Source organism: Oncorhynchus clarkii, chromosome 16 (genome assembly GCF_045791955.1).
Source record: "Oncorhynchus clarkii lewisi isolate Uvic-CL-2024 chromosome 16, UVic_Ocla_1.0, whole genome shotgun sequence".
NCBI classification, from domain to species: domain Eukaryota; kingdom Metazoa; phylum Chordata; class Actinopteri; order Salmoniformes; family Salmonidae; genus Oncorhynchus; species Oncorhynchus clarkii.
The window spans coordinates 41,884,092-42,028,270 of record NC_092162.1 but is presented as its reverse complement, the minus strand read 5'-3'; the positions used below and the strand labels follow the sequence as shown (position 1 = coordinate 42,028,270).

At 42.1% G+C, this 144,179-nt stretch overlaps 3 protein-coding genes across 3 annotated transcripts in view; 2 read left to right on the top strand and 1 right to left on the bottom strand.

Moving 5' to 3' along the window:
* LOC139367622 (adipolin-like) overlaps positions 1-14,958 on the top strand; it is a 24,916-nt gene extending 9,958 nt beyond the window's left edge. The window contains exons 2-8 of the mRNA XM_071105887.1: positions 2,676-2,780; positions 3,184-3,295; positions 3,619-3,809; positions 4,863-4,971; positions 5,205-5,298; positions 11,840-11,918; positions 13,601-14,958. Coding sequence (XP_070961988.1) covers positions 2,676-2,780; positions 3,184-3,295; positions 3,619-3,809; positions 4,863-4,971; positions 5,205-5,298; positions 11,840-11,918; positions 13,601-13,699 — 789 coding nt within the window. The 3' untranslated portion in view covers positions 13,700-14,958. The remainder of the gene's footprint in view (positions 1-2,675; positions 2,781-3,183; positions 3,296-3,618; positions 3,810-4,862; positions 4,972-5,204; positions 5,299-11,839; positions 11,919-13,600) is intronic.
* A 30,161-nt stretch (positions 14,959-45,119) lies between these two features.
* On the top strand, positions 45,120-51,802 carry LOC139367620 (olfactomedin-like protein 3B). The gene is made up of 3 exons (XM_071105886.1): positions 45,120-45,505; positions 48,145-48,451; positions 50,440-51,802. Exons 1-3 carry the CDS (start codon positions 45,395-45,397, stop codon positions 51,222-51,224), a joined length of 1,203 nt encoding a protein of 400 aa, XP_070961987.1. The 5' UTR covers positions 45,120-45,394; the 3' UTR covers positions 51,225-51,802.
* Positions 51,803-58,349: 6,547 nt separating this feature from the next.
* LOC139367619 (synaptotagmin-6-like) lies at positions 58,350-132,462 on the bottom strand. Its single transcript, XM_071105885.1, has 7 exons — positions 132,306-132,462; positions 67,026-67,467; positions 65,224-65,782; positions 63,283-63,403; positions 61,745-61,916; positions 58,995-59,145; positions 58,350-58,663 (listed from the first exon to the last, which is right to left on the bottom strand). The coding sequence occupies exons 1-7, from the start codon at positions 132,460-132,462 to the stop codon at positions 58,592-58,594; spliced, it is 1,674 nt and encodes a 557-aa protein (XP_070961986.1). The 3' UTR covers positions 58,350-58,591.
* Between the last annotated feature and the right edge of the window lie 11,717 nt (positions 132,463-144,179).

Genomic DNA, 144,179 nt, shown 5'->3' with positions numbered 1-144,179 from the left:
AACTGACAGTTTTTCTATTTCGTCATGCGGTGGGATTTTAATTTCTCTCTGTATGGACTCGGTCCTTCATCTGGGGAATATTGAAGACAGTTTGACTGAGGTGCATTGAATCATCATTTCTTGCCAGCTGTGGGAAGCGCCACCATCTATCACTATTGGATGTCATGGTAGCAAAAATATTATGCTGAGTGACGTACAGCGCGATCAATGAAAGTGAGGAATGTGTGTCCATACTAGAAAGACAAAAGACTTGAACAGATCTAAAAATCCTCATGACTTAATGTCTGATGGATGCACCCCTGACACCAAATAGCAATTCTCATGATATGTTGTGTTACACACGGTATAAAAGTGTCAAAAAAAAGTGATTTGCTCCATTTTGCAGTTTGAATAACAGTTATAATTATAAAAATAAAAATATAACCTTGGTTACAGGCCAACTTCCTAAAATATCGAAAATCCTTTAGGGCACGGTTTTCCGCGTTTAATTACACATGCGTGTGCTAACAATACAAGACGATAACAAGCAGAAAGAGAGGCCTCCTGTCCTGGCAGTGCTATTATTATGCGGGGAATAGCTACGGCAGCATATATAATTATAAGTTGCATGTGTGGGCTGACTTGAGGTGGTCTAAAAACATCTGACATACAGTGCGATGATCTATGTATGACATCAATGTGAGAGGAGAGGTGCAGTTATTTTGAGACTTGCAGGATGAACCGCCAGGCGTAGCGTTAAGTTCCTTGTTTTGCGTTTCACCCGCTGTCAATGTTCAGTGTGCATCACTTAAATCAAACAGAGTTGTCAAAGAGGGTCCTCAGCGATTATTGTCGGTGTTTAAATCAAACGTGGGGTTTAGGAATAGAGTTGCAGGCTGCTCTTTCAGATTCTTTCGGCGTCTCAAATGCAAATAATTTTTCCTATGAGCTTTTAAGGTCGGTATGAAAGTGAGAGGTATAATTAGAGATAATTCCTATGCAGCATGAGCTGTAGAAAGGAGAAAAAAAGGTTCAGTATAACCAATTAAATGGCCCGGGCAGTGTTGCAGTGTTATGGAAAAGATGTGGTGGATTATGCAGTAACAGTATCTTTGGCTTGACAAAATCTGTCTGCCATTTATCTGTCTCCAGGCTTCGAAAACACAACAAAAACCCACAGACGTCTAACAAGCACAAGGCACTGGGTTACTTAACTTGTTTATTTTGTCTGCCGTCACAAGAAAAGAGAGACGAGAGAAGACGGAGAGAAAAACAAACCCAAAATATAAAACCTTTTTTTTATTCCAGTATATTGAAGACAAGACAAACAAGGGGCTACTTTGTTGCTTTTGAACAGAACAAGAGGTGAGTCTCTCTTTCTGTCAAGAAAAAGGGAGCATGTTAGTTTTGCAGATAAGTGATCCGTGTCCTCCTGCCAAACCTAAATAAATACAATTTCAGACAGCTCACCTCCATGGTTTGTCTTAATCTCCTCTTTTATCTCCACCACAGTCACTTGATGTTTGGGGAGGAGGAAGAAGGCCTTTGCTTGGGGAGGATTCAAGGCATTTTGTGGTTATTGGAATTCACACAGCATCGCTTTTCACCCAAATGAAATAACGTCAGCCAGGGTGGGTTAGGGTTAAAATTATTTGGTGGCAGAGGCCTTTCATTTTTGATAAATGAGATATGCGAGGGTGTTGTTCTTCAACAAAAGGATAGCATCACCACACACCCAGAATCCCTGCATGTCAATCACAGGTTTGCAATCATCACCACGAGCATGAGGGAGTTTCCGCTTAGAAATCATGTACGTCCATGCACTTCTTCAGCAGCCTCTGTTGACTTTTATAGTATGCCTCCATATCTATTATTGTGTTCATCAGGGTTGTTTTGGTCATTTCCTTCCTGTTATAGCTTAGATTTTCAATTGTGTGCCAACAACAAACAAAAAAATTCATTGCTGGTATGTTTGTAGCTAGGTATAGGTGAAAGTGTTGTTGGATGTTTAGAAATCTTGTCGTAGGCTAATTGGTCACTAAAATATCCTATGGATAGAGTAATTTTTCAGGGAGTCCTGAATGCACGGTATGCTCATGGAAATGTTAATTGGCAAAGTGAAAGATACGACACAAAAAGCCTTCTTCCCTCTCTCTGGAATGGCAGTAGATCGGCAAGGAGACATGGAGAGAGAGAGAGAGCGAGAAAGAAAGAAAGAGAGTTCACTTAACAGTGTGACCTGCCTTGATGTCTGGCACCATTTAATAGTATCTTAAGGCAAGATTTTCCAATGGAGGGTAAGCAGAAATTATGACTCATTGGATTCAGTTACATAGTTACAATACTTTGCATTGTGTGCCGGTGGGCGAAATGATTCCAGACTGAAATATCTGATGAATCTTGCAATTAGCACTGTTCTCCTTAAAGAGCTGTTTTGATTGAGGAATAAGAACAGTCTGGGACTAGCGTGATTGTAAGTACATTCTGGCAAAACACTTAAATCACACTTTATTTCACTGGGCACTTGTTTAAATGCTCACCATCAATCAGCCAGGTTTATGTAGGTACACCTGCCTCTCCTTGTGGCATCATTGATTCATAGTAGGCCTGTCTTCGTTGCAAAATCAGACCTCTGAAGTGGTTTGATGTTGAATGAAAAATGTCTCATGGGTTTCTCTGTCTCGTGTATCCTATAGAATCCTGACAACCAGAGAGTGGATCCCCTGGGATCATGGATGGACTTTGTGAAACGACCTGTAGGCAACTTCCCTGGGAAGTGCCGCAAACGCAAAAGGCCACTGGTAAATATCACAATGGCTTCAGTAGTGGTTCAAAGAAGCTAGCTGATCAAGCACTGGTTCGTTCATTACATTGGTCACGAAGCATTGAGTACGATACATAAGTAGAATATTGGTTGTTTGAATAGTGAAACAATTTTCTGTTTCAAATCGTGTTCACAGCAGTGGAGGCTGCTGAGTGGAGGCCGGCTCATAATAATGGCTGGAATGGAGTCAATGGAATGGTATCAATCACATGGAAACCACATGTTTGATGTGTTTGATACCATTCCATTGACTCCCTTCCAGCCATTATTATGAGCCTTCCTCCCCTCAGCAGCCTCCACTGCTGTACAGCAGATTATCTTCTTATTCATATCATCCTATATTATTATGTAATGTGTTATTATTTCCTGGTCTCTGTCAGCCCGGGCCACCAGGTCCTCCTGGCCCCCCAGGCCCCCAAGGACCACCTGGATCCCCCGGGGCAGAGGTCACCCAGGAAGTCCTCCTCCAGGAGTTCAAAAAGATGATAAAAGGTGACATCATATAAAGTCCTAAAATGGCATATAAAGACACAACATGTGATAAAGTCTGATCTGGTCCTTCGCTGTGAGAGGACTCATTGATTTCAAAACATTGGTGATGGCATTGTTACTACTGATGGATCATTGTCTCAGTGAAGGGGGACGTATTTCATTAGTACCTGACCATCCACGGTAGATATTGGGTCAGCAAGCTCACTACTCTATTGGTGTACTGTAGTGCCAGAGAACGTTTTTCCTAAAGTTTAAAGTCAAGTCCATATTCTTGTCATCTTTCTAGTTGAGATGATCTCATATTCCTTCTGTGTTTTAATCAGAAGCTACAGAGAGGAGAACTGCTGCAGTGGACAGGCAGACCAGTACCAGTCCTAGTCAGATACCCACGGCCCACATCGCCCTGGAAGGAATGACCTCTTACAGGCGGATAGAGGAAGCCTTCCACTGTAAACTCAAAGGACCTGTGGTTATTGACAAGAAGACACTGATGGAGTTACAGAACTTTCAGACGGTACGTTTTGGAGGAACAATCGACAAGTTTGTTTGTAAAGTTTGTAAAGGATGTAGACGTTTGTGAAGTATTTGGTCACCCCCCCTGAACATCTTTTGGATCCTCTTGTCTTACTCTTAATCATTCAGTACACAACATCAAGCCCATATTAATATTCACAATCAGGTTTCTATCTTTCTATTTTCTTTCTGTTAGCCGTGTTTGAATATTGGGTTTGATGATTGAACCAGCAATGATGTATAAGAATGATGCCAGGAATCCTTAAGGATCACCACATCCCTACAGTCTGACAAAGCAGTACCAGGCTGGAGCTCAGACTGGCTCCTTGGTCAAAAATGCAATGCTCCACATCACTTTCTGGGTCGGCATACAAAAGGCACTCTGTCTGTGACTTGGAATATGGTGTGGAGAGGACAAATTTATACACTGTTTAAATTAGCATGCTGTAGTGGAAGAACTATGCCCAGGGACATTCTGAGGCGGGAGGTTAAAGAGGCAATCAGCAGTTGCCACATCCATTTTTGGATTTATAAATGAATGATATATATACCCATTGATTCTTGAAGAATGTATCTTATACAGTTCTCATGAGCTTAGTTTAACGGTCGTGCCCCATCAGAACCCAAAATATAAGCTTGTTTTACTCCAATGTTTGTTAACAAAGTAAATGTAAACAAACACTGTATAGCCTCAAAACATGGTTAAAACTATAATTTTGATACCATGGATGGTCAGTCCTTGTATCCATAGCTCTGTCTATGAATTTGAGAGTGGTTACATTTCTCCAGCCCCATCCCTCAGCATTTTACCAAAACAGTGGCAGGGATACGCTTTGTTATTGTTTCAACTGCTGATTGGTCCTTTAAGAGTAGACATATACCAAGTTTATGAAATGTCAGTTGGAAAAGTTTGGATTTGATTTCTCCGGTGTTCACTTTGGCAGACGTATAGAAAGCAATTGAGCCCAAATTCGAGATGTAAAACTTGGTGTTTTCTATCTGTCACTCATTGTATAACTCCATTCCGCATGTCACATTGTATTTCTCCTTCCAGCCTCTTGCTAAAGGTGCCTTCCTCAGAGGGACAGGAATGGACCAGTCCACAGGACGATTCACGGCTCCTGTCACAGGGATCTACCAGTTCTCTGCTAATGTTCATATCGGTAGGGAATGCTTCTCTACAATAAGGAAATCTAATTAACAGGGAATCATCTTGGGAAATATATTGATTTGGAAGTTGGAATTCAATATCGAGACAATGAATGAGGCCCCATTTATACAGATATTTTGCTAAAATATTATGTATTTTCAGAGGACTCTGTGGCCTTTTATTCAGAGAGGTGTTTCTGAGCTGGATAATGTCTGACCTCAGATGAACTCTGTTTTCTTCCTGAAGACCACAATGAGGTGAAGAGGAGTAAGAGTCAGCTGAGAGCCAGGGACAATGTGCGAGTGCTGGTCTGCATCGAATCCCTGTGTCATCGATATACGTGAGTGCCATCAGTCTCAGTCAGTAACACTAGTCCTTTGGAATCAATTCATAAAGGCTTTATCACAGCTATATAGCACAATGTAACATTTGTCATAAGCTGTCGTAAGTAGCTTTAAATAGTTATGTGTAACGGCATAAGATGTAATTCAACTTGTTTTGATGGGTGTTACAGATAACTGTTCACCCTGTTGTCATATGCTCTAATGTCAACTGTTAATAACAACTGCTATTAAACAGTCCACATGACACCTTATGCATTATGTTGTTACATGCTACACAAGAGTCTACATACCATGTGTTAGAGCAGGGTGTTATGTCATTTACCAACCTCTTGTGTCACATTATTACATTTCCTGGAATGATTGATGTCATGACCATGTCATATGACATTAATTTGAAGTGTTATAAAACAGTTATGAGTGTGCTTATACCACAGGATGAGTTGAAACTATCATAAAACTTTATAATTCAAAGGATCTCTAACAAACATGGGCAAATGGGAGCACATATGTACTTAAGATTTTCTTTATGTTGACAACGAGACAATGAACAGCTCCGAGTTGAACCAATTAGACCATGTCCAGATGTAAAAAAAGACACATTATAATGCCATCAACTTGCAAAAAAACAACAACCCACAAACATTTTTAAACGAAATGGAATCAAATAGAATTTTACAACAAAATCAAGGTTGCTGGGCCACAACAGGATTTGTGACCGTAAACCATCTGAATAATAATGACCCAGTTAGGTTGAGTTAAATAAGATTTGTTAAGATGAAAAGGTAATTGTGCAAGTAAAATAGGATGTAAATGTGTAACGTGACAAAGAGTATGTTTTTAAAAATGTTATTGCACCTGTAGCTAGTGAAGTTAGCTGGCTAGTGCTAGCAGATAGCTAACGTTAGCTAGATAGCTAAAGCCGTCCATCAGCCTCGAACCGTGGCTATTGAACCTTGCCTTTCAGTGGGGGAAATTTCTTTGTACCAAATTAAATAATCAAGAAAATCACAGAGACAGAACCCACACTAACATTACCAGTAACAACAACCACAGTGCTTACATTAACTTATGGTAACCCACCTAACGCCATCAATATAACACTATTACCAAAAGTGACAACAGTTCAGAACATAAAGTAACCAGTGATCTAAAGTTTAAATGAAACAACATTTCACACACATAATGCATTATTTTCAGAGATAGCTAACAACAGCAAGTGAGCTGCTATAAAAAAAACTGTTCCCACCCATTACAAGTCAAAATGTGATTGGTTGATTCCACTGTCACTACAAAATTCTGCTCAGTTGAATGGCAGACGTCTTCTATCGAGCTTCTGAGGGCTTAGCGCCTGGTGAGCTATCTAGCTAGACGTATCTCAACAGAAACCATCAATGAAAAATCCTGATTAGATATTTTTTTCTCCTCAATTTTAACCCTTTCCAACACAAACGGAAGAGATTATATCAAAATGTAATTGAAAAGAAGAATATATTCAGAATACCATTGAAATATTATTCAAAAGATTAAATTGAAATGAAAACGACATTTATATTTAAAAAATACAACAATTATTTTATAATTGGGCCTTCTCTGAATGTATAGATTGCCTTGATGGTTCCCCACTGCCATCCGTTGGTTGTAAAAATAACACAATTGCAACGTCAACTACTTATTACTTAGTTACCTGACTAACAAGCCATTTTTTTCATAATATACAGTGCCTTCAGAAAGTATTCATAACCCTTGACTTTGGCAGGACGTCCAACCGGCCTCACAACCGCAGACCACATGTATGGCGTTGTGTGGGTGAGCGGTTTGCTGATGTCAACCTTGTAAATAGAGTGCCCCACGGTGGCGGTGGGGTTATGCTATTGGCAGGCATAAACTACAGACGACGAACTCAATTGCATTTTATCGATGGCAATTTTAATGCACAGAGATACCGTGACAAGATCCTGAGGTGCATTGTCGTGCCATTCATCCGCCGCCATCATTATCATGTTTCAGCATGATAATGCACAGCCCCATGTCACAATGATCTGTACACAATTCCTGGAAATTGAAAATGTCCCAGTTCTTCCATGACCTGCATACTCACCAGACGTATCACCCATTGAGCATGTTTGGGATGCTCTGGATTTACGTATACGACAGCGTGTTCCAGTTCTCGCCAATATCCAGCAACTTCGCACAGCCATTGAAGAGGAGTGAGAAAAGGTTCCACAGGCCACAATCAACAGCTTGATCAACTCTATGTGAAGGTGTGTTGCGCTGCATGAGGAAAATGGTGGTCACACTAAATACTGACTGGTTTTCTGATCCACGCCTCTATCTTTTTTTCTAATATACCTGTGACCAACAGATCTGTATTCCCAGTCATGTGAAATCCATAGATTAGGGCCTAACACATTTATTTGAATTGACTGATTTCCTTATATGAACTACAACTCAGTAAAATCTTTGAAATTGTTGCATGTTGCGTTTTATATTTTTTTATACCAGGACGTGGTCCATTTTTTACAGCTCAGACCAGTGTATTGTCTCATTGTTAAACACTTCAAATTAAAGTCACTTTACTTATGGTGTCTTTGCACATTATATTAAGGGCAGATGACATGTTATGACATGGATCATTCCGCGAAATGTAATAATGGTACACAGAGGTTGGTAAATGACATAACACCTTGTTATAACAAATGGTATTTAGACTCCTATGTAGCATGCAATAACATATGACATAAGTTGTCATGCAGATGGTGTAAAAGCAATTGTTATTAACAGTTGACAGAGTATATGACAACAGGATGAACAGTCATCTCTAACACCCATTAAAAATAGTTTAATTACAGCTTATGCCGTTACTCATAACTATTTAGAACTACTTATGGAAGCTTATGACAAATGGTATGTGCTATATAGCTGTTGTAAAGACTTTATTAATGCATTCATAAGGACACCTACAGTGAAGTGTTACCGTCTCAGTCTATTGATCATCTATCAACAAATCAGTATGATAAAGTTTTTTAAATTGTATTTATTTCACCTTTATTTAACCAGGTAAGCTAGTTGAGTTCTCATTTACAACTGCGACCTGGCCAAGATAAAGCAAAGCAGTGTGACACAAACAACAACACAGCAATACATGGAATAAACAAGCGTACAGTCAATAACACAATAGAAAATAAAGTCTATATACAGTGTGTGCAAATGGCGTGAGGAGGTAGGCAATAAATAGGCCATAGTAGGGAAGTAATTACAATTTAGCAGACTAACACTGGAGTGATAAATGAGCAGATGATGATGTGCAAGTAGAAATACTGGTGTGCAAAAGAGCAGAAAAGTAAATAAAAGAAATATGGGGATGAGGTAGGTAGATTGGGTGGGCTATATACAGATGGACTATGTACAGCTGCAGCAATCGGTTAGCTGCTCAAATAGCTGATGTTTAAAGTTAGAGAGGGAAATATAAGTCTCCAGATTCAGCGATTTTTGCAATTAGTTCCAGTCACTGGCAGCAGAGAACTGGAAGGAAAGGCGGCCAAAGGGGGTGTTGGCTTTGGGGATGACCAGTGAGATATACCTGCTGGAGCGTGTGCTACGGGTGGGTGTTGTTATCGTGACCAGTGAGCTGAGATAAGGCGGAGCTTTACCTAGCATAGACTTATAGATGACCTGGAGCCAGTGGGTCTGGCGACGAATATGTAGCATGGGCCAGCCGACTAGAGCATACAGGTCGCAGTGGTGGGTGGTATAAGGTGATTTGGTAACAAAACAGATGCCACTGTGATAGACTGCATCCAGTTTGCGGAGTAGAGTATTGGAAGCTATTTTGTAGATGACATCGCCAAAGTCGAGGATCGGTAGGTTAGTCAGTTTTAGTAGGGTAAGTTTGGCGGCGTGAGTGAAGGAGACTTCATTGCGAAATAGAAAGCTGATTCTAGATTAGATTTTTGATTGGAGATGTTTAATATGAGTCTGGAAGGAGAGTTTACAGTCTAGCCAGACACCCAGGTATTTGTAGTTGTCCACATATTCTAGGTCAGAACTGTCCAGGGTAGTGATGCTAGTTGGGTGGGAGGGTGCGGGCAGCGAACGGTTGAAAATGATGCATTTGGTTTTACTAGCGTTGGAGGCCACGGAAGGATTGTTGTATGGCATTGAAGCTTGTTGGGTCAGATGGTGTCGTCTGCGTAGAGGTGGATCAGGGAATCACCCGCAGCAAAAGCGACATCATTGATATATACAGAGAAAAGAGTTGGCCCGAGAATTGAACCCTGCGGTACCCCCATAGAGACTGCCAGAGGTCCGGACAACAGGCCCTCCAATTTGACACACTGAACTCTGTCTGTAGTTGGTGAACCAGGCGAGGCAGACATTTGAGAAACCAAGGCTATTGAGTCTGCCGATAAGAATACGGTGATTGACAGAGTCGAAAGCCTTGGCCAGGTCGATGAAGACGGCTGCACAGTACTGTCTTTTGTCGATGGCAGTTATGATATCGTTTAGTACCTTGAGCACGTGGCTGAGGTGCACCCGTGACCAGCTCAGAAAACCGATTACACAGCGGAGAAGGTACGGTGGGATTCAAAATGGTCAGTGATCTGTTTATTAACTTGGCTTTCGAAGATTTTAGAGAAGCAGTGCGGGATGGATATAGGTCTGTAACAGTTTAGGTCTAGGGTGTCACCCCCTTTGAAGAGGGTGATGACCACGGCAGCTTTCCAATCTTTAGGGATCTCGGACGATATGAAAGAGAGTTTGAACAGACTGGTAATAGGGGTTGCAACAATGGCGGCGGATAGTTTTAGAAAGAGAGGGTCCAGATTGTCTAGCCCAGCTGATTTGTACGGGTCCAGGTTTTGCAGCTCTTTCAGGACATCTGCTATCTGGATTTGGGTGAAGGAAAGCTGGGGAGGCTCGGGCAAGTAGCTGTGGGGTGGGGGGGGGGGGGCTGTTGGCCAGGGAGTTTTTGAAAGGGGCATGCTTATTTAAGATGGTGAGGAAATTACTTTTAAAGAACGACCAGGCATTCTCGACTGACGGGATGAGGTCAATATCCTTCCAGGATAACCGGGCCAGGTCGATTAGAAAGGCCTGCTCACAGAAGTGTTTTAGGGAGCGTTTGACAGTGATGAGGGGTGGGCGTTTGACCGCGGACCCATACCGGATACAGGCAATGAGGCAGTGATCGCTGAGATCCTGATTGAAAATGCCTTCAATATCTAGTCATCCCACTCCAAACGTTTTCAACATATGACCATATGGTTCTGATTTGTTCTGGCTTTTGCAACATACTTGGAGTGTAGTAAAAACAAAACAATACCAAAACTATTTTTGCTTTACCCCCAAAAGAGTTAGCTAATCCATTCTATTGTTTGCCAGGGCAGCCTTTCTTGTCGTGTTCTTGAGGCTCTATATTGACAGCAGTCATTGAATCCATGCGTGATAATCAGAGTTTAATGCCAGTTTTATGAGCTGTTAAACAAGTTGTTTGTTATGATTTGTGTGGAACAAGTTAGGCATTTCCTGTGTAAAAGTGAAGCACAGCTTTAATAAATGAAATGTCCTCTCACTTCTTCCCCTGGTCCCTTTCGCCTCCAAAATCATTCTAGACTCACCTTTGACACCTGAGAAACCCTGCTGCTGCTTCCAACACCACAGGCCAGGGTCGTTTATCATCATAGCAAAACATTTTGCAATGAAGAAAAGGAACATTTCATATTGGAAAGGTTCAGGTAGTCCCTCCCTGTTTCAGTCCTATTTTTTAAAAGTTGGTTGCCTATTGAATATGACCCTGAATAGAGAAATGCCCTTTTTGGGATGTGTGAAGGATGAATTTTACACACTCATTTGTAAATACCAGAATATTACACACCCATTTTCGGTGATATGAGAACTGTTGTTCACATACTTTGGCCTTTTTTGTTTATATAAAGTAAGCAAAATCTGAAATGTTGAAACGAACAGTACCCAAGATTTCCTCCATAGATACAGGCCAACAACCTTGCTTCACAACCTGGTATTATGAAAGAAATGTATAAATAATATTGTTATCCGAAAAAGTGGGCTCATTCTTTTTTTGCCTTTCCACCCCTATGCCTCCAGCCTGTCTCGCTCTCCCACACATGAAAATGCAGAGAATGTGAAATGAGGCTCATTGCGATGGCAGTTAAAGTGAAGACAAACATGATTGATTCACCATAAAAATGCAGCGTTTTCCACTAAACAGGAGCCAGTGGTCTCAGCAAGAGTTGTAACGACTAGACTCCACGCCTACTCTATTACATATTACTCTCTGCACTGCAGACTTCATTAAAGACTCACTGTAATGATTATGATGACTCAAGACTCAAAATGAAGCAACGGCATGTTTATTTAATGTGTACAAAAACACATTTTGCATGAAGTATCATGCAATTAGATGATTTTGTTTCAGAACCTGTTAGGTGTGTATGGATTAAGTAACGTTATTTAGAACAAATAGAAAGTTCAGGAAAAAAAGATATCAATCATTTTTTGTTTTCTTCGTCATTGCAGGTCATTAGAGATGATTGTTGGATTGGAAAGTAACAGCAAGATCTTCACAGTGAATGTGCAAGGGTTACTAGAGCTACAGGTAGGCTTATATTTATCAAACCACGCTCACCATTTAGATTCTCCAGTAGGGTTGAGCTGAATATATAGCATTTAAGAAGGGTTGAGAAGTATAATGACTATTGTACAGTCATGGCCAAAAGTTTTGAGAATGACACAAATATTAATTTCCGCAAAGTTTACTGCTTCAGTGTCTTTAGATATTTTTGTCAGATGTTACTATGGAATTCTGAAGTATATTTACAAGCATTTCATAAGTGTCAAAAGCTTTTATTGACAATTACATGAAGTTGATGCCAAGAGTCAATATTTGCAGTGTTGAACCTTCTTTTTCAAGACCTCTGCACTCCGTCCTGGCATGCTGTCAATTAACTTCTGGACTGATGGCAGTCCATTATTGCATAATCAATGCTTGGAGTTTGTCAGAATTTGTGGGTTTTTGTTTATCCACCCGTCTCTTGAGGATTGACCACAAGTTTTCAATGGGATTAAGGTCTGGGGAGTTTCCTGGCCATGGACCCAAAATATCGATGTTTTGTTCCCCGAGCTCGTCACCAAACTGTTCCTGGATGGTTGGGAGAAGTTGCTATCAGAGGATGTGTTGGTACCATTCTTTATTCATGGCTGTGTTCTTAGGCAAAATTGTGAGTGAGCCCACTCCCTTGGCTGAGAAGCAACCCCACACATGAATGGTCTCAGGATGCTTTACTGTTGGCATGACACAGGACTGATGGTAGCGCTCACCTTTTCTTCTCCTAACAAGCTTTTTTCTGGATGCCCCAAACAACCAGAAAGAGGATTCATCAGAGAAAATGACTTTACCCTAGTCCCCAGCAGTCCAATCCCTGTACCTTTTGCAGAATATCAGTCTGTCCTTGATGTTTTTCCTGGAGAGAAGTGGCTTCTTTGCTGCCCTTCTTGACACCAGGCCATCCTCCAAAAGTCTTTGCCTCACTGTGCGTGCAGATGCGCTCACACCTGCCTGCTGGCATTCCTGAGCAAGCTTTGTACTGAAGGTGCCCCGATCCCGCAGCTGAATCAACTTTAGGAGATGGTCCTGGCACTTGCTGGACTTTCTTGGGCTCCCTGAAGCCTTCTTCACAACAATTGAACCGCTCTCCTTGAAGTTCTGATGATCCGATAAATGGTTGATTTAGGTGCAATCTTACTGGCAGCAATATCCTTGCCTGTGAAGCCCTTTTTTGTGCAAAACAATGATGACGACACGTGTTTCCTTGCAGGCAACCATGGTTGACAGAGGAAGAACAATGATTCCAAGCACCACCCTCCTTTTGAAGCTTCCAGTCTGTTATTCGAACTCAATCAGCATGACAGAGTGATCTCCAGCCTTGTCCTCGTCAACACTCACACCTGTGTTAACAAGAGAATCACTGACATGATGTTAGCTGGTCCTTTTGTGGCAGGGCTGAAATGCAGTGGAAATGTTTTTGTTGTGATTCAGTTCATTTGCATGGCAAAGAGGGACTTTGCAATTAATTGCAATTCATCTGATCACTCTTCATAACATTCTGGAGTATATGCAAATTGCTATAATACAAACTGAGGCAGCAGACTTTGTGAAAATTAATATTTGTGTAATTCTCAAACCTTTTGGCCACGACTGTATAATGAGTTGTATTATCACTATAACAAAACAAATAGTAATCATATTCTTGTATTTAAAATGTTATTGTATCTCCTCAGGTTGGACAGTACACCTCAATATTTGTGGACAATGGAGCTGGGGCATCCATCATAATACAGAATGGCTCTGACTTCATGGGCATGTTGCTGGGTGTATAGCCTTACGTCCTGGCCTTGGAGCTGGGGGTATACCTTACCTCTTCCCATTGGACACCAGGGCCCTGGCCACGCAAGGCATCTGTATCTAATTGGACTACTAACAGACGCTACTGGCCTATCACCATCCATGGAGGAGAAAGGACCGTTTTGAAAGCTTTAGGGACTGTGTCTCTCCACAGACACCATGAAAGCAAGCACTCCCTTGGGCCAAGAAAGACATTAAGTACATTCCAACAGACAAATCCTAATAGACAAGACTTCAAATCACTCAATGAAATGTTTTTATTTGAAAGGTTTTTTATGTCAATCTATTAATTTGTATGGCAGTAAGTATGTACAGTACATAGACCTGTGAGTGTGTATATACACTGGATGATGCAAAGATGCTCAGATGCATTGTACGAGATGCATGAGAGCAACATTAGTTCCGGTTTTGGGGGTTTCGTCACTGGTTATTTGGACTTATCAGGATTGGGCGAAGGCGGTGCTTAAACTGTTTCGCCTCGAGTGCTTCGTGCGTGTGCCCACATGGATCAGAAGGGGGGGGGGGGGGGGGGGGCTTTGGCTGAGAGTTTCCTTTTGTGAGGGTGGAGACTTCATTTTTGCTGTAACTCTCAATTTCTAACACGTATGAACACAAAAGTTAATCACGCAGCTGACCAAATTTACACAACATTTTACTTCTGGGTTAACAGAGATTAGTTTCTGTCTGGAACTATTTTGTGGGATTCAAATCCAAACTAACCAATTTGGTTAGAGCGTTGAAATGAAATGCGAGTGTGTTGGCCATTCGGTTTTATACCAATGTATTTAATATACAGTGTTTCCAGGTTATGCTTGGTCAAGCAGAAAAGATGTTAAATATTGTTTTATAAAATGCCAGTTGTTTCAGCAAAAGAGACTGATCATGTTATCTATTCAATTAGAAAATACTCACATATAAGATTTGTGTTGTGTATATCTATACTTTTTTTCCCCCGCCATGTAGTTGATTAACTTTTCTGTAAATTATTATAATATTTAATTAATACACATGGTTAAGAATTGAATTTGGACGTACATGGAGTTTATGTTCAAATGTAACCACAAATGGATATTCATATCTTTTCTCACCCTAGGGATTTATTTACAGGTTATATAAAGTTTCAAGACTAGCACAGATTGGAGTACCATTATGTCTTATACTGATTTACTTTTTAATAACTAATACAGTATGATATATTGTAATGAGATCAAAATTAAACTATGGTCAAATATTATGTTATTTCTGTCTTTACTAAATACACGTTAGTGCTGAAACAAGCTTGCCATTTACACTGAGTGTAAAGATCTTCCAGATATTGAGTTGCATCCCGTTTTGCCCCCAGAACCACCTCAATTTGCCAGGAGGATGGACTCTACAATGTGCCTAAAGCGTTCCACTGGGATGGGGGGCCATGTTGACTCCAATGCTTTCTACAGTTGTGTCAAGTTGGCTGGATGTCCTTTGGGTGGTGCACCATTCTTGATACACATGGGAAACTGTTGAGAGTGAAAAAAAACCAGCGGTGTTACAGTTCCTGACACACTCAAACCAGTTCGCCTGGCACCTACTACCATACCCCGTTCAAAGGCACTTAAATCTTTTGTCCTGCCCATTCACCATCTGAATGGCACACATACACATTCCATGTCTCAATTGTCTCTAGGCTTCAAAATCCTTCTTTAACCCGTCTCCTCCCCTTCATCTACACTGATTGAAGTGAATTTAACAAGTGACATCAATAAGGGAGCATAGCTTCCACCTGGATTCACCTGGTCAGTCTATGTCATGGAAAGAGCAGGTGTTCCTGAAGTTTTGTACACTCAGTGTATATTGGAGAAGACTAAAAGTACCAATAATCAATGCATTTTACAGAGAGGATTGCAAGCCTTTTTACCGCCTCGACCAGTCATATAATGGAGTTATAATGAGGGTATGGATATATATATATATTTTTTTCAATATCTTGGGTGGTCTGTGTATCACAAGGCCCTAATAAGCAGCTTTTAGCCTCCATTGCACAAATGTCAGTCCAGCCACTTGTACGAGCTTGTTAGCATCAAGTCATGAATGCCTTAATAAGAGAGTTCTGCTCATGGAAGCATTGTTGAGCCCAAAGTGCCATACACTGTACCCACACACACCAAACACAAAGACTTTATCTACACCAGTCAAACTACAACAGTAATCTGCTGATCCAAGGGAAAGCCCTTTAAATTCCATTTCGGCTGCATCTAAAGCCTGGATTTGGACTGTATCAGACCCTTCTACCAGTATTTATACTGCCTGTGTTAATTGTGTTAGACTAACCACTAACCTGTCATTTCTTATACAGGTGAATCAGACATGACTTTTAGTGTGTTTGGGACAGGGATGAAGACTGGATCGGTATACAAATGACTTACCGTATTTAAAATGATGTCATGAGAGGGAGGGGCAATTCCCAAAACTCATACATCTTTTATCTGCCATACCATAGGGTTCCAAGAAATGGGGTAAGAGAAAGGCACCCCATTTCAACAATACATGTCCTCCTTATTGCTTGAGAGTTGAATGCCGTGCCAGGCACATACTTGAGAGTTTTGATTGTCTTATGTTTTTCTAAAATGTGTTTAAGGACAGCTTTGTGAGCATGCCGCGACTCATTCTCTGTCCTGGCATCTAACATACGCACCCTCACACACACACCCTCACACACACACACACACACACACACACACACACACACACACACACACACACACACACACACACACACACACACACACACACCCGAAAGAGCCTGCCTGCCAAAGCGGTTGCAAAACCACGTCTTCAACTGAGACTCCCTGACAGGAATTTCCCATCGCCCCATTATCAGCATCAGACGAGCTGAGTGATCGCAATTACATCTGCCCAAATGCTAAGAGCAACCGTTTTTCCTCCTTTTCCACCTCCTATCCTATCCCAGAGAGGAGAGGTTGAGTTTATGAATGGGCCCATTGTGAAATTGTGAGGTTTCTGTCTTTCTGTCTGGCTGTCTGACTGGTTCAGGGTTATGTAAACAAGCCTGTATAGCTTTAATGAGGCTTTAGTTAGCTAGCAGGATTCCTCCCTGTTTAGAAGTGTACTTGGGTCTGTGGGGTGATGGTGTGACGGCTTTAGCAGAGTGCCTCCCATGGTCGGCAGTGATTCACACCAGAAATCTATGGCAGCTCGTGACAATAGTTACCTACTCGTGTGCCAAGTACCAATGCAACATTATCAGTGTTGTGCATCATTGTCTCTGCAAGGAATAAATCAAGACAGGTTTTGTAGAAGCGAAGCACTAATGGGTTGTGTCCCTGTCATGAAATGGTTAATTTGCATTGAACTGCAAAGTCGTGAGTGGTTTATTTCGGCTTCTTGGCACAGAGGAAAATGATAATGCACATTTCAGTTACTTATTCAGGTCTTATCTGGTGAAGTAGCTTGCCTTTTTAAAACACAGGTTGATATTTATTGGGATGTACCTTGTCCTGGAGGCAGAGTTATTAAACTAGGCAAGTCAGTTAAGAATAAATTCTTATTTTACTGATGGCCTACCCCGGCCAAACCCCAGACGGTGCTGGACCAATTGTGCCACGCCCTATGGGACTCCCAATCACAGCTGGTTGTGATACAACCTGGAATTGAACCAAGGCCTGTAGTGACGCCTCTAGCACTGAGATGCATTAACTTAGACCGCTGTGCCACTCGGGAAACCCGCTCACTCGGGAGCCCCCCTATATATCGTCAAAATTCTTGACAACAAACAGTTGCTCTTGGTCTTATTTTAAGGTGAGGGTTAGGGTTAGGCATAATGTTAGCAGTGTGGTTAACGTTAGGTTTTAGGTTAGGGTTAGGTTTATAATACAATTTTATGACTTTTTGACTGTGCAAGCTAGGGACTACTCTGCAGAGCTGCTTCTAGTACATGAATCATCCCAATAAAAGCCAACCTGCTTTTTAGACAGGGTGCTTCCTCTGTTCTCCCTTCATTGTAACAAGCAATGCAGTAAAACATTTTTTCTCCCAATCATACAATACAGATAGGAATAATAAAAAAAACTAGATTGCAGCTGAACAATGCAGAGGGGACGTTGTTTGGATGAGAGGTGGCTTTCTGTCTCGCTCTCCTATTTGTCAGCAATTCCAAACAAGGCTACCTGCAGAGAGCAGAGCAGACAGAGTGTGTGTCCTAAATGTCACCCACTTCTCTACATAGTGCACTACTTTTGACCATGGGCCATGGTCAAAAGTAGTGCACTATAAAGGCCATAGGGTTCAATTTGGGACACAGTCAGAGAGACTGTCTCTCCCTTGGAGACGCACGCCAAGCTCCTGTATATTATGTTTTGTGCATGCTTTGAATTTTTTCACAGCAACCCAAGTTTCTCCAAACAGTTACTCAGTCCAAGACCCACTGATACCTAGGCAGGGTACTCTAAACTACAGGAGGCTGCTGAGGGGAGGACGGCTCATAATAATGTCTGGAACGGTGCAAATGGGATGGCATCAAACACAAGGAAACCATGTGATGTATTTGATGGAAAACAGAAAGCAAAACGCTGCACACTGCTGCTCATGCTCCGAGCTGATATTATTTGTAACAATGTTTTGACCTTTAGGTCTTCATCAGGCATCCATATCCAAGATGGGGGTGGAAGGTCCTATACAGTGCCTTGCAAAAGTATTCATCCCCCCTTGGCGTTTTTCCTATTTTATTGCATTACAACCTGCAATTTAAATGGATTTTTATTTGGATGGACATACACAAAATAGTCCAAATTGGTGAAGTGAAAAAAATTACTTGTTTAAAAAAATTCAAAATTCAAAAAAATTAAAAAAAAAAAAAAAAATCAAAATGTGTATTCACTCCCTTTGCTATGAAGCCCCTAAATAAGATCTGGTGCAACCAATTACCTCCAGAAGTCATATAATTAGTTAAATAAAGTCCACCTGTGCTCAATCTAAGTGTCACATGATCTGTCGCATGATCTCAGTATATATTCACCTGTTCTGAAAGGCCCCAGAGTCTGCAACACCACTAAGCAAGAGTCACCACCAAGCAAGCGGCACCATGAAGACCAAGGAGTTCTCCAAACAGGTTAGGGACAAAGTTGTGGAGAAGTACAGATCAGGGTTGGGTTCTAAAAAAATATCAGAAACTTTGAACATCCCAAGGAGCACCATTAAATCCATTATTAAAAAATAGAAAGAATATCACCACAACAAACCTGCCAAGAGAGGGCCGGTCACCAAAACTCACGGACCAGGCAAGGAGGGTATTAATCAGAGAGGCAACAAAGAGACCAAAGATAACCCTGAAAGAGCTGCAAAGCTCCACAGTGGAGATTGGAGTATCTGTCCATAAGACCACTTTATGCCGTACACTCCACAAAGCTGGGCTTTACGTAAGAGTGCCCAGAAAGAAAGCTATTGCTTAAAGAAAAAAATAAACAAACACGTTTGGTGTTCGCCAAAAGGCATGTGGGAGACTCCCCAAACATATGAAAGAAGGTACTCTGGTCAGATGAGACTAAAATTGAGCTTTTTGGCCATCAAGGAAAGCTCTATGTCTGGTGCAAACCCAACACCTCCCATCACCCCGAGAACACCATCCCCACAGTGAAGCATGGTGGTGGCAGCATCATGTTGTGGGGATGTTTTTCATCGGCAGGGACTGGGAAACAGGTCAGAATTGAAGGAATGACGAATGGACTAAATACAGGGAAATTCTTGAGGGAAACCTGTTTCAGTCTTCCAGAGATTTGAGACTGGGATGGAGGTTCCCCTTCCAGCAGGCCAATTACCCTAAGCATACTGTTAAAGCAACACTCGAGTGATTTAAGGGGAAACATTTAAATGTCTTGGAATGGCCTAGTCAAAGCCCAGACCTCAAACCAACTGAGAATCTGTGGTATGACTTAAAGAATGCTGTACACCAACTGAACCCATCCAACTTGAAGGAGCTGGAGCAGATTTGCCTTGAAGAATGGGCAAAAATCCCAGTGGCTAGATGTGCCAAGAGACTTGGAGGGGAGGGGGGGGGGGGTAGTTATGCACGCTCATGTTTTCTGTTATTTTGTCTTACTCCTGTTTGTTTCACAATAAAACATATCTTGCATCTCCAAAGTGGTAGGCATGTTGTGTAAATCAAATGATACAACCCCCCCCCAAAATAAATAAATAAAATAAGGCAACAAAATAGAAAAAATGCCAAGGGGGGGGAATACTTTTGCAAGCCACTGTATATTGGGGCAGTACTCAGTTACATCACTTCCTGAAACAGGAGGTACAAATAATATTAACAATATTATTTGACATTCAGTGTATCTAAATATATGATCATACACAAGGAATGTGATCAGTATTTACAGTAATATACAGTACCAATCAAACATTTTGACACACCTACTAATTCAAGGTCTTTCTTTATTTTTACTATTTTCTACATTATAGAATAATAGTGAAGACATCAAAACTATGAAATAACACATATGGAATCATGTAGTAACCAAAAACTGTCAAACAAATCAAAATACATTTTATTTGAGATTATTCAAAGTAGCCACCCTTTGCCTTGATGACAGCTTTGCCACTCTTGGCATTCTCTCAACTAGCTTCATGAGGTAGTCACCTGGAAGGAATTTCAATTAACAGGTGTGCCTTGTTAAAAGTCAATTTGTGGTATTTATTTCCTTCTAAATGCATTTGAGCCAATCAGTTATGTTGTGACAAGGTAGGGGTGGTATACAGAAGATAACCCTATCTGGTAAAAGACTAAGTCCATATTATGGTAAGAACAGCTCAAATAAGCAAAGAAAAATGACAGTCCATCATTACTTTAAGACATGAAGGTCAGTCAATCAGTAAAGTTTCAGGAACTTTGAAAGTTTCTTCAAGTGCAGTCGCATAAACCATCAAGCGCTATGATGAAACGGGCTCTAATGAGGACCGCTACAGGAAAGGAAGAAGCAGAGTTTCCTCTGCTGCAGAGGATAAGTTCATTATAGTTAACTGCACCTCAGATTGCAGCTTCACAGAGTTCAAGTAACAGACACATCAACATCAACTGTTCAGAGGAAACTGTGTGAATCAGGCCTTCATGGCCGAATTGCTGCAAAAAAACACTACTAAAGGACACCATTAATAAGAAGAGACTTGCTTGGGCCAAGAAACATGAGCAATGGACATTAGACCAATGGAAATCTCTCCTTTGGTCTGATGAGTCTAGATTGTAGATTTCTGGTTCCAACCACCGTGTCTTTGTGAGACACTGGGTAGGTGAACGGATGATCTCCGCATGTGTGATTCCCAACGTGAAGCATGGAGGAGAAGGTGTGATGGTGTGGGTGTGCTTTGCTGGTGACACTATCTGTGATTTATTTACAATTCAAGGCACACTTAACCAGCATGGCTACCACAGCATTCTGCAGCAATACGCCATCCCATCTGGTTTGCGCTTAGTGGGACTATCATTTGTTTTTCAACAGGACAATGACCCAACACACCTCCAGGCTGTGTAAGGGCCATTTGACCAAGGAGAGTGATAGAGTGCTGCATCAGATGACCTGGCCTCCACAATCACCTGATCTCAACCCAATTGAGATGGTTTGGGATGAGTAGGACCGCAGAGTGAAGGAAAAGCAGCCAACAATTATTCTACAATGTAGAGAATAGTAAAAATACATAAAAACCCTTGAATGAGTATGTGTGTCCAAACTTTTGACTGGTACTGTATATACACACATTATTCAATTAGGATAAAAAAACACAATAATTTTGACATTTTGAAACTATAAAAACTTCAAAGTCAAAAATCTCGTTAAGGCCAAGAGGAGACAGTGTGTTCAGCCTGTGGATCCAGAAAGAATCCCTTTGATGAAGTTTCCTCTCAATGTCCCCTCCCCTGCGTGACATCTTGACCATTTCCATCCCAATGTATCTCAGAGAACTAATAGGATGTCCAGCTTGTACAAAATGAACAGCAACCAGATTTTCTGTCCGTATGTTGCTGCGGTGCTCACTGATCTGGGTCTTAAGGCTTCTTCGGGTTTTCCCTATGTAATGAGGTGTTTGATACCATTCCACTAATTCCACTCCAGCCATTACCACGAGCCTGTCCTCCTCAATTAAGGTGCCACCAATCTCCTGTGCTCTAAACACAACTGTTGCTATGACACCAGCTTGGTATCTAAGTCCTTTCTCTTGTCTCTCTGTCGGTTAAGAAAGGTGAAAGGAAATGCAACGAAGGGGTCATGTGTGGCATTCCTTAAGCTTTTCTACTATCTTTCTCTTTGGGGAGTCTCTCTCTCTCTCTCTGTCTCTCCCCCGTTACTTCTTTCTTGCTACTTAGTCGGGCGGGCTGGTAAATGATCCCCTAGTCAAAGCTTACATTACAAAGCTTACATTATAACATGCAGCTCAGTGAAGATTGGAAGATTGGAATGAGCAAAGTACACAGCCAGAGAGCAACGCTAGGTTTTTCTATAAATTGTGCTATAGATGCAGAAGCAGGGGTTGTTTTTCAGACCTGGAGGCTCCAGGAAGGCATCCACACCTTGCCAGGAGGACTGAGAGACGTTTTTCTGCTTACAGTACCTAACACCTCTGTCTGTCCATATCAGTCCATGTAAAGAGTTAGACAGAATGGTAGAGATTGTTGGTGTACGTGTTGGTCATTTATTTACAGTAACCATAGCTCCTAGATAGATATAGATACCTTGCCTAGGTTACACTTCTCTTTCCAGTCTGTCAAAGAAACCTTCCCAACTAACTGCAAGTTCATTATTATGAATTCTTGTCCTTTGCTTTTGCAAAGGTTTCTGTGGCTTATTAGGGGAAGTACTGGTAATTATATCTGGCCACTCATACCTGCAAAATATTTGCAAATTGCACACTCATCCCCTCCATGATAAAGTCAATTCAAACTGTCCATCCTATCTCTCGTATCTTCATTTAGCAAATCTGTTTTACATCTGCCTTTCTGAGGAAATGTTTTCTTTATGAGCAGACAGCAATAATAGAGTAATTTCCTGTCATTTCATTCTAAAATTACACAGCTGTCAAGTGCATTTATAGTTTCGTACTTTCTCATACGACTTTCACACACACGCTCCATCCGTGCCTGTTTCTGGCCTTCCCACATCAAATTATCTTCAGTCTCCTTACATTTTTTTCAAATGCAACATGCAATATGTACTAAACAGTGTAAGAACACAAAACAATCTCGAAATCATCCCCATCTGTATTGTGAGACATCACAACAGCGCGACAAAACAAACCATCCGTCCCAGCTCCCAGTTTCTCCATACTATGGTTCTGGGTTTAACTGTGCACAAATTGTGTAAGGACACAAAGCCAAATGTATTACAGAAGCACAACAAAACAAGGCCATTTGTCCCGACTCTCTTACCCCAGGTCGAGACAAGGTTCCTGTCCTGGGTTTAGACTGGAGACGGTGGACGAAGTCATAATGACACAGAGAGTGTCTTTCAGAACATTCCCATAATTATCCTCCTACCCTCCATCTCATCTGTCTGACGTGGATCTGTCACTGACATTGATTGTTTGTCCTGATGCCCACCTCCTTGGGGAGTGGAAAGGGATGGTGGGGGATGTTTGGATCTTCCTAGACTGGAGTCGGAAAGGTTGTATTGAGGAGCCCATGGGAGAGCTAGAGGCCCGTACTGACTGGAGCCATTGGTGAGATTGGTATCGTGTTAATGGGGGCCAAGGCTCCAAGACACATAGCGGGAAAAACCATAAGAGCCAATGGAATGTAGAGCTCCTTGAATCAATGTCAGAATTTCTGAATTAGAGACAATTGCAGACGCAGCACACAGACATGAGACAATGTGCCCTGTTTGGAACCTGGCTGGGCTGAGTTTTTGTTCACCCTCGCTCAGTGTGTGTGTGTGTGTGTGTGTGTGTGTGTGTGTGTGTGTGTGTGTGTGTGTGTGTGTGTGTGTTTATATGTGCATGCGTGCATGTGTGGTGTACCTGCGTGCCTGGCACCAGCTGATTACCTAATTTGACAGCGCCACTAAGCTATGTCGTAATGAAAAACATGTCAAGCATCTTCACTGGTCTGATTATGACTAGACAGGGAATAGAACTAATGGCACTAAAAAGGCTAAATCTCCCCCTCATTATGTCTCCCCTGACTGATAAGGGATGTAGAGGGGCTAAGGAGTAGAGAAGCTGGGACTGAGACTTGGATAGGGGGTTGGTATTATGTTAGTAGGTAGGGGGGCTGGGGGGCTGGGGGGGCTGAGAATAGGGAGTGAGACTGGGGTAGTGGTAGAGAGGGGCTGGGCTGGTGTGGATGGAAGTGTCCTGGTCTGGACCTCTTCTGGACCAAAATGAGTTTATAGACTCAGTGATAATCCCTGGACATGAAAAACAGACATGGTAGCATAGGTGCTCCCCCAGCAAACAGGGGATGTCCTAAGGACATTAGGCAACATTCCCATTAGGTCCCTTTTATGGTTGTGGCAATATGTTATCCCACTGTTCTGAGAATGTTCTAAGATCATTAAAATAAGACGTTCACCTCAGGACCATAAAGGGACGTTCAGTACATTAAGTCGCCGTAAAACGCTACAATAAAGTATTTTGATGTTCACTAGTGAATGTTAAAAATAAAATGAGAAGACACTGAAAGTTACAAACAAAATTACCAATGACGCACTAATGCAATTCCACAAAATAGACAACATGCACAGCAGCGGATTAGCAAAAAATAAAATAGCACATTATCCAAACAGGTTGTCGGATGGAAGCCTCTAGCCTAGCCTATTAACTGCAAACAAAGTCGCCATGAATTCAAACCACACGCATAATTGACACTGCCGGACTGCACACGCGACCCGAATGCAGTTAATAAACCCTACAGGAAACCCATACAGTATAGCCTATACAACAACGTGTGCCTCTTTAAGCTGTCATTGTGACTGTTCCGACAGTCACACATTTGATAGGCCAATGCGCAATTCACTACATAGGCATATCTGTCACAGACATGAAGTCTGTTAACAATTCAGAGATGCATGAGGGAAAATTCGATTTTCTCCTGTCCTGAGCCTAGGCTATTTCCCTATCCAGTCCCAATCCCACTGAAACCCAAACTCCTGACTCCTGTCTCGCATGGAAATTCTGTGATTCGTAGATTGCCTTTTCAAAGCACATCTTATGCATGTCAGAATATCGCTATACCATTTCCTCTGTTTCTCTGTGCTGTCTCATACTTGCTACCCATATGAGAGCTTCATTAGAGAATGTGTGGTTAACAAAAGGTATGAGGAAAGATATGGATATTTATTAACAGTGTTGGTCCCAGTTAAGATACTTTGATATTTAAACCATTTATACTCTTCATCTCCCTGCGTGTTATCCATGCGCTGGTCTGCTATCTGTAGGCCTATAATCATCAGCTCAATTTAGCCAAATATAGGACATATTCTGTCATTCGCTGAAGGAGGTTATCTAGCAAGCTTAGCGACTTTGGTCACCTGACTTTTCTTCAACTGCCGTTACAAAGTTTGTATGATTCGACAACGCTATACTCCACGATTTACGATGGAGTTGAGCGGCGACTAGTGTGGGCAGACTGGAGCACCGACGGCAGATAAAATGACCTATTTTTTATTTTTTATAATACGACATTGTTCTGTGTAATTGTGGCCTACTATTCTTTACGTGCGGAAAGCAGTCGTTTTTGATAAATATGTATTTTTTCAAAGATAGTTTATTATTACTAAGTATCAGTTTCATTTGCTCTGAAATCTTTACATAGTGGCGCAGCGCCTTCTTATTTAGGGAGAACCCTGGCAGAGTGACCATATCTTGGTTAGAAACACTTTCATTTGATTTAGATTTAATAGGATCGCTAATAAAAGATTAGAGGGCCTAGAGAGCTGCCAACTTTTTGCTCTATTTCCCGGTGATCTCTGGATAAATACAAATTATTCCTGGTATTGAAACTTGGTAGATTTTTGGGAAAATGTCAAATCTCTAGTTCTGACATGAAGTTCAAGTTGCTTCCTCAGACCACAAGGAGATGTTTTAGACAGGACATTCAGCAAACACAAGGGGATTACCAGTATCGTTCCTGGTTTACTTCTGGCAGTACAATAAGGTTTTTGAATGACCCTGTTTTTTTATTTACTTTTATTTTACCCCTTTTTTCTCCCCAATTTCATGGTATCCAATTGATGGTTACAATCTTGTCTCATCGCTGCAACTCCCGTACGGACTCAGGAGAGGCGAAGGTCAAGAGCCGTGCTTCCTCAGAAACACAACCAGGCGCACTGCTTCTTGACACAATGCCCACTTAACCCGGAAGCCAGCCGCTTCCGGGTTAAGGAAGGAGGTGTCGGAGGAAACACAACCTGGCGACAGTGTCAGCCCTCAGGGGTCAATAGTGCGCGATTGGACAAGGACATCCCTGCCGGGACAAACCCTCCCCTAACCCGGACAACGCTGAAACTGTGCGCCGCTGCAATGGTCTCTGGGTCGTGGCCAGCTGCAACCGAGCCTGGATTCGAACCCAGAATCTCTAGTGTCACATCTAGCGCTGTGATTTTATTTATTTATTTATTTTACTAGGCAAGTCAGTTAAGAACAAATTCTTATTTTCAATGACGGCCTAGGAACAGTGAGTTAACTGCCTTGTTCAGGGGCAGAACGACAGATTTGTACGTTGTCAGCTCGGGGGTTTGAACTTGCAACCTTCCGGTTACTAGTCCAACGCTCTAACCACTAGGCTACCCTGCCGCCCCTTAGACCACTGCACCACTCGGGAGGCCGAGACACTGTTTTGCTAGTTTGCTTTAGCCAGGATGTTGTGTCAAGGATTCTCAAGGGGAACTCTCAGGACATAAATGTTTCTAGTCCCAAGGGAACTTTCTCTGGGGTGCCTTTGTCTACTTCCCTGTAAGTTACCAGGATGTTGATGAAGACCATGTGAGGACATTTTTAAGCCGTTTTCATGACATTTGTTTTACCAGTCGTCAGGACATGATGGTCCTCTGGGAATATTCTCTGGGGGGAGCTTTGTCTAGTTCCCTGTACGTTTCCAGGACGTCGTTGAGGACAATGTCAGGACATTTTTAAGACATTCTCGGGACATTTGTTTTATAAGTAATGGAATGGAATTGGGGGTTTTATGTAAGTGGGACAATGACATCTTTTTAATACTGACTTTTTAATATGACCCTCACATGGGCTTTGAACTGAATGCTGATCGTTCTGCAGTGCCACATAGTCTGTAGCGTTCTCAGAAGTCCCCAACACATTTATTACCTATAATATATCTCTGCACTTAGAAAAATAGTGCTGTCGGCACTGCTATTCTAGTTATCAGTTAATCTGACTATTCTCTCATCATTATCACAGCAATTTGAGGCATTTCTGTATAGTTGTCTAACGTTGGTGGGGAATTTTACTCTGTTTTTATGTTACTCCTTAATCACTATGATCAATAACACTGTTTTTCTTGAGTGTATATGTAACAGAACTGAGTTAAATTCCAAAGTGTAGCAGGTGCGCTCAGCCATTGACACAGGCATGGTGGTGTAGCAGGAAGATTGGAACCAAGATTGCAACCATGAACCAAGAGGCTGTGAGTTCAAATCAAAGGTGAGAACATGTTGAATAATAAGTACTATACAAATGAACATGCACAATGTAATCATGTACAGTGCATTTGGAAAGTATTCAGACCCCTTGACTTTTTCCACATTTTGTTACTTTACAGCCTTCTTCGAAAATTGATGAAATTGTTTTTTTACCCTCAGCAATCTACACACGATACCCTATAATGACAAAGCAAAAACTGTTTTTTAGAAATGTTTGCAAATGTATTAAATTAAAAAATAAGTATCCAGACCCTTTACTCAGTACTTTGTTGAAGCACCTTTGGCAGCGATTACAGCCTTGAGTCTTCTTGGAAGCTTGAAGCACACCTGTATTTGGGGAGTATCTTCCATTCTTCTCTGCAGATCCTCTCAAGCTCTATCAGGTTGGATGGGGAGCGTTGCTGCACAGCTATTTTCAGGTTTCTTCAGAGATGTTCGATCGGATTCAAGTCTGGGCTCTGGCTGGGCTAGTCAAGGACATTCAGATACTTGTCCCGAAGACACTCCTGCATTGTCTTGGCTGTGTGCTTAGGGTCATTGTCCTGTTGGAAAGTGAACCTCTGCCCCAGTCTGAGGTCCTGAGCGCTCTGGAGAAGGTTTTCATAAAGGATATCGCTGTTCTTTGCTCCGTTCATCTAGTCTGCCTGTCGCTGCCACTGAAAAACATCCCCACAGCATGATGATGCCACCAGCATGCTTCAGCATCGGGATGGTGCCAGGTTTCCTCCAGATGTGACACTTGGCATTCAGGCCAAAGCGTTCAATCTTGGTTTCATCAGACGAGAGAATCTTGTTTCTCCTGGTCTGAGAGTCCTTTAGGTGCTCTCAGACTAGGAGAAACTCCAAGTGGGCTGTCATGTGCCTTTTACTGAGGAGTGGCTTCCATCTGGACAGTCTACCATAAAGGCCTGATTGGTGGAGTGCTGCAGAGATAGATGGTTTTCCTTTTGGAAGGTTCCCTCATCTCCACAGAGGAACTCTGGAGCTCTTTCAGAGTGACCATCGGGTTCTTGGTCACCTTCCTCAGTTTGGGCGGGCGGCCAGCTCTCAAACTTCTTCCAATTAAGAACGGTGGAGCCACTGTGTTCTTGGGGACCTTCAATTCTGCAGAATTATTTCCGTACCCTTCTCCAGATTCGTGCATAGACACAATCCTGTCTCAGAGCTCCTCGGACAATTCCTTAGACCTCATGGCTTGGTTTTTGCTCTGACATGCACTGTCAATTGTGGGACCTTATATAGACAGATGTGTGCCTTTCCAAATCCTGTCCAATCAATTGAATTTACCACAGGTCAAGTTGTTGAAAACATCTCAAGGATGATCAATGGAAACAGGATGCGCCTGAGCTCAAGTTCGAATATCTGAATACTTATGTAAATAAGGTGTTTCTGTTCTTTACTTTTAAAACATTTGCAAACATTTATAAAAACCTGTTTTTTGCTTTGTCGTTATCGGGTATTGTGTGTAGATTGATGAGGGAAAAAATATATGTAATCAATTTTAGAATAAGGCTGTAAAGTAACAAAATGGGGAAGAAGTCAAGGAGTCTGAATACTTTCTGAATGCACTGTATGTCAAATATGTAAGTTGAAAACACTATGTTAAGAGCTGTGTGTGGGTGTCCCTAACCGTGCCAGCATGACAAAGAGCAGTGAAAGGATCAGTGGTTCACCATTCAGGGCCTTGATGGGCTCAGTAACAAGGGGTCCTTGCCCACTGGTTGAATCAACGTAATTTCAATGAAATTACATTGAACCAATGTGGAACAGACAATGCATTGACGTCTGTGCCCAGTAGGTGGAGAATGTCTCTGGAACAAACTGGGAACTAAACAAAACCATAACTATGGGTGACCGTTCCGAGGATGTCCTTGCGACTCATTGCCAGTCATTGGTCTTTCATGGCTTTCTGTATTTGTCTTGCATCCCATACTGTGTTAGATAGTACCTGTATTGGGCCGATTTCCTATTATATTTTTGGGGTAAATGACTTACAGAATCCCTGAGCAGCTACAGGAAAGAGGGAAAAAGTGAGTGAAAGTTATATGAGCTGGTTGATATGTTGCCACTACACTCCTCTAGAAAGTTCACTGTCAACAATCCAACTAGAGTTCTCCTTCTCCGGATGGTGATGGAATGTGGACTGGGCTTGGCGTGGATTTGTACAGCCTTCCTGCCATCTCCCTCGACCCGCCATCACTCACTCCTCTCCTTGTTACTGTGTTAATAAACTGCAAACGTTAAACCTGGCAACACTCTGCCTCGTTAAAATGTGTGAGCACCATTCATTCCTTCTCAGGTTTGATTGTGTGGCGGGGGGGGGGGGAAGGCTAACCTATGCTATGAGGTGGCGGTGCTTCTGCCTCTAATGGGATGGGCGAAGGAATGGAGAGATGGAGATGGGGGAATCTGAATCTAGTCCATAGGGAGCTCCCATCATCCTGGGCCTAGAGTCGGACAAGAACAGGGTTGTGTTCACTAGGCACGATACAGAAGAAAATGGGCTGAACTTGTCCAATAAGAAACACTTGTTTTCTGTTGCACTCATTTTTTATACGTTCGCCCAAATTAATACCACCATTTTCACTCTGGTCCAGAGGGGGTAATGAATCAGCAATAGTATTTCAGTCCTAAAAATCAAAGCTGTCGTGATTGTATATAGTGTATGTCCAACCTGTGTCTGATCTAGCCCCATAAATGCCCTCGCTGCTCTACCTTCCATTTTTAAACGTCTCATCCCATACATCAGAAGTCACGTGCGGAGACGCTGTAATCTTTCAGAAGCTTTTAGTTGAAATCCCGTTGACCGTGTTTAAAAAAAAAATACCCTTGTGATTATTCTGTTCGTAGCGGTTTACTCACAGTATCTCAGCGAGGCTGGCTAAGACATGGGCTCTAGTGCGATAGGGTGTGGGATGAGTCCTTTTGGATATTAAATCAATGTATTTATATGAAAAAGACTGTCTAGATCTCTTGGCAGGCTGATAAAACTTTAGAAAATAATATAATATTTGTGGACATAACTCTCCTGGCTTCAGACAGGTTTACAGTCTCATGCTGGCAGAATGAATTCCTGAAATAAACTGTCCAGACCCTGGGAGTGAAAACAACTCCCTTTCTTTTGTGGTCGAGGAGCAAGAGACTGGCCTCAGACCGATATTCATCAGTAGGGATAACCTTTGACCCGGGAATCATATGACGCTGAGTGCTGGAGATCCTTGTGCAGCCAGACAGTCTGACTGGCTGTGGCGGGCAGGCGGCATCTCTCCCTAACACTTTCTCCCTCTCTCTTTCTCCCCGACCCTCTCTCTCTTTCCCAGTCTCTCTTTCTCTCTCTCTCGCTCTTTTTTGCTCACTTAGTTTGCAGCACTCTGATCTACGTAGCTCCCAGATGCTAAAGCGGTCTGAACCCTAGCAGGAGGAACCAAGCTTCTGTCTGTCTCTCCACAGTCACACCCATCGTTGAGATGATGTGTCCCCTTTAAGGATGATGTGTCCCCTATAGAGATGATCTGTCCCCTATAAACAGACAAGACAGACAAGACACTGGGCTCTTAGCGCTCCTGGCAATTACCATTAGGTACGCTATGACAGAGGTATTCGACACCGTCCAACAGGCTGAAGCAGCTGCTGACAAGTCTCTCTCTCCCCGCGCCTTCTACTCCAGACCAGTCTACAGGGATGCTGTTGTTGTGACACTGGTGTTCAGATAAGAGATTCCTACCTAGGCCCAGCCGTAGCTCAGGAGAAAGACATTGAGAACATGCAGTCTGGCAAGCAACACTAACCTCTCTCAGGATTTGGACCTCTCTGCACATCTCATTCGGCTTACAGGAAGAGGCAGCCTTACCCATAAATATACAACCCTGTTAATTTCACAACCTACCTGGCACCCATAAAGCCGTCATTAATCAGAGCTGGAGGCATTTCACTCAGGTGAATCACAGTAAGGAACAGAGAGCCGTGCCAAGGAGGTCCCGAGGATGAGCGCTGCGGTGTGGTGCTTGGAACAGGCGGAGGGGAACGTGAGGTGACATGTTCTGCTGGTATAGGAGGAGATGGGAGTTCTCCTGTAATGAGTGCTTTGTGTGATATAATGGAATGGACAGCTAGGTCCGCCCCCTGCTCATGTTCCCCCCCACTCACTCAGCTCCCAGGGGAGAAACAGCAACAAGAACAATGCTGAAACATGTCAAGCAGACTTGTAAGAGGGTGAGAGGGAGACCTGGGAACACTCTCATTTAAAGCTGCGTTGTGTTGCACATACAGTAGATGCATTACATGGATGCAGTACAAAAGCGTACTCATGTGATAGCTTCATTAAGGTCCATGTCTATGTGGCCAAGGTCTCCTGAGCATCACACGACTGTGTTAGCCTGCTGAGTTAAAGCCTAGTTATTATCTTGGAGCACTAACACACGTCTTCAGGTGTCAGGTAAGGTTACTAGTCATATGAGTTTGATTTACAGAACCACCTCCGTTACATCTATTAATCTTGTAGTAAACCTATCATGTAGCAATTCAGTGTAGTTTACAGCTGTTTAGACAAACTGTAAATGCTTCTTGTACAGTAATTCACACCACTCTGCTTCCCCCTAATATGAATTACCATAGAAAACATCTGTGAGGTTCAACAGACACAGTTGGCTTTGATACTGACGTTGTTTTTGATTCCCAGCCATGCCAAAGGCTGTAACATGCAGTACAGTATAGCAGAGCATAGCGTTAGAGAGAGAGAGAGAGAGAGAGAGAGAGAGAGAGAGAGAGAAAATGAGAGACAGAGAGAGAGAGAATGAGAGAATGAGAGACAGGGAGAGAGAGAGAGGGAGAGAGAGAGAGAGAGAGAGAGAGAGAGAGAGAGAGAGAGAGAGAGAGAGAGAGAGTGGGAGCGAGAGAGAGAGAGAGAGAGAGGGAGCGAGAGAGTGGGAGCGAGAGAGAGAGAGAGAGCGAGAGAGAGAGAGAGAGTGGGAGCGAGACAGAGAGAGCGAGAGGGTATGGCTAACAGCTGTGTGCTCCTGTCTCGGGACAACTGGCTCTGACGGCATTTCCTTGGATATTCTCACATACTGTGTCTTTATTTCCAGTGGTCAAACTGCTGTTGCTGGATCTGTGCACAGCGCTCGGCGCGCGTCGTGGATAAATGCTGCTTTGTCAGTGTTTTTCCCCTCTGCTCTGAGCAGCTGTCCTGTCCACAGCCCCTTAGTCTTATAGGCTTCAACGGCTCAGCAAGCTAAGCACATGCAATGGCTCACAGTAGTAGTAACACCAAAACGAAGGTGAATGTTTAGACTAGTTTTCTTTATACCACTTGGAAAAATATACACAAAATGGACCTACCAGTATTTCTAATATGGACATAGGCCACCCAGCAAAATATGCATCGTAACAACAAAGGAGAATTACGTTGGTGATAAGGTGAACTAAAGACAAAGGTTAGGATAATTTACATAGCCAGTTAGGGGAATTGGGTTAGCTAAAATTCTACAGTTGTCCCCGACGCGACCCAAAACCCACAAAATACGTAAAGTATGTTTAGTATGGCTCTGAGGCCAAACTAGAGGTACAGAGTGAGGGAAAGAGAGAGAGACTCAGAGAGAGAGAGAGAGCGAAAGAGCGAGAGACAGGGGCACCAGGGGTCAGAGAAGCAGCCGCCTTGCCTCTCTCCTTGCCTCTCAGTGACTGATTAAATGCACGAGTGCCCCTGAAGTTGGAGCCAGGGAAAAGAAGCCCAGAGAGAGCATGTTACTAATAAGGCCTTGACTATTACCTGGACTGACAGCCAGAGAATGGGAGGAGAGGGGCTGGCTCCAGAGCACTCAGTCAGCCAGAAAGCTCCCAAACTGCGGGGCTAACGCAGGTCAAGTGATTTGGCGCCTTGGGTGTATTAAAGCTATTTACAAGAGTCCAAAGGATTTACGGCTACTCCTCGTAATGGCCTGCTATATTATACGACCTGGCACTAGGTGGTCGTGTTTTCTGATCCACTCAATCAATATGCAAGGCCAATAAAGAATGTTTTCCTTAATATTTAATACTTAATATAATATTGTGTTGCGTTTGGTTTCTGGTTGTGTTGTGGGAGAGAGGGTTGTCTTTTTATTAGTGGCTCCATGGGCCTTGTGTGAGGGTAAGTGCACCGATCAACATGCATACACATGACCAATTATATATAACACTGTCTATGATACCTGGCTGACGAGTGGCGCAGCGGTCTAAGGCACTGCATCTCAGCGCTAGAGGTGTCACATCAGACCAACTGGTTTGAATCCAGGCTGTATCACAACCGGCTGTGATTGGGAGTCCCATAGCGCGGGTTTGCGTCGTCCGGGTTTGGCCGGTGTAGGCCGCCATTGTAAATAAGAATTAGTTCTTAGTTGACTAGTTAAATAAAGGTCAAAAATAAATAATGCACACACATTCCCTTGTTATTCTCCAATAGTATGCTTACTCTTAACAGTAGCTTATTCAATATGGTGCACAAGGGATCGTAGTGGGGGTAGTAGACGGAAATGTTGTATATAATTACACATTTTGTGACTTTTGGCAAGGTTACAGTCAAGGCTGCAAACGCCTTCTGAAGTCATAGGTCTACCCAATCACAGAGCATTTCTTCATCTCCATCTTTGATATCTTTCTATTTCATCTGATTAGAACAACTATTGTTCAACAGCCAAAACACCAGATCATTTTTACACTGAAGTTATGTCTTCTTGCCTTGTTGCCACACATCAGGTCAACCAATACTCAGTCAAACCTTTACTGCCATCTAGTGGAGAGCAGTGTAAGGTGCATGGAGATAAATCTAATCTACCCCATTCATGCAAGGGGAGATGGCTAGGGTTAGGGTTATGGCTAAGGTTAGGGTTATGGCTACGGTTATCAACTGGGATGTGGACATGAAGTTAGGGTTATGGCTGGGGTTATCAGATGGGTTGTGGACATGGAGCTAGGGTAAAGGTTATGGGTAGGGTTATCGGACAGGGTGTGGACATGGAGCTAGGGTAAGGGTTATGGGTAGGGTTATCATCCGGGATGTGAACATTAAGTTAGTGTTAGGGTTATGGCTAGGGTGAAGGTTTTGGCTTAGGGCCAGTCATGCCCCCTTAGTAGAACCCATTCATGCACAGAAGGGGCAAACAATCCACATCAGAATATACTGAAGCACTTGGGTATACAAACTACTTCTCAGCTGGTAATAAATCTCCCGTATTCAGTACACATCTGCACCCAGCCAGGGGGTAATAGGTTCTTGTAATATGCCTCTACTAAACAGACTCTAATGAATTATTAATGGTTGCCCTATGATCACATCAAACCAATCAATGACTCAACTATGCAGATCATGAATAAAATAACAAAATAGACCCCAGACACACACACACACACACACACACACACACACACACACACACACACACACACACACACACACACACACACACACACACACACACAGAGACCCAGACACTATGAAATTGTGCGTCAAAAATGTCATCAGTGAGAGATAAAAACGATATTACAATCGAATGATTCACATCAATCATATGCTATAATTAAACAGAGCCACATAGAACCCAGGGGGATAAACACAGTGGATGCATCCAAAATAGGACCCTGTTCCCTATATAGTACGCTAGTTTATAATAATAATTTGGTGGGTGCTTATATTTGTCCTGTTTCATGTGTTTCAATGTTTTTTTTGCACATCCCAATTCCCTCTGAGACACCCTCAGAGAGAGTGGGGTCATGGCCAGCCATTATCAACAGTGACCCTGGAGGAATTAGGGTTAAGTGCCTTGCTCAAGGGAACATCAACAGATTTTTCACCTTGTCGGCTCAGAGATTCAAACGAGCAAACTTTCGGTTGCTGGCCCAATCTAACCTCTAGGCTACCTGCCACCCTCAAGTAAAATAATACTACTGTGTATACAGTATATAGTGAATAGGGTGCCATTTCAGACACAGTGTGTAAACTAGCCAGACAGTCAGCCATGTGTGTGTCCTCAAATAACAGTGGGCTACCCTAGAAGTAACTTAGTAAATGTAAATCTGGGACACTCAAATGAGTGTGATAAATTATGTTTGGTATGGTACATAAGACAGATGGTTACTTAAGGCAACAATGAAAGTAAGGTAGTTGGCCAGGGTGGATGGGTGGGCATATAACACATTCAAATGTCATCATGGACAACTTTAGCATTTGAGCTAATTAGCAACTTTTCAACTACATACTACTTTTTAGCTACTTTGCAACTACTCCGCATGTTAGCTAAGACTAACCCTAACCTTTAACCCTTTAACTATCACTTCCCCTAACCTTAACCTTAACCTTTTAACCTAAATCCTAAATTTAACCCTAATCTTAACCCTAACCCCTAGCCTAGCTAGAATTCATGACATATCATGCATTTTGCAAATCTGTAACATACAGAGGGGTTGGACACATTACAATTGAATGCATTCAGTTGTACAACTGACTAGGTATCCCCCTTTCCTAATACGGATTGTAATTTGTAACATATCATACAAAATGAGTGATTTACGTCCACAAATGAATACATACCAGTGGAGGCTGCTCAGAGGAGGAAGGAGCGGACCATCCTCCTCAGTGAATTTCATAAAAATAAAAATAGTGAAACATGAAAAAAGTTTTCCTTTTTAGATACAACTATACTAAATATATTCACATGCACCAAGTAATAGATTAAACACTATGTTTTGCAATGGTCTACAGTAGTCTTAGCAGCACTCTGTAGGGTAGCACCATGGTGTAGCCGGAGGACAGCTACCTTCTGTCCTCCTCTGGGTTCATTGACACCAATACCCCCTTCCATAGACTTTACACAGTAATTATGTCAACTTCCAGAGGACGTCCTCCAACCTATCAGAGCTCTTGCAGCATGAACTGACATGTTGTCCACCCAATCAAATGATCAGATAATGAATCTAGCACTGTCATAAGCTACTGTACAGCTAACTAGCACTGCAGTGCAAAAAAAATGTGGTGAGTAGTTGACTCAAAGAGAGAGAAAGACAATAGTTGAATAGTTTGAACAAATTAATTTCTTCCAAAATTAAGAAGAAGCTAGAGAGAGAGAAAGAGAGAGAGCGAGCGAGCGAGATAACTATATTTGGTTGTATTTTTCTTTCACTTTCACTTAGCAAGCTAATTCAGCTAGCTAGTTTAGCCTACTCAAACACCTGGCACAAAAAGAGAGGGGTGCTATGTTAGCTAGCTGGCTATGGCTATCCAACACTGGAACTCTTCCAAGTCAAGGTAAGCTTTTGGTTTTAGGAATTTATTGCCACCGGGGCCCACTGATGGAACTTCTAAACTACTTTCTGACTGTACACTCTACTGCATGATTGTACCGGGTTTACTAACCCGTTAGTTCTAGTAGTTCTAGTAGACTATGACGTGACATTGATATAGGCTGTGTGTAGCGGTTAGCGGTCATGATATGAAGGTTTGGCTTGGATTTTTTTTTTCTCGTCTGGTCACAGACAGCTGATGTGTTGTGCACTGAAGTCCACAAGCTAAGGGAAAAGGTGGGAGGAGGAGAATAGTTGCGAGATGGAATTATATATGCAATGAGCAAAGTGATCATTCTGTTTTTATGTGGCTGCTATGAAAGTGAACTGTGTTTGCGTTTGATCAGGGGTGTATTCATTCTGCCATTTTGGTTGAATTTGTCCAATAGAAACTTTAATTTGCAACTGTTGGACTAATGATTACACCCTAGATTAGCTAGATCCAGGCAACCATGTGCAAGGCGGTATTGAATGTGTAACTAACTGTCTGTCACCTTGATTACTCAAAATTCTCTCAACAGGTTGTAAACTTTCATTCATAGGCTAGGTTCTAGCAACCTCATAATGGGTACAGGGAAAATTCCAGTATCATGTAGTAGCTTAAACCTATCAATGTTTCATTGACCTGGGTGAATGGAATATGAGTGACTGTCATCCAATATGCTATAATATACATACAGTACCATACGAAATGTAACATATTGTAATGAAACAGCAGGGAGCAAGTCTCGTACCTTCGACCTTCGAGCCCGAGGTCCGGCGCGCTATCGACTGTGCCGCTAAAGCATGCTCGGGCGGCAGAGTCGATTTCCGCGGTTATAAACCCAGGGTCGTTACACTACTCCCTCCTTTCAAAGAGCGCGTTCTCGCGCTAGCTTGCGACTTTACGTCTTACAGGAATGCGCTCACCGGCCAAACACACGCACTGTAGTGGATGCGAGGGCCGATCACTTCTGACACCAGTGTAATGAAACAGCAGGGAGCAGGTCTCGTATCCTCGACCTTCGAGCCCGAGGTCCGGCGCGCTATCGAATGTGCCGCAAAAGCATGCTCGTGCGACAGAGTCGATTTCCGCACTTATAAACCCAGGGTCGTTACAATATCAAACCAAATGGAGTGTCTCGGATTTACTTATAGAATAATATGAAATGCTCTGAGACCAGGTTGGGCTGGTATACAGGGTCTGTTAGATGTAGTTGTTAGCCGTGTTAAAGGTAGTTTGGGGGAGAGCTGCATGTGATCTGCAACTGGGATTGAAGACAGAAATACAACATTCTATGCAGGTACATTCAGGTGTGCCCCATAGCTATATCCAGATGTTTCCGGAAGGGGTCACTCCTGCTTGAGCAAATTACCATATCACAAAGTTGGCTCATGTTACACATGCATCTCTTTTTTCCTCCATCTCTCCACCCTTCCATCTGTCCATCCCTCCACACTCCATCCCTGCTCCATTGAGGCCTGGTATGTACTTATCCCTCCATACTTATCTGTCCGATGAAATACAGCATGTGAACAGTGACTCAAAGTGTATTGTACCTGCTCGTCTCTCTAAAATCAGAGAAATGTAATCGCCTTTAAGTGGGAGAGAGGTAATCTCATTAACGGTGTGGGAGGGAACAATATGCTGTCAACATTCCGTGCATCTGCAAGATAGAACAGCTGCCTCCGGTAAGACAAGGGGGGGTGGTCTGTGTATATTTGTAAATTAAAGCTGGTGCACGAAATCTAATATTAAGACTCTACGTTTTGCTCATTTGAGAGAGTATCTCATGATAAGCTTTAGACCACACTATTTACCAAGAAAGCTTTCATCTATTTATCACCACAAACCGTAGGCCATAAGCAAACAAGAAAATGCTCATCCAGAGGCGGCGGGGGACTTTAATGCAGGGAAACTTAAATCCGTTTTACCTCATTTCAGCATGTTACATGTGCAACCAGAGGGGGAAAAAAATCTAGACCACCTTTACTCCACACAGAGAGACGCATACAAATCGAATCAAATCAAATGTATTTATATAGCCCTTCGTACATCAGCTGATATCTCAAAGTGCTGTACAGAAACCCAGCCTAAAACCCCAAACAGCAAGCAATGCAGGTGTAGAAGCACGGTGGCTAGGAAAAACTCCCTAGAATGGCCAAAACCTAGGAAGAAACCTAGAGAGGAACCAGGCTATGTGGGGTGGCCAGTCCTCTTCTGGCTGTGCCGGGTGGAGATTATAACAGAACATGGCCAAGATGTTCAAATGTTCATAAATGACCAGCATGGTCCAATAATAATAAGGCAGAAAAGTTGAAACTGGAGCAGCAGCACGGCCAGGTGGACTGGGGACAGCAAGGAGTCATCATGTCAGGTAGTCCTGAGGCATGGTCCTAGGGCTCAGGTCCTCCGAGAGAGAGAGAGAAAGAAAGAAAGAAAGAGAGAAAGAGAAAATTAGAGAGAGCACACTTATATTCACACAGGACACCGAATAGGACAGGAGAAGTACTCCAGATATAACAAACTGACCCTAGCCCCACGACACATAAACTACTGCAGCATAAATACTGGAGGCTGAGACAGGAGGGGTCAGGAGACACTGTGGCCCCATCCGAGGACACCCCCGGACAGGGCCAAACAGGAAGGATATAACCCCATCCACTTTGCCAAAGCACAGCCCCCACACCACTAGAGGGATATCTTCAACCACCAACGTACCATCCTGAGACAAGGCCGAGTATAGCCCACAAAGATCTCCGCCACGGCACAACCCAAGGGGGGGGGGGGGGGGGGGGGGCGCCAACCCAGACAGGAAGATCACATCAGTGACTCAACCCACTCAAGTGACGCACCCCTCCCAGGGACGGTATGAAAGAGCCCCAGTAAGCCACTGACTCAGCCCCTGTAATAGGGTTATTAGAGGCAGAGAATCCCAGTGGAAAGTGGGGAACCGGCCAGGCAGAGACAGCAAGGGCGGTTCGTTGCTCCAGAGCCTTTCCGTTTACCTTCCCACTCCTGGGCCAGACTACACTCAATCACATGACCCACTGAAGAGATGAGTCTTCAGTAAAGACTTAAAGGTTGAGACCGAGTTTGCGTCTCTTACATGGGTAGGCAGACCATTCCATAAAAATGGAGCTCTATAGGAGAAAGCCCTGCCTCCAGCTGTTTGCTTAGAAATTCTAGGGACAATTAGGAGGCCTGTTATGTAGATGGAAAAAAGCTGTCCTTGAAATGGTCTTGATATGTTCTTCAAAAGAGAGATCAGGGTCCAGAGTAACGCCGAGGTCCTTCACAGTTTTATTTGAGACGACTGTACAACCATTAAGATTAATTGTCAGATTCAACATAAGATCTCTTTGTTTCTTGGGACCTAGAACAAGCATCTCTGTTTTGTCCGAGTTTAAAAGTAGAAAGTTTGCAGCCATCCACTTCCTTATGTCTGAAACACAGGCTTCTAGCGAGAGCAATTTTGGGGCTTCACCATGTTTCATTGAAATGTACAGCTGTGTGTCATCCGCATAGCAGTGAAAGTTAACATTATGTTTTCGAATGACATCCCCAAGAGGTAAAATATATAGTGAAAACAATAGTGGTCCTAAAACAGAACCTTGAGGAACACCGACATTTACAGTTGATTTGTCAGAGGACAAACCATTCACAGAGACAAACTGATATCTTTCCGGCAGATAAGATCTAAACCAGGCCAGAACTTGTCCGTGTAGACCAATTTGGCTTTCCAATCTCTCCAAAAGAATGTGGTGATCGATGGTATCAAAAGCAGCACTAAGGTCTAGGAGCACGAGGACAGATGCAGAGCCTCGGTCTGATGCCATTAAAAGGTCATTTACCACCTTCACAAGTGCAGTCTCAGTGCTATGATGGGGTCTAAAACCAGACTGAAGCATTTCGTATACATTATTTGTCTTCAGGAAGGCAGTGAGTTGCTGCGCAACAGCCTTTTCTAAAATTGTTGAGAGGAATGGAAGATTCGATATAGGCCGATAGTTTTTTTATATTTTCTGGGTCAAGGTTTGGCTTTTTCAAGAGAGGCTTTATTACCGCCACTTTTAGTGAGTTTGGTACACATCCGGTGGATAGAGAGCCGTTTATTATGTTCCACATAGGAGGGCCAAGCACAGGAAGCAGCTCTTTCAGTAGTTTAGTTGGAATAGGGTCCAGTATGCAGCTTGAAGGTTTAGAGGCCATGATTATTTTCATCATTGTGTCAAGAGATATAGTACTAAAACACTTGAGCGTCTCTCTTGATCCTAGGTCCTGGCAGAGTTGTGCAGACTCAGGACAACTGAGCTTTGAAGGAATACGCAGATTTAAAGAGGAGTCCGTAATTTGCTTTCTAATAATCATGATCTTTTCCTCAAAGAAGTTCATGAATTTATCACTGCTGAAGTGAAAGCCATCCTCTCTTGGGGAATGCTGCTTTTTAGTTAGCTTTGCGACAGTATCAAAAAGGAATTTCGGATTGTTCTTATTTTCCTCAATTAAGTTAGAAAAATAGGATGATCGAGCAGCAGTAAGGGCTCTTCTGTACTGGACGGTACTGTATTTCCAAGCTAGTCGGAAGACTTCCAGTTTGGTGTGGCGCCATTTCCGTTCCAATTTTCTGGAAGCTTGCTTCAGAGCTCGGGTATTTTCTGTGTACCAGGGAGCTAGTTTCTTATGAGAAATGTTTTTTGTTTTTAGGGGTGCAACTGCATCTAGGGTATTGCGCAAGGTTAAATTGAGTTCCTCAGTTAGGTGGTTAACTGATTTTTGTCCTCTGGCATCCTTGGGTAGACAGAGGGAATCTGGAAGGACATCAAGGAATCTTTGTGTTGTCTGTGAATTTATAGCACGACTTTTGATGTTCCTTGGTTGGGGTCTGAGCAGATTATTTGTTGCAATTGCAAACGTAATAAAATGGTGGTCCGATAGTCCAGGATTATGAGGAAAAACATTAATATCCACAACGTTTATTCCATGGGACAAAACTAGGTCCAGAGTATGACTGTGACAGTGAGTAGGTCCAGAGACATGTTGGACAAAACCCACTGAGTCGATGATGGCTCCGAAAGCCTTTTGGAGTGGGTCTGTGGATTTTTACATGTGAATATTAAAGTCACCAAAGATTAGAATATTATCTGCTATGACTACAAGGTCCGATAGGAATTCAGGGAACTCAATGAGGAACGCTGTATATGGCCCAGGAGGCCTGTAAACAGTAGCTATAAAAAGTGATTTAGTAGGCTGCATAGATTTCATGACTAGAAGCTCAAAAGACGAAAACGTAATTTATTTGTTTTGTAAATTGAAATTTGCTATCGTAAATGTTAGCAACATCTCCGCCTTTGCGGGATGCACGGGGGATATGGCCACTAGTGTAGCCAGGAGGTGAGGCCTCATTTAACACAGTAAATTCATCGGGCTTAAGCCATGTTTCAGTCAGCCCAATCACATCAAGATTATGATCAGTGATAAGTTCATTGACTATAATTGCCTTTGAAGTAAGGGATCTAACATTAAGTAGCCCTATTTTGAAATGTGAGATATCATGATCTCTTTCAATAATGACAGGAATGGAGGAGGTCTTTATCCTAGTGTGATTGCTAAGGCGAACACCGCCATGTTTATTTTTGCCCAACCTAGGTCGAGGCACAGACACGGTCTCAATGGGGATAGCTGAGCTGACTACACTGACTGTTCTAGTGGCAGACTCCACTATGCTGGCAGGCTGGCTAACAGCCTGCTGCCTGGCCTGCACCCTATTTCATTGTGGAGCTAGAGGAGTTAGAGCCCTGTCTATGTTGGTAGATAAGATGAGAGCACCCCTCCAGCTAGGATGGAGTCCGTCACTCCTCAGCAGGTCAGGCTTGGTCCTGTTTGTAGGTGAGTCCCAGAAAGAGGGCCAATTATCTACAAATTCTATCTTTTGGGAGGGGCAGAAAACAGTTTTCATCCAGCGATTGAGTTGTGAGACTCTGCTGTAGAGCTCATCACTCCCCCTAACTGGAAGGGGGCCAGAGACAATTACTCGATGCCGACACGTTGGTGGATCTGTTACAAAGCTCTCCCTCGTCCCCCATTTGGCAAATCTGACCATAACTATATCCTCATGCTTCCTGCATACAAGCTAAAACTAAAGCAGGAAGTACCAGTGACGAAATATGGAAGTGGTCAGAATGTGGTCAGATGATACAGATGCTAAACTGCAGGACTGTTTTGCTAGCACAGACTGGAATATTTCCCTAATTCTTCCGATGGCATTGAGGAGTACACCACACCAGTCACTGGCTTCATCAATAAGTGCATCGATGACGTCGTCCCCACAGTGACTGTACGTACATAACCCAACCAGAAGCCATGGATTACAGGCAACATCCGCACTGAGCTAAAGGGTAGAGCTGTAACCCGGACTCTTTTAAGAAATCCCGCTATGTCCTCAGACGAACCATCAAACAGGCAAAGTGTCAATACAGGACTAAAATTAAATCCTACTGCACCAGTTCCGATGCTCGTCGGATGTGGCAGGGCTTGCAAACTATTACGGGCCACAAAGCGAAGCACAGCCGCAAGCTGCCCAGTGACACAAGCCTACCAGATGAGCTAAATGACTCATATACTCGCTTCGAGGCAAGCAACATTGAAGCATGCATGAGAGCACCAGCTGTTCCGGACGACTGTGTGATCACGCTCTTCGTAGCCGATGTGAGTAAAACTTTTAAACAGGTCAACATTCACAAGACTGCAGGGCCAGATGGATTACCAGGACGTGTATTCCTAGCATGCGCTGACCAACTGGCAAGTGTCTTCACTGACATTTTCAACCTATCCCTGACCGAGTCTGTAATACCAACATATTTCAAGCAGACCACCATAGTCCTTGTGCCCAAGAATACCAAGGTAACCTGCCTAAATGACTACCGACCCGTAGCACTCACGTCTGTAGACATGAAGTGCTTTGAAAGGCTGGTCATGGCTCACATCAACACCATTTGCATACCGCCCCAACAGATCCACAGATGATGCAATATCTATTGCACTCCACACTGGCCTTTCCCACCTGGACAAAAGGAACACCTACGTGAGAATGCTATTCATTGACTACAGCTCGGCGATCAATACCATAGTTCCCTCAAAGCTCATCACTAAGCTAAGGACCCCGGGGCCACCAGGTGGTAAAGGGTAGGTAACAACACATATGCCACGCTGATCCTCAACAACGGGGGCCCCTCGGAGGTGTGTGCTCAGTCCCCTTGTTCACCCATGACTGCATGGCCAAGCACAACTCCAACACTATCAGTAAGTTTGCCGACGACACAACAGCCTGATCACTGACAACAACGAGACAGCCTATAGGGAGGAGATCAGAGACCTGGCCGTGTGGTGCCAGGATAACAACCTCTCCCTCAATGTGATCAAGACAAAGGAGATGATTGTGGACTACAGGAAAAGGAGGGCCGAGCACGCCCCCGATCTCATCGACAGAGCTGCAGTGGAGCAGGTTGACAGCTTCAAGTTCCTTGGTGTTCACATCACCAACCAGCTGTCTTGGTCCAAACACACCAAGACCATCATGAACAGGGCACGACAACGCCCCTTTAGAAGACTGAAAAGATTTGGCATGGGTCATCAGATCCTCAAAAAGTTATATAACTGCACCATCGAGAGCTTCCTGACGGGTTGCATCACTGCCTGGTATGGCAACTGCTCGGCCTCTGACCTCCAGGCACAACAGAGGGTAGTGTGTACGGACCAGTACATCACTGGGGCCAAGCTTCCTGCCATCCAGGACCTCTATACCAGGCGGTGACAGAGGAAGGCCCTAAAAATTGTCAAAGACTCCAGGCACCCTAGTCATAGACTGTTCTCTCTCCTATCGCACGGCAAGCGGTACCGGAGCGTCAAGTCTAGGTCCAAATGTCTTCTTAAGAGCTTCTACCCCCAAGCCATTAGACTCCTGAACAGCTAACCAAATGGCTACCTGGACTATTTGCATTGACCACCCCCTGCCCCATTTTTACGCTGCTGCTACTCTCTGTTTATTATCTATGCATAGTCACTTTACCTCTACCTACATGTACATATTACCTCAATTAACTAGACTAACCGGTGCCCCCGCACAATGACTCTGTACCGGTACCACCTGTATATAGCCTTGTTAATATTTGTTTTTAAATCCATAAACAACTGTCTATCAACAGTCATGCACGGGCGCACCCACCCACACACGTACACCCCCACACACGTACACACTCACACACGTACACACTCACACACGTACACACTCGCTTGCACGCAAGCACATGTACACACGCATACACACACACACACACAGTGTTGCCCAGTGTCCAGTACAACAGTACATTCACTTTTTGAGGACAGAAAGGGGCTAGAGGAACAAGGCTCCTCCCTGGGAGTTTGTGAAAACATTCCAGCTACGTGAGCGAGCCAAAGAGTTTGAAACCCAAGAACCTGGCCCTTCTCTCTCTCTCTCTCTCTCTCTCTCTCTCTCTCTCTCTCTCTCTCTCTCTCTCTCTCTCTCTCTCTCTCTCTCACCTCCACACACACACACACACACACACACACACACATACACAGTTATTCACGAACACTCACACTCTGTAGGGAACCAACCATAAGTAGACCACAAGGAGACCGGACCAGACAGGAGGAAGTATTTTTGCTACCTGGTCTTACGTACAGGACGCCCAGACTGTCCCTTGGATCTATCAACCATGACAACGGCTGTCGCCTTCCTCCTCTCCTTAGTCCTAGTCCTCACCAACGGTCAGTATTACTACCAGGGTCTCATGGATTATCTGGAGAACAGATTCCTTGCCATTGAGGTAAGAGACAAACTCCTAAACAACCGTTTTACACCGCACAACTCCACCTAAAGTGGTGTAGGACAAGTTTTAGGCAAGGAACAGGAATCGAATCAATGACGCAACTATGGTGAATCAAGTTTTCTTTTTGAATGCTAGTGAGACAACATCCTTCTGAAAGAACAGCAAACAGCAGTTACTGTGAAATCAAGGACAGAGAATCAAGGCCATGTGTCAGGCTTTATCTCTGGCATTCTGCAAAACTTTAGTTCGCGCTCAGTGTCTGCCTGCAAGGTTTCTTTTTATTTATATATTTTTACGTGTTGACTAAAGCAATCCAATTAATACAATCTCTGTTCGACTCATCAACTTCTCGGGCTAAGGCCCTTAGAGAATATCAGTGGCCGTGAGCTGTCGTATCTATGCCCGAGTACTTCTCCTATTCTCTTTCCCCTTCTCAGAATACACACTAAGCCGTGTGAAACTCTTCACGAGGCGCAAAGATGACAACACGTTGATAATGAAAACAATAGGAACATTTACAGCAGTTACTGACAAAAAACGATAATGGTAAAATCATATTCTTTAGAATAAGCAAGAACAGGTGTGCCTTGCAATTTCTCTTGGCCAAATTAAAAGGCTGTCTGAGGGACTGTACAATATTCATTTTGTCAAATATAATATGCCAGGTTTGTGGGAGTGTGTTCTACTCCTCCTATATTGCAGCTATTCTATACTGATTATGCCAAGTTTGCTTACAGTTGAGTGTGATGAAGTGTCCAAGTAGTGGAATGCAGCTCCATTCTGTCTGCTTTAGATCCTACATTATTACAGTTTTTCTCAATTGCTAAAACACTAAAACCCATTGGCTGAACAAAGTTCTCAGTTGCCTGGACTCATTTAGCTAATTATGCAGTCTGTTGTCAATACCTTAAACCATTAAACATGGTAAAACACAATTTGCAGGATCTCACTTAGACTTTTCAGCAAATCTCTAAACACATTCTCATTCTCAAAACACATTCTGCACTCTAATGGACATGTCGTCCATACTGGTAAACACAAGTGGCCACAATCAAATACAAATAGAGAACATATGTCATTGATTGAACACAACCACTCAAAATTGATTTAACCTGTTTCAAATGATGCGACACAACCAATATAAGCCAGTTCAGAGAGCAAACAGGTTGTTGAAGGTGGGAAGGAGAAAGTCTGAGAATGGATATTGTAGTACAGTGCATTGTAGGCTGTATACTGTACAATGGACAAATTGTATGGCCCTGAACATTGTCCTTTCCATTTATTAACAGTACTGACTGCTCAATAGATTTTGACTGGTTGCAGGTTCATATCAACAAAGAACAAGAATTACAGTATCACAGAGGCAAAGGACAGGTTTGTGAGATGCAGGGTGAAGTACTGTAAAAATAGGGGTACAAGGAGGAGGAAGAACAAAAAACCAAATTGCAAAGAGCAAAGCAGAGTAGTAATTTCTGATCAATTTTGAGCTACTATGATAGAACCTGTTTTCGTTCATCAAAAGACAATGATGGAAAAATATGAATATTTATTTTAATTAAAAATGTACTTCTCCCTGAGAATTGTATGTTTTGAACAATGTGTTTTCTATTTTTGCGGGTATTGTTTACTGACTGCTTAAGAGTGTATATCATTTTGATCACTTTGTTTATGATTTGAGAGCAGTGTTTGATTTTGAACACAGGTAAAACTGTTTTTCAGGCGAACGTTTCATTTTGCAAGAGGAGTCAGAGGTTATGTAAATAGCGCTTGAAGATGAGGTTGTGTTTAATGTTTTCAGGAAATGGAGCAAGGTTTCAGAAGTTGAGTTTTAGCAATTGAGAAAAACTGTATTATTTATATGCACCAATCTATCCATTCATTATGACCATGTCACCAGTTTCCTCTAGTGTGAGAATACAAATAACATTTACTTGACTGAAATGAATAATTTGTTTATCATTCAAATCTTCCTACCCCCTCCTGTTCTTTTGATCTTTTAACCAGAATCTCCCTCCCGTGATGCCGCAGGCTCGACTCTTACATTAGTAATTAGAATAAGTCAATTCAGAAAGTTATTTTCATTTAGTATTTTTATTCCAATCCAACCAAGGACTCACTCAAGTACAGTAGTAAAAAAAAGAGAAAATTCAACTGTGGGTCTTAGACAGAGGAGAAATAATCCGTTGTTATTCCTTGTTATTCTCAACCTCTCTCGATGACATGATCCATTGGCGTAACGCACCCCCTATTTGACCTTTCGTCAATCTTAGCATGAGTCAACCTCTGTGGTTCACTGTCACTGAACCAGATCACTGAACAACATTGTGATAATAAACAACACACTTGTTTCCTCTTGTGAGGTTTTGATGGTGGAATTGATGTTGATGGGTGCTGATACCTTCTGCCACGATAAATGATCACGATGACCCTGGTTTGACACGCGTTCTAACACCAACACCTGATACAGTTTTCTCAGAACTCTGTCCATAGTGTTGTCCTTGTGCCTAAGACCTGTGCGATTGGAATGAACTAGAGTCTGATACTAGGACAATTACATTCACCCAACATTACAGTAATCCTCAATCGTCGGCCACACACCAAATCAACGTCCTCGATAACACATTATGCTCCCCCAGGATCGTATGCTCATATGGCACGAGCAGTCGAACCGCTACAACACAGAGCTGCGGCACTTCAAGAAGCAGACTGCTGAGTTTATAAAGGGACTAAACCAGGACCACGGGACCCTGCGCCAAGACCTGGAGGGGACAGGGGTACGAGTGGACCGCGTCGAGAGAGAGATGGACTACATCGAAACCCAAAACCCCGCTAAGCCCTGTGTGAACCAGGCAGACAGAATGGTGGATGTGGACCTGGAGGTGAAGGAGTGGGTGAAGGAGAGGAAGAGAGGGGGAGAGGAAGATGGGTACTCCAGAGTCTTGGGTGAGTAGAGAGAGGAGCAGTGTATGGGGAGTTGGGGGGAGTTGGGGGGGAGCGTGAGGCGTAGAGCTCTGACGTCCTGTACAGGATGACCGCCTTTGATCTAGTGCCTTAATTTCCCTGCCTGAAAGAGACTTGGCTAAGGGAGACCTGTTGGCTTATGGAGCATGGTTACAGTATTTTTAGGCTTACAGTAAGCTCTTTACCACTCGTGGCAGTTGGTGTCCTCCCCTGAAAACCCATTCCACAGGAAAAGAGGTAGGAAACAAAGATTTGTTTCAAGTCATTTTTTTTTTTTGCAATTTAGAGCTACATTTTAAATCACTGGGTAGGCTAGTCACTAATTTTATTTTCCTATAGATTTATCGCTAGTTGGCTATGAGTCATTTATTTCAAGGGGGGAACCAGTCTCCAATTTGTACTTCATGGACACGAGTAGTCTGGCTTTACTACCTACGATGTGACTCACAGCGGGTTGGTACAAATAATGTTGCAATTCAAAGTTCTATTTCACAGACAGTAGGTTCATTTAGTCAACTGTATAACCTCATGTAAAACACAGAGCAAACAGACGTCTCACTATGAGTTTCAGGTTCGGTAGCACATTAACATAAAAAAAAGTTTTATAAAAGGTTTAGAAGTAGTTTATAAACCGTTAATTATTTGTGTATACATTTCAAATAAACAGTTATAACATTAATGTAAAGTGTTTACCAGGAGCTCTTACTCTACCTGAAAGGGGGAACCAGATGCTTTGAAAGTCCATATTCAAGGAGTGTTCCATGCATACGGAACAGCAACCCCCCCCCCTCCCCCATTGTCAATGATTTAGACACACTCTATCCTAATTAAGAGTAAGTCTCTTTGTTGTCTTGAGAGCTAAAATTTACTTTTTTATCAGCAAAAGACCACTTTGCTCTACTTCAGCATATCTGTGTCGCCCATCTTTCCCATTTTCCAAAGCACAATGTAGCTGTTTCTTCCACTTCCCTTTGGTTGTGTCGAGTTCATTTTCATTTGGACTGCATTGAAATAGCCTGCTGCAGCCTGCGGGGTACATGATGTGCCCTGCATGTTGAAGTAGACATCAAAACATGTTTCAGGTGGGCAAGGACACTGCAGGGGCATGCTAACGCAACACGAGAAGGAAATGTGAACTGGATGCCTGGATGCTAACCAACCTGGTTTCAGAGCATTTAGTCGTATTCTGTCAGTAAATCCGAGACAGTCCATTTTGTATGATATGTAATGTTTCGTATGGTATGTATTCATCTGTGGATGTCCATCACATCTGACAATGATATGTTACGAATGACAATTTGTATTATATGTTACGAATTTGAAAAACGTACAATACTGCACGTTACGAATTTGCAAAATGCATGATATTTGACGAATTCCAGCTAGGTGGCTAACGTTAGCTAGGTGGCTAATGTTAGCTCGGCTAGGGGTTAGGGTTAGGGGTTCGAGTTAAGATTAGGGTTAAATTTAGGAATTAGGTTAAAGGGTTAAAGTTAGGGTTAGGGGAAGGGTTGGCTAAGATTCTAAGTACTTGCAAAGTGGCTAAAAAGTAGTAAGCAGTTGAAAAGTTGCTAAAATTTTCATGATGAGATTCAAACTTGCAACCTTTGGGCTGCTAGACATTTGCATTATAAGTACCGTAAACATCTTTCTTATGTAACCATACTAAACGTAACATATCATACTAATTTGAGTGTCCCGGATTTACAATTACTATGTTACGTCTAGGCTATGAGACCCGGCCTGACCAGCCTGAACTCATCTTTGATTTTAAAAACTACAAATAGACCATTAACATTTATAATAGTAATATTTGATATGTTAAAATAATTATCTGTTGTCATTTTATACAGTATACTGTACACAAAGGTCTTCATAATTACCAGATTTTTCATTAAATCTGACAATGTTATTAAGACCTCTCATGAAAACGGCTTTTCACGACAACACCTCCATTTCTCTATCAACAGATTGTATAGACATCATCTCCAGCATCAGAGCCATGAAGATCCTGAAGAGGATGGGCAGCCCCAAGGGCATGTGGACTAAAGACGCCAGGACCTCTAAGGTCTACGTCTTCAACGGCACGGCAGAGGACACTGTGTACCAGTTCAGCTCTGTTCTAGACTTCTCGTCCTCCCCAGGAGTGGCCCACAGCAGGCCTATAAGACTGCCCTCTCTGTGGAGTGGCACCGGATGTGCCGTCTACAATGGCTATGCCTACTACGTGATGGAGGGGGCCGACGAGCTCCAGGTGATTAAGTATGACCTGGCGAATGGCACATTGGCAGACAGTGCTGTGTTCCCAGTGGAGGTGGCAGACCATAGACCCGTCTACAGCCTCAACCCAGAGACTGCTGTGGACCTGGCTGCCGATGAGGAAGGCCTCTGGGCCCTTTACACCACCAGGGAGAGTGAGTCCATCAACCTGGCTAAGATGGACCCTGACAGCCTGGATATCGAGCAGATGTGGGATACACAGTGTCCCCAGGAGAACGCGGAGGCAGCCTTCGTGGTCTGTGGGACGGTCTATGTGGTCTACAACACCAGGGTGCCTAGTCGCTCTCGTGTTCAGTGTGTGTTTGACGTAAACGATGCGGTGACCAATGAGGAGGCTCCGCTACTGTATTTCCCCAGGAGGTATGGACTCCACGCCAGCCTTAAGTACAACCCTCAGGAGAAACAGATCTATGCCTGGGACGACGGCTACCTGATCCTTTACAAACTGTCCATGACGAGGAAGCTAATGGTTTAAGTGGATGGACTAGTGGGCATTTTAGTCAAATAACATTTTAGTCCAAGAAACGCCCGGAAAACATTCTAACATGAAGACTATCACTGGAGACATATATTTGTTTTTTGATACCACTCACCCCATAGTCCATACTGTATACATTGTCTCTACAGGAAAATGTACCTCTGTATTTCTTTACTTGAAATAATGCATTGAATTACTGTACTGTAGGTGCCCGTTACCAAACATATTATTGCTACCCCAGTTGATGTTGAATGGAGCTCTGAATTAGATTGGAATCGTAATATGTCCGCAACAACTGGATTTATTCGGGGCAGAGATCAGAAACGGTGTATAATTGAATGCCTTGATGGAATGTATGGCCCAGCTATCCTCAAGATTTAATTTGGCTATTTGCATTCCACTTGTTCTGGTTCATCCAATTTACTCTTCCCTGCTGCTTGCTCCCTTTGTTGTTCACTTTGACATACGTAGTCGTGAAAGTGACAGTCTCCGGCTAAAGTTCATCGGCACAATCAGAGAAAAATAGAAAGTCACAAAAACTTTACAGAGGAGAAATCTTACATGAATAAAAAAAATATAATATTATGTGTGCCATCCATAATTCATCATACACGACCGTTCAAAGGTTTGGGGTCACTAAGAAATGTCTTTGTTTTGGAAAGAAAAGCACATTTTCTGTCCATTAAAATAACATCAAATTGATCAGAAATACCGTGTAGACATTGTTAATGTTGTAAATGACTATTGTAGCTGGCAACGGCAGTTTTTTTAATGGAATATCTACATAGGGGTACAGAGGCCCATTATCCACAACCATCACTCCTGTGTTCCAATGGCACGTTGTGTTAGCTAATCCAAGCTAGAAAACCCTTTTGCAATTATGTTAGCACAGCTGTAAACTGGCAGCTTCATTAAATAGTACCCGCAAAACACCAGTCTCAACGTCAACAGTGAAGAGGCGACTCCGGGATGCTGGCCCTCTGGGCAGAGTTGCAAAGAAAAAGCCATATCTCAGACTGGCCAATAAAAAGAAAAGATTAAGATGGGCAAAAGAACACAGACACTGGACAGATAAATTCTGCCTAGAAGGCCAGCATCCCGGAGTCGCCTCTTCACTGTTGACGTTGAGACTGGTGTTTTGCGGGTACTATTTAATGAAGCTGCCAGTTGAGGACTTGTGAGGCATCTGTTTCTCAAGCTAGACACTGAAATGTACTTGTCCTCTTGCTCAGTTGTGCACCGGGGCCTCACACTCCTCTTTCTATTCTGGTTAGAGCCAGTTTGCTCTGTCATTGTACGAGATCTTCTTTTTCTTAGCAATTTCACGCATGGAATAGCCTTCATTTATCATCACAAAAATAGACTGACGAGTTTCAGAAGAAAGTTCTTTGTTTCTGGCCATTTTGAGCCTGTAATCGAACCCAGAAATGCTGTTGCTCCAGATACTCAACTAGTCTAAAGAAGGCCAGTTTTATTGCTTATTTAATTAGGACAGCAGTTTTCAGTTGTGCTAACATAATTGCAAAAGGGTTTTCTAATGATCAATTAGCCTTTTAAAATTATGAACTTGGATTAGCTAACACAACGTGCCATTGGAACACAGGAGGGATGGTTGCTAATAATGGGCCTCTGTACGCCTATGTAGATATTCCATAAAAAAATCTGTCATTTCCAGCTACAGTAGCCATTTACAACATTAACAATGTCTACACTGTATTTCTGATCAATTTGATGTTATTGTAATGGACAAAAAAGGTGCTTCTTCTTCAAAAACAAGGACATTTCCAAGTGACCCCAAACTTTTGAATGGTAGTGTACATCTTTAAATGTAACTTTGCACCACCATAATTCATAACTTCTGTCTTTCGTTCTTGCAAAATAAATTGAAATGAAACAAAAATGTAAATACACAACAGATAATTTGTTTTCTGTTCAATTTATTACACATTGGACCTCATGTTATGAGTCATTAACAATTCAGGATTTAAACGGAAACAGAAATAAATCAACCCTAACAGGCTTCAATTACAAGAACAGTTGTCAAAACAGTTATATTACAAGTACAAATCTTCAATAAAAAATTGGAAAGTCCGTGCTGTCCATGGCGAATGGACAGGATACAAGATCATATTGAGAAACACAACAATAATAATAACAACAGATAAAGGTATTTAAAACAGTACATAAACTGAGGCTAAATGTATATAACATGATATCATTACGTACTATGGATACAAACACACTAGTCCATATTGTCAGAACAGAAGATCATCATCATCATTAAACACACCACTGAAACAGAGGAAGAACAAAACTACAGTCAGTTATTTCATACATTTTTGTCAAATAGAAACAAACTTGGAGTCAAATATCAGGAGTCTAAAATAAATGACAAAAATCTAATCAGAAATGTGATCAACAAGTGTATACCTACTGTATATATGTGAGAAAACTTAAAACCATACTTTTTTTTAAAACAAACTGGAGTGAGTCAGATATGAGGTGTCTACCAGTAATGGAAGGAAGGATCTTATCACGATTGTAACCAGTAAATATAGTATGTGAGAAAACCTGAACAATCCTATTGTGAAGAAAGACACAATAATGGTGTGAGGGAATCCATCAAGTGACTCATTGTATTGTGTCTCATAGACCTACCAACTGCTAATTAGAGAAAGGTCACTGACTCACTGCAAGAAATTGGCCTGCGACTATCTCTAGGCTAGTTTCCCCCACACTATCTGTCTGTATCTCTGTCTCCGTCTGTCTCCCAGACGAAATGAGGTAAACGCCTGCGCTCTCTAGAGGAAGGAAATGGCTAAAACAGTAATATGATGTGTGTGTGTTAAGTACATTTGTTCACTTTTACCATGCTTCTTCTGCATCCTCTGTTTGATTCATACCATCTTCAAACATGCTTTTGCTGCATAGTTGTAGTCAGGCGGAAGCCACATTGTCATCTGGATGGCCATTCCAGTACTATCATTAAGTCACTATAACCCGCTGGGTTAAAAAACAACTACTACTACCAAATCTCAGTGCCAAAGTTGTGTAGAAAGAATGCATGGAGAAAGAGTTCAAACAACTACTTCTACATAACCACAGTGCCAAAGTTGTGTTGACAGGATACATTAATGCAGAGGCTTTGGTTTGGGGCACTCAAGAGCTTAAATTAGAGAAGGTGCCTCTTAAAACCGCTCCTTACATTCTGTAAACAACACCCACTTCCTGATACCCACTATACCAACCTGTTTCTCTATGTGCTTTCAAACATGTGCTTGTCAATTAGTAAAATAATCAAAACACTGTCATGGTCAACATAAAATAACATTAAGGAAGATTCCTGATTTCTATTACATCTTACATCACCCAACTGGGTCAAACAAGAACCCTTCCAATCAAATTGGTATCTTTAATTTACAACCTGTAGAAACTATGAGAATTGAAAGGTTTGGAACATTTGTGAAACTTCACAGCACAGTTGAAAAATATATGGCAAATAGAAATCAAAACTGGATGGTCTTCAGAGATAGATGGGAGGGGTTGAGTGGAGCTGAAGGGTGGGGCTAAAAACAACAAGATAACTCATGTAAAATATACTGTGTCCGTGAAATGTATTTAGGTTCAGAACTTTAATGAAACTGAACAGTTAAAAATATATGGCAAATAGAAATCAAAACTGGATGGTCTTCAGAGATAGATGGGAGGGGTTGAGTGGAGCTGAAGGGTGGGGCTAAAAACAAAAGACAGCTATTGTAAAATATACTGTGTTCATAAAATGTATATTGTATGTACAGTATCAGCTGGAAGTAGAAGCCTCAGTGTTGTTGTCCATTACTTTACCCCAATTAGGAGAGAGGTGGTAGGGTTAGGGAAAATAATAAAGGAAAATGTATTTTAAAAATATATATATATTTATATATATTTACAAAAAAAATATATATGGGGGATTGGAAATAATGCAGACAATTACATTGATGGAAAATAAATCAATTAATTGGTAGCCCATGTTTGGTTGCACAAGTTATTATTAAAAACTATTTGTAATCCCTGCTGTATTTTCTCTAATAATTGAAACAATACATTTACTACATAGCGCAGAATATAATGAGTCTCACTGGAAAGAAAACATGAATTAATAATATATAACATATGCCATTTAGCAGACTCTTTTATCCAGACATTTTACGAATGGGTGGGTTGGGAATTTCAATGACTGACATTACTTTCATCATTTTTGTGACAGAACAAATTATAGTTTACCTTTGCTACAAACACGTTTGGCACCAAAAAACTATACACCAATCGGGTTGTTTTCTTTTGTTTGTTTGATACACATTTAGGTATTGAGATGACATCAATTATTAGATTGTACTCATAGTACCACAATGTAGAAATAGACTAAAGAACAATTATAATCAAACCAATATTATTTTTTACCTTTTTATACAGCCAGAAGATTGGACACACTCACTCATTCTATGGTTTTTCTTTATTTTTTACTATTTTCTACATTGCAGAATAATAGTAAAGACATCAAAACTATAAAATAACACATATGGAATCATGTAGTAACCAAAAAAGTGTTAAACAAATCCACCCTTTCCCTTGACGATAGCTTTGCACACTATTGGTATTCTCTCAACCAGCTTCATGAGGTAGTCACCTGGAATGCATTTCAATTACCAGGTGTGCCTTGTTAAAAGTTAATTTGTGGAATTTCTTTCCTTCTTAATGCGTTTGAGCCAATCAGTTGTGTTGTGACAAGGTAGGGGTGGTATACAGAAGATAACCCTATCTGGTAAAAGACTAAGTCCATATTATGGCAAGAACATCTCAAATAAGCAAAGAGAAACAACAGTCGATCATTACTTTAAGACATGAAGGTCAGTCAATCTGAAGTTTCTTCAAGTGCTGTCGCAAAAACCATCAAGCGCTATGATGAAACTAGCTCTCGTGAGGACCGCCATAGACCTAGAGTTACCTTTGCTGCAGAGGATAACTTCATCAGAGTTAACTGCACCTCAGTTTGCAGCCCAAAAAAATGCTTCACAGAGTTCAAGTAATAGACACATTTCAACATCAACTGTTCAGAGGAGACTGTGTGAATCAGGCCTTCATGGTCGAATTGCTGCAATAAAAACACTACTAAAGGACACCATTAAGAAGAAGAGACTTGCTTGGGCCAAGAAACGCCAGCAATGGATATTAGACTGGTAGAAATCTGTCCTTCGGTCTGATGAGTCCAAATCTGAGTGATTTTTGGTTCCAACCGCCGTGTCTTTGTGAGACGCAGAGTAGGTGAACAGATGATATCCGCATATATTTGTTTTTCAACAGGACAATGAGCCAATACACACCTTCAGGTTGTGTAAGGGCTATTTGACCATGAAGGAGAGTGATGGAGTGCTGCATCAGATGACCTGGCCTCCACAATCAACCAACCTCAACCCAATTGAGATTGTTTGGACTGAGTTGGACTGCAGAGTGAAGAAAAAGCAGCCAACAAGTGCTCAGCATATGTGGGAACTCCCTCAATACTGTTGGAAAAGCATTCCTCATGAAGCTGGTTGAGAGAATGTCAAGACTGTGCAATAGTTGTCATCAAGGCAAACAGTTATTTGTTAACACCTTTTTGGTTACTACATGATTCCATAAGTGTTATCTCATAGTTTTGATGTCTTCACTATTATTCTACAATGTAGAAAATAGTAAAATATAAAGAAAAACCCTTGAATGAGTATGTGTGTCCAAACTGTTGACTGGTACTGTATATCTGTCCAATATCCAGCAGTACAACCGTTAAAAAAAACAGTAGAAGAAGTAGCTACATGACTGCCTACATGTACCGTAAACGCTGACGTATTGGATTTTGTTGAATAATGTTCAATAACGCAAATCATATGTTTGGATTTAGATCAAACTCCTCAACAATATTCAATAAACTAATCCTTGTTTAAAGAGCAGATTGAAAGTCACCCCATTACAAATTGCTCCAGTGTACCTCTGGCTTATGATAGACAAGAAAATAGGAAATGAGTAGTTGATTATTGGTCCACCGAGGGTCATATTCTCCTATTCTGGAGAAGAGGTCTGGACGCTGCAGGATAAGGAAAACTCCCAAAACACAACAATACTAGTTCTATACCTAATTTGTATTCTGGTGGGAAATACAAACTTTACATGAGCAGATAGAGGACTGCGCTGTGCAGTTTCAAACCAACCCCAGAGAACAGAACACGATAAGAAGGTGCTGAAGAAGTGCGGTACGTTCAGCTGAGAGAGGAAAACTATGGGAACAGGAGTAATGAGAATACACTTCGATGGAAGAGGTAAGAGAACCAAGACTGACTAGGAGAAAACAAAGCGAGGGGTAAGCGTGGTTCGGAGTCTGTGTGCTATTCAACTCTTCGTTGTTCCATAGAAAGACACTCAGGTGCTATGCTCCAACATTGTTGCAATGTGCTCGTATTATGTGCTGATCATATTTGTTGATTCAATGAATTCTATTTGACTGGTTCAAACCACCCCTTTAAGCTCTTGTTCATTACTCCTGAAAATGTAATGGTTTATGTCGAGAAGATATACAACATAGCTACTATTTTCAAATGAGTTTGTTGCCTTGTTTGGCGTGGTTACTATGACAGTTAATGTTTGGTGAAAGAACTACACATTTGACTGTGTCACAATGTTTTTTTTGTTACTGCCGCACAAAAGGAGAAAGGAAGGGCAGACGGCTTTAGACATTCCATAGTTCCTTCCACTTTCCTTCAGTTCCTATCTTACCCCATATCCTTCAGTTCTCTTTCTCTGTCTCTCTGGGGAACATCAACTGCATTCAAAGTGTGGTTTCCATGTGGGGCCTCTCATCAAAGAGCTCTGCAGTGCTGAGCAGAAACGTCAGTGTGTTTAGACCGAGTGCCTGTGAGAGCGCTGTGATCACATTCCATCAGCCTCAACCCAAAGATAGATACACTGGAAAACGGCAGTCTGCTGTTCCACTCAGACAACAATCTTCCCCTTTGGGGACTCACGTGAGAAGATCAGCTCAGGATAAAAACCAAACCAAAGCCTCCCAAGTACTAGGTCTGACTCCAGATCAGTCATTTGAATGTTGATTTTTTTTTAAAACAACGTTACTTTCACAAATAACTGACGATGCTGATCCAGGATCTGGTCTTAGGACTGGGAGCACTCTGTGGCTACACTTGAGGGAAAGTGAAGACTGAGAGAGAGACTCAGTGGGGTTATGTTTCTCCTTAGGCTCAGGCGGACAGAACAGACAGGAAGTAAGATCAGTAGGAGAGATAGAAGAGGCCCAAACCAAACCTGGGCCGTTCCGCTAGGGTCACATGTGGTTCTGCTCAGGGGCTAGCAGGACGCCTGGGGGAGGGGCAGGAGCCCTGGCTGTCAAAACTGGCCGTCCGCGTTTTCCACTGCAGTACACACACACACACACACACACACACACACACACACACACACACACACACACACACACACACACACACACACACACACACACACACACACACACACACACACACACACACACACACACACACACACACACACACACACACACACACACACACACACACACACAGTTAGAACATAGATATTACACTGTTACAATATCTGACATTCATTTTATCCGACATGTGATCGTTGAAAAAAAGTTTATTTTACTATATACAATATAGTACGTATAGTAAATATAGTCTACACATTATTCTTCACACACTGCAAAGTGCTGTACGAACTAACCTCTTTCTCTGATTTCTTGGCCTCCAGTAGGGGGTGCCAGTGTGCAATGGGCTTGCGTGGGTACGCCAGCATCTCGTTCCAGTGGCCCTTGCCAAGCCCCTCAGCACTGCACCCCACACGGTTCACACCAATGATTTCATTGTGACCAACCCTGCAGGGGCCAGACAACACACACAACATCACACAACGACAACACAACATTACAGCTAATCCTGCTCTTCAGACACACTACATTACAAAATGCAGGGTTGATTCTGTAGCTGAATTTGTGATACATGCAGCGGTGTAAATGGAGAAAAAAAAAACTCTGTGAACCCACCAACGTAAAATAGTGGAATTCACCTTAAATAAACTCATTTGGCATCTCCAACTCTTATTACATACATTTTGTTATCAGAGGATACAGTTGCAAGAAGTGAAAGGGAGAGGTGAGGTGATCGTGTCGCGGTTGCAATTCATGTGAATAGAGCTGAGTCATCTAGGTGGTTAAAAGGGGACATTTCCATATCTCTTTGAGAGATTATGTCTGAAATGGAAATGCGATGAAGAAAGGGTTTGTGCTCAACAACTACAAACGATAACGGCACCAACAAACTCCTCTCTGGATTGGCTCAGACCAATGGTGATGTTTGTTCTCCCTCGTCATAATCCCTACACCCACAATATAATCCTAGATTGAAGGGACTGACTAGTGAACAAAACAAGGACAACTTGATAACCACAGTCGACTCGGTTTGCCAGTTAGCAACACAAACGTGTGTTAATAAACTAGCACACCTGCACCCATTTAACCAGCCATGTTTGTTGATAAAGACGACCCTCAGAGCATCCCTTCAGCCAGCGAAGTGAATGTCCTGACTCCTGACCTTTTCTTTCTCTTTGTTGTCCAGTTTGTTTAAAAAGAAATAGACAACACACAGAGTGCTCTATTCGAGGAGGCGTATCGTGCAAACTGCACAGATACAGAATACTCCTCTGAGAGAAGCGTCTGAGTTAAATGTTTTGACAATGTTTCAGCAGACGTAAAACTGAGTTCAATCAAACATTGTCTCTCTTGACAGACTCCCACCAAGTGGCTGGAAAGTGTGCACGGCAGATTTGTATTGACAGTGAAGTCGGAAGTTTGCATACACTTAGGTTGGAGTCATTAAAACTCGTTTTTCAACCACACCACACATTTCTTGTTAACAAACTATAGTTTTGGCAAGTTGGTTAGGACATCTACTTTGTGCACGACACAAGTCATTTTTCCAACAATTGTTTACAGATAGATTATTTCGCTTATAATTCACTGTCTCACAATTCCAGAGGGTCAGAAGTTTACATAAACTAAGTTGACTGTGCATTTAAACACCTTTGAGAGTTCAAGAAAATGATGTCATGGCTTTAGAAGCTTCTGATAGGCTAATTGACACCATTTGAGTCAATTGGAGGTGTATCTGTGGATGTATTTCAAGGCCTACCTTCAAACTCAGTGCCTCTTTGCTTGACATCATGGGAAAATAAATAGAAATCAGCCAAGACCTCAGAAAAATAATTGTAAACCTCCACAAGTCTGGTTCATCCTTGGGAGCAATTTCCAAATGCCTGAAGGTACCACGTTCATCTGTACAAACAATAGTACGCAAGTATAAACACCATGGGACCACGCAGCTGTCATACCGCTCAGGAAGGAGACGAGTTTTGTCTCCTGGAGATGAACATACTTTGGTGCGAAAAGTGCAAATCAATCCCAGAACCACAGCAAAGGACCTTGTGAAGATGCTGGAGGAAACAGGTACAAAAGTATCTATAGCCACAGTAAAATGAGTCCTATATCGACATAACCTGAAAGGCCGCTCAGCAAGCAAGAAGCCACTGCTCCAAAACCGCCATAAAAAAGCCAGACTATGGTTTGCAACTGCACATGGGGACAAAGATCGTACTTTTTGGAGAAATGTCCTCTAGTCTGATGAAATAAAAATAGAACTGTTTGGCATAATGACCATCGTTTGGAGGAAAAAGGGGGAGACTTGCAAGCCAAAGAACACCATCCCAATCGTGATGCACAGGGGTGGCAGCATCATGTTGTGGGGGTGCTTTGCTGCAGGAGGGACTGGTGCACTTCACAAAATAGATGGCATCATGAAGTAGGAAAATTATGTGGATATATTGAAGCAACATCTCAAGACATCAGTCAGAAAGTTAAAGCTTGGTCGCACGTCTCTTCCAAATGGACAATGACCCCAAGCATACTTCCAAAGTTGTGGCAAACTGGCTTAAGGACAACAAGTGGCCATCACAAAGCCCTGACTTCAATCCTATAGAAAATTTGTGGGCAGAACTGAAAAAGCGTGCACGAGCAAGGAGGCCTACAAAACCTGACTCAGTTACACCAGCTCTGTCAGGAGGAATGGGCCAAAATTCACCCAACATATTGTGGGAAGCTTGTGGAAGGCTACCCCAAAACATTTTACCCAAGTTACAATTTAAAGGCAATGCTACCAAATACTAATTGAGTGTATATAAACTTCTGACCCACTGGGAATGTGATGAAAGAAATAAAAGCTGAAATAAATCATTCTCTCTACTATTATTCTGACATTTCACATTCTTAAAATAAAGTGGCGATCCTAACTGACAGGGAATTCTTACTAAGATTAAATGTCAGGATTTGTGAAAAACGGAGTCTAAATGTATTTGGCTAAGGTGTATGTAAACTTCCGACTTACACTGTAGGTGCCAATATATATTTTTGAAACAGTACGTACAAGTCATAGTCCATGACTGAGATGTGCAGGCTGACGTGGTCCATGCTGTCTGGGGGGATGTCGAAGATGATGGCCTCGTTGTACGTGGGGTTCAGAGTGTTCTTCTTGATGGTTGTCTTCTTCTTTTTCAAACGCCTCCCGTCACAGACGAGAGACACTTTGACGTAGGGATCTGCCAATGAGAGAATAGGAAAGGTATGAGGTGCTTATAACGAATCTAAATTCTATATTCTATAGCTACATTATCTTGAGATTAATCCTCGAATCAAATTTCCTGCACGAGAGACATGCTGAGAGAATGAGATGACAAGTTTGTCTTTCAATGCTTGGATGTTAGTCTCTGTTAGTGTGATTTTTCGATAGAGATAGTGTACATCTACCTCTATAACACTTGACATGCAGGCATTGTCTCAGCATTTGAGAATCGAATGCTATTCTAATTACTGTAGGCCTACAGTGACCTCACCTTAACTCAAACACATCAGTTTTGATACAGCAGCTGCGGCGATCAATTTCATTTCCCATATGTATTTCCCATGTGTATTCCCACTCCTGCTCTACTTAAACCTAAATATAGCAAAAACATCCTTGAAAATGTCTGGAATAATTCGCTGTACATTAAATATTGATGAGTCAACACCTCAAGTGTTGAAAGCGGAGGAAGTGAAGGCATTTGACAGAGTGCTTAAACGGGATAAAGTGAAACATTATTGTGGTGAATACTGATTTCAATCTTCATCTGTCAGCTCCTGTGATACATTATGCCAGTATAATAGTCAGATGTAAGCTGCCCTCGATTCATAAACAAAATATAAGGAGGGCTTGCTTTGCAACCAAATATGCTTCAGGGTACCGTTGATTAGCCATGGTTTACTGCACACAGACCCAGTTCAATTCAGCAACAACTGGGAGACATGTAAATCCTCTGAGGAGGGATGTATAACTTGTCAAATGTAAATAAAGATGAGAGGTAAATAATAACATGTCTTATTTTGGGTTAAATGAATACAACCCGATTCATGACATTTAACTCACAGTGAATGTCACTTTCATTTCGAGGCAAACATATTTCCTGCAATGGTATCTGGTTATTGATACCAGAAATGGAATATGGAACAGCAGACTTTTAGGTTGTGTCTCAAATGACACCCCATTCCCTACATCGTGCACTACTTTTGCCCAGAGCCCTATACAGTATATAGAGAATAGGCTGCCATTTGGGATGCAAACTTACATAACAATGAACACCGCCTGAAACCTCATAGAAATAAGCTGCTGGAGATGACATCTTCATATTGCCACTGATGAATATTAATAGATTCCCACAGAACTAGAAGCGGTAGAGAGGACTTCACTTAGTTTGCTGTTTTTATTTTACATTTTATGTGACTGTATTTATAATTTCGTATGTAACAGTCAGGGTCATTACCACAAACAATGAGTCACACATATGCACGTAGACATGGACACACACATGCACACACGCACGCACGCACACGCGCACACACACACACACACACACACACATACATACCTACCTGAGTATCCCGTGATATCCATGGCCTTGAGGTTCCTGCACTTGATGACCGTGAGAGTGAGTCGTCCAGCAGTGGGCAGGTAGCATAGTGAGAACATGATCTCTCCCAGGTCCACACTCTCCTGTGGGAACAAACAGAAAAAAATGAAAGTTACACACACACAGCACTGGAAGGATTCCTTCAGGCCCTCAAGACAAAGTCATTACAATATCCCTCAAGAGCTATATTTGTGTGAAGCCTGCCATCGCACGCAGAACTGACTATTAAGCTCACGCTCAAGAAGTTATAATGAAAAATCTGCAGGACAGTGACAAATGGGCACTCTATGGCCCTTTTGTGGAATTACACATCTAAAGACATACAACATAGAAAGTTATAGTGGGTTACAGGAAACGAAGCTAAGGAACTATGTGGAGACTGCAGTAATGTTCTCAAATCAGTTAGTTTAAGCATTGCCCCTTTGCCCTCTCTGTCTGAAAGCAATATGACCTGTTATTAATGCCTCCTCTCAGTAAAAAAGTATTACTTTTCAGGGTGTTAGTGCAGCGTTGTAGCCAAAGGGCAAGGATTAAAGCAGGGGTTGGGTGTGGGGCGAAGGCATGGGCTGCAAGTGTCAATGTTATTTGGGAAAATAACTAATTTAAGATATGGCTCAGGTCAGATCGTTTTTTTGAGTTCTGAAGCAATACAACCCCACCCGTTCAATTCCTCTGAGTTTATAGTCAGCCACTGTCATTTAGTACTATGTCACCACAGGATGAAGCAGTGGAAACAGTGGGCCTACCTACACATTTCTATTATGTATTACAGATATTGATTAATCTCCCGAAATAGTTTGTACGGGTCAAACATGCTCTAAGACACTGCCTGATGCCAATAATTATTTCGCTCCGTCCTTCTCCCAGCCCACCCCCTCTAGACTCTTTATCTTCCTAATGCCCGTGGGTTGGTATTATCGATTCATTCCCATGATCTATTAACTATTAACAGAGTAAAGCCGCCGGCTGATACTCTTCTCCACACAAACCCCCCTCTGACCAGCGTTTGGGGTTCTCAGCTCTATTCTCAACCCTAAACATTTACATTTGTAAACAGTCCTTTCGTCCATCCCAAGGCTCAGGCTCATGTTATACATGTACATGCTCCTAAACCCCGGTATTGTTTAATCTACTGCGTCCTTAATGAAACAATTCATGAGACATTTCGAACCACCTTGTCTGCATACTGCGTACTTAACTTTGCAATTGCCTGCAAGATGGTGAGCTAGGGAGTTTTGGCAGTGAGTCATTTCCTTGTTCAATAAAATGTGTGTGCTGAGCAACGAGGCAACTGCTTTCTGCCACTTTAGCAATAACTACTAGATTATTGAGCGGTGCCTCCAAAGGCAGCTGAAGTTCAACAATAAGGGCCACAATACTCTGACTGAAGTGCCTTCCAGTGAAGAGAAGCATCGAATAGATTCCCAACCCATATGCCAACAGCATAGTGCACTACTGCACTTAGCACAACAAGACATCCTCATGACACCATCAAAAAAGGATTAGTGTAAAAATGAATGACCACTTTTAGTATGTCGTTTGAAGGATCACATTTTTTCACAGTTTCACAACCTTTGTGATGATTTCCAAGTACTTGTTATGCCTTTAGCTTATAACTATGATGAGAACAACATCTTACGTTAGAAAAGAATTTATGACACACTGAATAAAATGTTCATCTTTTTTTCTGGGGGGCATAATGATTTGAATGAGGTTATTATTCTAACTGGTTACACATGTGAACAATGTTAACTCTCGGCTGGTCCCAAATCTGTTTGTGCTCTCTTGCCACCTCCTATGCCAAACAATGGCCATAGGAGTTGGCAAGACAGCACAAACAGATCTGGGACCAGACTATGTCAACTCTGCTTTAAGTGAGAGACAAACAGACATATCTTCTTACAGTTGTGGTGTACTGAATGTCCCTCCAAATGTCCGTCTCTCTGGAGAGGTCTGACGTCTCAACGAGGTTATCCACCACCACCTCCCCGATCATATCATGTCTGGAGAACCTGTCAAAGTCAAACACGCTCATGTGGAGCTTCCTAACAGCCAGCTCATCATAAGGCACGGGGAACTGGAAGGACTCGTCGAACGTGGGGTTGAGCGTCTTCCGGTGGACGCGCGTCTGGAACTTCTTACGATCAGGGAGAAGATAGATTTTGACGTAGGGGTCGGAGCTGCCGCACAGGTCCTTGGCGGGCAGGTCGAAGGCTTTGAGGATGTTGACCAGGAGGGCCTCATTTTCATAATCGTACTTCAGTGAGAAGTTGATCTTCCCACAGTTCTTGGCGTTGCTGTTCTTGGCGGACTCGTCAGTGTCCAGGGTTTTCTGTCTGTAGAGCTCGGGTTTGATGCGTCCGATGCTGGTGGGCTGCTCATCCTCATCCAAATAGTCATTGCCCAGGTCCAGGCTGATCGACTGCATCTGTCTGGGCAGGTGCCTTTTGAACGAGCTGTGTCTGCAGAGACAGAGGAGACGGAGGAGAGAGAGGGGGGGGGGAAATACGAGAACCTTATAAAACCATGCAATCGGCAGTAGCAAAGGGCAGTGTTTTTCAAAAGCAGAGACAGTGGAGAGAGAGGGGGAAATATAAACAGCTTCATTATGGTGCCTGGAGGAGTCAGTGTTTGAAGAATTGTGCTTGATTGCCCTGCAGGTGATTTCAATTCCAAGTGATTTTTGAATCTTAATAGTGTTTCTGCAACCTAGAACCGTATGGTCCTCGATGCAATTTATTTTACTCAGTAGTACAAATGGTCCTCATCTTAGGGTCTGTTATTCAATACGGGTATGGGGTCTTTCAAGACAACAGCACATAGAGATTATGTTATTGAAAAACAATTTGAGATACATCCAATAATCAGACCCCCTGTTGGAGTTGTGGCTATGTGAAATAATAGCTGTGGGATTGTTTTACTGGTGTTTCCCCCCACGCTAAACTTTATTCCATTACTTCTCATGAAGTGATCTGGAGATGTTAATTACCATATTTTAAATTAACAGCACCAAATGGCTCACAGGCAGAAAGTATATGGGCTTGGGAGGACCAAAACAAAATGAAACTTAATTGCCTTTTTGCACTGTGATAATCATGCAGAAACTGTATTTTTAAATGGCTGCGGAATAACAAATTGGATTCGGATAAAAAATGAATGACCAACTTTCTTAGTGCAGTTATTAGGAGATTCGTGAGGTCCCTATGAGGATTCTTTATAACTGACGATTGATATTTCTGCTGACTACCAGACCCATTCAGTTTTCTGTATGTATTTGTGTGTCTATGTTAGTGTGTGCATGTGTGTGCGCGTGTGTGCGTGCGTGCGTGCGTGCGTGTGTGTGCGCGTGTGTGTGTGCGCGTGTGCATGTGTGTGTGTGCGCGTGCGCGTATGTGTGTGCGTGTGTGCGTGTGTGCGTGTGCGTGTGTGTGTGTGTGTGCGTGTGCGTGTGTGTGTGCGGCTGTGGAATACTCAAGTGGATTCAGGTAGATTAAAAGTGCATTTTCTATCTTTGTTGCCATTATGTGAATATTTGGCCTGTACTGTCAGGTTCCTATGAGGGTTGCCAATTCCTGGGATTCTTTAGAACTGACTATTGATATTTCTGCTAACTAACTGAGCCTTTTAGTTTTCTGACCACGCCTCTGTGTGTGTGTATGTTTGTGTGTTTATGTATTCATGTCGATGGCGCGAGTGTGTGCTAACCTGGAGGAGGAAGCAGGCTCAGTGGCCTGCCGCTGCATGCGTTGAGTGCGCCTCATAAAGTGTTCCCTCATTGACAGCTGCACCTCCGCTGGGATATCAGGTGACGTGTGGCTTATCTTCACAGCAGCCTCCAGGAAACCCACGGAACCCATCGGGTCCTTCACTTTCTCCGTTGCCATGGTGACCGGTGACTTCTGCTGGTTGGGGCTTGGGAGGAACTGGTGCTGGGGCTGAGGAGGGTGGATGTGGAGGTGGAAGGGGGGGCAGTCGTCTGGGGGACCGCAGGCCGGGGTCAGGGCTGCAGAGCTGGAGGAAAGAGCTGCTGCCGCCTTGTTCTGCCAGTAAGGCACCCAGCACAGCTTCCAGGAGGCGAAGGCACAAAGAGTCAACAGGATAAGTCCGCACACCACAAACACGCTGAGTAGGAGGCCAAAAGTGACATCTGGAGCAGATCCGCAGGGACCAAACGCAGGATCACACAATATGGACAAACAGATGGTGGAGACAGTGAGAAGAAAATCAGAATCAATTAGATTGAAACACAAAATATGGAACAGTAGATCAGTATGGCACAGCGGGTGCAGCATCACATTAACACCGTAGATTGGTATTGCTGTATCAGTGGCATTGAAATACTGGCGGTAGGTCAGCCAAATGTTTACTATCCAACCTGTTTTCGGAAGATTGATGATCATATTATACATTTGTCTTCATTGCTATATGGATGTGTGTGATAAATACATAAAAGCTCATCCTTAGAAATGGACTCTGCATGAGGGGATAAAGTGCCACTGTTCACCCCAGCACCTTTGTTATTGTTTTTGTTTCGTGAACGAAACAGAGGTGAGGTGCGTCGAGCAGTGTGGTCCACAAAAATTGCTGTACATATTTTGTTGTTCTATCACGTGTGCAATGATGCCCGAGGGGGGAAAAACAGTGTTGGTTGTTTGCAGTAACTTCTTTGTTGTTGTAATATCCCAAACGAATGTGGCAGTTCCCCCATTAAGGATTACAGCTTTAAAGCAGTAAAAAGATAAGTAACACACACACACACGCACACACACACACACACACACACACACACACACACACACACACACACACACACACACACACACACACACACACACAGTTGTTATCGCAGTAGCACACACTTTGTTAGACTTGCAACTGAGTTAAAAAAAAAGTAATTACAGTTAACTCTGATAAATCATAAATAGGCATATCATCTATTTCAATAGCAACAAAGACTCTTGGGATAACTGCCGCAGAGATAGTTGCATCAATGAATGGGGTGTGTTTCTAGCCTATCTGTACGTGTGTGGGTGTTAAGATGAGACGGGGGTGGGGTGGGCTTGGAACAACCCAAGTCATTTCTTTTTCAATATTATGAATATGCTTTCTGGAAGAACAAATGGGATCCAAAGACCTGGAGAGCCAACGAAAATGCTGACAGGCAGCACCAAGCAAACATTAATATGAATTGAGAAGGCATAGAGAAAACATCACACTGTTGGCTTGGCTTCACCCAGTGTTATACAGTAAATATATTCTTGATGCAATGTAATTATTTTTCTCCACCTGATACTTGCCAACGTTTCCATACTTCCACAGTGGAAATGGACTTTTATTTCTTCGGTTTGCTGCAGCATTCGTTCTTTGCTGCTGCAGTCTTGATTACTCTGATTTGTCTGCAATAATTCACACTGAACAGTCCCTGAGCATCTTGGGGCTTTCTAAGTGTATTCTGACTCCAATCTCAACATAATTCCCAACTGTTAGATAGATAAGACGACCTGCTCCGAGGCAGATTCAATTAGTTCCTTTTATAAATTCAGCTGGCTCAACTGTTTCTCAGTTTAATGGACAAATATGAGCATATGTTAAACATTATTACTGCAGGATATTTGCTTGTTCAACAGTTACATTATAGCCTATGACATCATATTTAAAGAGGAAGATTTGCAAGTGGTTCAAATGAAACATGGATGCAATATCAGCATGGATTCTTCTTTTTCTACATTTGATCCTTTCAGAATCCTTTCACACTTTACCTGATCTTGTATTATTATTATTAGATATCTTCATGCATGCTTTACAGTTTCGAGTGCACTTATAACTTTCAAATGTCCACAGATAAAAACTGTAATTTTTTACTCAGACGAAAACTCTCATGTTCAGAAACCATCCATCAAATCATTTTTTAAATTGAGTGTCCAGTACGGAGCGCTTTAGGCTTATCCAAGATGGAGACTAGATTTCCAAGACTGGGGGATTTGTGCCTCTGCTCCTAGGGGATTTCAGCATTATCCCCAGCCATGACTTCTCTTGGTCAACTACCATTCCTCACAGCTCTGCACAAAGTACAGTGTTGACCAACCTATCACTGGCACATTTTTCAGTTGCTGTGATGAAAAATGAGAAGATACAGTAGATTGATGGTTTATGTTGACTATTTGAAGGGGGCATAGACTGGATATTTTATGTTGCTGAAATGGTCTACGATGGCTGAGAAGAATTTCCCCAAGATATGTAACCACCGATAACATTAAACACATTACCAATTGGTTGATAAAGGGATACCTCAGTCTTCCAGTCATTGCGCTAACACTTGTTAGTATCCGATTAATTATCCTATGCACATATTTATTCCCCAATATGACAGCATAACCGGACATTGAATCATCGGAACACGGAGCCAAATACTGCGTGCACTGACAGTCTGTCTCAAGACACTTCCGCACATTAGATCGTTGACATACAGTTATCAGAGCTCTATTTGCTCTACATATAGTGGTGTCCACACTAGAGACAGTGATGTACGCCCACAGCTTTAGAGGCAGTGAAGTTCTATTTTCTCTCTGTGTGATGTAATGTCCACACTAGACAGTGCTGCAGCTGTAGATACTGGGCAGCGAGGCCAAGGCCCACTGGGGGCTGATCATGGTGCAGTCTTTTGTGTTCCTTCCCAGACAGACAGACAGACAGACAGACAGACAGACAGACAGACAGGCAGACAGACAGACAGGCAGGCAGGCAGGCAGGCAGGCAGGCAGGCAGGCAGGCAGGCAGGCAGGCAGGCAGGCAGGGGCTTCATCCCAAATGGCATCCTATTCCCAATACAGTGCCATACTTTTAACCAGATCTATGGACTCTGGTCAAAAGTAGTACACTATATAGGGATTAGGGTGCCATTTTGGGAGGTACACAGAGTATTGGTCATGGTGCAAGGGTGGTGTTCCTTCCCAAACCGACAAACAAATAGTATAGGGTAAGGAAGCAGAGCAGTGTGAGGCCGTTACTCCAAGTGGGGTGCTGGGCCCAACCACACTGAGACAGACAGACAGATAGATAGACAGACAGCGTGGGAACGGACTGACCTCAGGATTTAAAACACTATTGATGATCACATCCTCCCAAGACGGATCAGCTTTACAATCAACCAACAGGAATTGTTCAGGACGCCTTCTCATGACAGAACCAGTCAGCTTAGGCTACTCAATCGATACTCTCAGAGGTTGACACGACTGTGTGAAGATCTCCTTCAGGTGTGGATTTAGAAAGGTGAGGAAGAAAATATTGAGGTATGATGCAGTGATAGATGATTGACTACTGCTATTTTAATAGCACAGACATAGCATCTGTGCTTTATCTCTAAGCCAGCTGGAGTACTCCCAATGGTTTAAACATCAATATGGTGTCTTGCATTATTGGCTCTCCCTGGGCCAATATTTTTTGATTCATAACATTACACCATGATGTAAATGAGAAAGGTCCAACCACAGTAAATACTAACGACAGCTAGTGCAGTAGTGGTACATGTACAGTGCCTTGCAAAAGTTTTCATCCCCTTGGTGTTTTTCCTATTTTGTTGCATTACAACCTGTAATTTAAATTGATTTTTATTTGGATTTCATGTAATGGACATACACAAAATAGTCCAAATTAGTAAAGTGAAAAAAAAAAAAAAAGTTGTTCAAAAAATGTATTTAAAAAAAAAAAGGAAAATTGCTGCGTGCATATGTATTCACCCCCTTTGCTATGAAGTCCCTAAATAAGATCTGGTGCAACCAATTACCTTCAGAAGGCACATAATTAGTTAAATAAAGTCCATCTGTGTTCAATCTAAGTGTCACATGATCTGTCACATGATCTCAGTATATATACACCTGTTCTGAAAGGCCCCAGAGTCTGCAACACCACTAAGCAAGGGGCACCACCAAGCAAGCGACACCATGAAGACCAAGGAGCTCTCCAAACAGGTCAGAGACAACGTCATGGAGAAGTACAGATCAGGGTTGGGTTCTAAAAAAATATCAGAAACTTTGAACATCCCACGGAGCACCATTACATCCATTATTAAAAAATTTAAAATATATGTCACCACAACAAACCTGCCAAGACAGGGCCACCCGCCAACACTCACAGACCAGGCAAGGAGCGCATTAGTCAGAGAGACAACAAAGAGACCAAAGATAACCCTGAAGGAGCTGCAAAGCTCCACAGCGGAGATTGGAGTATCTGTCCATAGGACCACTTCAAGCCGTACACTCCACAGAGCTGGGCTTTACGGAAGAGTGGTCAGAAAAAGCCATTGCTTAAAGAACAAAATAAGCAAACACGTTTGGTGTTCGACAAAAGGCATGCGGGAGACTCCCCTAACATATGGAAAAAGGTACTCTGGTCAGATGAGACTAAAATTGGCTCAAACCCAACACTTTCATCACCCCGAGAACACCATCCCCACAGTGAAGCATGGTGGTGGCAGCATCATGCTGTGGGGATGTGTTTCATCGGCAGGGACTGGGAAACTGATCAGAATTGAAGGAATGATGGATGGTGCTAAAGGGAAATTCTTGAGGGAAACCTGTTTCAGTCTTCCAGAGATTTGAGACAGAGGTTCACCTTCCAGCGGGACAATGACCCTAAGCATACTGCTAAAGCAACACTCGAGTGATTTAAGGGGAAACATTTAAATGTCTTGGAATGGCCTAGTCAAAGCCCAGACCTCAATCCAATTGAAAATCTGTGGTATGACTTAAAGATTGTGGTACACCAGCAGAACCCATCCAACTTGAAGGAGCTGGAGCAGTTTTTCTGTGAAGAATGGGCAGAAATCCTAGTGGCTAGATGTGCTAAGCTTGTAGAGACATACCCCAAGAGACTTGCAGCTGTGATTGCTGCAAAAGGTGTCTCTGCAAAGTATTGACTTTTGGGGGGGGGGGGGGGGGGTGATTAGTTATGCATGCTTAAGTTTTCAGATTTGTTTGTCTTATTTCTTGTTTGTTTCACAAGAAAAAATATTTTGCATCTACAAAGTGGTTCGCAAGCCACTGTAGCTGTGATTCAACCCACAACATCAATCCATGTGTTTTAGCCTACAAAGGCCTTGTATCAATAGACCACGTGACAGAATATGTCATGTTTCAGGACTTATCATTTTAAAAAAGGATTCATAATTTAAATGTATTTGTATTGTTTTGTCTTAAAAGTTCAGAAGCTCCAACATACATTTATATCAACATCACGCTCAACGCTGGCGCCAGTAGGCCCGGTAAAAAGCTCTACTGTAAAGTAGCCTATTTAAATATAAGGATAATGGAAGATAAAAAGGGCTGACTGAGACCTCAGCCAATATAAAGTGCTACCAAGCTAGGCCTTGTCTGGAGCATATGCAGCCTTTCAGAATAGCCCACTAATTTAATTAAGCATTGTTTTGAAGCAGAGTCAAAGAGAAAAACGGAAGCCCTGGGGTTTTTCACCTCAAGTGCCTTCAAAATATAACCTGGTTTCCATAGAAACCTAGTCATTAGACAGATGTATGCACTCTCTCTCCTGGCTGTTATGAATCGACTCAGCTCTCCAGCAAAAACAAGACTGTCCAGTCCATCTTTGCAAAGACCTAAAGACACGATGCGAGAGATACCAAATACACTGCTTGCAGTGCACAACATTAGTTGTATTGCATTAGTAATGATGCATTCGAACTTGTATTACACATGTTGCAGTCCACAATGCAACAAGGAGAGTGTATAATGATAAGCCAAGGTCGACCTTTTGGATTTAAATCTTTCAAGATCCTTAAGTATCCGTGGTGATCAAACGAATTAAAATCTTTGGCGTGTATTGCTTCGCTCATTTTCTGGAAAGGGACATCTCTGAGGGAGGTGGGAGCAGCGGTTCTATCCCTGCCTTGTGCCCCTCAATTACAACTCAAGGCTCTCCCTCCAACAACACATCCCCATGACAGCTGATATTTCCCTGCGAAGGAGAGGGGAGCCACAGCAATGGAGAGTGGCTCAGAGTCATGCTGCTATCAAAGACAGGAGCACTCAGTTGTGCTATAATATCACATCTCCTAGACATCCCACTAGGCACCAGACTAGTGATGCACGGGTTGACTCATCACCCACCATGAAATATTGCGTGGATGAAGGATGGGTGGGTGGCGGGTTGAATAAAGGGAAAAACAATACCTTAACAAATTCATAAATATATCATTCTTGGGGAAATGATATCTATAGGCTACACCGAGGTTTTTCTTTAATTGTTTTAGGCAATCTGGCAATGGTGCATAAGCCTAAATCTTAGGTCCTAACTGTAAGTGCACAAAGCGCGCCAAATAGCCTACACACCAATCCCCAAATGCTTTCAGGGCAGAAAAGGTTCATGTCGATCCAAAGAGGCAAAAAGGATTATGGAGTTTAATTCATTAAGAGAAAAAATGTAGTTGAGAGAATGCCAATGCCCAGTTAGATACCATCTGTAGAGGTGCTGTCTTTACCAGCATATTAAAAGCTGATAGTATATCAACCACATAAAATATGCATCCAAGCCAAACTGAAATCTTATCAGAAACATGTTGGGTAGTTTGCACAGCTTTGTGCAGACTCCTTACAACCAGTCAAACTGATGTCATTTAGAAATGTTGCACCGAAAATATTTCCCTTTTCTTTTCTGTTATTGCATTTTATCCCCGGTACCTTCATGTATTTTCTCTGGGAAAGAAGCAGAGATGACAGAGAAAACTTTACCGATGTCAGCTTACACTGAACAAAAATATGAATGCAACATGCAACCATTTCAAAGATTTTACTGAGTTAAAGTTCATATAAGGAAATCTGTAAATGTAAATAAATAAATTAGGCCCTAATCTATGGATTTTCCATGACTGGGAATACAGATATGCATCTGTTGGTCACAGATACCATTAAAAAAAAGTTAGGGGAGTGGATCAGAAAACCAGCCAGTGCCCGGTGTGACCACAATTTGTCTCATGCAGTGCGACACATCTCCTTCACATAGAGTTGGTTGTGGCCTGTGGAAACTTGTCCCACTTCTCTTCAATGGCTGTGAAAAGTTGCTGGATATTGTCGGGAACTGGAACACGCTGTCGTACAGATTGATCCAGAGAAACCCAAACTTGCTCAATGGGTGACATGTCTGGTGAGTATGCAGGCATATAAAATTACATTGGAGGCGGCTTATGGTAGAGAAATGAACATTAAATGGCAACAGTTCTGGTGGACATTCCTGCAGTCAGCATGCCAATTGCATGCTCCTTCAAAACTTGAGACATCTGTTGCATTGTGTTGTGTGACAAAACTGCACATTTTAGAGTGGCCTTTTATTGTCGCCAGCACAAGGTGCACCTGTGTAATGATCACGCTGTTTAATCAGCTTCTTGGTATGCCACACTTATCAGGTGGATGGATTGTCTTGGCAAAGGAGAAATGCTTACTAACAGGGATTTAAACAAATTTGTGCCCAAAATTCAAGAGAAATTAGCTTTTTTTGCATCTGAAAATGTCTGGGATCTTTTATTTCAGACATTTACAACACTCAACACTTTACATGTTGCATGTTTTGTTTTTTTGCACTAACACTACACAGCTGATTCAAATGACCAACTCATCATCAAGCTTTGATTATTTAAATCAGCTGTGTAGTGCTAGGGCTAAAACCAAAACAGAAACTCTGTTCTAGGGCATTGTACAGTATAACAACAGAAGAGAAGCTGTATGTAGGCCTACCTAATTATAGACAAGTTGACTGACAAATAGCCTACAAATTATAAGCAGAAGCAACCTACATCAGGCAACAACAAAAAATATCCTGCACCCTGTTAAAACATTGTTCAGCAGTCTCTAGCTGTAGCCTACAGCACATTGTCTATACTAGCAGTCCGGAGTCTCCCAGCATGCCGAGCACCGCCCGAAGTTTGTAACATTGCAGAGGAATCTGCATAGCTCCACATTGACATGATTGGTTGACGGTAAGGGGGCGGTATGTCCTGTTTAAACACAAACTCACTTCCTTAACAACTTCCTTGATAACAAACATGTATAACTTTAACAGAAGGCTATCAGAACAAGAACAAAAACACACCTTTATGATACCTTGTGTCTGGATTTCAAAGACACGAAAATTAGTTTGAACTCCTGGAAAGACATAGGGAAGGTAATGGGGATAGATGTGGTAAAGAGGTCAATGGAATGCAGAACGTGGGGGACAGAAGGATGCTTGATTGTTGCACATGTAACAAAGTGGATATTTGTCAGTCCATCATGATGGATGTACCACAATGTGGTTACTAAAATCCGATTTGGATATTTGCCTTTTTCTCTGAATAACATTTAGAAGTTTTCCCTTTTCGGGTTTAGAAAAAGTATCTGCTAAAGATTTTCACTTTATCACATACAGTCAGCCGTTGCGGATGGGTTATTAGCAATTGCGGTTGGGTGCGGGTGAACAAACAGCTGACCAGTGCACCACTAGCACAGACATCAATTCAACGTCTATTCCATGTTGGTTCAATGTAATCTCTGAAGAGGGCACGACAACATCTATTCCCCCCTCAGGAGACTGAAAAGATTTGGCATGGGTCCTCAGATCCTCAAAAGGTTCTACAGCTGCACCATCGAGAGCTTTCTGAATGGTTGCAACACTGCCTGGTATAGTAACTGCTCGGCCTCCGACCGCAAGGCACAACAAAGGGTAGTGTGATCGGCCCAGTACATCACTGGGACCAAGCTTCCTGCCATCCAGGACCTCTACACCAAGCGGTGTCAGAGGAAAGCCCTACAAATTGACAAAGACTCCAGCCACCCTAGTCAAAGACCGTTCTATCTGCTACCGCATGGCAAGCGGTGCTGGAGTGCCAAGTCTAGGTCCAAGAGGCTTCTAAACAGCTTCTACCACCAAGCCATAAGACTCCTGAACACCTAATCAAATGGCCTACTCTCTACTGTTGTCATCTATGCATAATCACTTTAAAAACTCTACCTACATGTACATATTACCTCAACTAACCGGTGCCCCCGCACTTTGACTCTGTACCGGTACCCCTCTGTATTTAGTCTCACTATTGTTATTTTATGGCTGCTCTTTAATTACTTGTTACTTTTATTTCTTATTCTTATCCATATTTTGTTGCAATTTGTTCTGTTGTATTCGGCGCATGTGACTAATACAATTTGATTTGATTTGAAATTCCATGGAAACAACATTGATTCAACCAGTGTGTGCCCAGTAGGATGGCTCTTTTGTTGGGATATGATTCCAACCATTTCATTGCTTTGTATCAGACAGCTGTGAAACCCTAATATTACTGTTAAAATGTACTATTTAGATGTGCAACTGTGGCATTTCCAAACTCCCCAAGTGAAATTGGCCTTGAAAGAATTGTGATTTATAATTCTGTATTTTCCAGCGGGGAACCTGGTTTTCACACAATGTCAATGTTCACAAGAAATGCAAATATCTTAAGACACAGTACAACATGATAAAAAGATCACATCATTTGTATAGTATACTAGTATAATTGAAGAGTAGTATACCCAGGAAACTACAAGAAGATTAAAGGCAGGGTTCCCATGTCCCTGTTACCTCCTTTACTTCTAAGTATTCTAAAGCACGCCCTCCCAGGCATGCAACAATGGGCTCTCAATGGTGGCTTCTCTTTCTTCTCTCCCTCAGGGGGTGAAATAATGGGTTCTGATCTAGATGCTGCAGCACCTGAGCCATTTTTAGACAGCTGCATTTCATGGCTTTCTCTTCTCTTTTTTTTCTTCTCTCTTCCTCGCTGCAATCTGAAATCCTCTAATCTTCTGCATCCCTAAATCCTTAAGCTCCACAGCATGCAAGGAAGACGAGGGTTAGGCTCCAACATATCTGCTTGCCTGCCTGCCAGAGGTGTGCGTAAATGTCCAGTGAATCTGCCTGCCTGCTAGAGGTGTGAGGAGCAAATGGGAATGGATTATGGGAAAGAATATAAGACACCCCCACAGTAACATTCATTCTCACACTGAGCTGGGGTGAGGTCTACTATTAGATAATGGTGTTATTTAGGGTTGGGGCTAGATGGAATCCATAGTAGCAGCATCCCTGATTTTGTGTGGGGGAAAACGGGATGGGATGATTGAAAGGAAATGTAAGACAAAGTTCCTCACAATAATTGTTCATTAAAAAAAAAACATTCTGCCCACACCACGTTGTCTCCGTGCTGCTGTTGCTGTTTGTTTACTTTTAATAACCGTTTCGTCAAAACTCTGCATTTAACACATTTACCAATGTCATAGGTTTTTCCTCGCTCTACTATTTTCATTCAACGTTTTTCACCATGGATGCCTTATCTGGACATGATAAACAACAAAAAGTAGTAACATCAACGCCATGCCATCAAATTGCAGTCGCTGTACTCATAATACACTTGTAGTGAGGATAGCTGAGTTGGAAGCCCATTTCTGCCCCTCCCAAAATATAGAATTTATAGATAATTGGCCCTCTGTCTGGACTCACCCACAAGATGGACCAAGTCTGAACTGCTGAACTGACAGACTCCATCCTACCTGGAGGGTTGCTCTCATATTATCTATCAACATAGATCGGGCTCTAACTCCTCTAGCTCCACATTGAGATAGGGTGCAGGCCAGGTAGCAGGCATTTAGCCAGCCTGCTCAGCTATTCCCATTGAGACCTTGTCTGTGCCTCGATCTATGTTGGGCAAAACTAAACATGGCGGTGTTCGCCATAGCAATCTCAATGGAATAAAGACCTCTTCCATTCCTGTCATTATTGAAAGAGATTGCGATATCTCACATATAAAATAGGGCTAATTTTCGACACAAAATGACATACCCAAATCTAACTGCCTGTAGCTCAGGACCCAAATCTAACTGCCTGTAGCTCAGCACCCAAATCTAACTGCCTGTAGCTCAGGACCCAAATCTAACTGCCTGTAGCCCAGGACCCAAATCTAACTGCCTGTAGCTCAGGACCCAAATCTAACTGGCTAAAAATGCATTATTCCACTCTCCTCTCCTCAAACAATAGCATGGTATTCTTTCACTGTAATACAGTTGAAGTCGGAAGTTTACATACACTTAGGTTGAAGTCATTAAAACTCGTTTTTCAAACACTCCACAAATGTCTTGTTAACAAACTATCGCTTTGGCAAGTCGGTTAGGACATCTACTTCATGCATGACACAAGTAATTTTTCCAACAATTGTTTACAGGCAGATTATTTCACTTATAATTCACTGTATCACAATTCCAGTGGGTCAGAAGTATACATACACAAAGTTGACTGTGCCTTTAAACAGCTTGGAAAATTCCAGAAAATTATGTGATGGCTTTATAACCTTCTGATAGGCTAATTGACATCATTTGAGTCAATTGGAGGTGTACCTGTGGATGTATTTCAAGGCCTACCTTCAAACCCAGTCCCTCTTTGCTTGACATCATGGGAAAATAAATAGAAATCAGCCAAGACCTCAGAAAAATAATTGTAGACCTCCACAAGTCTGGTCCACAAGTCAATTGCACACAAGTATAAACACCATGGCACCACGCAGCCGTCATACCACTCAGGAAGGAGACGCGCTTTGTCTCCTAGAGATGAACGTACTTTGGTGCGAAAAGTACAAATCAATCCCAGAACCACAGCAAAGGACCTTGTGAAGATGCTGTAGAACACATGTACAAAAGTATCTATATCCACAGTAAAACTAGTCCTATATTGAAGTAACCTGAAAGGCCGCTCAGCAAGGAAGAAGCCACTGCTCCAAAACCACCATAAGAAAGCCAGACTACGGTTTGCAACTGCACATGGGGACAAAGATCATACTTTTTGGAGAAATGTCCTCTGGTCTGGTCCGACGAAACAAAAATGGAACTGTTTGGCCATAATGACCATCGTTATGTTTGGAGGTAAAAGGGGGAGGCTTGCAAGTCGAAGAACACCATCCCAACTGTGGCAGCATCATGTTGTGGGAGTGCTTTGCTGCAGGAGGGACTGGTGCACTTCACAAAATAGATGGCATCATGAGGGAGGAAAATTATTTGGATATATTGAAGCAACATCTCAAGACATCAGTTCAGGCTTTGGTCGCAAATGGGTCTTCCAAATGGACAATGACCCCAAGCATACTTCCAAAGTTGTAACAAAATGGCTTAAGGACAACAAATTCAAGGTATTGGAGTGGCCATGACAAAGCCCTGAACTCAATCCTATAGAACATTTGTGGGCAGAACTGAAAAAGTGTGAGTGAGCAAGGAGGCCTTCAAACCTAACTTACTTACACCAGCTCTGTCAGGAGGAATGGGTCAAAAATTCACCTAACTTATTGTGGGAAGCTTGTGGAAGGCTACCCCAAACGTTTGACCCAAGTTAAACAATTGAAAGGCAATGCTACCAAATACTAATTGAGTGTATGTAAACTTCTGACCCTCTGGGAATGTGGTGAAAGAAAAAAAGAAAAAAAAGAAAAAGAAATAAAAGCTGAAATAAATAATTCTCTACTATTATACTGACATTTCACATTCTTAAAATAAAGTGGTGATCCTAACTGACCTAAAACAGGGAATTTTTACTAGGATTAAATGTCAGGAATTGTGAAACTGAGTTTAAATGTATTTGGCTAAGGTGTATGTAAACTTCCGTAAATTGGACAGTGCAGTTACTGTAGATTAACAAGAATTTAAGATTTCTGCCAATATCAGATATGTCTATGTCCTGGGAAATGTTCTTGTTACTTACAATCGCATGCTAATCGCATTAGCCTACGTTAGCTCAACCGTTCTGAGAGGGACCCACCAATCCTGTAGAGGTTTGTTAGATCCCTCACTTCCAAGGCAGTCATAGTCAATGAACTAATCACTGATCACAACCTTGATGTGATTGGCCTGTGTAACGGTCATCGTATGAAGGAGAAGAGGAGGACCAATGCGCAGCGTGGTAAGTGTCCATATTTAATAGAACAAACTGAACACGACAAAATACAAAAACAACAAAGTGAAATAACAAACCGAAACAGTTCCGTGTGGAACACACAGACACAGGAAACAATCACCCACAACTCAAAAGTGAATGCAGGCTACCTAAGTATGGTTCTCAATCAGGGACAACGATTGACAGCTGCCTCTGATTGAGAACCATACCAGGCCAAACATAGACTGCCCACCCCAACTCACGCCTTGACCATACTAAAACAAAGACAAAACAAAGGAACTAAGGTCAGAATGTGACAGCCTGACTGAAACATGGCTCAAGCCTGATGAATTTATTGTGTTAAATGAGGCCTCTCCTCCTGGTTACAGTAGTGAGCACATCCCCCACACATCCCACAAAGGCGGAGGTGCTGCTAACATTTACGACAAAACATTTCTATACATTAATTTTTTTTTACTGTGTTTTCGTCTTTTGAGCTTCTAGTCATGAAGTCTATGCAGCCTACTCAATCACGTTTTATAGCTACTGGTTATAGGCCTCCTGGGCCGTATACAGCATTCCTCACTGAGTTCCCTAAATTCCTATCGGACCTTGTAGTCATGGAAGATAATATTCACATTTTGGTGTCTTCAATATTCACATAGAAAAGTCCACAGACTCACTCCTTAAGGCTTTTGGAGTCATCATCGACTCAGTGAGTTTTGTCCAACATTTCTCCAGACCTACGCATTGCCACAGTCATACACTGGATCTAATTTTGTCCCTTGGAATAAATATTGTGGATTTCTCTGCATAATCCTGGACTATCGGACCACCATCTTACTATGTTTGCAATCGCAACAAATAATCTGCTCAGACCCCAACCATGGATAATCAAAAGCCGTGCTTTAAATTCTCAGACAACCCAAAGATTCCTAGACTCCCTCCACCTACCCAAGGACGTCGGAGTACAAAAATCTGTTAACCACCTAACTGAGGATCTAAATGTAACTTTGCATAATACCCTAGATGCGGTCACACCCCTAAAAACAAAAAATATTTGTCACGAGAAATTAACTCCCTGGTATGCAGAAAATACCCCAGCCCTGAAGCAAGCTTCAACGGAAATGGCGCTTCACCAAACTGGAAGTCTTCTGACTAGATTGGAAGGAAAGTACCGTGCAGTATCGAAGAGACATCACTGCTGCTCGATCAGCCTATTTTTCCAATCTAATTGTGGAGAAAAGGAACAATCCCCAATGTATTTTTTATATTGTCGCAAAACTAGCTAAAAAGCATCGTTCCCCAAGAGAGGATTTCACTTCAGCAGTGACGAATTCATGAATTGTCTCCAAAGCTCAGTTCTTCTGAGTCTGCACAGAACTGCCAGGACCTAGGATCAATGGGCACACTGAAGTTTTTTATCCTGTATCTCTTGACACATTCACGAAAATAGTCATGGCCTTTAAACCTTCCAGCTGCATACTGGACCCTATTCCAACTAAACTACTGAAAAAGCTACTTCCTGTGCTTGGCCCTCCTATGTTGAACATAATAAACGGCTCACTATGTGTACCAATCTCACAGAAAGTGTCAGTAATAAAGCCTCTCTTGAAAAAGCCAAACCTTGACCAAGTTCCTCTCAAAAATGTAAGAAAAAGCAGTTGTACAGCAACTCACTGCCTTCCTGAAGACAAATAATGTATCAGTCTGGTTTTAGACCCCATCATAGTACTGAGACTGTGCTTATGAAGGTGGTGAATGACCTTTTAATGGCCCCAGACCAAGGCTCTGCATCTGTCCTCGTGCTCCTAGACCTTAGTGCCACTTTTGACACCACCGATCACCACATTGTTTTGGAGAGATTGGAAACCCTGATTGCTCTACACAGACAACTTCTTGCCTGGTTTGCATCTTATCTGTCGGAAAGATATCAGTTTGCTTCTGTGGATGGTTTGTCCTCTGACAAATCAATTGTACGTTTCAGTGTTCTTTTAGGTTCCTTTTAAGACCACTATTGTTTTCACTATATATTCTACCTCTTGGTGATGTCGTTCGGAAACACAATGTCAACTGTCACTGCTATGCGGACGACACACAGCTGTACATTTCGATGAAACATGGTCAAGCCCAAAAATGGCCTACCCTGGAAGCCTGTGTTTTAGACATAAGGGAGTTGATGGCAGCAAATTCTCTACAGTGGCTTCTATTTAAGGCTAGGGATGATTTAAAGGTCTTACTTCTAACCTACAAAGCATTACGTGGGCTTGTTCCTAACTATCTCTCCGATTTGGTCCTGCTGTACATATAGTGCATTTGGAAAGTATTCAGAACCCTTGACTTTTTCCACATTTGTTATGTTACAGCCTTATTCTGAAATAGATTAAATCATTTCCCTCCCCCCTCATCAATCTACACACAATACCCCATAATGACAAAGCAAAAACAGGTTTTTAGAATTTTTTGCAAATGTATACACATTTACATAAGTATTCAGACCCTTTACTCAGTACTTTGGTGAAGCACCTTTGGCAGTGATTACAGCCTTGAGTCTTCTTGGGTATGACGCTACAAGCCTGGCACACCTGTATTTGGGGAGTTTCTCCCATTCTTCTCTGCAGATCCTATCAAGCTCTGTTAGGTTGGCTGGGGAAATTTGCTGCACAGTTATTTTCAGGTCCCTCCAAAGATGTTCGATCGGGTTCAAGTCTGGGCTCTGGCTGTGCCACTCAAGGACATTCAAAGACTTGTCCCGAAGCCACTCCTGTGCTGTCTTGGCTGTGTGCTTAGGGTCGTCTTCTTGTTGGAAGGTGAAGGGATGATTTAAAGGTCTAAGGTCCTGAGTGCTCTGGAGCAGGTTTTCATCCAGGATCTCTCTGGACTTTGCTCCGTTCATCTTTCCCTCGATCATGACTACTCTCCCAGTCCCTGCCTCTGAAAGACAACAACAGCTCTACAGACAATTCCTTGAACCTCATTGATTAGTTTTTTCTCTGACATGCACTGTCAACTGTGGGACCTTATATAGACAGGTGTGTACCTTTCCAAATCATGTCCAATTAATAGAGTTTATCACAGGTGGACTCCAACCAATTAAGTTGTAGCAACATCTCAAGGATGATCCATGGAGACAGAATGCACCTGAGCTCAATTTTGAGTGTCATAGCAAAAGGTCTGAATACTTATGTAAATAAGGTATTTCTGTTTTTTATTTGTAAAACATTTGTCTAAAATATGTCTAGAATCTGTTTTCGCTTTGTCCTTATGGGGTACTGTGTGTAGATTGATGAGGAAAAAAAACTAATTTAATACATTTTAGAAGAAGTCTGTAACAAGTCTGTAACAAAAAGTCAAGGGGTCTTAATACTTTCTGAATGCACTGTATGTTGAAATAGTCTGTGTCAAGGGGCTAGAGTCAGTCTGTTATATCTGGTGTAATTCTCCTGTCTTATCTGGTGTCCTGTGTGAATATCAGTATAGTCCCTCTAATTCTCTCTCTCTCCCTCTCTCCTTTCCCTCCCGGATGACCCTGAGCCCTAGGACCATGCCTCAGGAAAACCTGGACTGATGACTCCTGGCTGTCCCCAGTCCACCTGGCCGTGCTGCTGCTCCAGTTTCAACTGTTCTGCTTGTGGCTATGTAACCCTGACCTGTTCACCGGATGTGCTACCTTGTCCCGGACCTTCTGTTTTCGGGGATCCTGGGAATCAAACCCTCCAACGTGGCATTACAAGCACCTTGCTCTACCATCTACGTTACAAAGGACCACAACAATTTTGTGAGATTTACGCATGATTGATACATGAGGCCCCTGGTCCTATCAGGCAATTAGTCTGCCTGCTGACCAGGAGCCTCTATCTCTGACAAACAGCTTTTAGTGTGCCAGCCAGGCCCTCTTAACCGGCTGCCAGGATTCTCCAGCTCCTCTCCAGGGGCCTCATGAATCAACCATGTGTACATTTCTCACAAAGTTTTGGCACATGTGGAAATCCTAGGATTTGCGGGAGCAACAAATTATTGCAATTTATTAAACTGTTGTGTGCAACATATGCACATTTTCATCAGAGCCTTACTATTTTTGTGTGTTCATGAATGAGCGTTGCAACCTCGCTTGGAAAAAGCCCACCTTTTATGGTAGCAAAAATGCCCTCATTTGCTATATGATTTGGAAAAGTTGGAACTGGGCCTTTGACAAAAAAAATGCATGCCTCCTATAGCGAGTGCCAAACACTGGCAGCGTATTCTGCAATATTGATTGCCTATTCAAACCATTTAAAATTAAACGCTACAGCCCACATTTTTAAACAATCAACTACATCACAACTGCCCAGACCCACATACTCACACCCACCATCTCCAGGCCATCATCACATTTCCTTGTCATTATCCCATTCCATTTCCTCCACACATAATATTTTGTTCATCAATACATTCTTTGGTTTCTATAACCAGGTCTCCATCCAACCTTTCCAAGCGAGTGAAGTACATGTTGGATAAAACATTTAAATGACAGGCCAGATATTGATGTAATAACCATCATATGGAATTAAATGACATGTTGTGTGTTCCTCCCACCACGACTCGGGAAAACATGCAGTTCATTAGGCTACAGATGAAACAAGTGATGAATTTCACAGGGTGGTGAAGGTACAAGGTGATAAGCTAGATGCTCCTTTCCGATAAATATCAAGGCTCTTATTCTTGGTGACGTGATCATCGATGCTTGTCTGCATCATGTAGGCTATACCCACACTGTATATGCTAGCTGTTGGCTAGAACGCATGCGCGAATGCCAGCTCGCTATATAATTCAAAATATTGTATGTGCGAAAACCATCAGTGAAGTTCAAAACGTGACGGATACTCATTGAACTTGTATTTATCGAAAGTATTTTGTTTGTGCACTACGTCATCACGCGCAGCCTTTTATCCGCAACATTTCAATTTGATGGAAACATTTTTATGGTGGGAAAATGTCCTGCCTTGGTATATGCTCTGAGATTAAATTAATGAATTGCTTAATAAACTCAGGACCCACACCTGTGTGGAAGCACCTGATTTCAATATACTTTGTATCGTTCATTTACTTAAGTGTTACCATTATTTTGGCAGTTACTTTTATTAGGCTACATGCTGCTATGCGATCTTCTTACCATTGGCAAATGCATCTGTTTTATCATTAGGCCTATGTTTTAATGTTTGTATTACCCTAGCATTATTATAATTCCTGTGGATCAAACACCTCCATTTCCCCCCCAAAATAATTAATATTTGCAATACAATTGATCAGCCACTAAAAGTTGTGTGTACGTGTTTAAAAAAAAAAAGTGTGTAGAAATACTCACACTTTCAAGTCAAGTTAAAAAAAAGTATAAATACCAACCTTTGCGTGAAAACTGGTGCACCTTTGATGAATGAGGCCCCAGCTCTCTCTCACAGGTTCACACAGAGAGGAAGGCACTGAAGTCATTCCATGGATGAATGTTTTGTATTTAAAGATATAAGCTTGTTTACAGTGCAATGTTTCCTTTACACCTGACTCTACTCAGTCTCCAGCTACCAGATAAGCCTGACCTTGGACAATCCTTCCTGCCAGCACTAGGCTACCTTTTTATTCCATATTCCTATTTATTTTCTCTCCACTGCTGAAAGCAATCCCCCTACTCTTCCCATCTCCAGCTAGCAGAGAACACTCCATACCTGCCCAGCTCAGACCTTGGACCATCCTGGAAGCACTAGGCCAAGCCCTTACATACCTAAGCCTTAACGCCTGACCAGCCCTTGCAGTCTGTTGACTTTCCCCCTGCCGTGTCCCCTGCCTGCCTCCTGGCTCTCTGCTCCTCCTGGCTCTCTGCTTCATGTGTTGCTTACAGCCTTCAGCCCTGCCCTGTGCTCAACCCTGTCACCGAGTGGACTGCCCTAAATACACTTCCCTACGTATTTATTTGGACAGTGAAGCTGAAACTTTTAATTAGGCTCTATACACCAGCATTTTGGATTTGAGATCAAACGTTTCAAATAAGGCGACAGTACAGAATGTCACTTTGTATTTTAGGGTATTTTCATGCATATCTGTTGTACTGTTTAGAAATGACAGCACTTCATGTATCTAGTCCTACGTATTTGGAGAAATTCTCTTATATGTGTATTAACAATGTTGTCTCAGGGCAATTCATATTATTCTGTACTTAAATCTGTGACACTGCATTTTAGTATGATATGTTACGTTAGCTTACATAATGAATGGAATAGCGGTTGTACAATATCATACAAATGTCTACTGGTATCATTTTAAATTGAGAACATACACTGAGTGTACAAAACATTAAGAACACTTTCCGTGACATAGACTGACCAGGTGCATCCAGGTGGAAACTATGATCCCTTATTGATGTCAACTGTTAAATCCACTTCAGTCAGTGTAGATGAAGGGGAGGAAACCGGTTAAAGAAGGCCTTTGAACGAGGAATGGTAGTAGGTGCCAGGCGAACCGGTTTGCGTGTATCAAGAAATTCAGCGCTGCTGGATTTTTCATGCTCAACAGTTTCCCATGTGTATCAAGAATGGTCCACCTCCCAAAGGACATCCAGTCAACTTGACCCAACTGTGGGAAGCATTGGGATTCATCATGGGCCAGCATCCCTGCGGAACGCTTTCGACACCTTGTAGAGTCCATGCCCCAACGAATTGAGGCTGTTCTGAGGACAAAAGGGGGTGCAACTCAATATTAGGAAGGTGACCCTAATATCTTGTACACTCAGTATGTCTTTCTCTGAGACCAGGTTGCTTGTTGCGTGGTAACAACAAAGGACAATTACGGTGAGAATTTACGTTGATGGTAAGGTGAACTAACAACAAAGGTTAGGGTAATTTACGTGAAAGGTTAGGGGAACTAAAATGACAAAGGTTCTGTGAACTTACAGTATGTAGAAGCTTAGATGAATTGGGTTAAGTTTAAAAATAAGGGTTAAGGAAGGGGTTAGCTAAAATGCTACAGTTGTTCCCCATTCGACTTGAACATGCATCCTTTAGATTGCTAGACGGTCGCAGATTATGCCCACCCACCCATCCTCCCTTCTTTCATTTCTATTAGTAGATATTATACGTCTTGGAGGTGTTCAGAAATACGTGGAATGTGTTTCGTATGGCTCTGAGGCCAGTCTGGTATTAAAGTAGTCAAAAGTGTAGTATTTGGTCCCCTATTCCTAGCACGCAATGACTACATCACGTGTGTGACTCTACAAACTTGCTGGATGCATTTGCAGCTTGTTTTAGCTGTGTTTCAGATGATGTTGCGCCCAATAGAAAGGAATGGTGTATTATGTGTATTGTAATACATGTATAGGGCGGCAGGTATATTAGCAGTTAGAACGTTTGGGCAGCTGGTTCAATTCCCCGAGCCGACAAGGTGAAAAATGTGTCGATGTGCCCTTGAGCAAGGCACTTAACTCTAATTGCTCCAGTAAATAAGTCTGGATAAGAGTGTCTGCGAAATTACATAAAATGTGTACATGTAAATTCCACGCCCTGCTTTCACGAGGACAATAAACTGACAATGATAGCCCTCTGGTCATGTCTCCTTCATATTAAATTCATAATGCCTATTATTCAGAGGCTCAAAAATATGTTGTTTTTGAAATAATTATGTGTATTATAAATAATAGGCTCTCTTGTGCATTTTCAGTGTACAAATGGGAAGAAAATGAGGGGGCCTGTGCCAATCGGCATGCCAACCCTGCTTTTATTCCTCCTTTTTATCTCCAAGACCCAGTTTCTTAAAAGTTATCTGATCGGATTTCGGCAATCAGATAGGATTAAAAGTATAGAAATAGAATAAATGAATACAACGAAAAAATGAATAAAACGGGCGTCCCCATTCAAGTCAATGATGCCATGTTCTAGTCATTCTATTTCTATGCATTCTATACAATTGCTTAAATCCTCTATGAGGAAATGTTAACTCCTGACACACTCTGCATAACTTCAACATATGAGAAGATCATAACTGATTATACAGTACGGGAGTATCATGACTTAGCCTCGTTGAAACCCAGCCCCTCCTGTTAACCACTCACTCACTCACTCACTCACTCACTCACTCACTCACTCACTCACTCACTCACTCATTCATGCCACTCCATTTAGCATGATATGTTACTTTACATTAGGCTACATTACATTGACTAGACGTAACTTAGTAAATGTAAATCCAGGACACTCAAATTAGTTTGATACTGTATGTTACGTTTGGTATGGACAGTAGGTTACTTAAGGCAAAAACAAAAGGAGGGTGTTTGGTCAGGTTGGATGGATGGGTAGGCATACAATGGGTCTAGCAACCCAAAGATTTCATGTTCAAATCTCATCACAGAAAACTTTAGCTAATTCGTAACTACTTACTGCCTTTTAGCTACTTTGCAACTACTTAGTATGTTAACTAACCCTTCCGCTAACCTTAACCTTAAAACCCTTTAAACCTTTAAACCTTTAACCTAACTCCTAACCCTAACCTTAACCTTAACCCTAACCTTAAACCCTAACCTAATGTAGCATATCATACTAAAGCAGTTGAATGCAATATATCATCCTAAACGTGTCAAATGTGACCACTATTACATTGGTAGAACAATGTAATGCAACCTTAAGTAAAGTAGCATATCATACTAAATGGAGTGGCACACATTTTTAGCAAAACATAAAACCCTTTGCTCTGAGATCAGGTTGCAGCAGCCCAGCCAAACGCTGTGCCATGCCACTTCATAGGTTTTAATTTCCAAAGGTATCACAATAAAACTGTCAGGTCTCATTCGAGCTGCTATAAAAAATAGATTAAGCCCATTTTCCATCTAAATAGATATCAGAAAAAAGCTTAATTCCCACAAAATGCTTTATTGCCCAAAAAACAAGCCATTTCTCAGCAATGAATAACCAGTTGTCACATATAAAGATATGAGTGCTGGTACATAGAGTGGAAAGGCAGATGGTTTCTTATTGCCTTTGATTGGGTATGAAAAGATATGTGGATGAATATAATAAAAATGGAGATAAGTCTTGCTTCCTATTATTAGGTTATTAACACATCTTGATCGTTTATTAAAGCGCTAAGCTAGATGGACATTTAATGGAGTCTAAGATGACTGTCACGGATCCCTCCGGAACTTTCATTACGCCCACCTGGCCCCTATTCCCAGTGATTAGTAATTGTATAAGTGTGTCCTTGGTTTACCAGTGTCCTGTTGATTATTGTTACAATGTCTGTTGGTGCGTGTGAATACCTGTGCTGCGTGTTTTGGCTTTCGTGCCATTGTGGATTTCGCAGATAATTACGGGTCTAGTCCTGTGAGTTAATCACTGTGCGCGTGTGTTATTTATTTGAAGTACTCCTCGCTCTTTTGCTTTGGGATTCTACCCTGTGTTTTGTTACGTGTTTGTTTGGTTTTCGTCCCCGTAATTTGGGCTTAATAAAAAACTTCATCTTCATCAACTTCATCAACTTCATCTTCATACCAACGTGACAGAATAATGGACCTTTAAGGAAGACAGCGGGAATAACCCGTCCGACGACGCTGCGACTGGGGCAGCTGCAACTGGGTCGTCTGACGTTGCCACAAGGAGTCCTTCCGACCACGCAACTTCAGCAGCTACAACGTTGCTGTCCGATGCCGCCACAACCTGTCCGTCTGCTACTGGCCCTTCTGACAACTACGCAACTTTGGCAGCTGCATCAGGTCCTGATCGACCCGTACTGCGTTCCTGTGCGCGTCCCCGAGGCTGGTGTCATTGCACTGCTGGTGCCGCGTGTCGGGGTACTGCCACGGATCCCTCCGGGAACTTTCATTACGCACACCTGTCACCCATTCCCACTGATTAGTACTAGTATAAGTGTGCCCTTTTGTTTTATATAGTGTCTGTTTGGTTTTCGCCGTAATTTGGGTATAATTTAAAAAACATTACGCATTCCTGCACCTGTCTCCCGACATTTTATGCCAGCGTGACAACGACCCCGAAGTCGCACAGGCACAACACTGATAAAGGAACATCCTCACAGGGGGATGTTGCAAATGACAGCATGAGGATGCATTAAGACGAGAGCATGTGGTGCATTAGACTAGTTCAAATGCTCTCAGTATAGTGTTGCGATGATTGACACCACTTCAATCAACGGCTGTGGGTGAGGCTACTCAAAGTTCAGGTCATGGGCTTTCTGCTTCCTCTCACTATCTCTTTAGGTTTCAACCTCCCTGTCATGTCCTGACCTTAGTTCCTTTTTTATGTCTCTATTTTAGTTTGGTCAGGGCGTGAGTTGGGGTGGGCATTCTATGTTTTGTCTTCTATGTTTTCTATATCTATGTGTTTGGCCTGGTATGGTTCCCAACCAGAGGCAGCTGGCAATTGTTGTCTCTGATTGAGAACCATACTTAGGCAGCCTGTTTTATGTTTTATGGGTGTGGGTAGTTATTTTCTGTTTAGTGTTTTTGTTGCACCTTGCAGAACTGTTCATTTGTCGGTTTGTTGTTTTTGTTCCAGTATTCATCTTTATTAAAATACTTATGAATACGTACCACGCTGCACTTTGGTCCTCTTCACCTTCTCCCAACGACAATTGTTACAGAACTACCCACCACCAAAGGACCAAGCAGCGTGGTAAGGAGGAGCAGCTCTATAAGGAGGAATGGACATGGGAGGACATTCTGGAGGCAAGGGATCCTACACATGGGAGGAGATCCTGGATGGAAGGGATCGCCTCCCATGGGAACAGGTGGAGGCAGCCAGGAGAGTGGAAGCAGCAGGAAAAGTGAGCCAGCGATTTGAGGGAACACGGCTGGCAAGGAAGCCCGAGAGGCAGCCCCAAAAATGTCTTGGGGGGGGCACACGGGGAGATTGGCGGAGTCAGGTAGGAGTACTGAGCCAACTCCCCGTGCTTACCGGGTGGGGCGTCGTACTGGTCAGGCACCATGTTATGCGGTGGAGCGCACGGTGTCGCCAGTGCACATTCACAGCCCAGTACGTTACATCGCAGCTCCTCGAATTGGCCGGGCTAGAGTGGGCATCAAGCCAGGAGGGATGAAGCCGGCTCAGCGCGTCTGGTCTCCAGTGCGTCTCCTCGGCCTGGGTTATCATGCGCCAGCTCTTCGCACTGTGTCTCCAGTGCGTCTCCACTGCCCAGTGCGTCCTGTGCAGGTCCTTAGTTCAAGACCTACAGTGCGCCTCCACGGCCCGGTCTATCCTGTGCCTCCTCCGAGGACCAGGCTGTCTCTCCGTCTCCTCCCTCCAGGTTCTCCCGCCTGTCCGGTGCTTCCAGAGTCTCCCTCCAGTCTGTTTTTGTTCCAGTATTAATCTTTATTAAAATCATTATGAATACGTACCACTCTGCACTTTGGTCCTCTTCTCCTTCTCCCAACGACAATCATTACACTCCCACACCGCATATAGGTCCACTGCAGAGTTTAAAATGAGACTTGAGGGAACACGGCTGGCAAGGAAGCCCGAGAGGCAGCCCCAAAAATGTCTTGGGGGGGGCACACGGGGAGATTGGCGGAGTCAGGTAGGAGTACTGAGCCAACTCCCCGTGCTTACCGGGTGGGGCGTCGTACTGGTCAGGCACCATGTTATGCGGTGGAGCGCACGGTGTCGCCAGTGCACATTCACAGCCCAGTACGTTACATCGCAGCTCCTCGAATTGGCCGGGCTAGAGTGGGCATCAAGCCAGGAGGGATGAAGCCGGCTCAGCGCGTCTGGTCTCCAGTGCGTCTCCTCGGCCTGGGTTATCATGCGCCAGCTCTTCGCACTGTGTCTCCAGTGCGTCTCCACTGCCCAGTGCGTCCTGTGCAGGTCCTTAGTTCAAGACCTACAGTGCGCCTCCACGGCCCGGTCTATCCTGTGCCTCCTCCGAGGACCAGGCTGTCTCTCCGTCTCCTCCCTCCAGGTTCTCCCGCCTGTCCGGTGCTTCCAGAGTCTCCCTCCAGTCTGTTTTTGTTCCAGTATTAATCATTATTAAAATCATTATGAATACGTACCACTCTGCACTTTGGTCCTCTTCTCCTTCTCCCAACGACAATCATTACACTCCCACACCGCATATAGGTCCACTGCAGAGTTTAAAATGAGACAAGTAGCCTACTTACTCCTTTTGATCAAGAGTGTTTCATGTTCATTCTAAACGTATTCAACAGGACCAGTCATGGTCAGTTTGGAATTCTGACGCTTGACAACCTTCATGTGCCTCCTTCTTGACAGCTTACATCCATTTTTCAGTCCATTGAAATCCTGTGTTGAAAAACTCACAACGTCTTTGAATAAGCCATTCCCTAGTCAGTAGCCACTACTCCAAACTGCTGTTAAATATTGTTTTCTATAGTGGTGTAAAAGGGCTGGTTATGTTTCCACTTCCCAATGCAGAAATATGTTTTCAGTGTTTATGTATTCCAAATGGTTGGTTCAATAACTGTACTGTCATTGGCTACGCTTGCAGATAGAGGGAGATTGCGAATGCCAATTCTTCCCAGTCTGAAATACTATATTCTGTGTACATTTCCTGATGTATATGTGCATGGTACTTGTTAGATATTGGGGGCTTCCTGTGATGTGCTTTTGTATGTTATTGCTGTATGAACAAGTTAGCTAGCATGCTCTAAATGTAATGGTCTCTAAATGTATTTAGCTCCCTGCTAATACAGAGTTACAGATTCATGCAATCGAGCCATCAACAAAATTGAGCTTTGCACATCTAATGTGCTGTCACTATCTATTATGAGGTATTTACACATGTTGTATTTTGTCATATTGTTTTCATTTTTGTCATTGATTATTGCAAATCCCAGTCTGAAAATTCTATCCAAGGGGTTAATGTTATCTACAGCCATCAACAACATCAAGCATTGCACATCTAATGTGCTGTGACCAACTGGGGCCACTGGCCGGCATTCCTTTCTTTATTACACAACGCAAGAGAGTTAACGATGACATCTGTTACAATGGCCTTGATGTAATCTGACCTTGGTCTTCTGCCGTGAAACACAACTTCCAGCCAGCATACAGAGATGATGTTGATGCATCATCGTTATAAGTCTCTGAACCAATGAGAGGGGCCACAGTGGTCGGAGTCAGAGGGCAACTTCATCATGATGCATTGAAGGTGAAAATGAACTCGAGGAATGGCTACCATCACCATCGAGCCTTTCATCATGTATCACCCAGAAGGGCACGTTTGACAGCGTCAGCGCTGCATCCACAGATTGTATCTCCAAAAGGCCATTGGAAACTGTGGAAAACCGTACCACACGCACATTACTCAGTGACGTTTATTGCTCCATTGTGCATCACTAGTCACACATTGAGCTGCCTCACTGGGGCTTTTTACAGGCAAGTGACATTTTAACAAGAAGTTGTCAAATGTGCAGCATGAAGAAAAAAGACCATCCATCCCTCTGTTTTCTTCCTCAGAAAAAGGGAGAGAGAGAAAGACCCCTGCGGTCATTCTAATCAACCACAATCATGTCACGGCTGCTGCCTGCCTGCACACACGCCACCAGCCTCTTGCCCGCATGCCCGCCTCGTACGCCACCAGGGTCCAGTCTTTGGCATGACTCAAAGGAAAACTGATTAGGCAGGAAAGGATTTATTTAGTTTAGGCTCCCTCCTACTGCTGTACTCTGCTGGGAACAGAGTGACGGGCAGCCTGGAACAGCACCGTAGGAACAGGTGAAGGTATGTGGGGGACCCAGAGATAAAAAAAAGTCTTATCTCTATGGGGGACCAATACCTACCACAGAGATGCAATCATCATTCTTCACTGAATGCTCAGCCATCCACAAACAATCTAAAGCAATTTGATGTTGGCAGAAAAATTCTTTATAGACACAATCCACTGCCAACAAGAGATCCTATCCCTATAAATACCAATGCAAATCAATTCATAAAATTAAAATTTTAAATAACCATTTCAACGATTTTACAGTTTACAGTTCATGTAAGGAATCAATCAATTGAAATAAATAAATTAGGCCCTGGTCTGGATTTCACATGACTGGGCAGGGGCGCAGCCATGGGTGGGCCTGGGAAGGCACCCACTTGGGAGCAAGGCCCACCCACTGCGGAGCCAGGCCCAGCCAATCAGAATGAGCTTTTCCCCACAAAAGGGCTTTATTACAGCCAGAAATTTTCCTCAGTTTCATCAGCTGTCTAGGTGGCTGGACTCAAACGATCCCGCTGGTGAAGAAGCCGGATGTGGAGGTCCTGAGCTGGCATGGTTGCATGTGGTCTGCGGTTGTGAGGCCAGTTGGATGTATTGCCATATTCTATAAAATGACGTTGGAGGCAGCTTATGGTAGAGAAATGTACGTTAAATTATCTGGCAACAGCTCTGGTGGACATTCCTGCAGTCAGCATACCAATAGCACGCACCCTCAAAACGTGAGACATCTGTGGCATTGTGTTGTGGGGCAAAACTGCACATTTTAGAGTGGCCTTTTATTGTCCCCAGCACAAGGTGTACCTGTGCAATGATCATGCTGTTTAATCAGCTTCTTGTTATGCCACACCTCTGAGGTGGATGGATTATCTTGGTAATATATAAGCTTTTTGTGCATATTGAACATTTCTGGGGTCATTTACAGTTGAAGTCGGAAGTTTACATACACCTTAGCCAACTACATTTAAACTCAGTTATTTCACAATTCCTGACATTTAATCCTAGTAAAAATTCCCTGTTTTAGGTCAGTTAGGATCACCACTTTATTTTAAGAATGTGAAATGTCAGAATAATGGTAGAAGGAATGATTTTATTTATCAGCTTTTATTTATTTCATTACAGTCCCAGTGGGTCAGAAGTTTACATATGCTCAATTAGTTTTTGGTAGCATTGCCTTTAAATTATTTAACTTGGGTCAAACGTTTCAGGTAGCCCTCCACAAGCTTCCCACAATAAGTTGGGTGAATTTTGGCCCATTCCTCCTGACAGAGCTGGTGTAAGCTGGAGTCAGATTTGTAGGCCTCCTTGCTCACACATGCTTTTTCAGTTCTGCCCACACATTTTGGTGATGGTAGCCATTTTGGTGATGGGGATGGTAGCCATTTTCTATAGGTTTGAGGTCAGGGCTTTGTGATGGCCACTCCAATACCTTGACTTTGTTGTCCTTAAGTCAGTTTGCCACAACTTTGGAAGTATGCTTGGGGTCATTGTCCATTTGGAAGACCCATTTGCGACAAAGCTTTAACTTCCTGACTGATGTCTTGAGATGTTGCTTCAATATATCCACATAATATTCCTCCCTAATGATGCCATCTATTTTGTGAAGTGCACCAGTCCCTCCTGCAGCAAAGCACTCCCACAACATGATGCTGCCACCCCGTGCTTCACAGTTGGGATGGTATTCTTCGGCTTGCAAGCCTCCCTCTTTATCCTCCAATAATAACGATGGTCATTATGGCCAAATAGTTCTATTTTTGTTTCATCAGACCAGAGGACATTTCTCCAAAAAGTATGATCTTTGTCCCCATGTGCAGTTGCAAACCGTAGTCTGGCTTTTTTTATGACGGTTTTGGAGCAGTGGCTTCTTCCTTGCTGAGCGGCCTTTCAGGTTATGTCGATATAGGACTAGTTTTACTGTGGATATAGATACTTTTGTACCTGTTTCCTCCAGCATCTTCACAAGATCCTTTGCTGGTGTTCTGGGATTGATTGCAGTTTTCGCACCAAAGTATGTTCATCTCTAGGAGACAGAATGTGTCTCCTTCCTGAGAGGTATGACCGGTGCGTGGTCCCATGCTGTTTATACTTGCATACTATTATTTGTACAGATGAACGTGGTACCTTCAGGCATTTGGAAATTTCTTCCAAGAATGAACCAGACTTGTGGAGGTCTACCGTTTTTTTTCTGAGATTTTGGCTGATTTCTTTTGATTTCCCCATGATGTCAAGCAAAGAGGCACTGATTTTGAAGGTAGGCCTTGAAATACATCCACAGGTACACCTCCAATTGACTCAAATTATGTCAATTAGCCTATCAGAAGCTTCTAAAGCCATGACATAATTTTCTGGAATTTTCCAAGCTGTTTAAAGGCACAGTCAACTGTTGGAAAAATGACTTGTGTCATGCACAAAGTAGATGTCCTAACCGACTTGCCAAAACTATAGTTTGTTAACAAGAAATTTGTGGAGTGGTTGAAAAACAAATTTTAATGACTCCAACCTAAGTGTATGTAAACTTCCGACTTCAATATCCGCTCATGAACCATGGGTCCAACACTTTACAAGTTGCGTTTATATTTTTTTTCAGTATAGTTATAAGTACCTTACCCCAGTGACTTATATATCCTAATACACAGTGAACTACATAATGATGTTCTGTCCGATCCGTGTTGTACATGTGCTAGCTACAGATGAAAGCAAGCAAAGGGCACCCTGGTCCGTCTCTCACATTAGCTTGGCAGCAGACCATGAGCGTTAATCAATGTGACAGAGCCCTGATCCGTCTGCTGAGGTTTGATAATGAAACCCATGCACGGCTCACGTGTCCACAGAGAACATGGGTTAACTACCTGATGGGAGGAAACAATAGCAGACACCTGTGACTAACCTGACTCTCTGCTGTACATTTCCTGCTATGCAGCTAAACATGTGCCCCTGCTACAGTACTATTGTACAGGACCACTGACTACGTAGTTATGGATGCACAAGAGATACATTAGAAAACACAAGAGATATAGACTCTGCAGGTACTGTATATTGATCAAAATACAGTAAATACACGAGATATACAAAAGTTACATAGATACAAGAGACAGAAAATAAGTCAGATTTTGGCAAATTCACCCTAGGTTGAAGCTAAGGTGTGAAAAAAGATGCGGCCAAAAGCTGTGGCAGTAGAAAATCATTCTTATCAAATATTTACACAGTACTTCATAAATGATACAGAAGAGAAAGAGACACTATTCGAAATAGAAGGTCAGACTTGTTTCACAGCCAAGAAGACACTGATTTGACACTGGTTGGATTGAAATAGTGGCAAAACATAATCAACAAATAAGAAGAGAGCAGTCTGTCCCCGCTTAAAAGGATCCGTGGATAGCCCCCTCTTTGAAGAGGCAAACACACATACACGCACACACACACACACATGCACATGCACACGCACATGCACACGCACACACACACTGTGCCACATGCATACACAATTTAATTATGCAACAATAACGAACTTGAGCCATTCAGCAAACAAAAGCCAGAGGTGTACCGTCCATCCGCTTGCCTCGAAGACCAAAGCATCACACAGACAAGACAGGGCTAGGCTCTCTCTCTCTCTCCTCTCATCCCCCCAAAACTGACAACCTGTTTCTCACACAGCCATACCATCAGAGAAAACCACCTGGAGAAATCAAAGATCAAAAGAAAGAAAGAGCTCAAAGCAAAGGATTTTCACAAACTCATCCAATATAAAGTGACAGCTTGCATGGTACTCACCGGTGACTGTCTCTCTCACTATGTTTCCCTGTTCCCTCTCTCTTTCACTCTCTCTTCTTTACTCACTCAGTCCCTCTCTCTCTCTCACACTCTCTCTCTCCTCTCGATCCCCTCCCTCGCTAGCTCCTAGACAGAATGCGCTTCCACTGCACTCAGGAACGCCGTTTCTATGGCACTGCGAGGCGAGAGCAAGCCAGTCAGCAGGATATTGTACCGTAGAAAATGTCTAGGGGCAGATCCCTCCTCACTCAGTCCAGAGCAGTTATAGTCACTCACTTCACAAATAGCCTAATTCCTGTTGTGATCAACCCCCCACTCAAGTCACTTCAGTTTGCTTTCACATAGTGGTGTGTACAGGTGTACAATCTTAAATTGACCAGATTCTCACAGCAGAAAAATAACCCTACAGCAACAAGAAATGTGATGTATTTAGTGGATTATAATTAACCCTCTGGAGTCCAATCGCTGTCTAAACCGGGGATTGCCAGTCTCTCTTAGCCAAGAGAGACTGGCATGCAGAGTATTTATATCAGACCTCTGATTACAATTAAGAGCAAAACGTGCCACTCTCTTCTGGGCCAGCTGCAGCTTAACTAGGTATTTCCTTGCAGCACTGGACCACATGACTGGACAATAATCAAAATTAGACAAAACTAGAGCCTGCTGAACTTGCTTTTTGGAGAGTGATGTCAAAAAAGCAGAGCATCTCGATTACGGCTAGACCTCTTCACCATCTTTGCAACAATTGAATCTATATGTTTTGACCATGTCAGTTTACAATCTAAGGTAATGCCTTGTAATTTAGTCTCCTCAACTTGTTCAACAGCCACACCATTCATTACCAGATTCAGCTGAGGTTTAGCACTTAAGGAATGATTTGTACCAAATGTTCTTAGTTCTTAGTTTTAGAGATGTTCAAGACCAGTTTATTAAAGGCCACACATTCCAAAACAGATTGCAACTCCTTGTTAAGGGTTTCAGTGAATTCATTAGCTGTGGTTGCTGATGCGTATATGGTTGAATCATCAGCATACATGGACACACATGCTTTGTTTAATGCCAGTGGCAGGTCATTGGTAATAATAGAAAAGAGTAGAGGGCCTAGAGAGCTGCCCTGTGGTACACCACACTTCACATGTTTGACATTAGAGACGCTTGCATTAAAGAAAACCCTTTGAGTTCTATTAGATAGACAGCTCTGAATCCACGATATGGCAGAGGTTGAAAAGCCATAGCACCTAAGTCTTTTCAACAACAGGTTATGGTCAATAATATCAAAGGCTGCACTGAAATCTAACAATCTTCTTCTTATCAATTTCTTTCAACCAATCATCAGTCATGTGTGTCAGTGCAGTACATGTTGAGTGCCTTTCTCTATAAGCATGCTGAAAGTCTGTTGATAATTTGTTTACAGAGAAATAACATTGTATTTGGTCAAGCACAATTTTTTCCAACAGTTTGCTAAAAGCTGGCAGCAAGCTTATAGGTTTGTTGTTAGAACCAGTAAAGGCCGCTTTACCACTCTTGGGTAGTGGAATTACTTCAGCTTCGCTCCAGACCTGAGGACAAAGACTTTCCTCTAGGTTCAGATTAATATAGGTGCCTATTGGCAAACTCTAAGAGCTTTGTCATGTGCCTTCGGGGTCTTGGTCACCTCCCTGACCAAGGCCCTTCTCGCCAGATTGCTCAGTTTGACTGGGCATCCAGCTCTAGGAAGAGTATTGATGGTTCCAAACTTCTTCCATTTAAGAATGATGGAGGTCACTGTGTTCTTGGGGACCTTCAGTGCTGCAACACATGTCCAACGAATTTAATTTACCACAGGTGGACTCTAATCAAGTTATAGAAACATCTCAAGGATGATCAATAGAAACAGGATGCACCTGAGCTCAATTTCAAGTCTCATAGCAAAGGGTCTGAATCATTATGTAAATAAGGTATTTCTGTTTTTATTTCTAATACATTTGCAAACATTATGGTTTAAATTGATGAGGATTTTCTTTCATTGAATCCATTTTAGAATAAGGCTGTAATGGGCCTCCCGAGTGGCCCAGTGGTCAAAGGCACTGCGTCGCAGTGCTTGAGGCGTCACTACAGACCCTGGTTCGATCCCAGGCTGTGTCACAACCGCCCGTGACCAGGAGTCCCATAGGGCGGCAAACAATTGGCCCAGCGTCATCCAGGTTAGGGGAGGGTTTGGTCGGGGAGCTTTCCACGGGTCATCGCACTCTAGCAACTCTTTTGTGGAGGCCCGGGAACCTGCAGGCTGACTGAGATAAACTGTGTTTTCTCAGACACATTGGTGCGGCTGGCTTCCGACTAAAGCGGGCGGGTGTTACGGAGTGCGGCTTGGCGTGTCATGTTTCGGGAGGATGACTTGACCTTCACCTCTCCTGAGCCTGTTGGGGAGTTGCAGCGATGAGACAGGATTGTAATTTGGGAGAAAAAGGGGGATAAAATACAAGAAGAAAAAAAGATTAAGACTGTAACGTAACAAAATGTAAAAAATGTCAAGGGTATTGAACAATTTTCCGAAAGCACTGTACTTTCATTCATTTTTTAAACTGGTAGCAGGGACCTTCAGACGAGTCCCGTGAGGCTTGTGGGCATCCTATGGGCTTGTGGGCGTGTTCATGAGAGTCTCTATAGAGTGGTCACAATAGTTTGTAGGCCAAACCGTTCGGAAACTACAGACTTTTTGTGAGAAGACCGATTTTCGGGATGTCACAGGGGCTGACAAACACCGCTATATATCGGCAGATGCAGTGGATTGAGACACAGCCCATGCAAAAAAAACGGATGTCTCTAGTTTTAAAGAAATGGATTTTGATAGGGATTTTTTGATTGTGTTAATTCGATTTCTGCAGAGGTGTGGAAATTGTAGGCCAAGGGTTTTACGGGACTTTTTTTCAAATCGGACATTTTAAATTGGAAATTACAAACTTTAGAAGCCTTGTTAACCTTGAATACAGTACAGTTAGCATTTCCTGCTATGCAGGCAAATAATCTGCGACAACAGAGTGATCAAATGAAGAGAGTATGTGTGTGGAGAATAGATGTGAATTTGTAGTGGGTGACAAAACATAACATAGCATACTCTGTAAATAGTACTCTGTATGTTGTGCACAGAATATATGCGTGACAAAAGGCGGAGGAAGACACACAGAAGTTTAGACGGAATGAATATCAATAAAGGAGACGTTCTCTTATGAATATCAAACATCTTTTTGAATAGATGCCCAGATAACAGATTCTCCAAAGGTTTGTTTTATTTTGAGATTGAATGAGATTAAGCAAATGTGTCAGATGAAGATAAAAGGGACTCTTTATGATGCTATGAATACATGGAACACTGTGGCCATTTGTTCCCCTTAGTGTTCTAGAATCGAGATGATCTGCTGTGAGGAATACATGTACATCCACATGCCAAATCAAGAACCATACAACATCGATTGAACGTGCTTGGGAGACATTTTGCCTCAGTCTGCAGCGATAGCTCTGTCTGAGATTAGAAGATATTGCAGCACAGAGAGCGAGAGAGCGAGAGAGAGATAGCAATACCTCCTAGCCTCCCCCTCTCTCTGTTGAGCTTAGCACCAGTCATTGGTGTAGTGGTGCCTGAAGAAGTGGGTATACTTTAATTTTGCCAAACAATTCCCCAATGGCCCGCCCGGCAAAGGAAATGCGCCCCTTGTGAGAAATTATATGAGAAACAGTGACATACACGCTGAATGATCTCAAAGGATAAATCCCATATTGGTCTTTCAGAGTCAGGCCAACCCAAGCTGTACTTTGCAGTAAGCTAATAGTAGGCCTACTATTGAAACAGATAAATGAGGCTGTTAACTGAGTCAGAAATTCCCAGGTATCAGAGGCTTTCGCTCTGAAAGTCACACTTTTTCTTTCAGTAAAAAGACAAGTGGATGTTCTATGTCTTTAACAATGCTTAAACCACATTAGGAAACCACTTTTGAGATTTTTGAATGTAGATACCCTTTAAGACAAGTGTTCAGGCAACTAGCGCTGTTGTTTGGTTAGCAATGTTTCTGTAGAACATGAGATGGAGTTCGAAAACAAATGGTCAAATGGATTGATGCAAATAATCATAATATCTTTCTGCCAGGCACAGCTAGTTAACATTTAAAAGATAATATTTTTTGGGAAAGGCTTTCCATCTACCAGGAGAAGATTAGGCCTGTAATATTATGAGGCATGTCTTACATTGCCTCAAAGTAGCCTATACACAAAATCCCACCATAGAAATGTAGACACAATTATTTTATAAAGACTTCCGCACATGCATTAAACTTTCTTTCACTGTCTAGCAGCCAACGGCATGATCCTAGTCACATTAGAAACTGTACAGGTGTGCATAACTGGCTGCAGCAAAGTCAGGAGCAGAAATGGGTAGCAAACGGAGCCCTTTATTGAGGTCGAACAGAACACGGTACTAAGAAAACTAAACGCACACGGGTTACAATAACCCGGCGCAAACCAGCCTGGAGTACACATACATTTACATGTAACAATTCCACACACAGACATCGGGGGAAACAGGGGGTTATATGCAAGACGAGTAATGAGGGAATGCAAACCAGGTGTGCGGGAAACAAGGACAAAACAAATGGAAATTGAAAGGTGGATCGGCGATGGCTAGAAGATCGGTGACGTCGACCGCCGAAAGCCGCCCGAACAAGGAGAGGGACCGACCTCGGCGAAAGTCGTGACAGAAACCCATGATAGTTGTTGAATCTTTAGATCTACCCTCTCTAAATTCCTAATGGATATTTCCATCTCTGTCCATGAAACCACTTGCATGATCGGTGCACATTCATGCTTGGACCTACCACCGCGTGCACATTGCTGCATTTAAAATGTGAACAAATAACAGTTCATGAACGTCTTAAGCTAAACATTCTGATCTGTTCCATCAGCCGTATTAATTGATACGGTGTATACCTCCACTACACTACTTAGAATACACATCCTGGGAATTAAGAAGGGAGTATACGCAATGCCCAGTGAAAAATGCGGTATATACCCTTCACTACACCACTGGCATCAGTTTAGCCTTGAGCAGCCTTGATGCAGTCGACTCTGCACAGAGAGAAACATCCTTACCAGCAGCCAACAACCACAGTGAAGGTAGCCTGAAATCAATTAAATACCCAACTACACACGGGAAAATACACAGATTTATCAGATTTAAAGATGCATTATTTCATGATACGGTGGCAGGTGCTCAAACTGGGACCCTTAGAAGAGGGATTTGTACTGAAGGAGCAGATGAGAGGAGCATCCCTTAGCTGCTTACATTAACTGCTAGCATTGCAGTGGAGTCTCCCTATGGAGACGTATGAGTTCAAGTTTAGATTAAAATGGACCTAGTGTCATGTACGATATGCCAACTTCAACCACTATTGCATGGCCTGCTTGGAGGAGTCTCTGCCGTACCATTGCTGACATATTACCAACATGCTGCAGAGACACACACACACACACACACACACACACACACACACACACACACACACACACACACACACACACACACACTATACATTACTACAGGGTAATAAACGTTATGGTGAACATTACTCAGTGGTGTCAGAGCAGAGATTAGAACCACTGCAAGTTTAATTTACCATCTTGGGTCTGCAATACAGTATGTCCACCAACACCAATGCCTAGTACACTGATTAATACACAAGATTACATTATCACACATTGCCAACTCTTAGAAGCAGTGGCTACTGGAGACACATGCCTTGGCATTTTGAAGGATGCTGCACAACAAATAAATGTTGTTCTACTAGATGTAAAAACGGACATTGTCCTTGCCTTTCTACTTACAGCAGCACCAAACATGTTTAAAATGTAATGAAAATGCACCTCTAATGGAAAATAGACAGGTCAATTCACAGAGCATCTGAGAAATATGTTATACTGAATTAAATTGATATGGAGTCAAATCTGCTATTTATTGTATTACATAAACTATTCATGACAGAGAACTTCAAAAGGGCAGGGACCTTATGACAGTGAGCTGACAACAGCTGGACTGACACTTGACAGGGCAGTAAAGGCACAACTGTGCATTTGAAGTGATAGGTCAATGACAAAGCCTCAACCCTCAGTCAAAGCCTTAACCCTCAGTCCAAAAATAGAATATTCTAGAATATTGTAGGTTTAGTACACTCTTAGAAAAAAGGGTTCTATATAGAATGAAAAAGGGTTCTATCGTTTGCTTCATATATGGCACTTGGTAAGGTTCTATATACAGGTAACTGCCAAAATAAAGGAAACACTTGAGTAAATAAGAGATACAAAGTATTTTGGAAGCAGGTTAATTAAGCACTTAGCATCCCACCATGCTTAGTGTATAAAAATGTCCACTTTGAAAGAGGGGTATGAAATGATCATAGGTTTAATATAGTATGGAATTTTTTAAAAATCGCCATAAAAATCCATCAGTTTAAACTAGCGATGTCCATTTTTGCATCGAATGTGTTTCAGTCCACCACATCCGCCTATGTCAAATTTGTGGTAAGAGGTGACAGAGCTAGAGCGGTGTTTGTCGGACCATGAAAATCGGTCTTCTCACAAAATCGTCTGTAGCATCCAAACATTTTGGCCTACAAACTATTATGGAAAGACGAGACTCTCACGAACACAATGGGGTTCTCCATTTTGCTTTAAGACCTCCACAAGTGTCAGGAGACTCGTCTGAAGTCGATACAGCCGATCTGCCAACTTCTGTCTGTCGCGTCCAAACTAATATGACCCCTCTGAGCAAAGGTGAGACTTTCACAAACATGTTGGTTGTTTTGCTCTAGGACGTCTCACAAGACTCGTCCGAAGGCCCCTGGAACCAGTTAAAACAAGTGAATGGAAGTATATATGGAGACTATTTAATGCCAAAAATGTGGGGTTAAATAAATATAAACATGACCTTCCTTATATCGCTCAGATATAGGAGAGACATTTTAGGACAAACTTCCTTTTGAAATGTATTTGGGACTATCTGTTGTTCCATGTCGTGAATATGTTATTCAATGCGTCTGTCGTTTGTATGGGCTAAAAGCAGTAAGGCCAAATAAAATATTTTATCAAATAATTCTTTCAATTTTTTTTGATACTTCAAGTGGTCTTCAAATTCAAACTCAAATAGCAAAATGACCCTTGGTATAACCTTCTTAAAACAATTCCATATTGCTTAATCGACCCCCCCGGCTTAGATAGGGCTTTGACTCTTATGGGTTAAAGAGTATGTGTGTGTTTGTGTGTGTGTGTGTGTGTGTGTGTGTGTGTGTGTGTGTGTGTGTGTGTGTGTGTGTCTCAGTCACCACATCTCAACCCCATTGATCACTTATGGGAGATTCTGGAGCGCTACCTGAGAAAACCTTTTCCACCACCATCAACAAATCATCAAATTATGGAATTTCTCTTGGAAGAATGGTGTCGCTTCCCTCCAATAGAGTTCCAGACGCATTGAAGCAGTTCTGGTGGCTCGTGGTGGCCCCACGCCCTATTAAGACACTTTATGTTGCCGATGCTTTTATTTTGGCAGTTACCTGTAGAACCCTCGTAGGCTATATAAAATCTTTTTTCAAAAAGGGTTCTTACATTCTGACCATAGGTATACAGCCAAAAGGTTCTATATAGACTACAAAAGGGTTTAATATTGAACCCTTTACAGTGCCATATACCGTATGAAGCAAATTCACTGGCTGAATACAATCCATGACTAAACTTGACGACAAGTCATCCTATTAACAATGTCTCACTTAGTGGCAGGTATTATAATTCATTCTCCAAGCGTACTTCCTGTCAACTTGAAATGACTCATAGGGACAGTTGCGTATCCCTGCCTTGTAGAGGGGGTGTGCCATGTGCTAGTGATGTGCTGCCTGATTCATGATCTGCCCCTGTGCATGGATTTGCTTGCCTCTTTCATTGTGTCTGTAGCTAGAGATTCAACATGGTACCTGTCAGTTGATCATGGAAGAAGCATGGGGCCTGCCAATCCGAGTAGAGGGAAGGCGCTCTGCCCTGAATACATAGTAGAACTACAGGCACATGTCCGGGTCAGGCCTCTCTAAGCATATAGCTCCACACCATTCATCTTTCTACTGAACAATACATCAACAGCCTCTGTCATCTTAGGCATGAACGGCTTGCGGATCACTCTGTACCTGAAACCCTACCGCAGGAATCTAAAGAACAGAGGTTCAAAGGGAAAGCTCAGCCCAGGGTTGAGATGTGTCCTTCTTGGAACTGCTCTCTGAGAATACGAATCGAAATCGAAATCGAAATCCACTCAGTTATTCAAAGACGCCTTTCGAGAGATTTAACATAGCCTCCTTCAAAATCCTTCCGATCTGTTGACAAAACCCGACCAGTGTGTTAACTTGGGAAAGAAGAGAAGAAGGTAGAGGACAGACCCAAGTAAAAAACGGACTGAGGGCTGAGGCGGTGCAGAGATTAGCGAAAGAAGGGCATGATAAGAGGGAGTTCATACACAATGGAGGATGGGGGTGGCTTTAATGTCTACAGCCCTTTCCTTTCAGGGGATTTAGAGCTACAGTATCTAACCAATGTTTATCTCTAAACAGTGTTTGGAACAAACTGTGACTTTCAGAAACACACCAATTGACAATAGACGGGGGGGTGGGGGGTCTATTCATTCCAAATGTAATCAGTGAAAGCTGTAATGGCCCTGTGATATGTATCACACCAACCTATATTGTAGTACGAGCAAACAAATCTGCAATTAATTCAGTGTTGCTCACAGTTGAAAGTAATCTGTGATATGAATTACCAGGGAAACCACTGAAGCGGACAGTGTAGATTATATGTGACATTGTGACTACAGCAGTGCTGCGGTCCCTGACATTAACATTACTCATCTTCTCTACCAAGGGGCTTTTTTCATAGAAAGTGGAAAAAAAGACCAATACAAGGATATTCTACCTTTTTGCAGTGTTTGTTTATTTCAATGCATGTGAGCCCTGTTTGATAAAAACATGCTGTCTAAATAAATAGGCCTACAATATTTTTGGGATATATTATTGCTGAGCAGTTGTCGTTAAAAGATTTAAGCAGTAGATCAATACATTTCAATTATTACATTTGCCGTGTCTTAATTGACCATGAAACCAACAAAAAAATGGGTTACAACGGGACAACAGAAATACATTGTCATCTCATGTCTTAATTGACCATGAAACCAGACAAAAATAACTGGATAAACTAAATAGATGTGGTAAATAGGTCATTGGAACTCAACCTAAACAATGGAAATGCCATGGAAACGAGTGGGGGAATGATACCGTGGGGAAAGATCACGAATCTCCTCATTGCCCCACAGGCAAAATTTGCTTACATTTAGGCTGTTTACATGTGTATTTCACACTATGTTGAGGTTAAAATCAGAGTATAATGCTGTATGGATGTCAACCCCAACACATGTTCATGTCATCATCACCAATCAACTGCATTACAGTTAAAAAAGACTTTGACTACCTCCACAGATTTCTCTATGCTAGTTATGCTACCCGTTTATACAAACGGGAGTTAGCATTTAGCAGTCAATTCTTCTAAACCGGATAAAGGACAACTTCTAAATGTTATCCAGTGAAAACAGCCAAATATATCAACATCTGACTTCAGTAACACACATTGTGGGCCTCTTATTATACATCAATCATGACTGATTTTACATATTTCCACTTGGTTAGATTAGAATTTGAATGTGCAACTCTCCGGCGTCTTTCTTCTGTCCCTCACTGCGTTCTATTGACTTCTTCACCACATTTATTGCCGTTTTCATCTCCAGAAGTTCTTTATCTAGCAGGGTGCTTTCCCTGCTGTGCTCCTATGATGACCCATCTTTCCCTCCTATCTGCTCTGAATGCCAAGGACGTCTCTAGCACTGAACCCACTGAGCAACCTCACTCTAACCCTATAGGCCCCACACCAGATTGCATGGACACCCTTTCCGCGTCGTGTACACTGCGACAGATTCATAATCATGCATTGTCTGTTCGTTTTAGTCCCTTGTTGTTGTGATGAGCGTGATTTTGTATTTCCGGCTGTTGACCTAAATTGGGAAGTGGAGAGCCACTTGAAACTGAATTCAATCAGCAATACCGTTCGTTATAAGGGCAAATTACGAGGAAGTGCTGAACATCTCTACTTATAAAGTGCTCTTCGTTTTGGAAAAATGGTGTCGTTTTGGTATTACAGGAACGGTTCACCCATTTTGAATGTTCACAAAAAAATATTGTTCTCATATATTTGTGTTATTTATTACTGTAATGTGTTAACATTAACACATGTGGAGGCTTAACTGCATTAACAAACCAGGCACAAAACATAATAATGGTCCAACTTGGTTGTATGATAATGTCACGAGATGGATTGGTCGTTATGTGGATAAGTGGGTGGCAGGACTGGTGTGATCAGACGCACCAGCAGCGAGTTAGCTAATCAGACAGGTAGCTGTCCTTTAAAAGCCCTGTGTTTTGTGTTGTTCGGGGCTGGGAGTTGGGTGGATAATGTCTCTTTTTGGGGATCTGTCCCATATGCAAGTGTCCATGTCTTGGGTGTTTGCTGTGATTGCACTGGACCAGTGTCTGCGGGATGAGAAGTATTCCTGGCGAAATCAAGTGAGAAAGTGGGTGGCTGCGCTGTTGACGAACTGGGGCTGTGGAGTTGAGGTGATCCAAAAGCAGAGGACTGAGAGAGGCATTGGTACAGTGCAGATCTAGGAGCTTTAACTCCACCAAACTCCACCATTTTTTTCTGTTCCCCTTACCCTACTCTTCTCTCTCTGGGCTATCTTCTTCCACAGTACTGAAAGCCACTATTGATGGCACTAAAGCCACTATTGATTGAGGCGGGGCCATCGGTGACGTCGCCAAGCAGAGTCTCAGACCGTTCGAGTTCCAGGACAGGGAGCCGTGCGGATCTGGATATCACCATACAGACTTTTATTTTGTGGGGCATCGTTGGGCCCTAGAAATCGAGAGCCTATCCCCACATTCTGATGACTGTTATTTAATCCACTAACTGTTTAATTGTTACCTGATTAAATTATTATGTAACAATTAAATAATTAGGATTTGGGGCACCACGGTAGAAGTTGTTTAGAGTTACCATCTCCCGAATAAAACTAAGGTCTTTACCAATAACATAGATAAATATAGTTACCTTATTAATCATTACCTCTTATCAGATACTTATTCTGAATGCTCATAACCTTGGATCTGCAAAAACCTCAGCCTTGCGCATTATTTATTACCAGAGCAATTGGTGTAATTTATGCACAGGAACCGCCTGTTTGGAATAAAAAATCTATTTATTTGTGTGAAACGCCTTCATTCGTCGTGTATCTCAACCAAGCCTTCTCGGAAAGTTGTGGGTGTAAGGCTCTGATTGTCCACGAGGTCAATGTCCGTAGTTGTCTGTGGCTTCAATGACTTGTCATGTAGTCTGGGGCAGAACGAGTGGAACTGTTCCCTTCCACTCGTTCTGGAAGATTGGTCCTCTGAAGACCATGTCAATGATTCCCATTGGTGATGAGCATAGTAGGATAGTTGTTTAGGTAATATTTTCTTGATATCTGATGCCATCTCATCAGCTGTCCCAGTGATTGTCTGAGGTGAGCTTCTCGCCTCTTCCTCCTTGTGTTGGTATTCAGGATTCGGACCATGATAGACATGAGCTGCAGCTGTTCCTCTCTCTGGTCTAAAGGAAGGTGAGTTTATTTCTTCACCTTGTGTTGAGGTTCAGAGTTTCGACCATTTAAAACATGTAGTTCTCGCTTCACGTTTCTTGGTCTAATGTTAATTTCGTTGCCAAGGCTATTATGCACTATGGCCAAAGGAGATGGCTCTGTCCCTCTGACACGCTCTTCTGACCTCACTCGGGGAGTGGCCACTTAATGTGCAAAGGATATTATTAGAAAATCACATTCTTATCTCAACAAAAACACATTATTTTCACATTGTATGCAAAACACATTGTATGAAAACTTGACAGATATAAGGGGTATCCTTTCCAAGTTACACTATTTAGTCCATACCGTTTTTTTTAATAACATCACAAAATAAAAAACCAATATTACATTAGTTTTCTACATTTTCCCACATCGTTCCATTAGAGATATTGTTCCATTCACTTTATGGACTTTAGAGTTTTGGGCGGGCAGAAGTTTCTCTAGACAAAGGCATTCCTTTGGTTGATAAAGAGGGAGAGAGTCTCCCTCTCTTTGAATTTACGACCGGGTGTGAACGGTCAACCATCCAGCAGCTCCCTCTCCCCTCCGTGGGCGAAGCCTGGTTACTGTCACCCCCTTTCTATACGTTGTCTGTCTCCCCCCCCCCCACCCTATTTTGTCCCATAGCAGTAGAGTCCGTCAGAGGGGTTAGCAGACTAGAGCAGGGCCATGGGTGGGTCCCATGTTGTGTGCTGGAGAACATTAAATCCTGTGTTGGGTGACGTTAAAAGGGATTCACACTAAACTGATATTAACATTAAAGGAGACATTTTTAAGCTTGATTTTATTTTTTATTTTTTTATTGTCATGGATTATGTTTCACTTCATTTCCTGACTAATTCAATATGCTCCTGGGCTTCTGAGCGTTGCTCGAATATTCTCAACTTGAATCTGTTACAGGAACATCCTAGTACTAGAAACATTCAGTGCAGCAGTTAATTACTATCCTCTTCCAATGTATTTGTCATAATCTGAAGGGTTTGAGAGCATCATCAGTTTTCCATTTGTTTAGTCAGTGATCGCTTAAACTAAAAACACACAAATGATGTCGCGTAGCACCGTCCTCATCATGTTCTTAATTACACACCTCATTGCAGATTACCTTGTGGAGAAGGCAATTCATTTTCAGGCAGATTGTCATCTGTGATATATTAACATTAAGGAATTTCCTACACTGAGCCCAGGTCATTATTGACAGCTCGTAAATTGGTTTGACTGGTTTTTCACATTTTCTGGAAGCTGATAATGTGAACTGCAATACTGTGATTTTTATTTTTATGTTTTGGACTGTTAAATGTGCAAACAAAATTACTATAAATGGCATAGCCAATAAACAGGGTACCACATTTTCATAATTCCAGCATTTACGTAAAATGAGCCAAGATCAACACAGCTAAATGACAATCCAAGATCCGGCTGTATGTAGCCAATACCATTACTTAATGCATTGTTTCCCTAGTTACCTTTCGTTCAGTATGCTTCGCAAATCTCCTGTGGCCATGCAACCTCCGTGTTTTGTAGGTAGAACATAAGTGACAAATTCATCATAGAGGCATAACTGTCTCTTTCCACGTGTTTCTCAGTGTCCCATGGAGAGGTTATCAGGAGTTTAACAAGCTAGAAGGTCATTCCATCAATTCCTGTCAGCTTGGGTAACATCACTTCATGCTTTAGCCGGTTTGCACAGAGCTCTAATACAATCAAGAAATAATATGTCACAACAAACCTTAATTTGCCCCTCCGTTTTGTCTTTGCAAGTGAGACAAACATATTGTCATTAGCTTTAATGTAACACCACCCCTTCAAATGCTCTGGCTCACTCATAAGCAGAAAAGTGCTTCTTTCCACACACACTTGTTTTGGAGTAAGATTTCCTCAGGGGACAGTTAATGGGACTATAAGGGAAAACACAGAATTGGAACCAGGAAAGATACCAGGAAATGAAAGGGCCAATGGCAACGGGTGCAGGAGGTGTGCTGAGTAACCCCGTTTCTATGAACTTACCCTACAACAAAGTATTGAGCACGAACATTACATATCTTGAGTAAGAGTAATATACGTGCATATAAATGGCAGAGAATTTGTAAGTATTTATCAAACGTGATTGAATAAAATGAAAGCATGCTTAATCTGCTTTTCAGTTCCACTCCGTAATGATAGATGATAAAACAAGACGAGCTCTGCTGTGTAGCTTAAACAATAGACAACACTGACCATCCAGCAACATGTAACACATTATACCCTTGGCTTGCCCCTGAAAAAGCTGTGATATTTTGTAACTAATTACGTTCTTTCACGCACACAACGTTTTCATCCAATTAGCGAATAAGGTGTTGACAATGTTAACCTCCTCTTCATTATACTGCCATACCCCTGTATTACCCCCAGGGCTCTAATGTAGTGCATGTAAATAACAGCTCTCTTACTTCCCTCTGCCCACAGCCATAACACCATGCCACCTCACTGCAAGCAAAACCAATGTAAGAAGAATGGGCTACATTTGGCTACAGCCTCATCCTCAAGATTCACCAAAACACTAAGAAGAGGCCAGATTTGGCTAAGGCATCTACTCTAAGTCTCACCGAAATGTTGCCTACTCCAAGATCAAATCCAAGTTGATTGGATACATTAACATTTTAAGACAAAATCAAGTGTGTCTAATGTTCGCACATCAATGTGGTTGATGAAGTGGGGGCCCACGTCTGGTTGTAAGTGTTTCTACATCAACTCAGTGAGCATTGCAGGAGTTTTACCCCCAGAGGGTTAGCTGGAGCTATAGCTTTCAGCATGAAAGGCTGCATAGAGCAGTCCTGATGAAGGGGAAACAGAATAGAATGACTGTTGGTGTCCCAAATGGGACCCTATTCCCTAATATAGTGCACTATTTGGGCCCTGGTCATTGTGTTATAAAGTGAATAGGGTGGCATTTGAGATGCAAACTCTGTCTGCTTCGAGCCAAGTCAACAATCCCAACCTCTCTCCGTGGCGTTGTCAGCAGCATAGGCGGTGACTAATCTACATCTCTGGGAAAATGAGTTGAGTTCAAAGCACGGATGTGAGTTGTAAATGAGAAAATTGAGGAGATAATGCAATTCTTCTAGTTGAGATACAGGCATGCATGTATTTCTATACAGGTCATATAATTCTTCAAATCAAATAAATCTATTGGTCACATACAGTTTACAGCAGGTATAAATGGTGCAGTGAAATGCTTATGTAGTAGCTCCCTCAACAATGCAGTAATTCAGCCAATAACAATAAACAGAGTCAGGTCAAAAGATAACAAGTAATAGAAGTAATAAGAGGCAGTATGGATAGTAATATAGGGCTGTATTCACAAATATAAAGTAGGTAGTGACTTGGTCACGCATTGGAATAAATAATATGCTGTCTAATAGGACAGGAGTGTTGGCTGGGTGTGTGTTTGAGAGTGCACATGTGTTTGTGTATAGGTTTGTGTGTAAGGGTTGGATGTGTGGGTAGTCATTGCAAATAATCTCTAAGGTGCAGGGTGACAGCTGGGATTAGCTGTTCAGCAGTCTGATGGCTTGGTGGTACTAGCTGGCTCGGAGCCTGTTGGTCCGAGACCTGATGCTCTGATACCCCTTGCCAGATGGTAACAGAGTGAGCAGTCTGTGGCTCAGGTGACTGGAGTGCTTAACGATTTGGAGTAGATGTCCTGGAGGGCAGGGAGCTCCCTCCCAGTGATGTATGCTGTACCAGTGATGCAGCCGGTCAAGATGCTCTCGATAGTGCAGTTGTAGAATTTCTTGAGGACCTGAGGGGCCCATGCCGAATTTCTTCAGCTGCCTGAGGTTGAAGAGGCACTGTAGTGCCTTCTCCACGGCTGTGGTGTGATTGGACCATGTCAGGTCATTTGTCAAGGAACCTGAAGCTTTTTACCCTCTTCACTGCAGCCCTGTCGATAACAATAGGGATGTGCTCCCCCTGTTTTCCACGATCATCTCCTTGGTTTTGCTGACGTTGACAGAGTGGCTGTTCTCTTGGCACAACTCCGTCAGGGCTCTAACCTCCTGTAGGCTGTCTCGTCGCCGATCAGGTCCATCACCGTCATGTCATAGGCAAACTTAATGAAGGCATCCTTCCTAACTCAGTTGGCGGAGAGGAAGAACACCGCTCCTGGATTTCACCATGAGGCCAATGCTGACTTTAAAACAGTTACAGAGTTTAATGGCTGTGATCGGAGGAAACTGAGGCTGGATCAGCAACATTGTAGTTACTCCACAATACTAACCTAACAAGGAAACCTGTTTAGTATACAAATATTCCAAAACCTGCATCTTGTTCGCAATAAGGCACTAAAGTAAAACTGCTAAAAATGTCAAAGAAATTAACTTTATGTCCTGAATGCAAATCCAACACAACATGTCACTGAGTACCACTCTTCATATTTTCAAGCATGGTGGTGGTGGCTGCATCTTGTTATGGGTATGCTTGTCATCAACAAGGATTAGGGATAAAAATAAATGGAATAGAGCTAAGCACAGACAAAATCACCTGGACGATAACATAAAACAAGGCCAAATATATAGTGGAGCTGCTTAACAAGACAACATGTACTGTTCCTGAGCAGCCTAGTTACAGTTTTGACTTACAGTTGAAGTCAGAAGTTTACATTCACTTAGGTTGGAGTCAAACTCTTTCTTCAACCACTTCACAAATGTATTGTTAACAAACTATAGTTTTGGCAAGTCGGTTAGGACATCTACGTGGTGCATGACACAAGTAATTTATCCAACAACTGTTTACAGACAGATTATTTAACTTATAATTCACTGTATCACAATTCAGTGTGTAGATTTTAGAATTCAGGCTGTAACACAACAAAATAATAAGTTAAGGGGTATAATACTTTCTGAAAGTGTAACAGAATTGCTTCTGTCTCTCTCCTCACCCCGAACCAGGGACCCTCTGCACACATCGACAACAGTAACCCTCGAAGCACCGTTACCCATCGCTCCACAAAAGCTGCAGCCTTTGCAGAGCAAGGGAAACAACTACTTCAAGGTCTCAGAGCGAGTGACGTCACCAATTGAAACGCTATTAGCGCACACCCCTCTTACTAGCTAGCCATTTCATACCTGTTACAAAGGCACTGTAAATGCGTTGGTCCATCCTCTCAGTTTTGTGCTGATGTTGCTAGTTACCCAAGGTTTCTAGTTGGGATAGTCATTATTGGGACAACATCCCCTGTGCATTTCCTGATGAACCCTGTGACTGAGTCTGTATACACATTGACATTGTCGGAGGCGACCTTGAACATTTCCCAGTCCATGTGATCAAAGGTGTTTTGTAGCATAAGTTCTCATTGGTCAGACCAGCGGTGAACAGATCTTACCTTTTGTACTTCCTGCTTGAATGTAAGAAGTAAGATGGAGGCATAGTCTGATTTGTCGGGGGGGGGGGGGGGGGTGATGGAGGGCTTTGTATCTGTTTAGTATGTATCTTTCAAATCTTAGAATGTTCTCAAATTATTATATGATATCGGCAAGGGTACAGATTTCATTTTCATTTTGAAACCGTACTATGAATTTTATCCCAATAGCCATGGGAAGTCGTGGCAAAGTATTCATTTTGACTATAAATATTCTGCCTGTTAAAGCAACTGGGATATTATTCCATCTAACGAGATCGTATTGAATTGATTTGCGCTTTCTGTTAAAGGTTTTGTCAATGGTTTTATCTAAAGAAGGAAATATATCTAATCCCAAGTATTTAAACTGGGAAACGATTGGGATTCCATAAGTAGAGATCCTCCATCAGGGTCTTGAGAGGCAGTAAGGCTGATTTGGTTAGATCCATTTTTATAACTTGAGACGAATTTGAATTGATTTATAAACTTCAATCTGTTTGGATGCGATTCAGATACATTGTCTAGATTTACTGAAATATAGTCTGCATATAATTAGGTGAAGTGATCAATAGATTTTAAGCAAATTAGTGTTATTGCCTTGGGTGCCATGGATAATAAAAATAGCAAAGGAAAAATTGGATTGTACTGTCTATTGCTTCTAGTCATTCTGAACAGAGTAGGGCAGTCATTGCCTGTTAGAACTATGGCTGAAGGATTGGCATATAACATTTTAATCAAATTATTGAAATTGGAGCCAATGGTGAACGGGGAAGTCGAATTTCTGGTAAGCAGGGTTGGGTGAGTTACTTTCTAGATGTAATCCGTTACAGTCCAAAGTTTCAATCAGTAATGTAACTTTTGGATTACCCAAACTGAATGTAATCTGATTACATTCAGTTACTTTTGGATTACTTTCCCCTTAAGAGGCATTAGAAGACCAGTTAACAATTGAACAACAGCTATTGTAGGATAAATCAATGTTAAAGTTTACATAGCTGGCCACATATGGATGTTAAATTTTACTTTATGGGTTGGTTATGTAGGCTTCTTCTAAACCCATTGCTTTCTACTACATATGATATAATTTAATCATATCTTTAAAAACCAATGTCTATCAGTATCTCAGTCATTCCAATATGATCTTGATCTTCAAGAATAGGACTTGGAAATATGGAAGTATAGATTAGCCAATTTTGCTTTACCTGAGCATAACCTCAACTAAGGATTTATTAGCCAGCCCTACTCTGTTGTTTATGATTTTGTTGTCATGGAGGACTGATTGGGCTCATTGATTACAGTTGGAGCAAAAATTCTGGGCTCATGGAATGGCATGCTTTGAGCACTACTGAAAAGTGCTATTTACAGTACCAGTCAAAAGTTTGGACACACCTTCTCATTCCAGGTTTTTATTTATTTTTACAGTGTTCTACATTGTAGATTAATAGTGAAGACATCAAAACTATGAAATAACACATATGGAATCATGTTGTAACCAAAAGTGTTTAACAAATCTAAATATAATTTATATTTGAGATTCTAAGTAGCCACCCTTTGCCTTGACAGCTTTGCACACTCTTGACATTCTCTCAACCAGCCCTGTGTTGAGGATCAGCGTGGCGGATGTGTTGTTGCCTACTCTTACCACCTTGGGGCGAACCATCAGGAATTCCAGGATCCAGTTGCAGAGGGAGGTGTTTAGTCCCAGGGTCCTTAGCTTAGTGATGAGCTTTGAGGGCACTATGGTGTTGAACGCTGAGCTGTGGTCAATGAATAGCATTCTCACATAGCTGTTCCTTTTATCCAGGTGTGAAAGGGAAGTGTGGAGTGCAATAGAGAGAGCATCGTCTGTGGATCTGTTGGAGCGGTATGCAAATTATAGTGGGTCTAGGGTTTCTGGGATAATGGTGTTGATGTGAGCCATGACCAGCCTTTCAAAGCACTTCATGGCTACAGACATGAGTGTTATGGGTCGGTAGTCATTTAGTCAGGTTACCTTAGTGTTCTTGGGCACAGGGACTATGGTGGTCTGCTTTTAACAAGACAGAGAGAGGTTGAAAATGTAATGTCAGTGAAGATGCTTGCCAGTTGGTTAGCGCATGCTCGGAGTACACGTCCTGGTAATCCGTCTGGCCCTGCGGCCTTGTGAATGTTGACCTGTTTAAAGGTCTTACTCATATCGGCTGCGGAGACCGTGATCACGCAGTCATCCAGAACAGCTGATTCTTTCATGCATGTTTCAGTGTTACTTGCCTCGAAGCGAGCATAGAAGTAATTTAGCTTGTCTGTTATGCTCCTGTCACTGGGCAGCTCTTGTCTGTGCTTCCCTATGTAGTCTGTAATAGTTTGCAAGCCCTGCCACATCCGTCTGAGCCGGTCTAGTATGATTTGATCTTAGTCCTGTATTGATGCTTTGCCTGTTTGATGGTTCGTCGGAGGGCATAGCGGGATTTCTTATAAGCGTCCGAGTTAGAATCCCAGTCCTTGAAAGTGGCAGCTATACCCTTTAACTCAGTGTGGATGTTGCCTGTAATCTATGGCTTCTGGTTGGGGTATGAAAGTACAGTCACTTTGGGGATGACGCCGTCAATGCACTTATTGATGAAGCCAGTGACTGATGTGGTCTACTCCTCAATGACCTCGGAAGAATCCCGGAACATATTCCAGTCTGTGCTAGCAAAACAGTCCTGTACTGTTTTGTCCCCGGCCACTAGGAGCGCCACCTCTGGATGAGCATTTTCATGTTCGCTTATGGCAAACAGGAAAACGTTCTCCCTTAATATTAGATTTTGTGCACCAGCCGTTGTTTACAAATATACATAGACCGACCACCCCTTCTCTCACCACAGGCTGCTGTTCTATCCTGCCGATACAGTGTATAACCTGCCAGCTGTATGTTATTCATGTCTTCATTCAGCCACGACTCCACGGTGAAACATAAGATATTCATTTTTAATGTCCCATTCGTAGGATATACAGTGGGGGAAAAAGTATTTAGTCAGCCACCAATTGTGCAAGTTCTCCCACTTAAAAAGATGAGAGAGGCCTGTAATTTTCATCATAGGTACACTTCAACTATGACAGACACAATGAGGGAAAAAAATCCAGAAAATCACATTGTAGGATTTTTCATGAATTTATTTGCAAATTATGGTGGAAAATACATATTTGGTCACCTAGTGTGTTACTGATGGTAGGCTTTGTCCCAGCTCTCTGCAGGTCATTCACTAGGTCCCCCCGTGTGGTTCTGGGATTTTTGCTCACTGTTCTTGTGATTATTTTGACGCCACGGGGTGAGATCTTGCGTGGAGCCCCAGATCGAGGGAGATTATCAGTGGTCTTGTATGTCTTCCATTTCCTAATAATTGCTCCCACAGTTGATTTCTTCAAACCAAGCTGCTTACCTATTGCAGATTCAGTCTTCCCAGCCTGGTGCAGGTCTACAATTTTGTTTCTGGTGTCCTTTGACAGCTCTTTGGTCTTGGCCATAGTGGAGTTTGGAGTGTGACTGTTTGAGGTTGTGGACAGGTGTCTTTTATACTGATAACAAGTTCAAACAGGTGCCATTAATACAGGTAACGAGTGGAGGACAGAGGAGCCTCTTAAAGAAGAAGTTACAGGTCTGTGAGAGCCAGAAATCTTGCTTGTTTGTAGGTGACCAAATACTTATTTTCCAACATAATTTGCAAATAAATTCATTAAAAATCCTACAATGTGATTTTCTGGATTTTTTTTCTCATTTTGTTGGTCATAGTTGAAGTGTACCTATGATGAAAATTACAGGCCTCTCTCATCTTTTTAACTGGAAGAACTTGCACAATTGGTGGCTGACTAAATACTTTTTTGTCCCACTGTACATGCTTTTAGTTCGTCCAATTTATTATTCAGCGATTGTGTGTTGGCCAATAGGACCGATGGCAAAGGCGGATTAGCCACTCGTCAGTGGATCCTCACAAAGCACCCTGATCTCCTTCCGCGAAACGTCCATCTCTTTCTTCTGCAAATGACAGGGATGAGGTCCTGTTCGTGTGTCTGGAGTAAGTCCCTATCTTCCGACTCATTAAAGAAAAATTATTCATCCAATTCAAGGTGAGTAATCGCTGTTCTGATGTCCAGAAGCTCTTTTCAGTCATAAGAGACGGTAGCCGCAAGATTATGTACAAAATAAGTTACAAACAATGTGAAAAAACAAACAAAATAGCACGTTTGGTTAAAATTAAGAGCCAATAAAACGGCAGCCTTCCTCTCTGGCGCCATTACGATCTCCTGCTAGTATCGCTTTAATTAAAAAACGTATTCAGGCTAGGGTCCTTTTTTCTCAATTTCTGCTTGACTGACGTGCCCAAAGTAAACTGCCTGTTGCTCAGGCCCTGAAGCCAGGATATGCATATGATTGGTACCATTGGAAAGAAAACACTGACATTTGTAGAAATGTTAAAATAATGTAGGAGACTATAACACAATAGATATGGCAGGAGAAAATCCAAAGACAACTGGAAAAAAAAATTGAGAGTCCATGCTCTTCCAATGGAAGGTATAAGGAAATAATTCAATCTTGCTAACACAATGCAATTCCTACGGCGTCCACTGGGTGTCAGTAGTCTTCAAGGTTTCAGGCTTGTTATTTTTGTTTTTTCATTTTTTACCTTTATTTAACTAGGCAAGTCAGTTAAGAACAAATTCTTATTTTCAATGACGGCCTATGAACAGTCGGTTAACTGCCTGTTCAGGGGCAGAATGACATATTTGTACCTTGTCAAGTAAGAATGAGTTTTAGTACAAGGACATCTGCTTGGAAATTAGTGTGTGCGCGTGCCATGAAGACAACGCGCACCTGTTAATATTGCTTTCCTATTGAACATGCTTCTTTCCGTATGAAATATTATACACTGCTCTTAAAAATAAAGGGAACACTTAAACAACACAATGTAACTCCAAGTTAATCACACTTCTGTGAAATCAAACTGTCCACTTAGGAAGCAACACTGATTGACAATAAATTTAACATGCTGTTGTGCAAATGGAATAGACAACAGGTGGAAATTATAGGCAATTAGCAAGACACCCCCAATAAAGGAGTGGTTCTGCAGGTGGTGACCAGACCACTTCTCAGTTCCTATGCTTCCTGGCTGATGTTTTGGTCACTTTTGAATGCTGGCGGTGCTTTCACTCTAGTGGTAGCATGAGACGGAGTCTACAACCCACACAAGTGGCTCAGGTAGTGCAGCTCATCCAGGATGGCACATCAATGCGAGCTGTGGCAAGAAGGTTTGCTGTGTCTGTCAGTGTAGTGTCCAGAGCATGGAGGCGCTACCAGGAGACAGGCCAGTACATCAGGAGACGTGGAGGAGGCCGTAGGAGGGCAACAACCCAGCAGCAGGACCGCTACCTCCACCTTTGTGCAAGGAGGAGCAGGAGGTGCACTGCCAGAGCCCTGCAAAATCACCTCCAGCAGGCCACAATTGTGCATGTGTCTGCTCAAACGGTCAGAAACAGACTCCATGAGGGTGGTATGAGGGCCCGACGTCCACAGGTGGGGGTTGTGCTTACAGCCCAACACCGTGCAGGACGTTTGGCATTTTCCAGAGAACACCAAGATTGGCAAATTCGACACTGGCGCCCTGTGCTCTTCACAGATGAAAGCAGGTTCACACTGAGCACATGTGACCGACGTGACAGAGTTTGGAGACGCCGTGGTGAACGTTTTGCTGCCTGCAACATCCTCCAGCATGACTGATTTGGCGGTGGGTCAGTCATGGTGTGGGGTGGCATTTCTTTGGGGGCCGCACAGCCCTCCATGTGCTCGCCAGAGGTAGCCTAACTGCCATTAGGTACCGAGATGAGATCCTCAGACCCCTTGTGAGACCATATGCTGGTGCGGTTGGCCATGGGTTCCTCCTAATACAAGACAATGCTAGACCTCATGTGGCTGGAGTGTGTCAGCAGTTCCTGCAAGAGGAAGGCATTGATGCTATGGACTGGCCCTGTTACTGTAATTTAATTATGCCAGTGTGCTTTCATCAATTGAAAGCCCTTAATCTATTTTATGAGAATTTCTAAGATTTCTTGTTTGCATAAAATAGACGTTGACCAGTCTTTCAATAATAGGTAATAGAATTTATTCTCGGAGCGCGCTCCCACTTAATCACAAACAACAGTTTATATACAGATCATGACGTCATTTCATTGCTTTAACAGAATCCCCTCCCCTCGACCGGGACAAAGTGAGGTGAAATGTTCATTCTAACTTACTAACGCACTCCCAGATAACTTTTGACCCCTCAACATTATCGATCACCACTGAACTGACAGTTCTAATTAACAGAAAACGTAGGAATGCACTCACTGTCTTATCTAAAAACCCCAGAGCTAAGTTTCTGTAGGGTCAGCCATAGGCTAACGACCTTGTTTGTTTACATAGTCCCCAACCCATTAGTTTCTTCCTAGTTGGAATGGTGTTCATTCTTTAATTACTCCTTGTCTGTGTCACACAATCCCTTCTTATGAACTCATATTGTTAATCAGATATAATAAAACAGAGTATAAGTTTACTTAGTTACAATTCCATTTAAAATGATTTGTTCAGTCTTTTAATCATAATTTCCCAACAGTTCCCCAGACCTGAATCCAATTGAGCACATCTGGGACATCATGTCTCGTTCCATCCACCAACGCCACGTTGCACCACAGACTGTCCAGGAGTTGGCAGATGCTTTAGTCCAGGTCTGGGATGGTCTCCTGAGGGATCTCCTCCGCAACCTCATCAGGAGCATGCCCAGGCATTGTAGGGAGGTCATACAGGCACGTGGAGGCCACACACACTACTGAGCCTCATTTTGACTTGTTTTAAGGACATTACATCAAAGTTGGATCAGCCTGTAGTGTGGTTTTCCACTTTAATTTTGAGTGTGACTCCAAATCCAGACCTCCATGGGTTGATAAATTTGATTTCCATTGGTCATTTTTGTGTGATTTTGTTGTCAGCACATTCAACTATGTAAAGAAAAAAGTATTTAATAAGAATATTTCATTCATTCAGATCTAGGATGTGTTATTTTAGTGTTCCCTTTATTTTTTTGAGCAGTGTAGTTTGATTACATTTTAGGGTATCTGAGGAGTAAATATAAATGTATTTTGACTTGTTGAAACAAAGTTTAGGGGTAGATTTTCGGATTCCTATCTTGGCATGTTGAACGGGTGGATTACTCAAATCGATGGCGCAATTATTTTTGGATCCAGACCTAAATTGTGTAGGTTGTTTGAAATCAGAGTGGAGTTATGGGGTGAGGTGCTGACTACTAAAACCTCTGTTAGCTACTTGGGATGTATCCTTGATGGAAGCTTGGGAGGTGTGAGCATGGCCAATAAGGTGCTAGGGAAGGTTAATGTTTTTGGCTAGAAGGTCCAAGCTGCTTGACAAGGACTCCATGAAAGTGCTAGCTACTGCCCTCAATCAATGCCATTTTGACTATGCTAGTATTTCCTGGTTTAGGGGTTTATCTAAACTTATGAAGGGGAAGCTCCAGATAGCCCAGAATAAGCTGATCAGGGTAGTTTGGAAGGTGAGTCCACGTACTCACATAGGCAGGAGCTGCTTTCAGGAACTAAACTGGCTGCCTGTTGAGGCTAGGGTGTCCCAGATTAGACTAGGTTTGGTTTACAGGAGTATTTATGGTCCTGCACCCAGATATCTAAGTGATTACTTTCCTCGTGTTAGGGATGCACACAATCACAGCACCAGATCAGGTGTTGCTGATGTGTGCTTATACAGGTTCAGGAGTAATGCTGAGAAAGGTACTTTCTTGTATACTGGAGCCTCAGAATGGAATGAGTTGCCTCTGCCTATAAAAACAACATCCTCTCTGGACAGCTTTAAAAAATAAAGTAAAAATATGTTTGATGTCTTCTGTGCCCCTATGATGTAACTGGAATGATGAGAGATGTTCTTCTTCTATGTTTTTGTTTTATTATTTCACTGCCATACTGTGTTTGATCTTGTCTAGCCATCTTGTCTCAAGAGGACCAGAATGGAAATAAGTCCCAGACTTTATTGTGTGTTACCCTCAATGATTTTATTAATGTGCATGTATGTCTTTTAAGTTTTGTGTGCTTGTTGTTTAAAATGGTCGAATTAATAAACTAAACTAAAAAACAAAACGACATTACATGTTATAGCTGGGACCCTTTGGATGACAAATCAGAGGAAGATACGTAAGTGAATATTGAATCGCTATTTGTGAATTTATGAAACCTGTGCCGGTGGAAAAATATTTTGATGTGGGGCGCAGTCCTCAAACAATCGTATGGCATGCTTTCACTGTAAAGCCTACTGTAAATCGGACAGTGCAGTTAGATTAACACAAATGTAAGCTTTCAACCGATATAAGACACTTGTATGTACCTAAATGTTTAATATCCATAATTTTTATGATTATTTATTAGAATTGTGCGCCCTCCAGTGTCACCGGAAGTTGTCCCGCTAGCGGGACGCCTAGCCTTAAGTTTAAGAACCAGCGCTAACACAGTGCTCCATTCCCACTAGCGGGACGCCTAGCCTTAAGTTTAAGAACCAGTGCTAACACAGTGCTCCACGCGAAGTTCAGCGTCTTCATTGCAATCCACCCGTGATGTTGTCACCGATCAGACTCTGTATTTGTCGGAAGATCTACCACAGCAGTGCTCATGTCGTAATAATGAGGCATAGGCATCAATCACTATGTTGTCTCACACAGTGACATGGACTGCTTTTCAAAGTTTTTTTTGTGTGTTTGTGTACTCACTGTGAAATGTTGTCTCTGTAAAACACAGAGTCAGTGTGGGTGTATGAATATAAATGATTGAAGGGTAGTTCTTCTGGGGTGTTCTACAGAAATCTCCACAGTTTGATGTTCTTGTCTTGTTGTTTTGGATTTCACCTGCAATGCGTCATCTGTTCCTGGCCTGCCAATAGATGACTGAGGGGTGACCAGAACATCATAAATAAATGATCTGGGTTACATCCCAAATTGCACCCTATTCCCTATATATTGCACTACTTTTGACCAGAACTCTATGGGTCCTGGTTAAAAGTAGTGCACTTTTAGGGTGTCATTTGGGATGCACCCCGGGTGATGCCAATCACTTTGGCACATATTTCAGATGTAAGTGATATATTTTAAAAACTCTAAGTACAAAAGTCTAAACTGATAACATTTGTTATGCCCCCATCTTAGGTTCAGAACCTTCGATTATGCATTAATCGGAGTTGAACACACCTTTTAACCCTGAGTCAATCATGCAAAATCCAAGTTTCCTGTGAAATACCATGAGAACATTTAATTTAGTCACCAATACAACAGCTAATGATAGGCTCACTGTTTCGTCATTTCGCTAACATTTAATCCGAAAGCAAAAAATACAACATACACATTTCAAAACGGTTATTTATGAAGTGCTGAATACAAAGAATAGTCAATGGTAAACCATTTTTCATACAGTAGTTTCTACAGTTGTGTCAAGTTTGCTGGATGTCCTTTGCGTGGTGGACCATTCTTGAAACTGTTGAGAGTGAACTCCAACGTTGCAATCCTTGACACAAACCCCTACTCCTGGTCTGTCACCTACTACCATACCCAGTTCAAAGGCACTTAAATATTTTGTCTTGCCCATTCACCATCGGAATGGCACACATACACATTTGAATGAATTGTTGGTTAAATGTATTGTTAACAAATCATAAAGTAATGTGAATATTGCATTTTGAAAAGCAGATACTTGTAATCAAATTGAAAGAGTGATTTGGTGCAGTGAACTTTGTGACTTTGTGAATTTGTTTGTTCTACAGTCAATTGAAAATGTGCGTAGAGTTATGACACACGAGCCATTTTGATGATCGGTTTCGATTTTTGTGCTTAGAGTTGTGAAAATGTACCACATACTCGTAAAAATGGCACCAAAGTGATAAAGGTAATACAATGACAGAGGCGAGTGAGATACTGTACGATGTGATCACATAAGCCTTGTCAAGCCCACCCACCTGAAGCTGTGCCTAGTAATGAGACCTGCATATGTATTAAGCCTGACCCACTGGGCACAGACGTCAGTTTAACGTCGTGTTTTGATTTACATTTGGTTGACTTGTCAAATAACGTGAATTCACCGTGAAATCAGTCAAACATTTCATGTGTGTGCGAGGCTCCACAAGTGAATGGGAAAAGCTCGCTACTAGTCATTGACCAATGCGCCACAGCTTGAGTGACACACTTTCTAGTCTGTATCATTTCTAGCATGTATCATCAACTGAATAAATGTCAGTTCAGGAAGTTGCCAACTGGGAAATCTAATGTCATCTCAGTAGTATCTGTCTGAGATGGTTTTCTGTTCTCTCATTCATCTTATTAAACAGCGTTGTCTTCTTTTTCATACGAAGCAGCAGGTGTGTCCTCTATATGACCATTTTCATAGGAATACAACCAAACTCAATTTCAACAAATTAGCCCCATCAATACCATACACGAAGATCAATATTCTAAAGCAATATCAAGACCCCTTTCTGTAAAGAATGCACATAGGAGAAATTTAGAAATGATTAGAAATCTGACAGCATTTGAATAAATGGGGAAAGACTAACATTAAACCTACACGAGAAGCACAGTGCTCTCTGGGAAATTCCCCTGCCTGTACATTACCACTGCTGCTGTGCGTCTGCTGTCTGACAGTTGAAGATATATGATTGTTTGTTCCCAAAGCCGTAGTTCTTGAGCTTTGTCACAAAGAAGAAAATGACTTCAATCACCACCATGAAAAGCAGCAGAAAAATACATTAGCTTTTTCATACCCTCCTATCTCTCCAAAGGCAGCAGCAAAAAGGTAAACACAACACAATAAGGTTATTTTAAAATACATTCCCGGAAGTGACAAATAACAATAATGAGTTGAATCAAGACCTCCCATTGGCATTTTCCTTTCACTGAACAGCTTCAATCCTCATGTCACTGTCAAACATTTTTAAGACATGAACTATAAAGAGTTTCTACACGACAATGATGGATCTAGAGTGTACATGTCACTACATTTCTGATGAAATCTTCTGCCACTAAAAATTATCCTCAAAGCATGTTCTAGAAGGTGAAAAGGATAGCCTCTAATAATAAGTGGATATCTTATATAAACCCATTCAAGCCATCTCTGTCAAGGTATACCATTCAATGTATGTACAGTGCCTTCAGAAAGTATTCACGCCCCTTGACTTTTCCAAATGTTGTTGTGTTACAAAGTGGGATTAAAATGTATTTAATTGTCTTTTTTTATCAACGATCTACAGAAAATACTCTAATGTCAAGCTGTTTTAGGTTAATGTCCTGCTGAAAAGAGAATTTGGAAAGCAGACTGAACCAGATGTTCCTTTAGGACCTTGCCTGTGCTTATCCCTATTCCGTTTATTTTTATCCTAAAGAAAACTCCAAGTCCTTGCTGATGACAAGCATACCCATAACATGATGCAGCCACCACCATTTTGAGAATATGAAGATTGGTACTCAGTGATGTGTTGTATTTGCCCCAAACACAATGCTTTTTATTCAAGACAGTTTTTCTTGCAGTTTTATTTTAGTTCCTTTTGCAAACAGGATGCATGTTTAGGAATACTTTATTCTGTACAGGCTTCCTTCTTTTCACTGTCATTTGGGTTAATATTATAGATTAACTACAATATTGTTGATCCATCCTCAGTTTTCTCATATTACAGCCATTAAACTCTGTAACTGTTGAAAGTCACCATTGGCCTCATGGTGAAAGACCTGAGTGGTTTCCTTCCTCTCTGGCAACTGAAGGATGCCTGTATCTTTGTATTGACTGGGTGTATTGATACACCATCCAAAATGTAATTAATAATAACTTCACCATGTACAAAGGGTTATTCAGTGTCTGCTTTTTTCAAATTTGTATCCATCTACCAATAGGTGCCCTTCTTTTGCGAGGCATTAGAAAACCTCCCTGGTCTTGAATTGGTTGAATCTGTGTTTGAAATTCACTGCTCGACTGAGGGACCTTACAATTATCTGTAAGTGTGGGGTACAGAGATGAGGTAGTCTTTCATAAATCATGTTAAAGACTATTATTGCAAACAGACTGAGTCCATGCAACTTATTATGTGGCTTGTTAAGCACATTTTTACTCTTGAACTTATTTAGGCTTGCCATAACAAAGGGGTTGAATAAGTATTGACTCAACACATTTCAGCTTTTTACTTGTAATTCATTTGTAAAAATTTCTAAACCATAATTCCACTTTGACATTATAGTGTACCGTGTCGGCCAGTGACACAAAATCTCTATTTGTCTATTTGTCAACAACAGTTGTTGCGCAATCTCTAATATTAAGGAAGTCTCAAAGTTCTGCTTGTCTGAGTTAGAATACCTCATGATAAGCTGTAGACCACATTATTTACCAAGAGTTTATCTATATTTTTTGTAACTGTCTTTTTATCATCACAAACCGATGCAAACAAGAATATGCTCACCCAGTTGCGGCGCTTCTAACGGCCAGGGATTTTAATGCAGGGAAACTGAAATCCGCTTTATCTCATTTCTACCAGCTTGTCTCCTGTGCAATTAGAGGCGAAACAACTCTATCACCTCTACTCTCCCTCGCCCTCCATTTGGAAAATCTGACCATAACTCCATCCTCTTAATTCATGCTTACAAGCAAATGATGCGCTCAATACAGAAGAAGTCCGATGAAGTGGCCGCTAAGCTACAAGACTGTTGCGTTAGCACAGACTGGAATATGTTCCGGTATTCATCCGATGTCATTGAGGAGTTTACCACATCAGTCACCGGCTTCATTAATAAGTGCATTGACGTCGCAGTGCCCACAGTGACTGTAAATTCATATCCTAACCAGAAGCCATGGATTACAGGCAACATTTGCGCTGAGCTAAAGGCTAGAGCTGCCAATTTCAAGGGGTGGGACACAAATCCAGACACCCCCTCTGACAAACCATCAAACAGGCAAAGCGCCAATACATGACTAAGATCGAATCCTACTACACCGGCTCTGACGCTCGTTGGATGTGGCAGGGCTTGCAAACCATCACGGATTACAAAGGGAAACCCAGCTACGAGCTGGCCAGTGACACGAGCCTACCAGGTAAATGCCTTCTATGCTTGCTTTGAGGCAAGCAACACTGAACCATGCATGAGAGCATCAGCTGTTCTGGATGACTGTGTGATCACGCTCTCCATAGCCGATGTGAGTAACACCATACACCATTAAACAGGTTAACATTCACAAGGCCGCAGGGCCAGAGATTACCAGGATGAGTACTCAGAGCATGAACTGACCAGCTAGCAAGTATCTTCAATTGCATTTTCAACTTCTCCTTGACCCAGTCTAAAATACCCACATTTAACAAGCAGACAACCATAGTCCACATGCTCAAGAACTCACATCTGTAGCCATGAAATGCTTTGAAAGGCTGGTCATGGCTCACATCAACACCATCATCCTAGAAAAACTGGACACACTCCAAATCGCATACCGAGACTTGTTTAAATGACGTTTTCAATATAGACAAGAAAAATGCAATAATTGGTGTGTTATTAGTTTAAGCACACTGTGTTTGTCTATTGTTGTGACTTAGATGAAGATCAGATCAAATTGATAACCAATTTATGCAGAAATCCATGTCATTCCAAAGGGTTCACATACTTTTTCTTGCCACCTTAAGCATTTCACAGTAAAGTCTACAGTTGCTGTATTCTGCGCATGTGACAAATACATTTGATTTGATATATAGCCTCTCATACAAAGTGGATGTCTTATAATAAACCGTTCTAAGTCACCTCTCCTTTGGTATGTCAATATATAGTAAACAGTATCCTACAGTTGCCCAACACAGTCCCAGGTAGCAAGTGCCAGGCTTTCGCCTGATCTGAGTTCTGTCTATATCTCCCCTCTACATCTCTCCCACACAATAAGAAAGACAAACGCCTTCAGTTTAGCCTTCATGTGGCAGAAGAGATTGGCAGTGATGAGTGAATAACATGCAATGGCATTTAATGCCCCTACAGCTTAGTGGCGGACGCCCATGGCACGGTGAAGTATGTTCGATTCCCTCACTGAGGATAATGCGGAGTGACACAGGATTTTGTTAGGAATGGTGTGACGCATGCCCTCGGGGGACTCATCTTAGCAGAAACATAGCTGAATGACATTTGCTGTGTACCTGCCTACAGTCCCAATTCTTTGGCTGGCTCTTCAAACATGTCTTATACTGTAGCTCTATGTTTCACTGATGTATTCATCAACGCATAAGCATTTACAAAACCATTTAAATGTTAACATCGTATTCCATTCATATAGACATATACGTATATTTCAAGATCTTTTATAATCATGAATACAATTAATGGTCAAATATATGAATAGTAAATCAGTCAACTTCCTATAATGAGCTGTTATATAAATGGCTATGTTGTTCTAAAACTCTCTGGAATAGATTGCAATGTATGGGCCTACAGGTTACGTCATCAAAAGCTAACATTTGCACACTTATGTTAAATGTATGAGCAGAACTCTTCCTAGCCATTTCAATACCCAACAATATGCAGATGACTGTAATGTAGGATGAGTCATCTTTTTCATTATGATAGGCCCTCAGATAAATGATAAATGTTAATGGGAAAAATAGACAGTGTGTACATGATATAATTAATGATTGGGATGACTCCTATAACGGATCACAGTGGGACATTTGAGAACTTTTGAAAGTACCTCTCAGCATTTTGTGAGATTCTTCACTAAAGTAAAGTGTGTCTAGATTCTCATGAGTCCTCTCATTACGTTTTTCCATCCAAGTGTCAATATTGTCAGTGGTGGAAAAAGTACTCAATTGTCATCCTTGAGTAAAATTAAAGATATCTTAATAGAAAATGACAAGACCCAGTAAAATTCTACTTGAGTAAAATTCTACAAGTATTTGGTTTTAAATATACTTAATAACCTCTAGTAACTCCCCATCCCGGTGCGGGAGCGTAATCATCGACTGACACTAATTATAGCATAACGCAACGGACATAAATATTCCTAGAAAATTTTCCTATTCATGAAAATCACAAGTGAAATATATTGAGACACAGCTTAGCCTTTTGTTAATCACCCTGTCATCATAGATTTTCAAAATATGCTTTACAGCCAAAGCTAGACAAGCATTTGTGTAAGTTTAACGATAGCCTAGCATAACATTTTGTCCAGCTAGCAGCAGGTAACTTGGTCACGGAAATCAGAAAAGCAATCAAATTAAATAGTTTACCTTTGATGAGCTTCGGATGTTTTCACTCACGAGACTCACAGTTAGATAGCCAATGTTCCTTTTTTCCCAAAATATTATTTTTGTAGGCGAAATAGCTCCGTTTGTTCTTCACGTTTGGCTGAGAAATTGCCCGGAAATTGCAGTCACAAAAATGCTGAAAAATATTCAAAATTAGCTCCATAATATCGACAGAAAGATGGCAAACGTTGATTATAATCAATCCTCAAGGTGTCAAATATCTATTCGATAATATATCCACCAGGACAATTGGGTTTTCAGCAGGACCGATTGGAATAATGGCTACCTCCGTATTTTACGCGAGAATCACTCTGGGAGCCATCAGGTGACCAGTTGCGCAATGTAGCCGCTTACGGGTATTCTTCAACATAAATGCGTAAAACTATGTCACAATGCTGTAGACACCTTGGGGAATACGGAGAAAAAGTAATCTGGTTGATAGCCCATTCACTACTCAATAGGGACGCATTGGAACGCAGAGCTTTCAAAAGATGAGTCACTTCCGGATTGGATTTTTCTCAGGCTTTCGCCTGCAATATCAGTTCTGTTATACTCACAGACAATATTTTTACAGTTTTGGAAACTTTAGAGTGTTTTCTATCCTTAGCTGTCAATTATAGCATCTAGCATCTTGTCCTGACAAAATATCCCGTTTACTACGGGACGTTATTTTTCCAAAAATGAAAATACTGCCCCCTAGTCACAAAAGGTTTTAAGTATCAAAAGTATATGTAATCACTAAAATATACTTAAGCATCAAAAGTATAAGTCAAAGTGTATTTTTTTATATATTTTTTTACTTTTACCCATTTTTCTCCCCAATTTCATGGTATCCAATTGGAAGTTACAGTATTTTCTCATCGCTGCAACTCCTATACGGACTCGGGAGAAGCGAAGGTCGAGAACCATGTGTCCTCCGAAACACAACCCAACCCAATCAAGCCGCACTGCTTCATGACACAATGCCCGCTTAACTCAGAAGCCAGCCACACCAATGTGTTGGAGGAAACACTGTACACCTGGCGACCGTGTCAGCCCACCACAGGAGTCGCTAGAGCGCGATGGGACAAGGACATCCCTGCCAGCCTAACCCTCCCCTAACCCAGATGACGAACCAGGATCTCTAGTGGCACAGCTAACAACTGCGATGCAGTGCCTTCGACCACTGCGCCACTCAGGAGGCCTTAAATAATTTCTTATTACTTATATTAAGCCAACCAGAAGGTACCATTTTCTTGTTTTTTTCATTCATGGATAGCCTGGGGCACACTCCAACACTCAGACATCATTTACAAATAAAGCATTTGTCCTGTGCTGCTAAGCATTCAAAATGTAACGAGTACTTTTGGGTGTAAGGGAAAACGTATGGATTAAAAAATACATTATTTTCTTTAGGAATATAGTGAAGTAGAAGTTGTCGAAAATATGAATAGTAAAGTAATGCACAGATATATAAAAAAAAAACTACTTAAGTAGTACTTTAAAGTATTTTTACTTAAGTACTTTACACCACTGAATATTATTCAATTCAGTGGCAGGAAGTTGTGGGTGTACAACTGTATAATGCTAATATTAAGGTTGAGTGATCAGGACAGCATCAGCTAAAGGCTTAGTCATTAATCAGCTAAAGGCTGATTTGTTAGTGTTATAGGAGCTCTGTTCACCCAGACAAACTAAAAAGTCACTCTGAGTATATTTTTCTATACTTATGGTTGCTCTGCCCTGCGGTCACACAAACTCCTCCTCCTCCAACCATCAACTGGGTGGTAAAAAAAAAAAAAAGTGAAAGAAAAAAAGTAATACCGAATGTGAGCATGAACGTGTGCGCGTGCATGTGTGATTTCTTTCTTCAAAAAAATACATTAGTTCTGGAAAATTGCATCTACATATAAAATGTAATTAAATCAAAGTCCCAATCATACTGTACTGTATATACAAGTTGTTACCTCAAGAAAGGCACATTCAGCGCTAATGTCACAAATATGAGCTCACTGTTTCAGAAACAAAAAGTAGTGACAGCAGGGAAAACCAATTACAGTCACCAACTCACACAGTGCAGAAACATAGTGCCTGGAATATTCTGGAATATAGACACTATAATAGAACGTGCATAATGTTCTATTAAAATGTTCTAAATGTTCTTACCTGGATCCTTGTAGTCCGAGTTCTGGTTGGACAACAGAAACAAGAAGTCCTGGCAGGTGTCCTGGTCCAATAACTGGTGGTTCTGGAGGCAGAGGTCAACAATCAGGGTCACAGCTTTCTGACAGAACATGTCATGCTCCTCTCCGTCAGGACTCATGCTCCCAGCTGCATCCTCTGTCTCTCAGCACTGTATCTCAGCAACGTTATCCTCTAAGGAGACTCACGCCACGTAACGCATGCAGCATTGCACCCAGGCAAACGGACACACAGCCGCCCGGCATAGACAGAAGATAAACGAGACTTGTCTCTGTCCGTACGGCTGATTCTTGTTGTTCTGTCTTGTACTGTCTCTCAAGAGTGTGTGTGTGTGTGTGTGTGTGTGTGTGTGTGTGTGTGTGTGTGTGTGTGTGTGTGTGTGTGTGTGTGTGTGTGTGTGTGTGTGTGTGTGTGCGTGTGTGTGTGTGTGTGTGTGACAGTGTGGAGGTTAGTGTGTATGTGCATGTCTAAATGTGTGTGTATGTCTGATCTTGGCCAAGTTTGTGTGTATGTGTATTTTGTGTGTGTATATGTATGTGTGTATGCCCACATGTGGCTTACGGTTGGGGACAGCGTATGTGTACAAGTGTGTAGGCTAAGGCTTAATTTATCATTTATGCCCCCAGGTATTCTAGGGACAGAATAATTGCATCACATTTATTCTGAAGCTCTGGCAAATGGAACGCAACAGATGAGTTCACTCGGCAACAATTGAATAGGAACTGTGCATCCTCACTCCCCCGTTCCCCCGTTCTCCCATCCCTCCCTCAGTCTAACCCCCTTCATAAGAACCACAACAGATGAGTTTACCCAGCAACACCTTCATATGGATACTAAAGACCTCCTCCCCTTGCCCCCCCCCCCCCCCTTCCTCCCACGCCATGCCACTACCTCTGTCTCTGTCTGTGTGTGTGTGTAGTAATGAAAAGCCTCTCATTAGGACCAGTGGGCTGCTTGTTTTTCTCAGGTCGGCTGATCCCTCCGCTCCGGGTCTCCCCTCTGGTTTCACTCCCCTCTGGTTTCACTCCCCTCCGGTATCGCTCCCTCCCTGGGCTAAAATAAATCCCCTGTGTCTGGCACTGCTCACTGCTCCTCTCCTCTCCCTCTCCCTCCTCCACAACGCGATTGCTTGTGCTTATAGCCTGGTATCACAGACTAGGCGTAACATAGTAAAAGTACATCCGGGACACTCAAATTAGTGTGATATGTTATGTTTGGTATGGTTACATATTAGAGAAGGTTACTTAAGGCAAAAACAAAAGTAGAGTAGTTGATCAGGGTGGATGGGTTGGATAATGTGAACATCTTGCAACCCAAAGGTTGTGTGTTCAAAACTCATCACAGACAATTTTAGCTAATTACCAGCTTTTCAACTACTTAGCATGTTAGCTAACCTTTCCCCTAAACTAAATTCCTTTAACCCAACTCCTAACCCAAATCTTAACACTAACCTTAAACCTAACCTTAACCTTGACCCCTAACCTAGCTAACGTTAGCCACCTAGCTAACGTTAGCCACCTAGCTAACGTTAGCCACAACAAATTGGAATTCGGAACATATATGTTTAGCAAATTCATAACATATTGAACGAATTGCAATTCATAACATATCATTTGAATTGTAATTCAAAACATATCATACGAAATGTATGATGGACATCCACAAATTCATATTATACTAATTTGAGTGTCGCGGATTAACTTTATTATGTTACATTATTATGTTCAGGTTGCTGCTCAGCGTGCTGAGTGTTTACAATAGTTAGAAGGAGGGTGGAGGAGGAGAGAGGAGGAAGAGGGACTGTCTGCGTATGGGAGACATATCACCCGACCTAATCCCTGTCTGTATCGACTTCGGAGTGATTTTTGCAAGTGGCTGCATCTTAATAGCCGTTTAAGTGTTTTTGCCTGCACATGTGTGTATTGGTAAACGAGACGATCTTGTGAGTGTGTCTGTATGCGCAGGTGTACGTTTAGATGCTTTATCGATATGTTATATTAGAACACTGCCCTTAATACTATAATAAATGTGTGATATTTGCTGTGTTAGGATTCCTTTGAAACTAACAGCTACATTCTCTTGGTAATATTTGATTCAACTGTTGACTGAACACAATACTGGGTTTATTTTCAGATCATTGTTATGATAAGGGTTGGACCCTCAAGATATATTTTACATGAATCATTCATTTGCATGAATCTACAGTCAGTAGAAACGTGTTTTAATTAACTTGACTTAGTCTCCACACAATCATAGTAAAACTCTTCATGAACTTCCCTGACGCTGAGCCTTAATTACATTGATACTGACTTTAACATTATTAAATTGGGATTTAATCAACCTAATGAAGAATGGGATGGAGCAAACAATTCCTCTAGCCTACATACAAAATCATATTGAGGCCGGACCGGCCTAGATTCCCTTTTGATTCCCTTACTTGACTGAGCCGAGACAAATGGCGTGACCTGGCTGGAGACAGAGCCGCTGTGTTGAAAGAGTCGTGTCCATTTTTGGCAGGTGTTTCTTCAGATGGTTGCTAGGATAATAGCACGCTTATCTCTGTCATTGTGCGCCCCCTCGTCTCTTCCGGTCCTGGTTGGATACATGGGTTACTCCCAGGTAATGAGGATTGGATCTGCTCAGACAACAAATCATTTCCGGAGGCACCTCTTCAAAGGAGTCAATTACTTTCTCCATCTGCTCAAGCTGATCCGGTCATCTTTATTTACCTGTGGTGTATCTTGCTAATACTGGAGGGTCACTCACCAGCCACCTGTTGCCCAAGCCATAAGGTCGGTATTACTGTATATGGAAGCAATGGGAAACACTGGAAAGTGGCATAAACTATAGCGTAATGGTGTAATGCATCAGACTGTTGTTTATACACTGTATCAATGGGGAGACAATTGTGTCTGTCCCTACTTAATTAAAAGATTAAAATTCTTATATATAAATAATATAACATTATTACTATCGGGACAGAGCAGCCTCATGTCTGCCACTGCTGAAAACCATTCATTTAAGCATGGTGATAGACTGGTGTGACGGCGCTGTATTTTGCTAATGCGCTTGAGAGAGAAATAGACATGTGGACGTGACAGTCCTGTTTGCCCTACAGCCTTGCTGACTGGCAGTATCCAGACTTAATATAAACAAATAGTGTCATTGCAATATATATATATTTTTTTTCATCCATGTATACCCATATTTAATAATTCTGTGACAGCTGACTGAAGTAATATGCTTCACTGAGGTGAATTGGATACAACACAAACAGCTATGCCACCCTATTCATCCCAAAACGTTCATTAGGCGTACTACCTACAATACAGTGCAGCATGGCATTTATAACATATGGGCTGTTCACAGGGGCATTTCGGTCCACAAATAGTGTGGGTGCAAATTGTTCTTAAAGTGATACACAAAGTTAGCTTGGGCCCGAAACAAACTACTAACAACTTAAGTATAATTTACCTACATTTCTAACCACGTTCTCCCCATTTCTTCTCCATCTCCTGTGAACCACCAGCCCTGTAATGACCATCCACCCCCCATCTGTTAAACAGAATACAACATTGATTAAACATAACAGATGTAATGTATAACCCAGCTTCTTCATTATTCATTCATCTTTAAGATCACAATATTGCATTGTATAGCAACTGACTGAATTGAAATACTATAATTCTACTCTCTGAATTATTTAGAACTACTTAGCATTAAAGGAAACTTTGCTGTATGGTAATGACAAATTCAAGTGTTAATCAAGGTTCCATGCCACTGCTAAGAGCACTCAAAGCTAATCCAGTCAGCCTCAGCATTAAACCTTCCCATCCTTATATTCAAACTCTGCATCCCAAATGGAACCCTATTCCCTAGTGTATTACTATGCGCCCTGGTCAAAAGTAGTGCACTATATAGGGAAATAGATACCATTTGGGACACACACACACACCACATCTCTTACGTTTCTGGCCAAGATGTCAGGCTAGGCTATCTATAAATAATGAGGACTGGTTACTAATACTGATCACTGTGTAGCAGGTGTGCTTGGGCATTATTCTTCTCAGTAAATGAGGGAGTTTGCTGCACGAGGTCCTCACTTTGATATGTAAATGGGGTTTTGTGTCAACATCATGCGTGGTAAATCTCTGTGCTCTGACAGGTCTGTGGCTGTAGGTGTTGAACTTGATTCAGAGTGGCAAATGCATGACAAAGGGGCCGCTCAGTCAAAGCTATGCTAATCAGCATCAGCACTCCTATGAACTTGAACTGAGGGATAGCCATGTGATGATTTTTGTATATGGTGTGTGTGGGGGGGGGGGATTGGTTCTTCTATCCTTGTGGGGACCTATAATCCCCATAAGTCCCCACAAGGACAGTAAAACAAGGAAAATTCTCCCTCATGGGGACATATCCCACATCCCCATGAGGACAAAGACTATTTTAAGTTAAGGGGTTACTGTAGGTCTAGGGTTAGAATTAGGGTTAGAATTAGGGTAATGGTAAAGGGTTAGTGGTTAGGTTTGGGGTTAAGGCGTCCACATGCTTCCCAGCCAATACAGTTCGGAAGAGTTTGTGCACATACTTTGATTATGTTTTTGTTAGTTTTGGACTTGGGTAAGAGTTTTTTAAGCTGTTCAGGTGCACAACTTTTTTTCTTGAGGCAAGCCAAAGTCTGTCGTCGAAGTCTATGCCCCTTCGTTGGTGATTGGTCAACAGTTGGGATTCTTGAATAAAGTCTTTGTTGTCATTCAATTAGAGAAGACTCATTTTCATGCACATTTTTTTCATTAAGAAATACTGCACCAAACATCTTTAATGACAGATTTCTTGAATTCATAAATTAATTTTGAGGAAAAATATTGAAAACGGCTTCTCAAAATGGACAAACAGTACTAATGCTGCTTTTTTCTTGTTTTTCAAGCAAATGTCTTTTAAGGGAGTATGCGAGCACACTCGTTCGGTTCACCTAGCCGAGCCAGCCGAACTGAAGCATGCTGACCCCTTAGGATAGGAGTTAGGATTAGGTTTAGGGTTAGGGTTAAGTTTAGGGTTATGATAAGGGTTAGGATTAGGTTTAGTGTTAGGGTTAAGTTTAGGGTTATGATAAGGGTTAGGATTAGGTTTAGGGTTAGGGTTAAGTTTAGGGTTATGATAAGGGTTAGGATTAGGTTTAGTGTTAGGGTTAAGTTTAGGGTTATGATAAGGGTTAGGATTAGGTTTAGTGTTAGGGTTAAGTTTAGGGTTATGATAAGGGTTAGGATTAGGTTTAGTGTTAGGGTTAAGTTTAGGGTTATGATAAGGGTTAGGATTAGGTTTAGTGTTAGGGTTAAGTTTAGGGTTATGATAAGGGTTAGGATTAGGTTTAGTGTTAGGGTTAAGTTTAGGGTTATGATAAGGGTTAGGATTAGGTTTAGTGTTAGGGTTAAGTTTAGGGTTATGATAAGGGTTAGGATTAGGTTTAGTGTTAGGGTTAAGTTTAGGGTTATGATAAGGGTTAGGATTAGGTTTAGGGTTAGGGAAAACTTTAGGTTCCCACGACGATAGAGCATAACACGTGTGTGTGTCGGTCAGTCTGTGTTTTTGGTTTTACTATCCTTGTGGGGACCAGAAGTCCTCACAAGGATAGTAAAAAAAAAGGAAAATTGTGGGGACATTTCGCTGGTCCCCACAAGGAAAATGGCTAATTAAGGTTTATGGGTAAGGTTTAGGATTAGGGTTACAATTAGGCTTAGGGATATAATTAGGGGTTAGGTTTTGGATTAGGTTAAGGGGTTTGGGGTTAAGGTTAAGGGGCGAGGGAAAATAGGATGTTGAATGGGAATTAATTATTTGAGTGAGTATTCGCATGTACGGCACTCTGTCACAGTATGTTAGTCACACGTTTTGAACTTTAGCTTTAGTGGAATCAGAAAATATTTCAATTTTGACTCACAGTTAAGCTCATTATTGACACCCCCAGACTGTATGTTAGAGTTCCCTGGCTACTAGCTACTAGTAAATAAGTCAAATGAGAGGGGGAAATGATCTATGAACACATTAACCTGTCATTGAAGATTACATAAACTCGTAGGATTTGCAGTTGAATACAGACATACTGTTTCAGTGAACTGCTCAGGGTGACTTACGTACTCATAAAATATCATTAATTACATGTAGGCTACTGTACATGTGGGTCTAAGACTGTATACAGTGATGTATGGGGGATGCATTACATCCTGGTGTAGAGAGAGACATAACAATAGTCACAGCAACATGAGGCGTCTCAGTCCGCGAGACGTTCACAGTATTACTTCATAGTACCTCTACCAACGTGTCCTACATGTCATCGGAGGGAAGATTATTATGGTGTGGTCGATTGTTGACAATTGACACACAATAATGTCTCAATTCAGGAATAGAAGGATGTTACATTAAACATTTTCCAGGATTGGTAACCTAGAACAGAATTACATTATCTCCACATCATGGTGTAAGAAGAATGATAATGGCAGTATTGTCTGTTTTAAAAGGAATAATTTGAGTTCTCAACTTGAATGATATGACTGTGCAGCTCCACTGCAGGAAGCAAGTCTACTTATATTGAAAGCTTGTGTTGTGTTGTTTGTACTAAGACAACATGTATTTGATTATAGCATATATCAGGAGATTTGCATTGATTAGAATGATCATAAACCTTCTACCCGTATTGGTCGAGGACCAAGAATCATGATCTGTCTGGTAAGGAGCTATTCCCTACTCCCTCGAAATGTCAACTCAATAGGAACATTATCAGCCATATCACAATACCAAGTCCTCATTACAGCATTTAACAATCTATTTGTCATTCTAACCATCCTCTCTGGTGTATTGAACACAGGATGCTGAAGAAACCTGAAGGTGATAAATAAAGGTTTTTACATTTTTATAATAACAATTGCCACCAAAACACACATCTGTATACAAAACGGAATATCCTATGTTCACAAAACCCTTTATCTACTGTACATACAAGTCAGTTAAGAACAAATTCGTATTTACAATGGTGGTCTAGGAACAGTGGGTTAACTGCCTTGTTCAGGGGCAGAATGACAGATTTTTACCTTGTCAGCTCGAGGATTCGATCTAGCAACCTTTCGGTTACGAGTCCAACGCTCTAACCTATAGGCTACCTGCCGACCCAAAAAATAAATGGTGAATCAATAATAATACATTAATCAATAATTCAGTGGTTTGATGACTGTCGTCCTTGAACATTGACTGTAAAGAGCAGACATAGGTAAAGACACAAAAGTCCTACAAAACATTGTATGTGCCTATGTACTGTCAGCAGCCATTACGTAAAGAGCGCAAGGACGACGTCATTGGCAGCCGTTAAAAAGTAGATTTTCGTAAAATTACGTCATGATTTAATGTGGTTACTAAAATCCCATTTCGATAACTATGAGCAACGATTAGCAAACATCACTGTATAAAATATATAATTAAAATACTAAGCTATGTTGTTTGCTGGTCCAACTCGTCCCCAACGTATAAAATATGTTTTACATGACCCTCAGCTTGTACTGTAAAAAAAAAAATTGCACAGCCTCCCCCCTCAAAATAATGTTCACGACCACAAATAACAATAACTGTAGTGATCCTGTGTTTATAAATGTGGACTTTGCCACTTCAGCATGCTTTTGTGGCACAGTTGATACAATGCAGGACTATAGGCCAGAAGGGTTTGTCGACCACCACAGATGAGTTCACTCTCCCTGCCTGTTTCATTTACACCATGATCAGAGCCAGCTGCAGACAATGATCAGCCTATGCAATTCATTTTCCACCAATGCACCACATAACCAATAAGCAAAGCATACAGACTTTGGGCGCTTCAATATCACGGTTTGCGTTTTCAACACCATGATCAAATAGACTATGTCAATATCGACCAACAGAAAATACATCCCTCCCTACCTTGCACAACTACCCAGTATCCAAGCTTGTCTTGACAATCTCCAAATGATACACTTTTTGGTGTGATGTAACATATGTATTTTTCCATTCATTAAATGGCTGCTGCACAGTTTGGATGCTGGAATTATAATTATAATGTAATCCCTGGCTTCTGGTTGGGCTATGTACGTACGGTCACTGTGGGGACGACGTCATCGATGCACTTATTGATGAAGCCAATGACTGATGTGGTGTACTCCTCAATGCCATTAGAAGAATCCCGGATCATATTCCAGTTTGTGTTAGCAAAACAGTCCTGTAGTTTAGCATCTGCTTCATCTGACCACTTTTTTATTGATCTAGCCACGGGTGCTTCCTGCAGGAGGATAGAATTATGGCAGATTTGCCAAATGGAGGGAGAGGGAGAGCTTTGTATGCGTCTCTGTGTGTGGAGTAAATAGGTGGTCCGGGTTTTTTTTCCTTCTGGTTGCACATTTAACATGCTGATAGAAATTTGGTCAGTCTGATTTAAGTTTCCCTGCATTAAAGTCCCCGGCTACTAGTCGCTACTAGTCGCTTATGGTCGGAATACAGCTCATTCAATTCTGTCTTAGTACCAGCCTCAGTCTGTTGTGGTATGTAAAAAGCAACGAAAAATACAGATGAAAACTCTCTAGGTAGATAGTGTGGTCTACAGCTTATCATGAGATACTCTACCTCGGGCGAGCAATAGCTTGAGACTTCCTTAGATATCGTGCACCAGCTGTTATTTACAAAAATACGTAGTCCGCCGCCCCTTGTCTTACCAGACTGTCTTACCTGCTGTTCTATCCTGCCGGTACAGCGAATAACCAGACAGCTGTATGTTGATAGTGTTGTACTTCTCCGTGAAGCATAAGATATTACAGTTTTGAATGTCTCGTTGGTAGTTTAATCTTCCGCATATGTCGTCGATTTTATTCTCCAAAGATTGCACGTTTGCTAGCAGAATGGAAGGAAGTGGGGGTTTATTCGATCGAATTCTCATTAGGCAGCTTGCCCTCTGGCCCCTTTTTCCTCTTCACACAAACCACGGGATCTAGGCCTGTTCCCGAGAAAGCAGTATATAATTTGCGTCAGGCTCGCCAGACTCGTTAAAGGAAAAAAAGGATTCTGCCAGTCCGTGGTGAGCAATCGCAGAAGTTATTTTTGGTCAGTAAACATTATGTACAAAATAAGTTTAAAAATTAAGTTACAAACAATGGAAATAAACTAACAAAAAAACACAATCGGTTGGGGACACGTAAAGCTGATCCAAATGAAGCAAATGGAATGGAACATTTTGTGCAGTTATTCAAATTACAGTTTCACTGCAGCCTAGAGTAGAATTTTGTCCCTAAACAAGATCATTAGGGGAGACTTTTGAGCTGCGTGTCTCATGTCTTCACTGTTCTTTCATGTGCACTGACGCACCTGGCCTCTCCGCTGCCAATCAGCTATTCCTATTTGTTCTGCATGAGTGGCATTTCTGTGGCATTTCCAATGTTATGGTCGAATTCCATTGATCACTTTATCGCATCTATATGCACAGAAACATTGTGCGACTACCATAACCACTTAAAAAGATTGCTTTAAACCAGTTAGTGAAAATGTACACAATTGAAAATAAGCTCAAGCTAAATAATTGTTATTATTATTAACAATTAAAGTACTCCAGTCAGCGACCCCAGTCAGCCAGCACCCTTTTAGGCTTAGCCCTAATTTATGTGCTCTCTGTCACCACCGGCATGGCAAATGGCCCAAGACAATGCCTAAGGGTTAGTATGACCTTCCCCTCTCTGAGGGGCCAAAATGTATTTCTCTCTCTCTACAGTATCCAGAGGGTTGATTACTGGAACGTGCGATAGAATAATACTATAGCAGTCATGTCTGGTATCTGTCTAAAACCTGTCCTCTGAGGAGAACGTTTATGCCATCTATATAGATGTATGATATCGGTGGAAAGTTGTATATGTGCAGGGTGAACTCTAAATGACTCTATGCAAAGGGTTTTATTGTCCTCTCAGGAATTCTCTTATTTAAATGAGTCTCATCCAAAGCCTTTAGATGCTGTGACACCCTGTGGATATCGAGCCTGGGTGATCAGGTTACTGTAAACTTGGTATTGTTTATAGGTCCATGGTGTTTAGTTTTGGTTTGAAAAAGTTACACCTTCAGATGTTATAAATGGAACGAAATCCCTAATGCTGTATCCTGTCCATTGGAGAATGGTTGTATGGTTTTCTAATTTCCTAGGATTCTAGGCCTCTGGACTAGTAGGTATCTCTTTGCTCATGCTTTGTCTTGTAAGGGATTTAAGGTGCATGGAGCCTCATACCAATGACTGGTACCAGCAGCTACAACAGGAAATGAGAGGCTACATTTCGCATTCCTCAGGATAAAATGCTTATAGTCATCACCATGGCAACGGATCCCAAAGGGAGAGGAGGGAGGGGTGAGGGGGTTCTATATTCCAAGAATTCAACAAGAAAAAAAAAATCCTCCAAGATAACAGCAAAGAATAGATAACAATGATGATTCCAAATAAGTGATTGACAGCTGAGAGTTCATACCTTTCTAGAGTCACAGGGAAAAACAATGGTCATCATCATCGCGGGTTATTCTAAATGTGCTGTTTTGTTTAAAATGGATCGAAACCACCCGATGTCACAGGAAGGCCATAAAGATCATCAAGGACAACAACCACCCGAGCCACTGCCTGTTCACCCCGCTATCGTCCAGAAGGCGAGGTCAGTACAGGTGCATCAAAGCTGGGACCGAGAGACTGAAAAACAGCTTCTATCTCAAGGCCATCAGACTGTTAAACAGCCACCACTAACATTGAGTGGCTGCTGCCAACACACTGACTCAACTCCAGCCACTTTAATAATGGGAATTGATGGGAATTGATGTAAAATATATCACTAGCCACTTTAAACAATGCTACTTAATATAATGTTTACATACCCTACATTATTTATCTCATATGTATACGTATATACTGTACTCTGTATCATCTACTGCATCTTTATGTAATACATGTATCACTAGCCACTTTAAACTATGCCACTTTGTTTACATACTCATCTCATATGTGTATATACTGTACTCGATACCATCTACTGCATCCTGCCTATGCTGCTCTGTACCATCACTCATTCATATATCTTTATGTACATATTCTTTATCCCTTTACACTTATGTGTATAAAGTAGTAGTTTTGGAATTGTTAGCTAGATTACTCGTTGGTTATTACTGCATTGTCGGAACTAGAAGCACAAGCATTTCGCTACACTCGCATTAACATCTGCTAACCATGTGCATGTGACAAATCAAATTTGATTGGATTTGATTTGATTTAAATTACTCATGAGATAAGCCTACTTACTATCCATTGAGAAATTCAAATATAATATCTTGTGAGGAAAAAACATCAAAACCTTTTCAGTCCAATTCTTTCTCACAGCAGACTCCATTTCACTTCATGAAAACATCTGATTCAAACAATTATAAGTCTGAGCCAATTCAGACACTCCTCAGAGTTTACGTACATGTATGTATTAATCTAACCTTAATTTAACTAAGCAAGTCAGTTAAGAACAAATTCTAATGTACAATGATGGCCTGCCCCGGCCAAACCCTCCCCTAAACCCGGACGACGTTGGGCCAATTGTGCGCCGCCCTACGGAACTCCCAATCACGGACGGTTGTGATACAGCCTGGGATCGAACCAGGGTCTGTAGTGACACCTCTAGCAATGCGATGCGGTGCCTTAGACCACTCTGCCACTCGGGAGTCAAATGGATATGGGATTCATTGAAGCATCCCATTGGGAGTGTGGTGATGACATTGGACACAACTAAGCAGCAATGAAGAGCAGACTGTGCAGAGAATTAGGCA

Bases quoted from the DNA above. Each gene is read 5' to 3' on its own strand.
- LOC139367619 (XM_071105885.1), bottom strand. From the start codon at position 132,462: ATGAGTCCTGACGGAGAGGAGCATGACATGTTCTGTCAGAAAGCTGTG. The intron at 59,146-61,744 runs GTACGTACTGTT...TGGCCCCTGCAG, and splicing joins TCAGTCATGGACTATGACTT to GGTTGGTCACAATGAAATCA. The intron at 58,664-58,994 runs GTTAGTTCGTAC...TGTGTACTGCAG, and splicing joins CCAAGAAATCAGAGAAAGAG to TGGAAAACGCGGACGGCCAG.
- LOC139367620 (XM_071105886.1), top strand. From the start codon at position 45,395: ATGACAACGGCTGTCGCCTTCCTCCTCTCCTTAGTCCTAGTCCTCACC. The intron at 45,506-48,144 runs GTAAGAGACAAA...ATGCTCCCCCAG, and splicing joins ACAGATTCCTTGCCATTGAG to GATCGTATGCTCATATGGCA. The intron at 48,452-50,439 runs GTGAGTAGAGAG...CTCTATCAACAG, and splicing joins TGGGTACTCCAGAGTCTTGG to ATTGTATAGACATCATCTCC.